At 32.9% G+C, this 124,993-nt stretch overlaps 13 protein-coding genes and 1 long non-coding RNA gene across 21 annotated transcripts; 5 read left to right on the forward strand and 9 right to left on the reverse strand.

Annotated features, from left to right (window-relative positions):
• Positions 1 to 3,565: 3,565 nt before the first annotated feature.
• On the reverse strand, positions 3,566 to 5,968 carry LOC128200334 (uncharacterized). Its single transcript, XR_008252687.1, has 3 exons — positions 5,624 to 5,968; positions 5,190 to 5,340; positions 3,566 to 3,660 (listed from the first exon to the last, which is right to left on the reverse strand). It is a non-coding gene; the product is annotated as an uncharacterized LOC128200334 (long non-coding RNA).
• Positions 5,969 to 10,703: 4,735 nt separating this feature from the next.
• On the reverse strand, positions 10,704 to 14,086 carry LOC113515445 (signal peptidase complex catalytic subunit SEC11A). Its single transcript, XM_026899653.3, has 4 exons — positions 13,920 to 14,086; positions 13,578 to 13,837; positions 11,420 to 11,597; positions 10,704 to 10,891 (listed from the first exon to the last, which is right to left on the reverse strand). The coding sequence occupies exons 1-4, from the start codon at positions 13,965 to 13,967 to the stop codon at positions 10,841 to 10,843; spliced, it is 537 nt and encodes a 178-aa protein (XP_026755454.2). The 5' UTR covers positions 13,968 to 14,086; the 3' UTR covers positions 10,704 to 10,840.
• A 1,040-nt stretch (positions 14,087 to 15,126) lies between these two features.
• Positions 15,127 to 19,626, reverse strand: LOC113515432 (NEDD8-activating enzyme E1 catalytic subunit). Of its 2 annotated transcripts, none has more exons than XM_031912099.2 (7): positions 19,511 to 19,626; positions 18,300 to 18,638; positions 17,881 to 18,041; positions 16,787 to 16,955; positions 16,256 to 16,505; positions 15,706 to 15,925; positions 15,127 to 15,364 (listed from the first exon to the last, which is right to left on the reverse strand). In XM_031912099.2, the coding sequence occupies exons 2-7, from the start codon at positions 18,635 to 18,637 to the stop codon at positions 15,150 to 15,152; spliced, it is 1,353 nt and encodes a 450-aa protein (XP_031767959.2). In that variant the 5' UTR covers position 18,638; positions 19,511 to 19,626; the 3' UTR covers positions 15,127 to 15,149. The 2 variants fall into 2 exon arrangements, with proteins under 2 accessions (XP_031767959.2, XP_026755433.2); XM_026899632.3 differs by having other exon boundaries at positions 19,405 to 19,551.
• A 2,501-nt stretch (positions 19,627 to 22,127) lies between these two features.
• Positions 22,128 to 30,566, forward strand: LOC113515561 (uncharacterized). 2 transcript variants are annotated; one of them, XM_026899817.3, is made up of 10 exons: positions 22,128 to 22,409; positions 22,834 to 23,043; positions 23,216 to 23,377; positions 23,579 to 23,866; positions 24,345 to 24,504; positions 25,192 to 25,339; positions 25,474 to 25,630; positions 26,967 to 27,222; positions 27,812 to 28,507; positions 28,783 to 30,566. In XM_026899817.3, the coding sequence occupies exons 2-10, from the start codon at positions 22,858 to 22,860 to the stop codon at positions 29,982 to 29,984; spliced, it is 3,255 nt and encodes a 1,084-aa protein (XP_026755618.2). In that variant the 5' UTR covers positions 22,128 to 22,409; positions 22,834 to 22,857; the 3' UTR covers positions 29,985 to 30,566. The 2 variants fall into 2 exon arrangements, with proteins under 2 accessions (XP_026755618.2, XP_026755617.2); XM_026899816.3 differs by having other exon boundaries at positions 22,129 to 22,409; positions 22,850 to 23,043; positions 28,783 to 30,544.
• An 804-nt stretch (positions 30,567 to 31,370) lies between these two features.
• LOC113515682 (ATP synthase subunit beta, mitochondrial-like) lies at positions 31,371 to 33,112 on the reverse strand. The gene has a single exon (XM_026899947.3). It carries the CDS (start codon positions 32,987 to 32,989, stop codon positions 31,439 to 31,441), a length of 1,551 nt encoding a protein of 516 aa, XP_026755748.2. The 5' UTR covers positions 32,990 to 33,112; the 3' UTR covers positions 31,371 to 31,438.
• Positions 33,113 to 36,945: 3,833 nt separating this feature from the next.
• LOC113515478 (ubiquinol-cytochrome-c reductase complex assembly factor 1) lies at positions 36,946 to 56,272 on the forward strand. Of its 2 annotated transcripts, XM_052893286.1 has the most exons (6): positions 36,946 to 37,766; positions 37,926 to 38,096; positions 38,285 to 38,563; positions 38,862 to 39,056; positions 39,653 to 39,711; positions 56,191 to 56,272. In XM_052893286.1, coding segments are annotated over exons 1-6 (732 nt in total). In that variant the 5' UTR covers positions 36,946 to 37,739; the 3' UTR covers positions 56,192 to 56,272. The 2 variants fall into 2 exon arrangements, with proteins under 2 accessions (XP_052749246.1, XP_026755508.1); XM_026899707.3 differs by lacking the exon at positions 56,191 to 56,272 and having other exon boundaries at positions 39,653 to 39,792.
• Positions 39,786 to 52,894, reverse strand: LOC113515477 (sphingomyelin phosphodiesterase 1-like). The gene is made up of 10 exons (XM_026899706.3): positions 52,750 to 52,894; positions 51,925 to 52,070; positions 48,171 to 48,332; positions 45,404 to 45,562; positions 44,569 to 44,949; positions 43,665 to 43,840; positions 42,828 to 43,022; positions 41,949 to 42,119; positions 40,448 to 40,625; positions 39,786 to 40,163 (listed from the first exon to the last, which is right to left on the reverse strand). The coding sequence occupies exons 1-10, from the start codon at positions 52,811 to 52,813 to the stop codon at positions 39,828 to 39,830; spliced, it is 1,968 nt and encodes a 655-aa protein (XP_026755507.2). The 5' UTR covers positions 52,814 to 52,894; the 3' UTR covers positions 39,786 to 39,827.
• LOC113515388 (60S ribosomal export protein NMD3) lies at positions 53,538 to 60,068 on the reverse strand. The gene is made up of 9 exons (XM_026899574.3): positions 59,850 to 60,068; positions 58,206 to 58,340; positions 57,776 to 57,926; positions 56,957 to 57,200; positions 56,392 to 56,685; positions 54,812 to 54,921; positions 54,555 to 54,712; positions 54,274 to 54,456; positions 53,538 to 53,849 (listed from the first exon to the last, which is right to left on the reverse strand). The coding sequence occupies exons 1-9, from the start codon at positions 59,894 to 59,896 to the stop codon at positions 53,663 to 53,665; spliced, it is 1,509 nt and encodes a 502-aa protein (XP_026755375.2). The 5' UTR covers positions 59,897 to 60,068; the 3' UTR covers positions 53,538 to 53,662.
• LOC113515570 (protein MIX23) lies at positions 56,191 to 77,994 on the forward strand. Of its 4 annotated transcripts, none has more exons than XM_052893287.1 (3): positions 56,191 to 56,312; positions 77,098 to 77,370; positions 77,835 to 77,994. In XM_052893287.1, the coding sequence occupies exons 2-3, from the start codon at positions 77,113 to 77,115 to the stop codon at positions 77,940 to 77,942; spliced, it is 366 nt and encodes a 121-aa protein (XP_052749247.1). In that variant the 5' UTR covers positions 56,191 to 56,312; positions 77,098 to 77,112; the 3' UTR covers positions 77,943 to 77,994. The 4 variants fall into 4 exon arrangements, with proteins under 4 accessions (XP_052749247.1, XP_031768021.1, XP_031768020.1 ...); XM_031912161.2 differs by lacking the exon at positions 56,191 to 56,312 and adding an exon at positions 76,089 to 76,409; XM_031912160.2 differs by lacking the exon at positions 56,191 to 56,312 and adding an exon at positions 76,089 to 76,295.
• LOC113515701 (ATP synthase subunit beta, mitochondrial) lies at positions 61,480 to 63,275 on the forward strand. Its single transcript, XM_026899972.3, has one exon. It carries the CDS (start codon positions 61,587 to 61,589, stop codon positions 63,126 to 63,128), a length of 1,542 nt encoding a protein of 513 aa, XP_026755773.1. The 5' UTR covers positions 61,480 to 61,586; the 3' UTR covers positions 63,129 to 63,275.
• LOC113515431 (60S ribosomal protein L24) lies at positions 65,847 to 67,735 on the reverse strand. Its single transcript, XM_026899631.3, has 5 exons — positions 67,653 to 67,735; positions 67,452 to 67,527; positions 66,673 to 66,758; positions 66,245 to 66,406; positions 65,847 to 66,021 (listed from the first exon to the last, which is right to left on the reverse strand). Exons 1-5 carry the CDS (start codon positions 67,655 to 67,657, stop codon positions 65,883 to 65,885), a joined length of 468 nt encoding a protein of 155 aa, XP_026755432.1. The 5' UTR covers positions 67,658 to 67,735; the 3' UTR covers positions 65,847 to 65,882.
• A 46-nt stretch (positions 77,995 to 78,040) lies between the features above and the next one.
• On the reverse strand, positions 78,041 to 79,151 carry LOC113515527 (UPF0389 protein CG9231). Its single transcript, XM_026899774.3, has 2 exons — positions 78,785 to 79,151; positions 78,041 to 78,391 (listed from the first exon to the last, which is right to left on the reverse strand). Exons 1-2 carry the CDS (start codon positions 78,973 to 78,975, stop codon positions 78,184 to 78,186), a joined length of 399 nt encoding a protein of 132 aa, XP_026755575.1. The 5' UTR covers positions 78,976 to 79,151; the 3' UTR covers positions 78,041 to 78,183.
• A 130-nt stretch (positions 79,152 to 79,281) lies between these two features.
• Positions 79,282 to 88,488, forward strand: LOC113515523 (importin subunit alpha-7). The gene is made up of 10 exons (XM_026899769.3): positions 79,282 to 79,462; positions 81,345 to 81,518; positions 81,648 to 81,860; positions 82,539 to 82,762; positions 83,966 to 84,075; positions 84,255 to 84,408; positions 85,854 to 86,058; positions 86,354 to 86,481; positions 86,777 to 86,943; positions 87,223 to 88,488. The coding sequence occupies exons 2-10, from the start codon at positions 81,345 to 81,347 to the stop codon at positions 87,411 to 87,413; spliced, it is 1,566 nt and encodes a 521-aa protein (XP_026755570.1). The 5' UTR covers positions 79,282 to 79,462; the 3' UTR covers positions 87,414 to 88,488.
• Positions 88,489 to 90,008: 1,520 nt separating this feature from the next.
• On the reverse strand, positions 90,009 to 95,136 carry LOC113515369 (juvenile hormone esterase-like). Of its 2 annotated transcripts, none has more exons than XM_026899543.3 (3): positions 94,861 to 95,136; positions 91,459 to 92,759; positions 90,009 to 91,079 (listed from the first exon to the last, which is right to left on the reverse strand). In XM_026899543.3, the coding sequence occupies exons 1-3, from the start codon at positions 95,005 to 95,007 to the stop codon at positions 90,866 to 90,868; spliced, it is 1,662 nt and encodes a 553-aa protein (XP_026755344.2). In that variant the 5' UTR covers positions 95,008 to 95,136; the 3' UTR covers positions 90,009 to 90,865. The 2 variants fall into 2 exon arrangements, with proteins under 2 accessions (XP_026755344.2, XP_052749245.1); XM_052893285.1 differs by having other exon boundaries at positions 94,932 to 95,099.
• Positions 95,137 to 124,993: the final 29,857 nt, after the last annotated feature.

Raw genomic sequence — 124,993 nt, forward strand, 5'->3', positions numbered from 1 at the left:
ATTTTTTGAGTCTAAAATTGTTAAAAAGGGAGTGACAGCTAGAGGGCTCCTTAGGTAGGTAACGACCACTCGAGTCCAAGTGGCGTGTTCTTGTGAGCATCCCTTTGATCCAACCATTCATACGCCAGCCTTCTCGCCTAATGAGATCGGCATTTTATTAAAATTCCTTAGCAATCACAAAATGTACAATTCCTTGTGGTAAAGAAACATATGAACTTGGAAATATAATAACATTAAAGCAATTTTTATACCCAAATATGTACCTACTTTATTTTAAACAATCACTTTATTTCAAACAATAAACTCTATTACTATACTGTAACGGCTTGCAAGTAATGTAAACTATCATATTTGGGAAAACTTTAAACTGCACACCTAAATTTCACAAGAGAAATCGTCTTAAGAAGCTTAATTTCACGTTAACGTCGGCGAATACTGCAAATACTTATGTAGCAAACTCCATAACTGCTGCACATTAATGCAATATGTTTTGTTAAGTAACTACCCAATTATTTAATCCCGAAAATTTATACCAGTAACCAAATATTGCATTCTATTTTGTAACCAATTTCACGTCTATGGAACTCCTCCCACTCTGAGCACGGGTCTGTCCGCAAAATAATCGTTTTTTTTTTTATGCAATTTAGAATGGTAAACAAACGGACGGCCCACCTGATGCAAAGTATACCGTCGCCTATAGACATGAGCAGTACCATGATACATGAGTATACTGCTTCGCCCATGATACTCCCCATGCGTTGCCATTCCTCAGGACTCAGATGTTATTCCTCTGTACTCTGTAAATTCACTGCCATATCCCACCCTTCAAACCGAAACACAGTCCTGGAAACACAGCTGCTTTACGGTAGAAACATAGTTCATACTAGTTCATGATATTTCGCAGAATGTTTATAGAAATGATTTGTTAAATTTTTATAAAGCAACAAATATCAACAAGTTTAGGAAATGGCCCTATGAATATTTTTTTGCTACATTCGGTTGAAAGTATTATTGTTATATAATTATGATAGCAAAGAGATAATCTGTGAGGTTGATGTTATTTTCAGTGATATGATTCGGGCATAATGAAAATATTCAATTTTATAAGTAGTGGTAATAACATACCATCATGTTCTAAGAATTGTCAATGTGAAGACGAATGATTAAAATATTGCTAATGTTACAGACGAACATATTTAATTTAAAAAAATGATAATTCAGAGAAAAAAAATTCTAGTAAAAATAATAATTCGGAGGCATAAATTAGGTAGGACACCGTAATAATGTTCCATAGGCGTTGCAGTTATTTAAGTTTCGCATACTTGTTGTATGCGAAAACTCGTTGATTATTCAAATTAGAACCTATAAAAAAATATCCCCGGATCTTTTCTTTATTTATTTATTTTAATGCATTCATGTACATAATATAGAGTTGTTACAATGTTCTTGTTGAGTAAGTACATGAACCCTGTTTGGGTATAGCAAAATTCCATCGATACATGCATTAATGTCAATTCAGTTGTTAGACTATATTTAATTATTTTACAAAATTTTGCTCGCTTGTAAATAGATTTGTCACGCAATTATTTCGATTTTCATATCATAATAATTATATAAAAATATATTGAAATCAATCTGGTTATTTAGATATACAATATTGTATGTGTCAATCTGATTAATTAACTATTTGCAAGTCATGTGTGATTTGAACCGTGGCATGGCGCATTTTTCCATTTTAACTGGCTAAAAAGTCGTCAACTGAATAAAAACAATTTGCTATTAAATATTTGTTTTTTAGTTTAACATGAAATAATTTATCTGTATCTGTATCAGCAATAATGTTGTGCGTACTTCAGGCAATAAATTCGTGTATAAATTGGCTACAATTGTTTAAACATTAACAGTTGAAGAGAAGATCATTAGAGGCCTCATTTCTCTTATTTAGTGGGAACGTAAATGCACGCCCATAGCGATTACTTTAACGCCTAAGACATAGTTAATGAGGCAGGGAATATTTCTCACGAAAAGCCCCTTAAGAGCAAATGGTTATTTTGATTAGTCATGAGCATGGCAATGGGTGTGAATATTTCTACAAAGAAGTGTAGTTTCAAAAAATTGCACAAATTAATTAAATATTCCACGTTTTACTGATATCAGATATAAGAAAGAAAGAAAGAAAGAAAAAACTTTATTTTACAAGAAATATGCGACGGCACCCACACAGGGGTTAAAAAAAAATCCATATATTAAGAATTATAATAAAGAAACAACACAAAAAAAATATATAAAAAAATATATATATATATATATAAAATTAAAAAAGAAAAATAAAACGATTCGTATTATAACAATTTCATCAAAATTAATTTAATTGTTGGTGTAGATAATATTTTTTTAGATATCATTTAATTTGAATATCTTTATTTAATCTCGTTTTTATTAAATTACAAAATTTATTATCATATCATCCATAAGAACTTCGGGAATTACCTTAAGAAAATATTTTACAGCGGTTGCTATCACTTTCATCAGGTGAGTGGTAACCACCGCCTCATCACCATCAGCAACGCATAGGCAACCTACTACTTCGATCAACTTGATCCACTGGCATTGCGTAGACACATTGTATCTCTTTGTGTCTTTTATCGCATATATCATGGAAGTATTCAGAGGAATACTCTTATGAAGAGACAATTAACGGCTGGTATGATGATGATAATTCAGAGGATGTATTCAGATTAATACCAGCTATTTCTTCACTGACGCATTGTGCGCCACATACTAAAGTTGCATCCCGCTCATCTGGCTGAGTGGCAGTCCTTACTCAGTCATTTTTTTCGCACAACCAAAGTATTGAGTCAACTTCCAGCAGCAGCAGTATTTCCTAACAAATACGACATTGATCCCTTCAAGAAAAAAGCATATTACTTCTTTTCAACACACTTGCAAATTCTTTGATGTTAAGAGTGCGGTAATATCAGGAGTGCGGTAATATATAACAATCAGGTGAGCCGTATGCCTATTTGCCCCCTATGTTATAAAAATATATAGTGATGTGCCGATTCAGGCTGATTCAAGTACTAACTCGAATAATTACTAAGAACTCAAATAGTCATTATACACAATTCGGATTCACAGTACCCGAATACCAGATTCGAGTTCTTGTAGTTCTACATATTATAACACTATAGTCGCATATTTATCACAAGTTTTTATGTTTCTGTTTAAATTTTTTCTTTATTTACCAGAGCCTAATTGAATATTTACTATCTTCATAAAATAAGATTCAGAATTAAAAAATTACTGAGATATGATGAAGTACTTGAATAACTGTACAAATATCTGAATAATTTTCCGAATCCTCAAACTAAAGTCTGGATTTCATTACTTTTTTATGTGTGTCAATATACTCAAATACAAAAAAAAAAGCTAACTTGGCACATCACTAACACACACCTGTATTTGCACTGTACAAGGTAACGCAATGTATACAGATGCTTCTCATGTATTCTTACTCTAATCGCCACCCTCTGTCTTACGCCGAGAATAAAACTTACCTAAGCCGAAATGCGCCTTTGGGTTAACGTCATATCCATTAGACAGAAGTTGCTGTTTAATCACTTCGTAGAAGTCCGTTCACGGTTTTATAACACCTACCCCCTGTAACAATTCGAAAAACCAACCCTGTATACAACTAATCATTGTGCCATTTTTCATTAAAATCCAACTCTGTGTAATATAGCCATTTAAGTGTGATTTATGATAAACATCTAAAGATTTTCACGAACTTTTCCATTAATAAATGTTAGTAGAATAATAGAGTGGATGGGACTTGAAGTTTTGCATGAAACAATTGTCCCATTTTCACTGACTGCCACTAGGGAAACCAAAATAGTGGACACAAGAAACATAACGGCAGAGACAACGTGTTGAATCCACAAACTTTCATTTCTTATTCGGCGTGGAACACTAAATACGAAATGTTTAATATTAATCGCTGCTTTCCCTTATTTATTTCCCAAGTTACACCTTGTTAACTTTGTAAAAGGTCGCTGGGGAAATATGCTTTCTTGCTCTGAATTTGTTTCTTGACCGGCCATGCGAGAGTTTAGTACTTATTTTTCATATTCTATAAAGAGATACCTTTCACGACATTTTGCCAAAGTTTAGTGTTTATCTTTCAAAATACAAGTGCCTACCTGTTGCGCTAACAACAATAAATATCATTTGAAAACTTGTAAATACTGATTTGTTTATTGTAAATGCGCTTCTTTACAAGTACATAATGATACACTCGCACAATGTGCACACTTTATAGTAAATTGCTTGACACCTTTGTGGTGTAAAATATATAATTATGTTGGTAAAATATAATAGCAAGAATTATAAAATCATCATCATATCAGCCTTCAACTGTCCACTGCTGAACATAAGCCTCCCCTTAGGGAGTTTTACCAGTAAATGCCATACTTGGCAGACGGATTGGTAACCGCAGTTAGGCTTTGGAGATGTTTTAAAAAGGACGCTGCTGTCCATCCCCCGGCCTCGCTTAGTCGCCTCACGACACCCACGGGAAAGAAAGGAGTGGCCTATTCTACGCTGGGACCATACGGCCACGGCCAAAGAATTATATACTCGTATGTAATATTATAAGAATATTATATTATTTTCACAAAACGGATACTGTTTCACTAATTTTACAAATATGAAAATTTGTAAAGATGTCTGAATGTTTATCACTCGATCACGCTTATGCTAAAATATTTTAATAAAATTTGATACACAGATATAGTCTATCATATATTAATACATAAGACACTCATACGCAAATATTCACGCCCGCAAAACCTGGTAGTCAATTAATCATAAATTAACAACTTTCCTTTTGCTGATTGTGGTTTCGATTCCCGTACAATTCAAACAACTGTATGCCATTAATCGCTGTCAGTAGTAGTAATAACAAAAACACGAGTTTTTATTAAAAATAAAAAAATACTTTTATTAATTATTTATTGAATAAAACACGTAAATATACGAGAGAAGATTCAAATGAGTGCAATTTAACTCTTATATTAATGTAAGCTACAATTTAAAATTAAAATATAGAAACCAGATTCACACTGTCCAGTTTTTATCAACGGACTATAAAGTAAATTTAACTTTGGTTACGTTTGCCAAAATTCTCATACCTGATAGGACATGGGAATTGGGATTGCTGCACATCGTGCCCCCAGTAACCGGTGCCGAAGCACTGCCGTAGCTCGTAAATACGCAAAAACTTGCTGCCAAACTTCCGCTGCACTTGTTTATGAATACGATACCCGGAGGCTGCCCAGGGATCTATCAGAATAAATTATGAACTCATGTTTTTAATATCTCAACTGAATAGAATAGAATAAAAAACATTTATTGGCTATAAAATAATTTTACTTAAAGTCTTTACCAAACTTAATTCAAGTACCAAAAAAGAGAGGTTTTTAGATATGGAATTCAGAAAATGAATATTTCTTAACCATTATCAAACACAAAATTAGTTGAATCGTAACTAATATACATATTTATAAATACACCAAAGTATGAACGTAATATTAAAAATATTAGAATGATAACAAATCTTACTTACCGAAATAACGCGACCTCTGACCGTTATAATGTGTGGGGGAACTTAGAAGAGTATAAATTATTCTACAGGATTATTAATGTTGGTTTTCAGTAATATTGACACCTGCCTGGCTGACTGTCCCGAGCCTGCACGGAGAGTGTCGGAGCAAAAAGGCAAGCATTAATCTTTAAATAGATATCGCCCTTCTATACCCACTTAGATAATGCACTTCAATATAATTTTATACACAATAAATTAACACCTACAAAAACAGCGATCTTGATAATCTTAACATTACATATAAATAGGTACAAACTTACTGTTCCAAAGTATCATTTAGAAAATGTAATATGGTCTTTTATTACAGTGAGCATTAACTTTCATAATAGGGATTAAATATTTTGTATCTACCTGTTAATAAATTTAAAATTGTTGTCAAAAAGCACTTATTGATTTCTTAGATGACAAACATGCTTGGCATTAATTGGACCAAACATATGATAATACGAGTATACCGAATATTCAATTTGTTATTTATATATAAAAAAAAATTACAAATTTATTTCAAAAGAAAATAAATAGAAATGTGCAGTCGAGATCCTTTCTAATTCAAAATTATGGCATGCATATAAATGATAAAAAATGACCTTTATGGATAAATTATTATGATTTCTTGATTTCTATTATTTTTAAATTCCGTAAATATATTACGAATTCTACGACTGATCATTTTTAGAATTCATATGTGTGTATGAACTAAAATTTTATAATTATGGAAGAAAACAGAAATACAACTTCAACTTTATATAAAGACACATAGAACGTAGGCCTTCAATAAATTAAAGAAAAATATTGTAGATAGTGTTATCAAATACCTAATCAGATTTTTCCATTTCAATTCTGAATTCATTCAAAATGAATATTTCAACTGCCACAAATATTTATATAATCAGAAATTCTAACAAGTAGAGCTTAATGTACGTTTTAACATGGCAATCTGGTATCGTGCCTCATGGTTTTTAAAACATACATACTTAGATTGTATCAATGTGAATAATTAATTAACGACGTAAACATTTTGAGTGGGTAGTTTGAAGTTAGTAATAATAATACTGGTAGGTACCCTTTTAAGTATACGTATATAAATGTAAACATATAACTTTATATTTATAATTACGCCTAAATAAATAGCCTTTTAGTTAATATTCATTTAACTATGATTAGGTATAGTAGTTTTGTTTACTTCGCGCTCTGTCTCTCCCGCGACTTCACTGTATCTCTTACAACACTAATGGGAAAAGAAGGAGTGGCCTATCTAGACCACACCGTTCCAAGGTTAGTGTTTTTTGAAAATGTTTCAGTTTTGATAAGGTAGTCTTTTTTTTTAATTTGCGAAACAAAATGTACCAATTTCACTACCATATCGCATCTTTCAAACTTAGCCATGCAATCACAATCGCTTGATATAATATAAAATAGAAACACTGCATTTACTTTTCGATATATCCCGAATGCGCCTTAATAAAGAAATTGTATTACAAACTCGGTTATATTAAACCAACAGTATCAGGTAATCGGCATTGTAAAATGTACAAAAATTTAAATGAGAACGGCAGGTACGTACTCTATCCAGCTACATAAAACTAAACTTTTTACTGCATCATATAATCATAAAAAATTTAGTCGGACTGTGTAAGCTTGACTTGCAATCATCTGATGCATGGTATTTTATAAAACATACACAATATTATCTTTTATATTATGTAGTAGTGTTTGTCATTTGTCTAAAACCCGTCCATATTACAAGCTATACTTAAATAACTAGATAGCGTCGTATAATACTAATACGAATATAATTAACTGTATTTCACAACTTCGACTGCGTAAATAAGGCATCCTATATTCTAAAATAACCTATCCGTGTAACAAATTCCATTCAAATTCATTTAGTAATTTTTGTGTGAAAGAATAACAAACATCCATCCAAACATACATTCTCACGAACTTTCGCATTTATTATAGTAATATGGCTCTTATTAGGATATTATTAAAGTATTTTTTTTTAATATTGATGACTTTTTCAAATAAATATTTCCTGATAACAGTTTAGGTATGAATATTGAATAAAATATGACACTATTTAAAAATAATCTGCCTAGGTATAAGTGAAGGTACTAACTGTTTAATGAAGTCGTAAAAGTAGTAGGTACCTACTTAGTAAGTGTTTATATTTACGACTCAGACTACAGATTCCCGCTATGGAAATGTAGATATATAGGTATACCGAAGTATGGTTGTGGAATGAGCTCCCTCCCGAGGTTTTCCCAAGAGACTACAGCATGAGGTTCTTCAAAAAGTGGGTAAAAAGGTTTCTTCAGGGTCGGCAACGCACGCGTAATACCTCTGGTATTGCAGGTGTTCATAGGCTACGATAACCACTTACTATCAGGTGGGCCGTATACTTGTTTGCCACTTCAGTGGTATAAACAAAAACATATTTACCGCCGTTTAATCGTCGTTAATCCACGTTACTAATAATCCCTCCTCATTCCTATAGCCTATAAATGTTATTTTTTGATTCAATTTAAAAGTTACACCTAATGCGTATATTTTTGTGGTACCACCGTCACCTTTTATGATGATGTGATAAAACTTGTCCAAAAACAGTATAAAAACAAATCTAAATATAAATTTACATTAAATATTTTTTTGATTAGCTAGTTATACCTACGAGTAGGTAGGTACGTTCCACACTGATTTCAAAAGCATATGGAATTACTTAAATACAAATCTATTACCATCTCACGAGGAAACACTGAGTGATTCTCAACTTTTTTTTTGTTGCGGCACATATTTAACGATTTCAAAATTTGGCGGCACACAAAGAAAAAGATAAAAATTATTTACTTACTACAACACACTACATAAATAGTTTATGACAAAAAATTTAAATATTTGCAAAATTTGGCGGCACACAAAAGTGCTGCGGCACAGTGGTTGAGAATCACTGTTATAGATGGTCGATATATTTTCAATACTTACCACAAATAATATAACACTGTATGTATCTACGTGTATACCGTAAAAACTTTATTTTCGCGCGCCGCGCCATAAAATTTACAGAACACATCACAGCTAATAATAATAAATTTTAATCGATCTAGTGACTCTCCATAACAACCTATTACCATCTCACTACTGGACTCAGACCGCATCTTCTGAAGAAGATATTATTAGCCTACCTAATGTTTTTTTTAATGGATGCTAATGGAATGGTAATCCCGCCTGCGCTAATGGTATACGCTGGCGCGGCACCAGTGAGGAATGATAGATGAGAATGAAAAAGGCAGGTTAGTTAGTCCATCTTGATGAATACACTTGGAATTCAGCACAATAGTTTCCAGGGGGCCACGTGGAGGTCGACCTGGTAGGGTCTATTAATAGCAATAGGGCCCTTAATCTCTATTACTAACAATCCCTTCCCCCCAGCTTACCTAATTTTAGGCTAGTAATATCCTAAAGACTAGTATAATCTTGAAAATAGGCTAGTAAAATCAACCCGCAAGATTAACGTAGATTACCACGCTATATAAAATTTTATTTCAAATCTTAAATTCTTTTCCACAAAATGATTGAAAGAGGAAAAAGGAAATTATTAATAACAGCGACTGGCAACCCTATAACGAGTAATAAAATTTGACAAATAAAATCTACACGCGATCCCTCTCTGAAGCTATTGTAACCAATTCCTTATGAATTCGTTACGACGGTTCTACAGACTTCATCCTTACGCCTACCCATGCCAAAATAAACTTTTTTTTTTAATTTGAACAAAGTAAAACATCAAGATTTATCATCTGATGTTTTACTTTGTCAAAATTCAAAGATTGCGGAAATCGCAACCCTTTCTTTCTTGCTTCGCACTGTTAGTCAAAGATCATAAACTTAAAAAGAAAACAAAAAACATAAACGTCTTCTGAACTAGTGATACCATCTAGCGACAACAAAAAGTAAGTTTGGCAAGAATTACAGAAGTCGGTTTAAAACTACACAGATGGCGCCACTTTAACGCCTTTTTTTAATAGGTGAAATTGGAATGATAACCCTGCCTGCAAAGCGGTATACGTGGGCGAAGCACCAGTGAACGATGATATACGGAGATGAAAGCAGTTCAATTAACCTATAATAACGAATTTCACAAAAATTAACCACAATGGTTTTGCAGGAGGAACCGCGTAGAGGTGGACTTGATAGAGTATAGTGCTAACAATAAAGCTATTAGACCCCATTACTAACAATCCCCCCCCCCCCCATATAGCTGTAGGTAATATCTATCTATTAGATATAATATCGAATCGTTATACGTATATATTTAGCATTATCTCATTACACTATTTACATATCATAAATTATAATTATATGCAATATGAAATGAAATGTCTTCACTTCAGTGTCAGTCTACAACATATTTATTATTATTTCCCTTTTACAATAGTAAACATCTATAAATATATCACCCTAATTAACTAGTCTATTATAACGAACTTGATTAGTAGTAGCACTGCCATTAATAAAATACTGCATGTTACCACTGCTACAAATAACTTCTAATACCTACTGGTTTCATTAGTAACACTGAATATTATATTAAATCATTTATTGTATTTGTATCTTATTGAAATGAAATTATAAAAATAACATTTTTTCTTCCACTTTCTTGGCGCACTATGATTCTCGAGGCCCACAAATCTACGAGTATATCCTAGTCTATGCCACATTACGAACCAGGACAGTTTTATGAATCCTTTAATTTTGTTCTACTTTGTTTGTGTTTTGTAACTTTAGTAAACATCAACTGTAGCTGTATCTTTTATCCTTACAAATATTCTATTCATCATCATCATATCAGCAGTGGATGGATAATGATAAGCATTTCATTATCCATCCTCTGCTGGACACAGACCTTCCCCATAAAATGCCTGAAGAATGATCCTAAGCGAACTGCATAACAATTGCATAACTGCATACAAATTTTACAAATATCCTATTACCTATATTTAAAAAGTAAACAAAGAACTATTTTTTTAATTAAACAGCCATATGAGACATAAAACAAATATATTATAACACTAGAGAGAACTTCATTTAATCATAAAATTAAATTACATTCATTGAACCAATGTAATTCTTCCACAGTCTGTCTTCATCTCCATCAACACATCAGATCAGATTAAAATGTCACTCTCTATGCACTAACACATAAATTGCTAGACATGCTAACACTGCAAACTGCAAAAGAAAAATAACATGTGTCAACTTTAAGAAACACGAACACACAGTATAAGTTTTCAGGACTAGTTATTTTATATCTTAAATTAACTAAATACAAATAAACATAATTAGAAGCTGAAAATGCTCCCAATAATATGAATATTCCAATGAATATTCCCAAAGAAGGTTAACGTCAGGCAGGCAGCTAGTTGCAAAACTATAAGCCAAATCTTTTTGTAATGTGAATAAAAAACATATTATGCCAACCCTAAATAAATTGCAATAATGGTAGAAAGATGATAAAAAACTGAAAATGCTACCTACCATGTTATACAAATTATATCATTCATATCAAAATTAAACAATTTTTAATGGTTAAACTAAACTAACTAACGCTTTTTAATCATAAAACTATTTTTTTTTCATTGAATTTATGAATCAAATTTATATCAGTATACTAATGCTTTGTTTACAATTCAACTTCTTAAAGATATTAAATATAACAATAGTCTTTAATCAATACTTAAATGAAAGTACAATATTTACCTTAAACTTTGGATATTCGTTCATATAAATTGTGACCATTCCAACATAAGGTAAAAAACCTCGTGCACGCCCCACTACATCCTTTTTGGTTAGCCACAATTGCCCCTGTGCATATAAACCTCGATCATCAACACTATTGTTGTCACCTTTAGTAAGAAATTTTACTGTTCCATTGCTCCTGGAAAATAGACAATTAAAAATAAGATACTTATGTTGTATCAACAAAATTTTATGAGCTGTGTTTTAAGTTTGTTATTCAATCTTCACAAACTTTTGTATTAGTTAGGTGACATAGCCAGTTATGTGTCACATCCTACTGTGTTACAAATTTATATTTTCTTAGATCTCTTATATTTAATGATTGCAAAATTAGATAATTATGAGAAGATCTATGCCTTCTCATAATTACCTTTTATTTTTTTTATTTACCTTTTGTACTTGTAAAAAACAAATCAAAATATTAGTAGAAATAAAACTACAAATTACTTGTGCAATTTTAGAAGAAAAATAATTGTGAATTCAATGAAGATTTAAGATCTAAATTTTAAGAATAGTAGAACAGCAACAACATTTTTGATTAGTCTACTAATGTTAAATATACATTATTGTAAATTTAAAATGAGTAAAATGAGATTTTATATAATTGCAATAGGGGAGAGCAAGTAGGATTCATACACAGGGAGCATTGGTACAGTGGCAATATCTACATAATTAATTAGTTTGACATAATGATGAGTGTGTGACTCCTGCTCATACATACATTGTACCAGCAAAGTAAGGTGATAGTACAATAGCCAGCTTTGAGGAACCAGGTTAATATATGTTTTTGCTTCACATAATTTTTTTCTATTAATTTTCAAACATGCTTAGCTGGCATAAATAATATTACAATTGTAGAAATGATTTATAATGGTTTATGCATTGAAATCTTAGTTATATATATGCAAATAGTCATTTTACTCTACCTATAACAGTTTATTTTATTTCAAATTAATTGGCTGATTTCTCAGGTTAGGGTGCCTTTGTACAGTTGTAGATTTATACAGTACAAATCCTTTCTTCTTCAAACTGTGTTAATGAAAAAATATTGTTCACAAAAATATTATTACATATTACAAAATAATGCCAGGAATATATATGAAAAAGGTGGACACAGGTAGATGCAATAAATTCTGCCATGAAAGAAGTCTTGGATAAAACTTTATCAATTAGGAAATCCACACAAAATATGGTATCAAACACTGAATAAAAGGCATTTCCTTTGACATCACAAAAGCTTTGATTTATGTTGGCAACACAATACAAATCAAAATATCAATAATGCATTCACACTCTCTCCTAATAAAAAATCTAAAATGGTTGCACATCTTATGTTATAATTGTTACTTTGGGAACAATAAACCCTTAAAACTCAGTGTAATTATTAAATAATTTTATAATTGGTTTCATAACAGAAATACTGAATATGCACACTCCCCTACATTACATACAAATATGCCCTACACTATATATAAAGCTACTATGTAGGGTAGTTTCATATGCTTTCCATATTTTATAACAGTGACTGTAACTTTACCATGCTTAGTATCAAAATTGCTCCTCATAATTATTAATGGCAAATATGTTGGATATACAGTAGGATTGAAAATTTTTTAAAACAGATAATTTCTCTTCTATATCACTTACTGTAAACATTGTATGAATCCAACCTGCTCTTCCCTACTGTAAAGTTTATATTGATTTATGAAAAAATAAAAGTTGTTACAATAAAGTATTTTAAACATTACTACATGCAAAATAAATAATCACATACAGTGTAATTTCAAAAGATTTTTCTCCTGCAAATACCAATAGTGTGGAATAAAACCTCTGCCAAGGTTTTTCCTAGAGACAACAGTGTGTGATTTTTCAAAAAGAATACATTAAGATTTCTTCAGAGTTGGCAATGTGCACGTAACACCCCTAGTTTTGCAAGCATACATAGGCTACAGTAACCATTTGCCATCAAAAGGGCTGTACACTGTTTGCCACTTTTATGGTATAAAAATAAATGCAAAACCAAAATTCTTATTTAGACAGTTAATATTAAAAAACAAAAAAGCTAATTGTGATTGGCAGTTTCTGGTAACAGTGTTGGCAAATTAATTAAAATACTCACTTTTCATGGAGTTTTAAAACTCTGTGTACTATAGGAATGTCTCGACCTTCTACTTTGAAGACTACAATTTCGCCTACACGTACAGGCTCCTCCGGGTAGTTAGTCAGGAACAAAAGATCACCTCTGTGGAAAGCTGGTTCCATACTACCAGAAAGGACTACCACTATAGGACTTTCACTGCCAGTTACAACCATCAAGCCTTTCCATATCATCAAAGCTGACGACACTATCATACCAAAACTTAAAACTTGGTAGATAAACTGAAATTCAAGTAAATAAAAGTAAGAACACAACCGGTTGGCACTGGTAACGTCATCTCCGATATTTTACAATTTATATTACCTGTCGCTTGTTCATTCGCTTTACATCGTCAAATAAACTGTCCAACATCTTTGTTTTTCAAAGTTTCCTTAATAACAATAGGATATAATAAATTTTTGGTTATCTTACTTGTCGACAAAACGGTCGACCGATGGTGGCTCGACAAACCACGTCAGATAGCATCATAAACCATCCATGACACTTAAATGTCATAGCATACCACAGACAATCTAATAACATTAAACAACAAAATCGATCGATTTAAATACCCACAATTTACGGGCATTATAACAACAAGAAGAATACAGAATTATTACAAAAGAGTTTAGGTTTTATTTTTATTGCTATCTGCTGCTGCTGTTATCTGCTGAATAAATACGTTTTATTTATACAAACTTCAGTATTCAGTAGTAGTTCTATTGTATCAGAGGGAGACTTTGTACAAAAGTCGTTTCCTTGAGTACCTCTGTCCCATTCGTGTTTCCACCGTGAAGCAGTTATATTTGCATTGCTGTACTTCGGTTTGAAGGGTGCGATATGGCAATGAATTTTACAGGGTACAGAGAAATAACACCTGAGTACTTAGGAATAATAACGCATAGAAGGATATCATGGGCGAGAATACTCTGTTATGTCATTGATACACATCCATGATGCTCATGTCTATAGATGATGGTTACCACTTAATATCAGGTGGGCTGTCAGCTTGTTTGTCATTCTAAATTATATAAAAATAAAAAAAAATGTGACATTTGTATAAATAAAACATATTCAATATAAAACATATCAATGTTGAAATTTTCAACCGACTTCAAATTAGGAGATCTTATTTTTTGTTTATTACCTCATTAATCCGTAAATAATTGGAAGAGGGATTGCTAGTAATGCGGACTACCAGTCCCATTGCTAGCAATATATCCTGTCAGGTCGACCTCCACGTGGTTCCGTCTGGAAACCATTGTGCTAAATTCCAGATATATCCATCACAATGGACTAACTGACCTGCATTTTCATTCTCGACTATCATCGCTCATTGGGACCCCGCCAACGTATAACTTATACTAACGCACAACGGAGCTACCATTCCATTATCATCTATTAAAAAAAAATACTAGGGAAAAGATGTCGACGTAAAAATGTAAATAAAATGTTATTTTATTACTTCTTGATATATATAATACATTAAGTAGGTACACCAATACCAATAGTTTTATTACAAACATGCAAATTCAATATTAAAATATTTTTTATTTATCGTGCCATATCTACATCTAAATTTTCAGCAAATTTCAGTTTTATTGTTATAGTATTGGGAGTTGTAATATCTGCCACCAATATATCACAGCCATTATAAAGACCCAGCTCCGTTATTTTCTTCTTTAAATTATCCCTTGTTCTTTCTTCAATACTCTTAATTGAAGACATGTATAGAGTTTTATTGCGCCCATTGATTACAGTAGTAATACCTGCAACAAAGTTTCTATGCATTAATTTAAACAATTTGCTTATTTCATACAATATACTAAACAACCCATACAGAATCATATTCCTCCACCGTTATGGTGAGAACTTCCGAAAATTCTTTCTCAATAGATTACCATCTCTTAAAGCCCAAGAGAATTTTAATAGGTCAATTTTGGGATTAAATAAATAGGCAGTGAGCGTATTTCAAGCAAGTGAAGCAGAAGAATAATGTGGTATTTCACTTTTATATAGATTAATGGACTTGTAACCACAATGTCTATTTCTTAATACTTTATTTAATTATAAATCTGTATATTTGTATAACAAGATTAAAGTGACGTACCTGGACTTTTCATCAAAAAAGCTTGATCTTCACAAAGTTTATCATAAATCATTTGTAGTGTGGCATCAGCTTCAATTTCCATTACCCGTGTAGTGTTACTACATGCTACACAATCAAGACGCCGTTCGGCCGGAAATGTATATGAATACACACCATCAGCCATATTTAGTACCATGTAGTTGTTCATATTTATGCAACATGATGAAGCCAACTTGAACACCTAAAAGTGATGATCTTGAGATATTATGTTTAAAACCTACATTTTATTCTTATACAACCTTTTATTTTTAATTGAAATGTCAAAAAAACCTGATTTACATTGAAATTTTTACATGTTTTTGCTAAGTTTAGTAATCTTTAATATTTTGATTCTGTATATAAAGATTAAAACACAGTTGCATATTTGTGATACAATACACATATTACAAAATAAATTCGCTCTTACAAAATACAAATATAATTATAATGACTAGATAAAATGGACAGACAAGAGTCCACCATTTTAAAATACAACCACATTTTTATTTAAATATGTACAGCACTTATTTACCTCTGTAGCACAAGCAGCAGCAATTGCAGCATTAGTACTAGCTACAGCTGGAATAATGTTTTTCAAGACACCCTGTGTTAATCTATAAGTTACATTGGCAATTCCATGTTTGAGAGCCCTCTCTTGAGCTTTCTCTAACACCCAAGCTACATGTTGGGGATCATCGCCATCCAGCTGTGTTGTCTCTCCCCATGGATTCTCCTTAGCCCACTGTAACACCTTCACATATTCAATACAATGCTCTGGTAATCTAAAAACAAAAAAAATTTGAAGAGTATTCTAAATAGTTAAATGAATTTAAAACAATTTGACCTTGGTATACATATAAGAGTTTGGTGTAAATTATTTTAGTCTTTAAATTAATAAATATTCAAGCTATATTTTAATACTGTATGTATTAACGATTTACCAGCGACCTGCTATAGTTTCACACACTCTAAAAATGTACCTTTCTATAGGTTAGGCAATTTTTAAATTGGTTAAGTATTTTCTATGTTTATCCATCCATGCAAACAAAAAATTTAATATTACCGTGGTGTATTAGCAATAGTGCACAAAGGAAAAGTCTTTTGAGGTGGATATAAGTCCAAAGTACACTCAATGCAAGCACTCATGCCAGGTAATATAACTCTAGCATTTCCTTTGAAGCCTTCAGTACCACCATCCACAAGCGGTATGACACTACTTTGATCCAATGACCCTGAAATAAGAGACAACCAGTTGTAATTAATGAAGCATGAACTGGATAATAATCACTAATGACTTTATCTCACTTATAATAATCTTTTGGTATAGTTTCATCATCATCAGCATTTAACTGTCCTCTGCTTAACAGAAGCCTTCCCCTTGGGGGGATTTTGCAAGTAGTTGCCACGCTTGGCAGGCGGATTGGCAATCGCAGTTAGGCTTTAGAGATGTTTTAAGAGGGACGCTGCTGCCCATCCCTCATTTCCCTTTAGTCGGCTCTTATGACACCCATGGGAAAAGAAGGGGTTGCCGGGACTACACGGACAATATATTAGTATAGTTTAATGAGTCTTAAAACATTTTTTTATCTTAGTAATAAAATTTAAACTATGTTTACACATAAGAGATATTTAAGAAAAATTAATATGAAAGATCTTAATAAGAGCAATATATGACAAAACAATAATATTTAAAACTTTCGCCTATCAGTCTATATGTTGGTCCCAGCATCATGCAAAAACTACTGCATTGAATTGAATGCAGTTTTTACAATTGTATTCCTGAAAATCTAACTCAAAAATTTATTTGTTTTATTCTGATATGTCACCTACAAATGGTCTATGTTATTAGTTTTCCTATTTTTAAAATCCAAGTATTTCATATGTGGTAGCGGGCAAAAAGCTTCCAGTAAATAAAATTTACTAAACATAAAAGATATAACGTAACTTTTAATTATTCTAGAATAAACAAAGTTGTAATCATATTAAGTAAGTCTGAATCTATTTAATAAATCTATAGAACTTCTGTAAAATTGTTAGAAAATTCAATATAACAGGAGTATTCAGTAACTCTGGATCTAATAGATTTCCAGAAAATTGTAAGATTACCTAATAAATTTATAAAATATATTGCTGTAACTATAAACTAATATTACTCACTATCATCATTATATTGCAGTAAAGACATTAACATGCCATTGAGCCATCTTCTTGCTACTATGGAATCTAGACCACATACAACTATATGAAACTGTCTGTAGAAACCATCATCCAAGTCTTGGATAGCACAGTGATGAGCTACAGCTTCACAGCCAGGAATCCTACAAGTTTTTAGCATTAGAAATAATATTGTGAATTATATATTGATAACATGAACAAAAATAGATTTAGATAAGTCTTTTAGTTTACACAAACCTACCAATAAAGTGAATGTATAAATTTTTAAAGATGTTTTAATATTTGCCACTTTATAATATTTACTAGTCTAAACTGATTCAAATAACATTTAATATATTGATTGATGTCCTAAACAACTATGAACATACTTATAAAAAAATATAATGTATAAAATTAATCACCTTTTATTAACAAATTCAACAGCACACTTTGCCTTTGATGAACCTATATCATTTTTTCTAAACAAAAACTGTCTATTTAGATTAGATAGTTCTATAGTGTCCATGTCCACTATGTGAATTTTTTTGAAACCCATTAAAGCTAAATCTTTTAACAGCTCACAGCCAAGGCCCCCAGCACCAACCACAAGAACTTTGCATGAATTCATAATAAAATCCAATATTTCAGCAGAAGGCTCAAAGTCTGGATGGCAAAATGGACCAGATCTCTCCAAAAGCTTTCTTATATTCTGCCATCTTCGCTGTTGATAATCTGATGTTTGGATTTCACCAGATGCCATGCTGTAAATTATTAAAGTGGTTCTTCATACTTACAGAAACAATAAACCGTAATATAAAATAATATATATTTACTAGTATTTATGACTACTATGACTTTGTTTGTATGACCAGGATATGTTTGACTGTGATAAAAAGTTGCCTTATCCTTCTCTCCCATACAGTATATGTATACCAATTTTTATAGTGATTTGTTAAGCCATTAAGGCACTACAAGGTAACAAAAACAAACTCACTTTCACATTTATAATTTTAGTAAGGTAAAGTAAGTATATATATACATGTATAAATCTTTTTCCATAAAACAAACAGTAAACAATAAATAAAACAATGTAACAAAAATTGGATATTTGTATATATTTAGTGAATTAATAATAAAATCATTGGCAAGATCCTTAACCTAAAGAAAAAAACAACCATTTTTAAATACAATATATTAAAACATGTATATCAAACAAATACAGCTATGTAGCTTTTAATAAATGTTTGATATGAACAGGTTTTTGTAAAGAACAAGTGTCAAGACCAAAGTCAAAATAAAAAGAAAGTGATTTTTTAAAATTATACTTTCATAATAGTTCACACAAAGTATAGTTCACTGCAATAGTTCGAAGACATAAGTAGGAAACCTGTCTTGAAAAAGAGCACTTTTAGCAATAAGTATTCAAATAAGTTTTTAAATAACATTCAAAATAATGTAAATAATTACTTAGGTTATCGACGCCTATCATAGTAAAAAATAAACAACCAAGTAAATTAAAAATGTTACCTGACTTCTTTAAACTACTTTCTACAAGAAACAAATTTCGATACTGTTCTAATAAAATTGAAGATATTAAAAAACTGAAAATGCAAAAACAGCTGAACAAAGATACCTTTACACAGAGCAGGAAATCACTACGTTATAACATGCATGTTACCGTTTCGAACAACACAACGAAAATTATAAAAAAATAAGTGATTATTCATAATCACTATCTATATTGCTGTCATCCAAAATATCGTTATCGATTATTTTCATAAAAAAAAAAGCTATTTTAAAATATAAAATCATAAATTTTATAAAAATACAGACAATAAACAAATGCAGGTATTTTTGTTTATCTAGTTATTTAGTTACTTTATTTTGCTTTACTTCAATAATTAATCATATTTTTTTTGACAGATGAGTAATGAAAATTCACTTTGGCTCATTAAACAACAATTGGAAGTATTGTGCCGAGTCTAATAGCATCTGAAAAAGACATACATTCTTATTATATATTATTATTATAATTACATTTAATTATAATATAATTACAATTATTTTCATTTTAAAAGATGGTATTTTAACGGGAATCCGCATACTACAAATATAATTGATTAATTATTTATACATATTTATAAATACTATTTGCATTTATAATATATCATTACTTATAATTCAATTTCTGTTTATATCAATAAATAATAGGAATGGTGGTAAAAACAATATTAATAGAATTTAGATAATTTTACTGGTTTGTCAAAATTAGTAATATAGTTATATTTATTAATTAGATTATATAACTTTAATACTTAACTATACTAATTATAATTATTGTTTACTCACCGGTTCAACTTTATTAAACATTGTGCAAAACGTTTATTAGTTTGTTTATTCTTTGTAATGTATCACATTAAAAAAAAACAAATTTATTTATATTTTTGTCTATTACTACGTTATATTTTGTATAAATGAAATCAAATAGGTAGTTATTTAAATTTTAAAAGAAAATGTATTTATAAGTTAAGCATTGTTTTTAAAATGGCGCCATAAATCTGTCTAGGTACCTATTCAAGATGGCCTTGATCCACCACAATGAAAACAGTTTTTAAATATTACCTGGAAACGGTAACATAGTTTCATACAAAAACGTCATTCCAACAACGATGTTCCAACTGTCACAGGCTTATACCTACATATCTAAACAAATTTATATTATTGTAAAGCTGGTGAATAAGAACAATTTGTAACATACCTTCTATTTTTTTTATAAAAATCTATTTATTCTGTATAGTATCATCATACAGAATCGATATACAATTCAGAATCATATCTTTAGAAATTCAATATTTATTGTTAAATAAATCAATTGGTTTTCTTATAATCTTACAAATTATGACCATTTTCTATACAATACATCCCCAGGTTAGAGTTACGATATAATAGAGTATATTGCTAGCAACAGAGTTACTAGCTCCCATTACGGACAATTTCTTCCGTGTTTCTGTAGTAGATATGACACAGAACCATTAGTAATTAAGTAACAATTAATCAAATGGTTCTACCATTAGCGTATTTAAGAGAATATTCTAGGAGGGATTTGGCCAGACGTTTTTATGAAACTTCGTTTGTATCCTGGTGCTGACAAAACCCAATTGTGTCTAGAAGAAAACTAATTTTAAATAGCAACTATTTAAAATTTAATAGCAAAAATTTACAGTTTTTATTTTATCATTCATTCTATATAATTTCTTGTTCTTAGACTCTGTGAGATGATATAAGATATATGGCTGCCTCCAATCTTCTTATGCAAATATAATTAGTAAAAAGAGGACGAAAGATACACCGTCAGTTGCTACTTTCCTCAGTTCATAGCAAGCTAGTTTATAGAAAATGTATTATGTAGAATTTTAGCTCATATTGGTATGTCAATTATTTGTCAATAACAAATTTTACTTATTATATTATATAGTCGTCACAGTGTATGTAGAAAGTATGCAAGCAGGTTATATCTGAATTTAGTAGAATTATACGACCAATAAAACCTATTGAAAACTAGTCTACTACAAATCGAGAAAAAAAGTAACTAATAGTATATCTCACGGCGGAAAGGGATTGTTAGTAATGGAGACTGAGAGTCCCATTGCTAGCAATATACCCAACCAGGTCGACCTCCACGCGGTTCCGCCTGGAAACTATCATGGTTAATTCCTGATGAATTCATCATGATGGGCTAACTGGCCTGTTTTCATTTTCATCTATCCCCTTCACTGGTGCTCCGCAAGCGTATCCCGTTAGCGCAGGCGGGGCTACCATACCATTTTCACCCATCAAAAAAAAAGTATATCTCACACCCTCTTTTTGCTAATAATAGCAACATAAGAAAAAAGAGGCAAAATGATTTACTGTTTATATTTTATCATTACTTCTATGTAATTCCTTGTTCTTAGGTTTAAGACGACTTTATCTATGTTAAAAGTAAATAACAGTCCTCTCTCTATCCAGCGATATAGGAATTAAAATGACTTCTTTTGTACTACATCAAAAATAGTATTTTCGGTTAGAAAAAAGTGCATGTAATCCATCTATTAAAAGGCAACCGTGTTAAATTTTTAGGAAATTAATAATATATTAAAATAGTTAGTGGTATTTACTATAAGGAATCGCATTATAATTTTTGGTCTTGCCAGTAAATATATTTACATTGTCTTATAAATTTAGAACTTACACTTAGTGCTTTCCTGTGTGCTAAAATTATTGGAGTCAAAACAATTTACCAAAAATATACTATAAATATTTCTTGTTAACTAAATAATTTATAGTTATTTTAATTGATAAATACTTTTTTAAAATATTTTACATTTAATCTTATAATTTACCGTCTATTGTCACACAATGATCTACACAGTTACGTACTAGTTCTGTAGCTATAGATAGATAGATATTCATTTGTTGAAAATGGAGGCGTGATGTTCGTGCATTTGTCGGAAAACCAAGATTTTCAAGTTTGCTATTCCGGGTATTTCTAGGTAAGATAAAACATTTGTATAAACGCATTGATTTTGGTACATCACAAAATGCCATTTTATCATAATTGTACATCCAAAATATCTACCTTATTGCTATAATTTAAGGGAGAGACTACGACTAAATCTTGGTAGGTATCACCTTATGCTGTGACCATGCTCGATTTAAAAGTAATTTAAATGCAAATCTTTAGATAAATTTTTGGATTCAACCTAATTTTTATCGAAGCACATTGATGTGTTTTTATATATGGTATTTTCATAGTTACTGAATTCAAATGTTATTGCCAACCTAGTTGGTCAGCTTTATACAAAAGTGTACCAGTATGTAATTGTTACAATTTATATATATATACGTTATTCTTGATTATTTTTACCCTTTTACTTCTTATAAATACTTAATTACAATATTAAACATATTTTAAAGGTATCTTCTTTCATAGATTGCACTATGGCTGGCAATAAAATTAATACAAAGGGTAAAAGTAGAGATGATAAAAACAAATTAAATAAAGTCATAAGTCAAGGTAATGAAGAGAATGAAGAAATTGATTTTTCAATATTAAGAAAACCAATATACACAAGTGTTACAGGCCTAGCCCAGGCAAGAAAAATATTTGACTGTGCTACTGAAGAAGTGAGTATCTGATTTAAAATTACCTAATTGCTAATAATTAAAAGATATTAAAAGAATAACATCCTTTCATTGCTAATAATTAAAAATTCACCAACATATGCATACTAAAATATTTAATGATCTTATTTTTTTGTATGTACTTGTATATTAATTCAAACCTACTTATTTTCAGCTAAAAAATTTGCTTTCTTCTGAATGTGATTTATTGTATGAATGTAAAGTATGTCGTAACATATTTAGAAGTTTGGTGAATTTTATATCTCATAAACGTGTTTACTGTAAAGAAACATTCAATTCTTCTCAACACAGCCACTTCATCAACCCTACCTCTACAGTAAGTTTGATATTTACAAATTTAATAAATGATTAATTCATATTTTGCCTTTATTAGCGAATAAAATATATATATATATATATATATAGCAAAATAAAGAAAAATATTTTTGTTTAATAATAAAAATTGCTACATTTTTTGTAAAATAAATGTAGCAAATTGCTAAAACCATGAAATATATTTGTTTTTTCAATTTTTAAGGCTAATGAAATTTTGAAGATTAAGCGCTTGGAGGAAGGATATCAACAATCGTTGGAAGAAAAAATTGGGTCAGAAAATAATGATATGGAAATTGATGAGTTTGAGGACAGAATACCATTGACAAAGGATTTAACAACTATTATGGAGAAAATTACAAAGAATAAAGGAATTAGTTCAAATAAATCAGAACAAAACATAGTTTTACAGAAAATTGCAGGTAGTTCTGTTGCAGTATTCCAGAGTGTAGACTATTCTGAAGAAAAACAGTTTGATAAAATGAAGGCTCAAGTATGCATTTTATATTTTTAATAATTATAAGCTATATATAACATATGTATATATAATTATAGTATATATCTCAAACCCATTTTTATTTTTTTATACAGTTAGATTTTTTGAGATGGGTATTTTCCATTTTTCAAAATCTGTAAACATTATTTAAAATTACTTCCAAACTTATAGTCCAAACCAAAAACAGTCTCCAGAAAACTTTTTTCTATAGCTACAATCGTTAGTTGCCTATACTGCATTTTTTCCTGTACATATAATATTTATAGGTACATATTTGTGTTCTAAGACTTAGGAGGTGAATTTTTCCATATGTTTACGCCACTGTAGAAAGTTTGTAATAAATAATAATGTTTTTATATTTTGATTAAGTACTTTCTTAAAAATATTTTTTCTTAATAATTATAGTTTACTCAATAAATATTTTTTAATTAAAATAGACAATAATAACAACATCCTTATTATTTTTTGTCCACAGGTAAACGAGCTGGATGATATTTTGTCAAGGGACAAAGCAGTTCTACAAAAAGATGGAAAATTTAAAACTCAAACATCTGTTCCAACAGATACTGATAATGTGATACAAATAAGTGATGATGAAGATACTGAAGCTACTGGTATTCTTAAATGCAAAATTTGTGAGTTCTTATCCACTTAATTATTTTTCTTCTTATAATATTGACCAATAATCATCTAAAAACATTTGGAACAGAATTATGTAAATTTTTTTAATACAAACCAATACAGATAAATACATGAAATAGAACATTATATTATTATATTTATATATAATACTACCAATTCTGGGCAATTTAGAAATACATAATTTGGGCCATCTTGAATTTCACTATTCAACAACTAATTACCCAATGTATAAAAAAAAAATATATGGAAAAAGAAACCAGGACATAAAGGAAAAGTGCATGAAATATTGAATATGGCAGTGAAATTACAGAGTATAGAAACATAGCATCATAATCATCAAGAATGGCTATGCATGACGTGTATCATGAGCTTCACAGTATATTCTGTGATATTCATGATGCCATTCATATATATAGACAATGGTTAGATGATGGCCGTCAACTTGCTTTTGCAATTCTAAGTTGCATAAAAAAAGAGAAAAAAAAAAACCTCAAAGGAAACATTTATTTTCAAAAATCATAGACAGATTTTTAAAAATCTTATCTGAGATTTTCCCGTTAGTTTTAACAATAAATTCTCTCAAATTAACATTATGTTATGTTTAAGCAAAGTTATGTTAAGTTATATTTTATACTTATTGATTAATAACATAATAAATTATTAAAATATTTACATTCCAGGTGATCAACAATTTTCTACCCAGAAGACTCTGAAGTTCCACATGAAATATAAACATGTAGAAAGTCGATTGGTTTATCCTTGTCCTGACTGCTTGGAAATATTCTCCACATCCTGGAGCGTCTACCGACATCTCTTCAAAGTGCATAGGTAAATATCTATCCTATAAAATATATGTAACTATGTATTTAAATAAAAATTGGGCACATAAAAATATTTCAAAACAGCTTTTATTTTACTTAATGTTATTAAAATAATTTTAACTAAAACTTTGTTAAATCTAGAAAAACGGCTGCTCAAATTAGGAAGCTACGAGAATCAATACAAGCAAAAGCCTTCAGAATGAATAATCCTCCCGCTTTTTATGAAAAACGTAAAAATATGAAACCTACACAAGTTCAAAAAATAACAGAAGAAGAACGTGTGGATCAAGAGAATCAGGTAATTTTCTATACTGTATATATATAATATTTAACGAAAATATGTGTTCTAATTGCTTTGCCAAATATTTAAATATATAAAGGCAGAAAATGGCTGATTTGGACAACATTTAGCACACAGATAAACCAGATTATCAAAACTTAATAATATTCTTCACTTGATCTGTCTGTGATATATCAAGTGAAGAATATTACTAAGAATAAAGATATTTTGAATTTGAATATAATTTCATCTGGAAAACAATTTTAATCAATAGCTTAATACAAAGTGGATTAATTGATACAATTTACAATATCAGTTGTCACAGGCATTCATTAGTAACGGAAAAAAAAACTAGTACAAGCGACATACTCGTAAAAATGTGATAAGATAACGAGATCAATTTAAGAAACCTTGCTTTTTTTTCATCGGTTAAAAGTATCTATGCCGTATTTTAATTTGTAACAATCTAATACAGACTTTTGTCCTTCATACAATGCCTGCATGGACCCCATGTCGTTTTTTTACCGCTGTGCTAAAAATAACAGATTATGAAATAGCAACGCACGAAGCCTGTTGTATAGGCGTCCCAATGTATTCTATGATTTCCATTGCTTAGGCTTATAGATGCTAGTTGTCATTTTCCATTACGTGGTCATTACGTATTGATTCTATAAAAAATAAATTCACTCATATCACAAGACCTTATTCTTAAGCCATACAACCTATGGGTAATTTATCACATTTAGGTTGTATATATAACGCTTAACACCAGGCGGGCCATTAGCTTATCGATCATCTCAGTTATAAAAAAAATAACACCAGTCCTTTGGACATCATAAGCATATTTAGAGGTAGGGCTGAGCCGTGCCCACTCCAAAATAAAAAGCAAAGCGTTCAGCTATAAGAAAAGCGGAGAGTAGATATGTGCCTTTTTTAAGGGGGCAGGCTCCTCTAGGAAAATAATCTTAAATAAGCCAGTTTTTAGCAAAGAAAAGCAAGCTAAAGTGGCAATGGACTGATCGTATAGCTCGAAGAACCGATAGCCGATGGCGAAGAAAGGTTCTTGAGTGACATCCCCGTACGGGAAAACGCAGTGTAGGACTACCCTCCACTAGATGGAGTGACGACCTAAAATGCATTGTAGGGAGTCAGTAGATGCAGGTGGCTCAGGACCATTCCTTATCAATCTTAGCAATCTATGTGGGAGGCCTATGCCCAGTAAGGGACAGATAATGGCTGAAATGATGATGACGATAAAGCCAGTTTCTAACATTCTCTAACGCTCAACATTTCAAATACTAGAAGTATGATTAATTTCGTTGTATTTGTTTGGTGATGTGTGCGCATGTTGCAGGCCTGGATGGACAATATGGAGGGTGAGGGCGAAACGCCACGCTGCTTTGGGTGCGGGCGAACGTTCGAGCGTCGCGCGGCATTAGCTGCTCATACTCACACCTGCCAGCCTCGCTCACGCGTCCTCGCGCCTGCACATCCCGCTCGACGCGCTCCCGAGACCAAGAAGATCGAGATACAAATCCGCAAGGACTACAACAAGGGCCCGCCACAGCCCTCAGCCTTGAACATGCCAATGAAAACTGGTGATGCTAATGGTAAACATTAATTCTACTGTAGAAATAAGTGGGGCTTTATTTATAACTAGCTTCTACCCGGGACATCGTCTGCGTGATCAGGATATGGTCATTAACTGGGATATAAAGAAACTTATGGCTTTCTAAGTTTGTTTGAACACACTAATCTCGGGAATTGTTATTTGTTTCCTATTAGAAAAAATATTTTTCCATTCAATAGCTCATTTTTTAGGAAAATTAAGGCTATTCGACATAGGTGTTTTTAGGGCACATGCTCATCCCAAGATCAAAAGTGGAGCTTTCAGCTATTTATAAACCTTTTTCAAACATTTATATATACAGAAAGCTGGTTGTGTTATATTTGAATAAGAAAAATAAGGGTATAGGATACCCTTATACTATTACAGCCTATTCATTACACATAAGAGATCAATTTTATATCTCATATTAAAATTATCAATAACAACCCCCCCCCCCCCTTCTCTCCAAAAAAGTAAACTTAAATATGCTTCAATAAATTTATAATAATTTCTTTCCTTTCTATACTTTCTATTTAGCCAAAATGTTGTGTTACCAATGACATGATTTAAAAAAGTTTTTACTTTTACAGAAACTAAAGTTTCATCTGAAGATCAGTCACCAATAAAAACTATAAAAAGTGAAGAAAACTTTACATCAGTTCAACAAAAGGATTTAGTAGAGACTACACCAACTAAGATGGGAGACAATCAAAACTCCGATAATAAATCTTCAGAAGATGCCGAAAAGAATAAACCATTACTTGTTTCTAAATTGCCTAAATTACCATTTGCTCATCAACCGGAGAAAAGTAATTTGACAGCTTTTAAACAAAAAATACAACCTGATATTGACACCCTAAAGAACCTTTGTAAAAGGTGTGACATTCAACATAATAATACAGAAGAATTATATAACCACATGGCTGCTCATTATAAGTGGATGCGTTATGCTTGCAAATTATGTAATTTCAAAAATTACGAATTTGAAAAATTGCCTGAACATGTTAAAATTGTTCATAAATTAAAGGGTGACACAGATTTTTATTTCAGTACTGTAAAAGCTATTGATGGTGCAGAAGCACTAGAACTATCTGAACTAGTCGAAGAATTAAATGATAATAATGAAAGTCCTGATTCTAGACGTCCTAGTAGATGTTCCAGTGACTCAAGTCGTCTATCTGATGATAGTTCATCAAGTAGTACTAGAGTGGAAGCAGGATCTAGGAAGAGGAAAATTAATCAAAGTAGAAATGTTTCTAAAAAGAAAAAAGAAACTGTAATTAATGGTAAGAAATATAATTGATATTTTTTATTTGTTAGTTTTGCATATAAGCTTGTCATTTTTGAACAAAGGACATTAATATTAAAGTAACTGTGAAAGTAATTCATTAAATATAGTCTATTAGGTATGTTGTTTGCAAAGATATGTAAAGAATAATTTAAAAAATTATGTCAATAATTTGTAAGTGAAGATGTCGGTAGGAACGACTATAGGCAGAAGGACGTAGACGTAATCTGACATTAAAATTCGTATAGACAGATTTGTTTTAATTTGTTACAGATGATGATGATGAGCTGAAGGGTGAGGTGCCAATAGAAACATCACTTGTAGAAAATGATTCATCTACCACAGTTAAAACTTTTGAAGAAAATTCTTCAGATATGGATGATTTGGATGAGAAAATAGCTAAAAAACAAATTGAGCAAACTTTATCTGTAGCCTCACGTAGACCTATTCGTAAAAAAACAAAACCTAAAAATGAAGACTTCGAATATGATTTATCGAATTTGTTAAAAATGGAAGCCCAGGGTTATAGAGATTCTCAAACAGTTTCTAATACAAAATCCATTCAAACCAAAAAACGAACTATGCAAGAAAATCAAAATTATTATGATAATGTTAATAAAGATTGTTGTGGGGCATTAGTTATGTTATCTAAAAAGGCTGTTGGAAAAGCTTCAGCACATATGAAAACTACAAATTTTTCTGTCAGTGTTCAGAAAGAAACGAAGTCTTCAAACATATTTGTACGACCTATGCTCCCCAAAACTATTTCTAAATGTGATAAAACATCACCTAAAAAAGATGTCGACAATTTAAAAGAACTTCCAAGTCCTAACAAAGAAGTAAAAAATAATAAAAATATTATAGATGACTGTATAAAAACAAATATTATAGAAGATAAGACTACGGCAAATAGTGAAACCAATGAAATAGAAACTCCAACAAAGGAAGCCAGTGACAATTCTAAATCGAATAAAGATGAAAAACCAACCAATAGTGGCCTTTGTGAAACAATAAAAACTAATTTAAATATCCCCGCAGTAGTTCCCATTAAATTTCGTCGTCAGAGTTTAGAAGTTATTAAAAATCCATTAATTAATAAAAATATTACTGATTTTACAAAGGCTGGAATGAAAACGAAAATTTTAGTTATTAAGCCTATCAACAGGAATAAAGATGGGATTAAAACAGCAAGTACGCCGATCAAATTCCAAAATTTCCAAACAATAAAATTAAAGGATCCTTCTAAAAATTCTGCAGTAAACGAAACTAAATCATCTGACCAAGTAGTAGTAGTGAAAGTTCCCAAAGAAAAAAATGATCAAATTAATTCTCATGAAAACTTTAGTATGAAAGATATATGTGATAAAGAACAAGTAGAATCTAAAACAGATGCCAATGTCGATGTAGTAGTTAGTAATGATAATATGGGTATTCCTTGTAAAAACAAAATAGTAAGTAATGATATTTCTAGATAGACCACATGAATCCAATAGTTTACTATTATGTAGCAAATATTTCATTTATGAATAAAATATTGTGCTGAACTTATTTTTATTGATAGGTTAGATTACAAATATAGTATCTACATATATAAAGAAGTCTTTTATTACCCAAGTACTTAATTACATAATTAACTACTCCTATATGTATATATATATGCAGTATAACAAAAGATTGTACGAAGTAGTCGTGCGATCTTTTTTTATACTATTGATTAATTTAACATTTTCTTCCACAAAAACAATGAAATATTGACAAAATTTACTAAATTGTTGTTTATCTACTTATATGCGAACCACCACAGACGGCACAATATCACTTTTGACAATGATATGACGCTGGGCCAACTATGGCGTATTGTTGAATTCTATACAATTAAACAACAACGAAACAGTTAAGAAACTGAAAAAATTTATGCACCTATTACACCTTCCTAATTAAATTTTCGTATAAAAAATTGTAAAGTCTACAAGTCCGTATGAATTCGAAACCTTGAGTTTTTCAACAAAAGCATAATAAGATGTTGTAGTGTTGCAGGTTCATAGGCTCTGATAACCTTTTACCATCAGGCGGGCCATTTGCTTGTTTTATACCATACATTGTAGTATATAGTATGCGAAATAAATAGTTGAGTTCGAGTAGATTTTTCGTTATTTTTCTCTACATCCTCGTATTTATCAAACAATATTCAATTATCTATATCATTATGGCACATGTATCATAATCATTATATATAATTTGTAATATATTGTGTATCATGTATCATAATGTACAAAGATTAATTCTCTATCTTCACGCCAAATTTCTTGCAAAATTTACGGATTGCTATATATTTACTCATTTATTTTTATTTCTTACGACCCATAACCAGAACTTTCGACAAATGGCTCTGATTACTTACCTAAACATACCGTAGTCATCATATTTTTACTAAAATGGTTATTTACATTTTGTATAAAAGAAGTGATACTAGGTGTGACGACTAATAGGGATTTAGGGATTGTTACTATTGACTTTTAGTACATAGTACATTATATAAAGTTTGTAGGGATATGAGATAAGATAAAACAAATATTTGTCAATATTACCACCTGAAATTTAGAAAAGTGGGTACTTAATTTACATACCCTAATTTTTGTTTCATACAAACAAAAATCCATGACACAATACATAACAAATATTTAAAATTATGTCTTTAATCTAGATATTACTTATAATTTCAAAGAAATAACAGAAAGAAATAATAAACTGTGTATCCTTAATAACACTACATTTGTCTATTCTTTTTAGAACAGAAATACTAGTGGGCCTACCAGGAGTCACTTGAATTTTTCAACCATGCTATGAAATAAAACATAAAATATTATTACTATTTATTTATTTAGAAATACAATACAATTACTTTCTCATCCATTCACAACAATGACAATTAAGCATTCTTAGCAAGTGTCTCAGCCTTTGCTACAACTTCTTCAATAGGTCCAACCATATAGAATGCAACCTCAGGTAGATGATCATATTCGCCTCTCAGAATCTGGGAAAAACCCTTGATTGTTTCCTCGAGAGGTACCAATTTACCAGCATGTCCAGTAAAAACTTCAGCAACTTGGAAGGGTTGTGAAAGGAATCTCTGAATTTTACGTGCACGAGCAACAGTCAGCTTGTCTTCTTCGGACAACTCATCCATACCCAAGATAGCAATAATGTCCTGAAGGGACTTGTAATCTTGGAGGATCTTCTGGACACCACGGGCAACATTGTAGTGCTCATCACCAATAATGTTGGGGTCCAAGATACGAGAGGTGGAATCGAGGGGATCGACAGCGGGGTAGATACCCAACTCAGCAATGGCGCGGGACAACACAGTGGTAGCGTCCAAGTGAGCAAAAGTAGTAGCAGGAGCAGGATCAGTTAAATCATCAGCTGGTACATAAATAGCTTGGACGGAGGTGATGGAACCCTTCTTGGTGGTGGTAATACGTTCCTGCATAGAACCCATGTCAGTGGCCAAAGTTGGCTGGTAACCGACAGCAGATGGAATACGACCCAAGAGAGCAGACACCTCAGAGCCAGCTTGAGTGAAACGGAAAATGTTGTCAATGAAGAGCAACACATCCTGACCTTCCTGATCACGGAAATACTCGGCGACGGTCAAACCAGTCAAGGCGACACGGGCACGGGCACCGGGGGGCTCGTTCATCTGACCGTATACCAAAGCTACTTTAGAGGTCTTATCCTTGAGAGAGATTACACCAGATTCAATCATTTCATGATATAAATCATTACCCTCACGTGTGCGCTCACCTACACCAGCAAATACAGAGTAACCACCATGGGCTTTGGCAACATTGTTAATCAACTCCATAATCAGTACAGTTTTGCCTACACCTGCACCTCCAAACAGGCCAATTTTACCACCTTTGGCATATGGAGCCAACAAATCTACAACCTTGATACCAGTGACCAAAATTTCCTGTTGTACAGACATGTCGACGAATTCCGGAGCTTCAGCATGGATAGCTGCAGTTTTGTCAGTCGGAATAGGGCCACGTTCATCTATAGGTTCCCCGATAACGTTCATGATACGGCCGAGAGTCTCGGCGCCCACAGGGATACGGATTGGTGAACCAGAATCATTTACAGGCTGTCCACGAACCAAACCTTCTGTACCGTCCATGGCGATGGTACGGACGGTATTTTCACCCAAGTGCTGTGCCACTTCGAGCACGAGCCTGGGTGTACGATTTTGCACCTCGAGAGCATTTAGAATTGGTGGTAGGTTGTCTTCAAATTGTACATCCACTACAGCGCCGATAACTGCGACCACCTTACCTTGGCCTTTGCCTGCGGCTTTGGCTGCGTAATCTCTTTTGGTGCTCGCGGTGACAGCGGCGACTTTCCCGCATTCATTGATGGCTTTTTCGGCTACTGCTTTTGCAGCTAAAAACCCGCTTCCGACTCTACTTACAGCCCCCAACATTTTCAATTAACTGGAGCACTTGGGCGAAAAATATGAAACCGTCCACCCTAAATTATGTAATAACCTTAAATTTTCTATAGACAAAGTACAGAGTGAAGACTACGGAGTGTGAAAAGTGAAAACGTCTATGGTACTTTACAGTGTTGCCAGATGAAATAGATCGAAATTCGCCAAAAATTAGATCCCCCCCCCCCCCCCTCTCGCCCTTCAAGTAGCCTCAAATCTCTTACTGTTTTTTTAATGCAGTGTAGCCTAAAATTGCCTACCTTGTAAAAATTTAAAGATTATGTTCTAAATTGATATAAAATTATATTTCTAGTTATTTTAATTGCAAAAATAAACTACAGAACAGATTTTGATAAAATTTCTATGGGCTCAATTTGTAAGTTTATACTTTCAGATATAAAAATATTTTTCCAAACCGATTTACGAGTAACGGAGTTGTGAGATAATAAACATGAAAACATTAAATAAGAGAAGGCTGGGTAACTTTCTATCGATGGATACCAAAATATACGCTTGCCCACGTCCTATTACTACTCGTGCTTAACTATGCTGACATTTGTTATCTGAATGTCACAGAAGAGTAACTAAATAAACTTGAGCAACTTCAAAATCTTTTTCTCCCTTCGGTCTATGATATTATGCCACCGTAACCTACCATATCCCACCCTTTAAATGGATATGGCCATTTAAATATAGCTGAATTTTAATATTTTTGTTTTGATCATTTACCACAACACAAATCAGTTGGTTAGAATTATTTTATTTTATTGTACCATTAGCATGTGTGCGACTGGCTATGCTCGAAAATTGACTGCTATTATTATTACCAGATGCCGTATGGTCTCGGCATATAATGAGCCACTCCTTTCTTTCCTGTGAATGTGATAAGAGACGACTAAGGGAGGCCGAGGGATGAGCAGCATCTCTCTTAAAACATTTCCAAAGCCTAACTGTGATTGCCAATCCGCCTGCCAAATATAACAACTACTAGCAAAACCTTCCAAGGGTTTTGAGGCTTTTGTTCACCAGTGGATATTTAAAGGCTGACATGATGATAATGAAGCCAAAAACTACATAATATAAAAATAAAAGACAATTTTTAAATGTATAAATGACTTATTTCACATAGCACCCCAGTAGAACTAATAAGATTATTTTGTAATTTTGGATAACTCTTTTGGAATTCACAAGGGCAACTAAAACAAAGAAAATAAAAACATTTTTTAGGTACTACTTATTATAAAAGAGTGTGTCTTCGATACCTAAACTATGTTAAATCTCAAATCGATAGCAATATTAGCTGCTAAAATAAAGCGCTGTGACAAACAGGTAAAGGTACACGCAGTATAAGAATCCCTTTATACCATTTTGCTACGGAACCTTAAAAATTGGTTTTAAGATCATCAAATGAAGTCCTTTCATGTAGATATTCCTTTCTTACTGAAATAGAAAAGCCTTTTTTCAAATTTTAGTACCTGATTTGAAGTCCCTAGCAAAGAAAATAAAAAAAAACTCGGTAATATCTGTCGACCAATATTGTCTAAAATTATTAAAAAATTAATAGTAATTGTTTAGACACAGCGCTTTGATAGATAGACAGACTGGCTGATAAAGTCACATCATGGATCGCTGGATGTACGTATTGATCAATTTACTCCCACTTATACTATTTTTTCGCTCAATAATTTGATTGCATAACAGTTAAATATTAATACTTTTAATCACAAAAAATAAAGGGAGAGAAGGGATTATTCGTAACTAGTTGTATTCCGTGGCTTCGCGTGAATCTATCTACATAAAGTATCCTATTTGTTATAACCTACTTGAATACCAAATTTCCTTTAAATCAGTTTAGCAGCTTTTGCAAGAGAAAGTAGTCCACGTCCATCCATCGTTACAATCTTTTGCATTTATTATGTTAAATAGGATAAAAAATAGTATATAAACTAGTAACTATAAATAATAATATTAAAAAATAAATGTGCATAAAAGAAGACTCGATAGACAACATATTAAAAATTCATGCGAAACGTAGAAATACGTGGCCGGTACTAGGAAGTAGAATGGAAAAACGTAAATCTACATGGCTCGTCCGTCAAGTGTTGAGGTAGATAAAAATGTTACTTTCTATGGAGAAAACTTTCATTTTAAGAAATTTTAAACCATATCCTAAGAATGCTATGCCATGTACTAGTGCTCAATATAAATTTAAAAATTTTGATATTAAGTGAGAAGAAAGAGTAAAGGTTATTTGTTTGACATTAAATTTGCAGATATTTAGCAAATACATTTCAGGTTTACTATTTTTTTTTCTTTTTTTGCTAAAGTGGTGTGGCGTATTACTGGCCATCATAATACGCCTTTTATATTACTGGCCATCATATTCAGTCTTGTATATTTTTATATTGATTTTATATTGTCTTACGTTTTTACAGTTCTGTCAGATAGTCTATGTTTTCTTAGCGATGAAGACGTGATAAAAGAGAACTTTAATATTAAGCATTTTATTTATCAACCCGTTTCTCTTAAGTTCTATTAAAGCTGCATAAAAATTGCCAGAATTATCATCATTTGTTTAAAAATATTTGTGCGGGGCCGCTGCCCCCGAGAGTCGGGAGGCGCGTCGGCTGGCACCGGGGCGTTGGTACGTCGACCTAACCTACTCGAGAAAAGAGAGTACTTTGCACACAGTGGGCGCACAAAGCACTCTCCTCGAAGGGCCTCAGTCTTCGCCTCAGGCGCGTTGCACACGAAGGACCAGGTGCTAGAAAGCACCACTATATATCGTCCTTAAAAGAATGACGACGATGACTACGATGAACGGTGATGATGAGGATGAAGTCTGTGAGCGATGAGGCGATGAGACGAAATGAAACAAAGATCTTCTTTACAAATGATGCGGTGAGGCGAGGAGACTGTCTATCGCGGAGATGTCATGCTGTCAACTGTGCTATGTTGTGTTCGCGTAAGAGGTCGATTGCGCTATTGGTTCCCTCTCTTGATAGGTCGATCTCGCTATCGGTTCGCTCTCTTGAGAGGTTGATCTCGCTATGAACTGTGGCCCGTATGGACCCAATTTGTATAAGCAACTAACGCCGCTGAACCAGCGGCAAACTAGTCTCCTCACCCCCTATGTCTGTTTTATTATACTTACCTCTATTTTTACATTTATTGACATAGGACTTACTGTGACTGGTGAACATACTTAAAAACAAAGCTCTCCTTCCCCCTCATATATATATTTGGCGGAGAGCAGGGTCGCGCGTCAGTCTATCAATTGCTACCGCGCAACGCACATTACAATTGTTTTTTCCTATTTTGAGAAAAAAAATTATGCTATTACTATCTATATTAACTATTTGTGCTCATTTGACACCTATACAGGCTATTATAGGCCCTATTATGGCCTATTAAAACTATTATCTGTTTTCCTGTTTTTTATAGGAATTTGCCCCATTTTGGGACGTATTGGCTGTACCTATTGATAATTTTATTTATGTTTGATATAATGAAGCACGAGCACTTGCGCCAAGCAATAAAAAACACGTATTGAAATACACTTATACTTTTATTATATTTATCTATTACAATTTCCTCAGCCATATATATTACTTGTTACAAACACCCCAGAGAGAATCCTGCAGCGCCCTCTCGCTTACTCTACCGTAACTTCTCTTCCGTTGTCTATGTGTAATGTTGCAATTGTTAAAAATAATAATTGTGGAGGCTGGAGATACCAAACAATTAAACTCAACAGTACCAGCCTACGTCCTATTAGTACAGCCGTAGTTGTTTTATAAGTTTACATGTCCTACCTAAACTATTTTAACTATTTTTTCGAAAGAGTTTTAGAGCCTAAACCTAACCTATTCTTACGCTATAAACTATTACCATTAAGTACTATTTATTATCTATTCACTACATTCTATACATTTTTCAGACTATTTATGTAATTAACATATAAAAAACATAATAAAAATTTGTGCCTATCTGTACCACTATGTCCAATCTGTTACTATACTACGTTGGGTCGATAGCCAATCACTGTTTCTATATTTTTCATGTCTTATTCTATTTTTTTGGTCTCTATCATTATTTTGTATAACAATTCTTATAAAAACTATAAACTATTCGGAACTATTACTATATAAAACTATTTCTATAAACATAAAACTGCTACTATTAAACATTGTAAACTGTTACTGTTAAAAATGTTAAAAAAATATTTGAAACTATTTCTATTAAGATATTATAAAAAATATTAAAATATTACGAACTATTTACAATTTCTATCGGTGGGAGCGGCGATCCGGAACAATATTCTTTATAGTTTAAAATCGCCGAAATTGTTTTTTAGGTCACTTGTCGCCAATCGTAATTTTCGGTCGCTTAAATACGCTTCGAAGTAGCCTAAAAGGCACAAAAATCACCTAATCCGGCATCACTAGTACTATAGAAAAATTCTTAGATTTGAATCGCTTATACATAAAGTATTTCATAAAGATCTTTATCGATCCTGAACAATTTTTACCTAAGGATTTGACTAAAACACAGACATAATAATAAAGAAGACACAGACAATAATAATTAATTTCTTATTACATATCTGTGGACTAAAATTGCCATTAATTATCTTTAGTCACTCATCAGCTGTCATATTAATTGTCATTATAGATTATATCTATATGTCTATATCACGTTAATTTTTTATTTGAAATGAGAAAATTGTTATTTTCTGTACGTAATGTATAGAATACGAATTTTGTCTCGTGTAAGTAAAATAATTTTAATAAATTTATATATTCAATAAATTCATATCATTGTAACTATGTTACACCCTCCGTGATTGTATTGTCACATTGTTAATATAAAACCATCTCTGTTTTTATTTTTAGCACTTTAATGTTTCCAAATCTAAAATAACTTACAGGTCTTGTGGCAACAACGAATTCATAAAAAAAGCTTCCAAGTTCAACCTTGCATTTACACCATCAGGCAAAATGATTTTATTAATCGTAGATTTCAAAGTACCGTTGCTGTTGAAGATAGCTATATAAAGAAGTTTATGAAAGCAGTTGGTTGGATGGACCAATCTAGAACAGTAAGTTCATGTCACTTGGTATCTATTGCTTAAATTCATAAAATGAGTATTACTTATTAAGTATTACTTAATAATCTTTACTTTGTTATCTAAGCTTAAAAGGTTTTTTTATAACATTTGTTAAGTCTTTGTTATTATATTATAATTTGTTATACTCTTGTCATAATTATATTCAAAATTATTTGCAGCGTTTGAAACTCACAGGATATTTTCTCTATGAGTGTGTACCTGATAAAGTTGTATATAATGATTGGTTTGAAAAATTAGAGCTTCCTGATACATTTGCATCATGGTTCGTAATAACAGAACTGCATGTTTGGATTCTTATGGTACGCTATATGGCGGAAGATATTACTACATCAAAAGCAGAAAAACAGAAATATGTTAAGGGTGATGGACATTTTGTTAGAAACTGTATAATAGAAGCTTTATGGGCTGATGTCGGAAATAAAATTAAATTGCTGGAGGTAATACATAATTATGATCATGTTATATTTTTTAAGTTACTTATATAATAATTAACCATTAGAATCTTATTTATATATTAAATTAAATAATGTCTTTGGATGGTGGTTATCATTTTTCATTTGAAAGGCTTCCCACAGAATAAAAAAAAATTTTAGATCTTTAAATAAAATTACTATTTTAAACATAAGATAGATTATGTGTAATTACTATTCTCTAACCCTTTATGTAGTAAGCAGAGAGAAACAATGCCAGACACTTCTAAATAAATAATTAACTTGTCATATGAATAATTTCCAGGGAGCAAATCCAGCTATAGCTAGAAAACAAGTGACAGAATTATCAGAACAATTTCAAGCCGCACTTGTGGCCTATGATGAAGGCCTCAGTGATGACAGAGTACTTGCAGCTGCAATTTGGAGACGATTCTATTCACTATCAGGAGATGCTAAAGCAGAACATGTTGAGAAAATAGTTAATTTTATCAGACATCAGGTATTTGTCTGTTTTTATGAAATATAATCGTCTTTGAATAAACAAAAAAAATTTATGTTTACTGAAATTAATATAACACTTTTAATCATATATATAACAATTATTCAAATCTTTAGAAAAAATTAAATAAAAATAAATAAATATTATTTTAGTATTAAATAAAACTGTGGCTAGATGTTTGTACATAGATATTTTAGAAAAAATAAGATAGATAAGAATAATAGAAGCAATAGAATAGATTTTATTGGACAATAATTAAAAAATATATATATAATGTTATTTACATTGTATAAAATTTTTTTTTAATTATGTAATCCATGGATAACATAGCATTTTGACCATATGTCATTAAAAAAATGGAATATTTCATTCCTCATTATCATCTTCCTATTCTTATCCCAATTATTATTTGGGGTCAGTGTAATGTTTTTATCCATATTACAAATAGATTTGGCTTATAGTTTTACAACCGGCCGCCTGCCTGATATCAACCATTTTTGGGAATATTTCATTCCTCATAATAGCGACATATATAAATTTTTGTATGTAAAATTGCACATGTGAATGTATTAATGCTGTTTCTATTTTTTTTTCAGATATCCCTTTTAGACAAAATTCCGAGTCAAGATTTGAAATGGAAACCAGAAATTACTTGGTTAAGTATACTTGATCATTAGTTATGTAAGAAGTTGTTATTAGTTTTGTAGAGTTGATGAATAAATTATAAACTTATTTATTTAAACAGATTTTATTTGAATATACAAACAACATTTAGTTGGCTAAAAAATATAAGTTTCTCAATTCATCACATCTTTCGTGTTCCCAAAGTACAGTGACTACTATTTTACACATATTATTAAGTTTACAGTCAATATTGCAATATGGCCACCGATTGTCACTTAATTTTGAAAAGAATGCTGAATACAAATCTAGGAGGTGAGTCTCAATTGGCATTCTATATACTAAATCATTAATGGAAGCCGCTGAGAGATCTGCAAGTCCAAATGTATTCCGCATATCATAGAGTTGGAACCAATGTGGACGGAGATGTGGCGTAAGATTAGCTTCTGTTATATTGTATATATAATTCACAATATTTTGGGGCAACTGAAAAACAATAACTATTATTATTTACACTATTGACAGTAGGAAACAAGCTGATGCCCTTGATTGAGAGAGGTAATCTATAGATATAAACAACACCATCAATATCGCGGAATACATTGTGTCCCCCAAAGCGCCTCTCCTCTCGTTGTGTTTAGCTTCTGAGAGCTAATGAGTGTTGTAGGCGGCGAACGGAGTAAGAATATATTATGTTCTTACACTTTTCTTATCTCAAAATGTTTTAAATGAATATTTAATGCGAAGAAAGTGATGTTTAAAGTACTTACGAAAGTTTTAGAATCGAAATCGACAATTTTATAATTGAGATTATAGTGGCTATATGTAGTAGCACCTCCACCGCCCCATGCCACGTTTATAGGTGTACCATCAGTAAGACTGTAGAATACTTTAAACTCATCCGAGTGAACATGTCCATTAAATTCAGCAGCAATGGTTGCTGAAAATCTAAAATATATGCATAAATAAAATTAGTAACATTGTAAATTGACATTGGTAAAGCGAAAAGTCTTAAATAACCACAGTTTGTAAATATAGAGGTATGTGAATACTACAGGAAAAATAAAATAATGTTTCTAACTGTCATAGTTTATGATAAATTTATCAAAAAAAAACCTCTAAAAACAAATTTAGATTTGCAATCCAGTTTTTAACCACAATTATGGCTCAAAACAACTAAATTACGAATTGCAGTAATAATAATAACTATTAGATGTCTGTCATATAAAAAAAGTGAAACAAAGGTCATTTTATCTCATACTAGTTGATACCCGTGACTTTGTCCGCATGGTATTTGTTACTCCTTTTTATTATGTATCGATGTATATATATATTTATCTAAACCTATCTATTACGTGGGACACTCGGAAAGTTTTGCGACACTAAAAAAATGTCTTATAGGTAAATATATTTTTATTACATCTATTTAAAGTACTCTACTAGACTCTATACAATGTTTTATGCGTCTGAACCAGTTTTCGAAACACTTTTCAGTCCGCCGCAGACATCTCGTTTACAGCCTGCTCGAAGGCTGTAAACGAGGTGTCTGCTGAGAGCGTATCATCCGGCGACGAAAATTGTATCCCTTTGAGCTGATTTTTTATTTTTGGGAATAAGAAGAAGTCTCAATGTAGTTTGACCGGTATGCTGTCTTGGAAATCCCTTATTTTGATTGCGTTGTGGGCGGGCGCATTATCGTGGTGGAGCAGTAACCCGCGGAGTCCTGTGTTTGATTGCTTATTGCTCACAACAGAGAAAACTTCTGCCAAGCATTGGTAGTATACTATTCGGCGTTAATGCTTCTTTGGTTTCGTAAAGAAATTGACACCAAGTAGCCAGTCAAATTGAAAAAGCTTGCGATCAAAATCTTCCCCCCGCTTCTAGGTCGCTTTACTGTGGTAGGCGTTGATTCGTTTTGAAACACCTAAACCGTCGACTGGCGCTTTGTTTCTGGATCGTATTGATAAATCCAGGATTCATCTAAGATAAGTCTCTGTCACTTTGGATTCAAATATGCTTAGCGAAATATAAAAGTGTTATATGGAAATGTGACATTTCCATTATTATCGTGAGTATATATTACTTCATTATCTTACATACGTTTTTGTGATAAAAAAGAAATATTTATCGAATCAATTAACATCTTTAATGGATAGCTATACTTACCTTATCAGTAACATTTCACATCGATGTAAAACCAAACTTGATTTGAAACATATTAATGGTACTTTTGATAACTGTTATCATACAATTAGGTATATTTGATCCTACCTGTTAATAATTCTATTGTACTCTCTCGTCCAAGTATATGTAAGATCATGCACTCCAGGTGGAATATGTGTCAATATATGTACCTTCTCGCCAGCTTGCTCAGCTTTTTGCAGCTCCTCGACTAACCAATCCAAATGTTTTTTGGCGTCCAAGGGATCATACACTATCCACCTGTGTTAATGAAATAATGTAATAATATTTCACTTGTGCTAAAGGCTTGCTTGGGCAGTGTTTTGAATCGGTTAGCAATCTTGCCACTTGAGAAAAAATATTTAGATTAGAAAAGTAACGTTAATGGACGTCCCCTTGCTCTTTAAGAATGAAGATTCATGAGTGGTATACAGTGGTGTTGCCTACTAAATAAAAAAACAAACAAAACTTATTAAATAAATATAAAACCCATTTTAAGGCTATAATAAATAAATCAAAATTATTTCACGGGCCGTTATTGTCTCTTTACTGTTTTTTTTTTTTTATGCAACTTAGAATGGCAAACAACCGGACGGTCCATCTGATGGAAAGTGATAACTGTTGCCTATAGACATGAGCATTACCATGGACATAACAGAGTATACTGTTCACCCATGATACCCCCCATGCGTTGTTATTTCTGAGAACTAGTCTTATGCCTCTGTACCCTGTAATTTCACTGTCATATCCCAACCTTCAAATCGAAACACAGCCATGCAGACAACTGCTTCACGGTTGAAACACGAATGGAATAGACGTACCCAAACAAACGACTTTTGTACAGTCTTCTATTGGTATCATGTAAAAATGTAGTAATATAATATATACCGTTAGTATGAGTAACTTCATTATTCCATCTCTATTAATAAAAAAAGTATCTACATAAGTATCTAAATTTCATCAACTTACCAATTGTATCTATATGCAACATTGTTATTTAGTGAAATAATCCGAAGTCCCGGTCTAGCCAATATTGAAAAATCACCACGATCAAGCAATGTTGCTTTTGCCTCATCAGTTAAATAATGATCCCATTTTTTTGCTAAAGCCTCGTAAAGCCATGTTGTATTCAATTTTTCGCCCGTGACGCTTGAAGGCGCGAATCTAAAAGAAAGTTTATTATCAAAATTATCGATTTATTAACAAAAAATCAACCTTGGGTTGTGTAAATAAATTAAAATGTACATATATATTAATTATATTTATATATTGTTGTTAATCGTGTTTTGAGTGTTGTGCAACGGTCCCCTCAAAAAACGATTTTTTCCAATTGGTACCTTTTATACTACAATTTTATATATAATATTTATTTTATATTTTAAAGTTTTTATATCATTTGTATTGTAATTACAATTTTAATTTACCTACTTAATGTTATACTGATATATATATATAGAAATTTACTCAAATATAAAACAATTATATAAAATTTCACCGAAATCCTATTACTCAAAAAGAAATAAGAAACAAACAGATTTTGTCTTGTTACGATTAATTTACGTGATTATAATCTATATTGCCATCTCCATTATAAAACGCAAAATTTTAACATAAATGTAGGTTCGATTGATAAAGAAAAATCATATACATGATTAACGGGAGATTTTGAACTTGCCATATTTTTTTTTATTTTCTGCAAATAAATGTTCTTTTTTCAAATTGGGAATTAAGTAAATGAATACTTACTTATCTATTTACAAACATGATACTTTACATACTACAAAGTATTTTATAATTTGTACTAACTGGTTTGTAGGTTGAGCTTCATGATTACCAATTACGGGCACGACTAAGACGTCATCCCCAAACGTTTTCCTAATTTTGTCTATTAAATATAAGTTCATGTTGTTTATAAGTTCATATGATGTCTCCCAAACACCGTGATCAATTGTATCACCAATATAATAAACCATGTCGATACCCTGAAATATAAAAACACATTACGTAAAACAAAAACAATTCAAATCTATCTACTAATATAATTATGTAAAATTTTTAAGATGTTCGTAACTCAATCACGTTTAAATGGTTGAGCGGATTTGAATGAAATTTGGTCTACGGGTAGATTATATTCTAAAACACAGAATAATTTATATACTGCTTTACACAGGCAAAAAAAGAGGGAAACGACTAGTCTAAATTTATAAAAAAGAATGATTTGAATTGTTGAATGTTTGTTTTTATAATGTATAAGTTTAAAAACTACTCAACCAATTTGAGTAGTTCGAGTTTATTGCTATATTTTTTAAATAATAAAAAATAAACTAGATTTACCTATGAAAATTACAGTAGTGACACATCCATGATATAAAGAAATATAATTTAACCCAGGCATACAAGGCATACAATTTTGTCTATTAAAGATAGTATAGAATATTATTTTATTATTCTATTTATCTACCCGTCCGAAGATAGGATCCCTAGAAATTTAAATTTAAAATATACAAATTCTACAGACATTTACAGAATAATGATTTCAGAGGAATTGTACGTTTAGCAAACAGAAGGAAGTGTAAAATTGCAGGTTCAAATTTAACATATTACTATGCAGACTGAAATCAATATCATTAACATTCTTACAATGAAATAAAATTAATCATTTTACCTAAATTGAAATTATTTCATATATTTTGTTTTCTATTTTACTTACTTTGTGGGTCTCTGCAATAGTTTCAATGGTATCATCAAATGCCCACAAAGGTGTATCACAGTCCCTGTAATCACCCCAGTAGCCTGCTGGGGCCGTGTCTCGACTATTTGCATATCTTGTTCGTGATGACATTCTCTGTCGTTTAATCTCAGATGCTACGCTTAAGTCTAGCATAATATCGTCATCTAAATATATAATACTTCTGTTATAAAGAGACTCATCTACGTTAGAACTATATAAATAATTCTGAGCTGGTGTTTGACCATATCTGCAGCATGTAGGCTCATCGCAATTTCCAACACCGAAAGGTTCATAAAGTGGGTCAAGGTGTACATCTGTGATTATGGCTACTCTCAATGGTTTTGGATCTATTTCTGGCGTCTGAAAACAGAACATACGGCGGAACAAGAATCAGACTAAAATAACCGTATTATAAATACAATTATCACAAAATCGTACGGCATAGATAACTAGAGAGTGGAGATAGCTGTTCGGTTTCAAAAATAGTAGGATTACTAGATTTCGGTTAGTTATATCCATTTCGCCATACGCTGTATTGGGACAAAGTAAGTATGTCACCTATCTCATATGCGTTCAGTTTGCGTTTTGTTTCAACTTTTGTATATACTTTATTACACACCAATGGTAAATTCGTAAATTTTTCACTTGTTCTCTCTCTCTCTCTCTCTCTCATGCTTTTATCATTAATTAGCTTTTTATAACTCAGTGTTGCGGTTAAATTTATATATATTAATCTTACATGCATCATCGTCACTTTGCCTATGTTGTGCCCCATTATTATTTGCGTTATACTCTGTAATTTCTCAATACTTACATTCACAAATTCAGGCGGATCGGGCAATTGCACTTCCCATTCAAAGCGTGGGTCAGTAGTAGTACAAATATTGCTATTGGTGGCTGATTGTAAGACTAAACTACAAAATGATTGTGGCGTTGCTTCGGGGACAGTCCTGATGATATGGACGAATATAGGCTGTAATAATAATTTAAATCACAAAAATGACAATCATAATCTCTTATATTTTATTGATATTTAATATTATATTAAATAATATTATTATAAATAATTTCACATATACGAAAATTATAATAGCCTGTAATATGTTGGAGTTTAATTATCTATAAACTGCAGGTATTATTACAATACGTAAATAACATAACATAATAAACTACGTACTAGGTAAGTTATAAAAGGATCGAACAGAATATTGTAATCGTATCTACTACCTATCATAAAAAAATTCAACTAAAATGTCTACTTATGTATTTAACATGTTACTGTATGTTACATATAAAAATATACAATTGTATATTACCTAGATCAAAGTAGAACTCAATAAATATGAAATTACTATTTTATAGACTACTAGCTATATCCTGCGACTTTGCCTTCGTTAATTATCCTATTTATATATTAAGTTAGGATAAGACCTATCTACTTTTATACTATAATAATAATAATATTTATTTATTCTGATTCGATACATATAGCACGATTTAAGTGTACACGGAGCTTACATAATGTGATGGCTTAACAACTAGAACATATTAAAACTTAAGATCAGACCAGAAAAATAAAAGAAAAAGTACAGTAGTTATTCTGTGAAACAAATAATTGACAATTAATTGACCAGAAGGAGACTTTCTACAAAAGTCGATTGCTTGGGTACCTCTGTCCCATTCGTGTTTCAACCGTGAAGCAGTTGTGTTTGCATGCTATATTTCGGTTTAAAGGGTGGGATATGGCGTGAATTTACTGGGTACAGAGGAATAACATCTGAGTCCTCAGGAATGGCAACACATGGAGGGTATCATGGACGAAACAGTATACTCTGTTATGTCCATGGTACTGCTCATGTGTATAGGCGACAGTTACCACTTTCCATCAGGTGGGCCGTCAGCTTGTTTGCCATTCTAAGTTGTATAATAAAAAATAAAAAAAACAATAGCCACCTAGCAAAGTTAGTTTTTACATCAAAATAGTACAAATGAAATGAAATGTACCTACTTTGTAACACTAATGTCAAGTAATGTGAGGGTAGTTTAGGCAACAAAAATGTTTTCTGATTATGAATATATTTTATGTTTGTCGTACCTACTCATAAAGTTTCTAATTTAGATAATGTTATACTAGTATTTTTAATTATATTTTCTTAATCTACAAAATATATGGATAAATTTAGAGTAATCAAAGTACCTGACAAGAAATTATTACATCATAGAAGATAGGCAATGAGATTAATTATTATATATATATAGTACTAAATTTCATTTTTGTTACTCTTCGTGTAGAAAAATATTTTTTACATTAATTTCATCATTCCTTCATCTATCCTTCCTTCCATTCTATCCATAGGGGATGAATTTTGCAATACTGGAATTTTTATTATTTTTATATAAGATATTTTATCATTAATTTCAAGTAAATCTCTTAAAAAATTGTACTTTCTCATATAAACCACCTTTCACCTCTATTTTTACTCCTTTGGGTGAAATTTCAAAAAATCCTTATTATTTATGTGGGTCATAAAAGGAATCTTCTATCTAAATTTAGTATTTCTAGTTTTAGTCGTTTCGTTTATTCGTTGATTAGGCAATGAGAATTTTTCTCTTTATTTCAACACTTTTTTACTATACTTAGGTGTTGAATTTTGAAAAATTCTGCAATTAAGTTACATTATTTTTATTCAAGAATATTTATTGTAAATTCCAAGTATCTATCAGTTAAAGCAATTCCATATAAATCTCCATACTTATACTTACACATTTAGGAGCCGAATTTCGAAAAATTCATTCTTATCACTTGTGTGATATTATATCGTATCATAAAAGAAACCTACAGTCAAAATTTTGTAATTTTTACTTTTTTAGTTTCAGCTGTGTGTTGATAAATCAGTCTTTTATCTTTACAAGTTAGCATTTGTACCAAAGGATTTTGGAACGTATCGTGTCTGACAAATTTAGGTATAGATATATGGCATAACAAGATAAAATACATCATATACCTCTATGTGATGCCGGAATATATAGATAGAGACAAATTGCTTCTATTGCTCCTATTAAGACCCCCTTATGTTAAATTTTCCTAAATATCACCTAACACGACATTTAGTTACATTTTTATTATTATGTATCTATACAGATTATAAATAATTATGTTTATTTGCGTAAACATTACCAAGGTAACATATTAGCACAACCAAAGTTTAAGTAGATACCCACTTGTTATCTATGAATGTTATCTTAGATATGTACAGTATTAGACTATTTACCAATATGTATTACATACCTAAGTGTATATTATTACCAGTAACAGATTCATACTGATAAGATAGGTAACTGATTAATCGAATTTAAATAAATACTTATAATATTTCATAATTGTTGAGAAAAGTTGTTTAATTTCTTACTATATAATTTCCGACAGAAATATGCATAGTGTTATTTGAGTAAAATATCTAAAAACACAGATTTTTAAACCTTTACACTCCAATTGTAATACTTTAAGACTATTTAGGTACATACTAGGCTTCGAGAGTTTAAAATTGTTTAAATTAAATAAAATTAAATTAATTATTTACCATATTCAATGCAACAGCTCCTCTGCAAACATTATAATTTTCGATGTTTAAAGACGTACACAATGTTGTTATGACATTTGTAGCTTCTTCCTCTGTTTGACCTTCTCGTATAGTTTGAAATAGTGCACCTATTATGTTGCGACATACTATACAATCAAGACTCTAAAAATATACGATTTAATTAGTTCATAAATAAAATAGGAGGTGAAGAAAGGCATTGTTTGTATCTGGGACTAAATATACCCTGTCAGGTATCCACACGTACCCTCTGAAAATCATCATGGTTAATTTTTCGTGATTCGATATGATGACTACGTACACAACTGACTGCTTCCATTCTAACCTACTGATGCCCCGCCAACACAAGCCTGACAATGGTCAGCGCTAGCAGGTTTACCATTCCATTGCCATCCATAAAAGGTGTTTTATCAAAAATGTGGATCCCATCTCCACTTCCCCCCTTGGTAAGATATATAATTCTCTTCCTTACGTGAAATTTACCCATGATTTTTTTTTATTTAAATATCGTAACCGTTTATCATCAAACGGGCTGTCTGCTTGTTGGCAAAGTTATTAGGAGGCGGAAGCCTCCTTATAACCTTGTGGTATAAAAATAATAGAATTTATTTCATTAACAGCCGTTTCCTGCGGTTTTGCTCACGTAGAGTGTCCTGTACTAATATTCAATTCAATTAAGCCTTTTATGAGTAATTGAGTAACAAATATACAAACATCTTTGCAAACTTTATTAGTAATAATAATAATATATTCAGCCGTTTAAGCAGTAAAGAGAACAAATAGTTGTAGCAGGATTATGAAGTGGTTGTGACGGTATAAACATACGATTAATTGAATAATTGATAAGAAATTAAATGTCATGATAATTATTTCAATTGTTAGGGTTCGTTGTACTCTACATGTTTGTTTTAATAATAATACTTTAGTATATTTTAAGAGTATCATAGATATTGTTGGTATAGGTAAGCATCTAACAGATCAGTATCAAACTCGACTTAATAACGTCGAGTTTGTCACCTCATAACTCCGTCAATTAAAAACTAATTTGGATTTTTTTTTTATCTGAAAGGGTATAAAACCACAGATTGGTTCGATAAAAATCTAAAATCGGTTCAATGGTTTAGTTTTTAAATCAAAATAACTAGTTTAGCCACAATTAAAAACAATCTTCATTATTTAAATTCGCGGTACAATATTTAAGATATCCCGTTTTCAGTATTGGATACTGGTGGCGAGATGCTTATATAATAGTATACCTACGTACATAATACACACATCAAAAAAGTCTAAGCAACACATACAAATTTCAATTTTACAATGTGTTTTCGCATTAAATCCTTAGTATTTTCTTATTTATATTATTTTTTAATGCTTTTTTGATATTAAACAACATTTTTTTTAATAATCCTAATTAACAATAATTACGAATAAGTACTGTATGTACGTAGTACAGAGTAAGGTGCCTAATCAACTAAACTAAAATTAAATGGTTGTACAAAAATTGCATAAATTAATACAAAGTGTGGCCTCCTCTGATATGGAGAACTTGCTGGCACCGATTATTTATAGAATCGATGAGACTGTTAATATTATCATGCTGCAATTGCTCCCAATGAAATTTTAGTAAGTTCATCAGTTGTTGGACTGTTGTCACTCCATCCAAGTCCTTTAAAACACGTCTCTGGAGCATGTCCCATCCATGCTCGATGGGGATGAAGTCTGGCGATTGTGCAGGCCAAGGCAATATCAGGACGTTTGTTCTTCAACGGGCGGGTATTAACCCGCCCATACCATAACTGTTGAGCCGTTGTATAGATGCACTTCCTGAACTCACCTTAGTCTTAGTATTTCCAGGACGATGGTACACTCTTACCCTTCTAGTATCAGGCTTGAACCCAAATCGAGACTCATCGCAAAATAAAATTTTATCCCATTGTTCCCGGGTCCATGTAATGTGTTCCCTACACCATGCATTTTGACGAGCGCGATTCCCGTGACGTATCGGTGGCCACCTAATTGGCCGTCGTGCTCGTAGGCCATACTCATGCAGTCGATTTCGCACAGTTTGGCAGCTAACAACAACACCACTTGAATTTTGTAGCCTTAAACCTATCTCTCGGGCGGTTAACATCGGCTGGCGTCTTGCAGTCAGTTGTATGTATCGATCTTGCCGTGTGGTTGTACACCTTCCTCGACCTGGGTGCTGCCCAGCAGGATCTTCCTTGTTAGTGTAACGCTGATGAAGACAGCAAATAACGCTTCTGTTGACACCAAAATACTGAGATACCTGAGATTGACTTCTTCCCGTTTGCAACATCCCTACAGCTTTTTGCATTTCATCTGCGTTCAAATGACGTCGCTCCATGACGTAAAAAATGTCTCAAAATCCAAATATGATCAAAACTTTCTTCAAATTATTGTCTAAATCATAAAATTGATACAGAATATTAAGTTTTAATAAGCAAAGAAAACGCTATAAAATTCGAACAAATGCATTCGCTTTTGAATATAGAAAAAAAAAACAAATGATACTCGATTTTTTTTTTACAACCAGACAGTATGTGCTCTAGATCAAAAAAGTTTACATAGGTATTACCTGCTTGGTAAGAAATGCTATAATATTTGATTAATAATTTGAAACAGTATGTGTTGCTTAGACTTTTTTGATGTGTTTATATTAGTGAGTAGCAACGCAATATTTGAGGGGTATGAGGAAGATAGATGAACGACTAAAAGCTGCAAAAAATGAGTAAGTAGTCGGCCTCCGAACTGTTGTTCTTTGCCGTGTATCGATCGCCAATTTGAGAGACGACCGACCGATCGTCAGAAATAACGTAGGGCGCCTGTGAAGGCGCAACAATCTTATAGGGTAAACATTGTGTTGGAGAGGTTAAGAGGGGCTTGTGGAGAACGACTCATGGAAACGGCGGTTGGAGCCTGTAAAGCAGAAAAAATATCAACTACCAGGTTGTAGTCAGACGCGCTTGTAGTCAATCATCCACTCTTAACTACATATTATTATGCAAATATTTTTTAAATTATTGAAAATAGAAAGGCGACCCACCTGTGGTGATGTCTGGTAGATATTCAGTATTTCTTTTATCCTCACTCATATTATAAACGCCATTGTTTGTTTATTTTGGCAATAATCATCCATGAAATTTGGTATACCTACATACGTATATATCCGTACTTTTTACCCCGTCTGGTGACTAACGAGTCACCATATCCCGATCACGCAGATAAGTAATACTAATATTATTTATTTATATCCTTTAGTTCTCGGTTTCGTTAATCAGTCGATCGGTTCGCTAATAGTTATTATGTCATCTAAGACTCGTAACACATACATATATTACAAAATTATTAAGTCAAAAATATTATCGTTCAGATATTTGCTTGAGATTATATTAAAAGCGTGTCATGGAAATCGGTATATCTATCATATGTGAATGAATGAGTATACTTTATTTGCATTATACAATATAGGAAATCATATGTATATCATAGATAAGCAAGAGGACGTGACCATATCATAAAAATTCGAACTGTTAAATTTCTCAAGTCTTCATTTATTTACTTACGATTTACTTACTTTATACAAACTCTGTCAGGACCACTAGCGTTACGGAGAGGGGTTCAAAGGACTAGTCAAGGCAAGCAAGTAGGTAAATAATTAAAATTATTGTAAATGAATGTAGTAGATTGTAATACTGAAATCAAGTGAAGTACTCACCAGTCTAGCGGCACTACTATTTTCAAGTGACCTACTCGATATGGATTCATGTCTATACAATAATTCAAATATTTCCTTCAACGAAGCAGTTTCGGTTTCGGTTAACTGATTCAACATGTACTTTTTGAATAATGTTTCGGTTTCGTCTGTAATAGGAAATATTTATATAAATTCATATATAGGTATGTAGAATATATATATATCCTAAAAGAATTTATCGAATACCAAAAACAATTTCCATTCCATAAGCAGTAAGATAATTAGGTGTATGCTAGAACGTTGTATATGACTCGCTAAGATCCGCACTGGACATAAACACTAGATACACACATATGAAAGTTATATCATGCCTCTCCTATTTTATTTATATTTTGTAAGGTCAAGGTTAATCAAGGATTGTAGTAGGCATGAAATGACAAAATTAGTTTAAAGTTATGTTACTACTATGACTAGTACCTAAACATTTCGATATATATATATATATATATATATATATATATATATATATATATATATATATATATATATATATATATATATATATATATATATATATATATATATATATATATATATATATATATATATATATATATATTTTTATTTATCGCAGTTGTCTACAAAAACATAAATAATACTGATGAGTATTTTACAGAAAACGCTCATATTAAAAATATTATTTACGACTTTTTTTATCCAATCATAAATTCGTCAACGTCCCTCTTGCGGTTGACGTTGAATTATGGAAAACCTGTACAATTCCTTACAATGCGTAGGCCTACATAATAAATACCCAAATTAGGGTGACTTTTATCTTTGACTTACCTAGAGTTATAAGTTGTCTTGCTTTACTCGAACATATTATCATAAATAACACAAACACCTTCATGTTGCCTGATCGATCGCTCAACAGCAAATGATAAGAATTATTCTTTTGGTACCTATATAATTCGTCTTCACCAAGTCCCGTATCTACCTACGCGAAATTATTTTTCAATGTATAATTTATGTTAAACGTACCTAGGTTTTATTATAAATTACAAGTATGCATGGTCGATGCGGGCTGCAAAAGAGTGCAAACAACAATTTAAGTCACGATTTTCCATAAATAAATAAGTACCGTGTATCAAACTAAAATAGGTGCAAGTAAATAATCTAGTATCCATTATGTAACTATAATAGTAAACTATATCCCTACTCTAAAATAATTTATCATCTCAATAATATCTTGTGACACGATTGACTGGTATTTAATCAAAGAAATAAGATTATGTTACATCAAACGTTTTACATGTATACAGGTTGAATTTTTATTTATTGATTTATTAATTTATCTAATCAATATTTAGTCGTAGGCGATTATTAAGTACGATACGCAGCTAGACGTTATATTTATAGTTTCGTAGTATTATTATATTTAATGTCTAAAGTTACTATACTATATTATTCTCTGCTCTTTATTGTCCAGATGTCTTTAGTGTCACTGGCTCATAAATGTAGAGCTGAAATCTGGTAAAAAATATTGTATCATATATATGAATATACATTACCGGTAAATGTTGTTCTGCTATATAAAATAGCTTTTTTGTATAGGAACACCTTAATCATCTATATATATTGAAAACTATTTATTGAATAAAAATAAACTGATGATAACAATAAATATAGGTATGTAAATATAAAAATGAATGAAAAATATTTTTTTTTATAATATTACATTTAATATATCGTACATATATTACACTTCACTCATTTCAACATCTTCTATAGTCAAATCATCTAACATTTCCGCAAGAGTAATGCGAGGTAATGTAGGATCGATTTCATCAGTGTCCACAGCAATCTTATTTTCATCTTTAAATATATTTATATTTTGCCTAAATGTAGGATCTTCCTCCAAATCGTCCAGAAACTCGTTATAGTCACTATAAAAGAAATAATTATTTAATTAAATATAATTTAATAATTATTTAATACCTAAATATATCAAAAAACGAATTCAACCATAGGAATTAATAATGTAGGCTCAAAATGTTTATTGTTTTTCAACTTTCGATTACCTGTAGCTAATGTTATTTGTGTGCCATAAGTGATGCAAATAAATTATATATCTATCTATGTAGGTTCATTAAAAAAATGTTCAATTTTCCTGGTAAAATTATCCCCTCCCTCCATATAAAGTTGATAATGATTGCGATTTCACCTAGTATAATCAAACGTTTTGGTTCAACTATATAGCACTTCGATACTCGTAGTAATTCTTGCCGATTATAAAATATTCAGCCAAACCGTGTGTGAAAATAGTAGCAAATGGTTATTAATGTAATAAATATTAAACATTATTCTTACTCATTAGAAGAACTAAGTCCTTCATGCAACTCTTCAGCCATATGCTTGAGTTTCCAGTTACGTGCTCGCCGTCTCGCCGATCTCTCCCCATAGTGTTTCTTCACTAAGAACACATCAGGAACCACACTACGATCTAACTTATCAAAATTAACGTCATTCACGTTTGAATTTCCGAGGTTGTATCTGTGAAAATTAATATTGTCGTTTATAGTAACATAATTTTATACTAATGAAATAGAAGGTAAATGTAAGTATTTTGTTTAAATTTAATTTGACTTTACCCCAGCACTGTATCTCCTGGTTTCAATATATGACCAAGATGAGTTTTTGTATGGATAGGATTAACATCCAATCCTAGATCATTGGCTCTAACAACCCAGACATCAGCTACTACATGTTTACTTGACACATTCCCTTGACCAGGAAATGATTTCTTTTCCTAAAAAAAAATATTTCAATACTTTAAAAATTGTCTATAACCAAGACATATATTCATTTATATGAAGTATTTATATACTACAATCAACAATGAACTTACATGTTCTTTTAATATGTCTATATCCATTACTATGTATTCCACTAATTGCTTTGGATTACATATAGGGGTGAATGGATAGCGCCAGTATACTGTGGCTGATAAATCACATACTAAAACAAAAGTATACATAATTATAAATTACAATAAGTGACATTGTTAGAGCACTGATGGAATAATTTAGAGTATTTTTTAAAAAATGATATGATAAATAAAAATAAAACGACATATTGCGTTGCTCAATGGCATGCTTCAGCCTATGTCTAATAGTGAACTGTATAATTGTGATGATGATGAAACATTTGGTGTATTTATGTGGAAATATCACAAGTAATGCACTTTAAACAGGGATCAAACCAACAAAATGCGATGGTGAATTTGGTATAATTTCAAAGAGTTATGTAATTACGCCACATCAAATATTATATAACTGAAAATTTTGCTCTCACAAGAATGTAAGTATAAGTATTTGAGTACAAGTTTATGTCTATCAGTTGTCCAGAGTCTATTATAATTTTTTTTATACCACTGAGGTGGCAAACAAGCATACGGCCCACCTCATGGTAAGTGGTTACCGTAACCTATGAACACCTGCAATACCAGAGGCATTACGCGGGCGTTACCGACCCTGAAAAAACCTCTTTACCCCCCTTTTGAAGAATCCCATACTGTAGGTTCTTGGGAAAACCTCGGCAGGGAGCCCATTCTATAAACAGAGTGTTCGTGGGAGGAAACATCTCTGAAACCGCGTTGTACGTGACCATTGAGGCTATAGGATATGAGGATGAACTGCCTGTCTGATGGCGAGCCGTACGATGGTAAAAAGTAGCCGTGGGCATCATATTGAACAATTCCTCTGAGCAGAATCCGTTGGATAAGCGATAGAACACGCAGAATAAGGCAAAATCTCTCCTAAAACTTAAGAGTTCGATACCGCTTGCAAGCCCGGGATCATCGACATTTCTCATAGCTCGTCGTTGCACTGAGTCGAAGGGTTCAAGCTGATATCTAGGTGCTCCCGTCCATAAGTGACAGCAATACTCCATATGAGGCCGGATTTGCGATTTGTAAAGCATTAATCGCTGATCCGGCGTAAAGAAATGCTTCGCTCTATTAAGCACACCGAGTTTTTTGGATGCCAGCTTCATCCTTTCTTCGAGGCGGCCACGAAACTGTACGTCACTAGAGATGTCGATACCAAGGATCCCAATAATTTTAGAGATGTTAAGAGACGTGCCTTGGAACTGTGGAGCCACAGCAAATGGGGTCTTTTTTAGCGGTAAACGCGCAAGCTTTTGTCTTAGCGGGGTTAAACTGGACTAAGTTATGTCGTCCTCTCGTCCCTAATTAATAGCCTCTAATTAACGTTCTCTCGATTTCAGACACAAGCTGTTCACGATTGTCCTCCACGATGGAACGAGGGACATTGGTACGACCCGTATAATGGACATTATTCATTATTATTACTTTATTCCTATAAGCAACTTAACTTTGTACAAATAAGGTATGAAATAGTACAGAAGTACACTACAGTAATTAACAGTTGAAATGATGACTTCAAAACTTCAATAATATAGACTTACCTTGTCCAGTATTTGCATCAATGAGGTGAATAGTGCTAGTCACTCTATTCACCAAACATATGGGTGATATGGATCCAAGTTGATGTGTCAACTTCTTTGGAAGACACACAATGCTGTCCTTAGATAATGGAACAATTTCAATGCTGAATGTAAATTTATAATTGTAAATATTACTATGAATGTCATGGGATATAAGTTTCTTAGAATGTTGGCATTTTATTGGTAACACTGATTGCACAAAATCAACCATTTTACGGGCATGACTTTCTGTAGCATAAAAAAAGTCCAATCCATCTAGAAAAAATAAAATTATTTTTAATAATTTATCACTGTCTTTGAATATGATTTAATATGTGAGATAATAAAAAATAATTTAACTGACAAAAAAATATTTGTAATAAAAAAAATAAAGGATAATTCTTTGTTGCATGACCTTTCAATAATTATCTATTAAAAGAGAGCATATGAATATTTTTTTTGCACTTGAATATAATCATAATCAAATGTAATGAATTATCATGTTAATGAACAATATTTAAGATCTACATAATGTAAAACAACTAACCATGTTTTGGCTTAATACCAAGAGTATTCTCGTGTGCCTTGTGTTTCAAAATCAGCTGTTCTAAATAATAAAAAGTTTTCCTGTTGTTTGCTCGCTGTCTAATTTGCACTAAAGCTTTCCAGTAATCCTGAGCCTCTGAGCGGTGACATGCATCACACATTTGGTGTTGGATAGTGAATTCTACAATAAAAGTTTGTTGAAGTACTGTTCCACCCATGACCTCACCTTGTACTGTTAGTTTGACCTGAAATTGTTCTATATTTATTTATATACATATATACATATAATAAAATAGTAATGGTCAAAAAGTATATATTTTGCTACTGCCGTGAAACAATTTTGTTTGCATGGCGGTAGTTTGGTTTAAAGGATTGGTGACACTGTATACCCTGTTATGTCCATGGTACTATTTATGTCAATAGGCAATGGTTACCACTTTCCATCAGGTGGGTTATCATTTTGATTGCCATACTAAGTTGTATAAAAACAATTATTAACTTTTTCTGAAAATTAGCTAAAGGCCAAAATTTAAAAAAAAATTATCGACAACACTGTTTATATTAGTCTGTTATCATAAAAACATGGCAAAATAATTTCAATGAAATTTTTTAATCAGTTAAATATTGTCAACAAGAACTAACCATGAGAATAAAGCAATATCATCATCATATATTTCATATAGTTAAAATAAACACTACCTTACTAATTTTATTTAATCCACCAATTTATAGTCAGTTAGTTAATTACATAATATATCTAATAAATAAAAATACTACTGTTTTACAATTTATAAAGCATCAAAATTAATAAAATAACCACCTTAATTCTCTTTGAATGGGGTTCTGTCCATGCAAATCCAGCATCAATCAACTTAACCCTATTCAAACCTTTCAATCTTTTAAGGCATAGAGCAAGAAGTTCTCTAGACTCCAAGGCACACACTATCCACTCTGCGGGAGGCTGTAAATACCTGTTAAAAATATAATTTCATTAACTTAAGAAATGAAGTAGTGTAGTAATAAAGAAATATGAATATAGTGACAAAAATTAAGACAATGTTGTGTTGGATTAGTAATTTGGAATAAATGGATAATAAAGAGTAAAGAAAAAGATATATTAAGCTTGAAAAATGCTAGTGTTGGTAGAGTAAAGGGCACTCTAAAAACTCTAGAAAAACATCAATTAAATAAATAGATAGATATAGGTAGAATTTGTCAAGTTGTATTTAAATGATCATTAATATACTGACCGTTCACAACCTCTACAAAAGAAAAGTGTGGCTTGCTTAGGAATACCATCTGTAATATCCACATGAGCACGTAAACATGCAACACACATGTTGGAGGGGTTTGCTTCAATAGGCACTGCACACTGACAGCATAAACTGAAAAAAAAAAAAATAAAGCATGAATGAATTGAATTGAAATTATAAGCACCTATTTACATATTTTTTTTATTTACTGCAGTTTCAGATTTTAGCATACTAAAATACACATTTCTTCATAATTATAGAAAATTTTTGAGGAAGGCCTATGTTCAGCAGTGGATGAATTAATGCCTGAGATAATGATGATAACAATAGAAAATTCATAATCTTTAATGACAAAGAGAGTGGTTATTTTAATCTTTAATGACAAACTTAGTTACTAGTAATATAATCAATCAGGTCACCCTTCAAATACTGGATGTGTAAACCATCATAGTTAATCCCTGTTGTGGGGGAAAGGGATTGTTAGTAATGGAGACTGAGAATCCTATTGCTAGCAATATTCCCAACCAGGTCGACCTCCTCACGGTTCCTCCTAGAAACTATCATGGTTAATTCCTGATGAATTCATCATGATGGGCTAACTGGCCTATTTTCATTCTCATCTATCACCTTTCACTGGTGCTCCGCCAGCGTATCCCGTTAGCACAGGCGGGGTTACCATACCATTTTCACCTATCAAAAAACAAATTCCTGTTGTATTCATCATATTGGGTCTAATTGATTTTATCCTTCTCTGTCATCCCTCAGTACATACCATATACCAATAATGCAGGCGGGGTTCATCATCCCATTTTTGTTCCATAATAAATATAATGTATAATTATTTTTACTGAATTATACGAGTAGATTTTCAGTCATAATAAGAGACTCCAATTCAAACCAAAATTAATATTTTTCAACAAAATACACCAATGAACAATGTGATGTTTCAAAAATAAATAAATGAAGCCTATAAATTGTAATAAATCCAAATTATACAATTTTTTATCTTGATCTATTAAGATCTAGTAGAACACAAAAAAACAAAAATTAAAAGTATATTTTTTCAATTTCCACATTTGTATTTAACGTTGCCATCTCTAAAATTTGGCAACTTTTATCATCATTTTAAATGTACCTAACAAAACAGTAATCTTATTAGAATTTGTTACAAATTGTTTTAATAATCAGTTAGAATTTTTTTATTCTTAAAATAAAACAAATTATTAATACCTAATAATAATACTCTGTTATGAAAACAAAATCTTATTAATATAATAAACCTAACAAAATTCAATAAATTTAAACAAAAATCTTAAAAGTACGGAGTCCATTCTAGTATTTAGTTTTACAGTTTTTGAGGTAACTCTAAATACGCTCTCCGGATGCCCTCTAAACTAGGACAAATCCGGGGAAAACCGAAAAAACTGGTTTTTTACCAATAATAGCTGAATGCTATAATCTACAATATACAAAGGGTAAATTGACGATGATGATAAAGTATCTAAAGTTTGTTGGCATTGTTATCTAAATTATATCTAACTTATAGTAATTTAAATTACATTTCAAGAGTATAGTTTCCTAAACAAGAATTGAAAAATAAAAAAAACATTAAAAAAATAACCTTAAATTTTTAATACATACATTCGTGTACTGTTTGAAGCAATATTTTCTGGCAAAATATACTCCATTTTTAAAATTTATTTTGTTAACCATAAAATTAATAATGTATTGAAGATTATTTATAAGCACAAAACGATTATTTGTGTAGAAAAAATGAACAAATGAAGAAAGGAACTGTAAAAAAATTACACATCTACAGGCAATATAGGTCCCACGTGTGACAAATGAGATTGACTCTATGTGATGTGACTAATTTTGAGACAAAGATAATGAATCTTATGTCTGTAATGTATTTCAATGATAGATAAATTGTTCAATATTTCCTAAAAAAAAAAATTCAATTTTTTTACGTGTAGTATTTTACACATTACTTAAAAACAATTAGCGGTCGAACATTGGGGGAAAAGGAAGAACTAATACAACTAATAAGTAATTACCTACTTTTTTTTCTTTTGCCATAGATGGTTTAACCCATTGAGTTATATAATATGCTATATTAATCGAAAGATTAATCTAAGTATCTTATATTAGGTCCATGAATAATAGTTATAATTTGATGTTATTATGAAAAATAAAGGAAGTTAAGGCCTTACAGATAATAGGTAACTATCTAATGTATATAGATTTAATAAAATAGATAGTAACCTATTTTATTAAATGTATGATGCTCATACTTGCCAGTGATTAAAGATTTAACCAAAGACTGAACCAACGATTTAACACATTACTTAAAACTCAAAGTAATATTGTATAAAATAATAAATTAATTTAATAATGTTATCTTTTGTTTTATTTTTGCTAAAAAATGTTTATCGGAACATGCAATTTGATAAAAAAATTATATATTTTTATCATATGATTTGCGTTTCTATTATCGAACTATAATATAATAACCTGAGATGATGAGAGCTTTGAGAAGTATGTGTGGTATTACTTTAAAAGATAGAGTAAGAAACAGTGTGATTAGAGAGAAGTGTGGACTGAAAGACGATGTAGTGACAAAAATTGAAAAAGGAATGTTGCGTTGGTTTGGTCATTTGGAGAGGATGGATGAAAGAAGAATTACGAAAGAGATTTATCGATCAAGAATGAATGGAGATGTCGGTAGGGGCCGCCCTAGACGGACGTATGTCGACCAAATAGGCGACGTGCTGAAGAAGGGCCAAATTAAAAGTACCCGTAACCGACGAGCGTGTATGACAAGATTGATGAATGTGGAAGAAGCGAAAGAGGTTTGTTTGAATCGAAGCATTTGGCGTTCCATTGTTTCTGCCTACCCTAATGGGAGACAGGCGTGACAGATATGTATGTATGTATGTAATATAATAACCCTATTTGTTTCCATTTTGAATATCAGACTGCCTAATATAACGAGAAAAGATGGATTTTTATGCAGATTGGTCTGATTTTGCTGACTGATTCGTTTTACGTGGCTTGTATGAAATGCAGTCTTTTTTCTTGGTTATGTACTCTTTGAGCGAAATAACAAAATATATAAAAGCTGTGGCTCATGTTACTAATAAATCACAGCATTTTTTCTTAATTATAAAAATATGCTTGACAAAACAAGAACTGTTACTAATTCTTCCACCTCAATTCCTTTGCCAAAACTATTAAAAAAAAAATTGCTGAAATTTACCGATAGAATATCCGAACAAATCCGAATGATCAGTGACAGACGGTGACCTCTTACGTAAACTTAAGTTTTATTCCGACCATTTTACATTTTCCATTTCTCGATCGATTTTAAAAACGAAAATGTTTTCTACCGTCTGTAAAGCTGGCCAACTGGCCACCAGGGCGGTAGTAAACAACACCATAGAACGAGCGCCTCTAGCAACAGGAGTACTTGTGAACAAACGAGATTATGCAGCCAAATCTTCAGCAAAGGGGCAAGGTAAGGTGGTTGCTGTTATCGGCGCCGTAGTAGATGTACAGTTCGAAGACAATCTTCCACCTATCCTAAATGCTCTGGAAGTGCAAAATCGCTCCCCCAGATTAGTTCTGGAGGTAGCACAACATTTGGGTGAAAACACTGTACGCACGATCGCTATGGATGGTACAGAGGGATTAGTTCGTGGACAACCTGTCAATGACTCTGGTTCACCAATTCGTATACCCGTGGGCGCTGAAACACTTGGTCGCATCATTAATGTTATTGGGGAGCCTATCGATGAACGTGGTCCAATTCCCACCGATAAGACAGCTGCCATTCATGCTGAAGCACCAGAATTTGTAGACATGTCTGTACAACAAGAGATTCTGGTAACTGGTATCAAGGTAGTCGATCTATTAGCTCCTTATGCCAAAGGAGGCAAGATTGGTTTATTTGGTGGTGCAGGTGTAGGTAAAACTGTACTAATTATGGAACTTATTAACAATGTTGCCAAGGCTCATGGTGGTTATTCTGTATTTGCTGGAGTAGGTGAACGTACTCGTGAGGGCAATGACTTGTACCATGAAATGATTGAATCTGGTGTGATTTCACTTAAAGACAAGACATCTAAAGTAGCATTGGTATATGGACAGATGAATGAGCCCCCAGGTGCCCGTGCTCGTGTAGCTTTGACCGGATTAACTGTTGCTGAGTATTTTAGAGATCAAGAGGGACAAGATGTACTACTTTTCATTGATAACATTTTCCGTTTCACCCAAGCTGGTTCAGAGGTATCTGCCCTGTTGGGACGTATTCCCTCTGCTGTAGGTTATCAGCCTACTTTGGCTACCGACATGGGTACCATGCAGGAACGCATTACCACTACCAAAAAAGGATCTATTACATCTGTACAAGCTATTTATGTCCCAGCTGATGATTTAACTGATCCTGCTCCTGCTACAACTTTTGCTCACTTGGATGCCACCACTGTACTATCCAGAGCTATTGCTGAACTGGGTATCTACCCAGCTGTAGATCCTCTTGACTCTACTTCACGTATTATGGATCCTAATATCATTGGAGCTGAGCACTACAATGTCGCCCGTGGTGTACAAAAAATCCTTCAGGACTATAAATCACTACAGGATATTATTGCTATTTTGGGTATGGATGAACTTTCTGAGGAAGACAAGTTGACTGTTGCTCGTGCACGCAAGATACAAAGGTTCTTGTCACAACCTTTCCAAGTAGCTGAAGTTTTCACAGGACATGCAGGAAAATTAGTTCCTCTTGAAGAAACCATTAAGGGCTTCTCTCAGATTCTGAGAGGCGAGTATGATCATCTACCTGAGGTAGCTTTCTATATGGTTGGACCTATTGAAGAAGTTGTGGCAAAAGCTGAAACACTTGCCAAGAATGCATAAGCAGTCAATATCAGCATTTAGGGGAAATAATGTTACTATTATTAAATAATATTTATTCAATAAACTGCCAAGCCCATTACTAAATCACTGTAGTGTGATAGTTGTATAATTTACGATTACAAAACCACATTAAATTATGTAATCATAGTACTCTTGTTTTCTTTTACTATTTTTATTTTTATATGTTTCATTTAAACTTCTTTCCTTTCTTTCTGTTCACAATTTGTAATCTATTTTTTATAAATAACAAAAAAAAATCTGCTCATCTCAATGGACAACAGGTATGACATGTATGCATGAACATCTTTTTTTTCCTTTGTAGTCTAGTAGAAATGTAAATTATTCTCAAAACAGAAATAAAAATATGATACTTTTAACAATCTATTTATATGAATACCAGTTTTTACACGCGACTTCGTCCGCGTGATTGGCACATGTTTACTGATCGAAATAAATAGCCTATATTCTTTTCTATCTCATTTATTTGTATACTAAATGTCATAGTGATAGGTTACGCTAATTTGGCGTTATGATGTAACACTTTCACAGTTATAATATTTGTAAGGATTATCATATTCTTTTTAAGTCACCACATTAATACTATAGATTAAGGGGAGAAGGGATTGTTAGTAATGGGGATTAGTAGCCCCATCACTAGCAATATACTCTGCCAGGTCGACCTCCTCGTGGTGCCCCCTGGAAACCATCGTGCTGAAAACCTGGCGTATTCATCACAGTGGGCTAACTGATCTACCTTTTTATCCTTCACTGGTGCCCCGTCAGTGTATACTAATAGCGCAGGCAGGGTGGCCATTCCATCATCATCCATTAAAAAAAAACTATAGATTAATACTATTGATATCATTATACGTGGAGTATTGCTGGTGATTATCACCCCAAACATGCTCTTTGCAACTATGCTCAAAGACTTCAATTGCGCTTCCCACAGGTAAGTCTTAATATGAACATCAAAGTCATGTTTGATGTCCATGTCACACTTATACCCGGTGTTTCCCAACGTGGGGCCCACGCCCCACAGGGAGGCAATTTGATAGTTAAGGGGGGGGGGCAATTAAAAAATGGGCTCGTAGCGATTTTAACCCTTTTGCTTCGGCCCATTTAAATGCAATGCTACGAGTAGATATCGGTGCCAAATTTAACAAAAAAAGTAAATTTATAATTTTTTTAACATTTATTAGGTATAATTTCGTTTCGTTTGGCATTACCAAAATATCAACTGGGCGATTAGAGTCGTCAAGTATACTTTGTTGGGAAAAATTATATATGTGGGTATAAAAATTTTAGAAATGTTCAAGTGGGGCACAAAAAAAGTTGGGAAACACTACCTATACTGATTACGATTGAGAACAGTACCCTCGTAGTTGTCGACGAGTAAGTATAAGGCCGTGTGGTCCCGGCATAAGATAGATTTAACAACAAGTTTCCAGGAGGTCGATCTAATACGATTTATTGCTAACAATGAATACTAGTATCCCCATTACCAACAGATCCTATTATAATCATAAATGCGATTTTTTTTTATTATGATAGATATATGGATGGATGGTAATTAATTACTCTCACACATAAACTACTGATTGAAATTTAGTACGGGTAGGTTATATTCTAACTTAGCAATTAAGATACTTTATATATTGATTGACCGTGCCGTCTCGGCATAAAATAGGCTACTACTCCCTATTTTGTGGGTGTCGTAAGAGGCAACAAAGGAAAGGTGAGGGATTGGCAACAGCGTTCCTGTTAAAACATTTCTAAAGTCTAACTGCGGTTGCCAATCCATCTGCTAAGTGTGGCAACTACTGGCAAAATCCATCAAGGGAAAGGCTTATGTTCAACAGTGGCCAGTAAAGGCAAATATGACGATGTATACTTGGGGCGATTTGTCCGACTAGATAAGTTCAACTTCGACGGAGTTGTATTCTGGTAATCTGTATTACTAACAATCCCTTCTCTCTTAGGTCGATCTATTTTTTTAATGGATGACAATAGAGTGGTAAACTTGCCTGTGCTATCGGTATACGCCGGCAGGGCACTGGTTATAGGTGAAGATGAAAGCAGTCAGCCGATCGTGACGAATTCCACTAGAATTTGCCACGAGTCTCCAGGGGGACCACTTGGAGGTCGACCCGACAGGGTATAATGCTAGCAATGTGACTGGTAGTCTGCATTACTAACAAACCCAGGTCGACCCATAAGGTACTAACAACCTTTGCCTTCAATCCCATTCTATCAGTGTGTGATATAGGGCAGTTTCTTGTAATCTATGTAATTCATAATCATATATAGGGTAAATAAGTGTGTATTGAGTATACCAATCTAAAATAGTGATTGAGAATATCTCAAAATATTTTTTGAACGTTTAATCAACTTATTTTCATCAATAATATTTCAAGGTCCCATTGCTGAGATTCAGCATAAGATTTTATTTCTATGAAAACTGAATCTATGTCAACCCTAAGGGAGTGTTAATAACGAGGACTAATGACCGTATGTATAAGTATAATAATATTTTTCCACATATGTTTGGACTTTTCAAAAAACTAGTTCAGCAGCAATTCCTAAACCCTTATTACACATATAGGATATGAATATCTATCAGTTTTATAGTTGATCTATGAGCCAATAATAGGTTTAATGTTCATTCATGTCTGTGTAAGAAAAGAAATAGATATATTGTAAGTCTTCAAAATAAAACACTTTTTTTTTTAATAATTATTTATTGTAGTTGTTTGTTTATCGTTTTCCTCCTACTCTTGGAGCAGACTTCTGACTGACTTTAGCAGCTTTAGTCTTAGGCGGAGCCTTTACTTTTGTTGGAGGAGCTGTAGCTTTCTTTGCCGCCTTTGAAGACTTCTTCTGTTCTTTAGCAGCTCTGTTAATAATAAAATACATTTTATGTTACTCTTATAAGTAAATCAGATATTTAATAATAATAATATACACTATAAATTCCATTCAAATAGGGACTATTATCTTCTATTGCTAACTATAAAAATGGATTATCACTATATTCTAACAAAATTCAAGCCCAATTCTTAAATTGTAGGTACTTAACTTCAATATAATACAAAATATATAAAAAAATGAAATCTTACTTGATAGCTTGTTCTCTTTGAGCTTTGCGTACTTCAGGCTTCATATTACGCTTGGCCATGATGTCACTAAGAGAAGCACCAACAATAGCACGCTGGAACTTCTGTGTCCTTCTGGTGCGCTTTTTGGCTTGTTCTTCCTCTTGACCTTTTTTGAATTTACGTCTAAAAACAAATATTTGTATTTATAATGTGCATTTTTAAATGATACCATAATCTAACAGAAATCTAATCTAACCTTAATTATTCAGTGTAGTTATGTACAAAAAAGTAATTATGATGAAGTATTGGTAATGAAAGATAAACCCCACTTGAGGGGCTTATTTTAAAATACAAGTATTATATTATAATATTCAGTAAAGATTATTAGTTTTGAAATATTTGAAATAAAACAATGTGTGGCCAAAGAAAACAAATTAAAATAATAATACCTGTACAATACAGTCCATGTTACTTTACGAGGATTTCTCCTCATAAGGTGAGCTGCTTCACATTTTGAATTCAGGAATGTGAAAGTCTGAAAAATTTTGATTTTGTATGTATATATATACATATTATATTTTTCTTACAATAATCAATATTTAATACACATAATAAACTACATTACAAGTATTTTTTTAAATTGTTTTAGTATGTTTTGTGTGAGAATATGATTTTTTCTTAATAATTAATACATTTATGGTTTACAATGAATATCAAATAGGTTACAACATATCTAAACTAAAAAAAAAAAGAATTTGTATTTTTCTTCATAATGGTAAACTCTAGTTTTGAAATAAATTGCAATCCATGTTGATTATATATATATATAATTACAAACAAAAAAAAATTTTTTTTCTTATTTTTTGTTTGTAATAATCACACTATTAGATTACACAATTAGAATAAAATAGATTACACATGGGTTTCACAGTTTTAATTATTGATGTTAATGGATCAATAGTTTACAATCTTAAGCATATATATTGAGTAGTAGCCGCATCTTGTAGTTATGGTAGCAATAATTAGAATAAAATGTATAACTTATAAAACCACTAATAGAAGGCAAAAGTAACAAAATATTAATATAATAAAAAGTAATATCTGAGTATGATTTTAAATGCATACAATTGTTTAAAGACAATAAAAAAAAAGTTAAACATTTCCACAAACACATTAGTATTAGGTTTGATATAAAAGTAATTTTAGCATAATTAATATACACATTTACCTTGCCATCCACCTTAACCATAGTTTTTCCATGGCCAGGGTAGATCTTGTATCCACTGTAAGCGCAAAGACCGATCCTGAAAATAATGCATAAGTATTACCATTCGATTTTGCCACTTTTTTATTTAAGTTTGTTATTAAACTATATAAAGAGATTATAAAGATTTTAAGTGATAAATATACACAAAAATGAAAAACTTACTTCATTTTGAATTGTCAAATAGAAAAAGAAAAATATTAGTGATGTGACTTGGGCCCTAAATTTACTAGAACGTCTCGAGTAAATTGAATAACTAGAAATCGAATGTGACTCGAGTTTGTTTGCACGACTAAGTATAATCTAAAATGAAATTTGAGATAAAAAATTGAAACAAAGCGGTTATTATAACGTTTATCCAAAAATACCGAAATCTCGTGCAAGAATTTCATACATATATTAAACATGGATATATGAATTTTAAATTTTTAAAATATTAGATATGCATAAAATATGATCCATGAATTACTACCATTTTTTTAATTATAATTTGTAAAAACTTATACAAACACTGGCAATAAAATAATCATGTTATTATTATAAAGACTAGAAAATAATTGGATTATTATTTTCTAGTCTTCATAAGGCCCTTATTAAAATCATATGACTAAATTTATTTTCATATATGTAAAATTAAAGGAACAAAAAATAAACTTTTTGTCCGGTTGAACTTTCGGTTTCGACTAGTTTCGGCCAAAAATTTTACTTTCGGCCTTAGTTTTTGAACGGTGGGGACTGCCGTTCGGTGAGCGTGGACTGTAGGGGCGTTGGTTCAGGCTGGAGTAAAACACAGCGATTACTATTCTGAAGCCTCCGGTACCGTCTGAAGAGAGTATTTTTTCTTCTTGTCCTATTTCTTCTCGAGTGTAGTGCGTCGCTGCCCGGAAGCGAATGCCGCTCGACGGGAGGCGGCCTATCTTTATACCCGCCCGCTCGCACGATAACATTTCCAACTTGCGTTAGCGAATCTGTGCGAGCGGGACGGGGTGAGAGTGAACGAGACGCGTGTCTCTTCAGATCGGTACCCTATAGCGTCTATTTATTTATTACAATTTACAATTTCTTAGTTCTATTTATTGTTACAATTTCTATTTCTATTCGTAGGTAATAATGACAACACGTAAAGAATGCTTTATTTGACTTACACTATAGGTATCTTAAATCTATGTAAATCTATATAAAATAACAGTATACAAACGATTAAACTAGGGACTTAACAACTACAAATTACGATTACATATATACAAATAATGTCGCGAACATAATCTCCCGCCGCAGCTCTCGTAGCTGGAGTTAACTCGTGTTCGCGTCGCTCGATGTCGATGTGGGCAGTATGATCAGCTTCTTAGTGGGTCGCCGTAGAATGCCCTTGTTCGTCCGCACGTCGACTGCTCGGATCTCGCCGTCTGGTCCAGGGTAGGTTGCCACCACCACGCCTCGCGGCCACGTGTTGCGAGGCAAGGTCCCATCAGCTATTAGGACCAGGTCGTCCATTTTGATGGCTCCGTGTGTAGCTCGGGGCTCCCGCCGGTGTTGCAACTCGGGTAGGTACTCCTTCACCCACCGGTTCCAGAAGCAGTCAGCTAGCCTCTGGCTGGCACGCCACTCCTTGTGTCCCGCCGCGTCGCTCTCGGTGAAGCTGCCTGGCAGTGGGACGAGCGATGGACCGCCCAATATGAAGTGATTGGGGGTTAGGGCGCTGTCGTCGTCTGCCGATGTTGACACGTGGGTTAGCGGTCGACTATTGAGGGTGTGCTCGACCTCGACCAGCAGAGTGTGGAGGACCTCTTCCTTGGGGGCCCGCTCGTTCAACGTAGCGGCTAGTGCGGTCTTCACGCTACGCACCAACCGTTCCCACGCACCTCCCATGAAGGGTGCGCTCGGGGGAATGTAGCGCCACCGGATGAAATGAACTGATAACTCTTCTTGGATGGCTTCCTCGGCTGCTTTCTTCAGTTCGACGTCAGCACCTTTGAGGTTGGTGCCTTGGTCGGACCATAATTCCGTGGGACACCCTCTGCGGCTTATGAAGCGCCGCAGGGCCATTATGGCGGAGTCCGTGCTGAGGCTGCCGGCGATTTCTAGGTGGACTGCGCGCGTCGTTAGGCAGGTGAAGAGCACTCCGTATCGTTTCTGGTGAGTGCGGCCCACTGTCACGGTCATAGGCCCGAAGTAGTCTAGGCCGGTGAACGTGAACGGTCGCTGATGATGCGCCAGCCTGCTCTGTGGATGGTTGCCCGTTGATGGCTGCGCCGGTCTTGCTCTTCGTAGGCGGCACAGCTGACACCTCTTCAGTTCACTGCGGACGGCGTGTCGTAGGCGCAACACCCACAAGTGTTGTCGCACCTCGTTCGTGGTGATCTCGAAGCCGCCGTGGTGAAGTTTCCGATGCACCCATGCGATGTATAGGCGCACCCAGGTGTGGTTTCCGTCGACGACGGGGGGCTCTCGTTGCTCGGCTGACAGATCGGCGGCGGCTGCTATTCTCGATCGAAGTCGCAGAATGTCGTCGTTGTCTATGACGACCGTCAGCTGTATGAGTCGACTGGATGACGGCAGCTGTTTTCCATGTTTCAATGCTGCGATTTCGTTGCCGAACGCCTCTTGTTGCATCGCGCGAATCCATAGCCGTCGCGCGTGATCTAGGTAGTGTGTGTCTATGGGGATGAAACACACAGATGGACTATTGCTGTTCTTGGTTTTCATTTTCGTCTTCTCTCTATCGACTTTTTTCGTGCGGGTCCAAGTGGGGTCGGCGCTCTCTTTCTTCTTGTTTCTCTTTCGGATGGCGGTACAGCGTTGACTGGTCGGTCGCAGGAGGTCGATGAACTGCAACACTCGTGCTGAACTGCGAACAAGTTTCAACCAATTAGAAAAACGTGACGGATCGGGTAATGCTATAGACAACTGCGTCGCGTTCTGTAGCTTGTGTACGCGTTCTTCTCCCGTTTCCGCTTGACTATCGTCGCTCGTACTATCTTCACGCGGCCACTGCTCTTCGGGGAGGTACAGGAAGTCCGGCCCACGGAACCATCTATGCTGCGAGCCGAAGTCCGTCGGTGGGTCGCGTGTGGCGTCGTCTGCTACGTTGTGCCGCGTCGGTATCCACCTCCACTCGTTCGTCTTCGTTTCTTCGACGATCTCGGCGACTCTATGCGCGACGAACGGCTTGTATGCGCGAGGACCGGTGCGTAGCCATGCGAGCACGGTGCGTGAGTCCGACCAGTATACTCGGCGAGCGGGCTTCAGGTCGTGTTCTTCGACTGCCGTGCGTGATAGGCGACACCCGAGGACGGCCGCTTGCAGCTCCAGTCGCGGTATCGTGGTCACCTTGTTGAGTGGGGCCACTCGTCCCTTTGCCGCGATCAGCGACACGTGGACCTCGCCGGTCGCGCTTACGGCCCGCCAGTACACGGCACAGGCGTACGCGTCCGAGCTGGCGTCGACGAATGTATGCAGCTCCGCTGTATCGGCCGTGGCTACCTCCGGGTAGCACCGCGGCACCTCCAGCGCGGACAGCCGTCGCACGTGGTCCATCCAGCTCCGCCAGGCGTCAGCTTCCCGTGGTTGCAGCTCGGTGTCCCAGTCGATACCGGTACGCCACGTCTCCTGCAGTATCTTCTTCGCCTGTATGGTGATGGGAGTGGCGAGGCCCAGTGGATCGAACAGCGACATGATTGCTCGTAGCGCTTCCCTCTTCGCCGGCGTCTGTTCCCCGCTAGCTATCTGTGGCGGAAGCTTGTGTCCGTTGAAGTTGAAGCCTAAGGTGTCTTCAGAAGGTCGCCATACCATCCCCAGTATCTTCTCCGCGTCGAGTTGTACCACGCTGTCCCCGCCGGTGTCGGAGAACGCGGCGCGCACTTGATGCGAGTTCGACGCCCACCGTTGGAGATAGTAGTTGGCTCGACCGTGGATCTGTGCGACCTGTCTTGAGACGCGTACGGCTTGCTCTTCCGTGTCGAAGCTGGCGAGGTAGTCGTCGACGTAGTGGTTCATGACCACCGCCGTTGCTGCCTCCGGGAACTCTTCCTTGTACTGTTCTGCGTTCTTGTTCTTGACGTAGATCGCTGTACACGGTGACGATGTTGCGCCGAATATGACACTCTTCATCCTATATTCCACAGGTGGACCCTCTCGTCGATCTCCTCGCCACAGGAACCGTTGCATGTCCCTATCTTCTTCCCGTATGGTGACCCGCATGAACATGTCCTTTATGTCCGCCGTGACTGCCACCCGTCGTTGCCGGAACCGCATGAGGACCCCGGTAGCGATTGAAGTAAGTCGGGGCCCGGCAGCAGCATGTCGTTCAAACTGATGCCCTTAGTCTTGGCTGCTGCGTCGTGCACGATCCGCAGTTTCCCGGTTTCTGTGGGTTGATGACGGCGAAGTGTGGCAGGTACCACACCCGTTGGGAACTCCGTGGCGGGGCGACTTCGGCATACCCGTTCTTGAGTAGCGTGTCCATTTGTTGTTCATACCTCTTCTTAATTTCTTCATTCTTGTCGAGTTTCCTTTCGACCAGTTGGAGACGTCGCATTGCCGATTCGTAGTTGTCCGGCGGCACAGGGTCGTCCTTCTTCCATAATAACCCCGTCTCGTATCCTCCCGCCGGTAGCGGACGAGTTTTCTCCTCTAAAATGTGTAGGGCGCGACGTTCCTCTTCATTGTAGGACCTCTTCGGTGCGATCCCCAGCGATTCGAGCGCGAAATGTTGCTTCATCATTTCTTCCATCGATTGTTCCTCTTCGTGTGTCGTCACTATGTGGCTGATTCTGTGCACCTGCTGTCTTGCCCTGCCGCGACTCGTACCGTGCAGTACCCATCCCAGGTCGGTGAGTGATGCGACCGGCTGCGTGTCGGATCCTCTTCTGACTTCGTGGGTCAGCAGTAGGTGCCAGTTGTCTTGCCTCAACAGTACCGTCGGTTTGCCCTCTTCGTAGACCAACTCCCTCTCTATGTCTTGTAGATGTGGACAGCCCTTGATGACGCTGCGTGGTACCGACTGCGGTGATAACTGCAGTCTGTCCATCGTCCGTGCCCCCACTGTGTATTCTTGTGAATTCCGCCCGCGGATCTTGAAGTGGACACGCGTCGATTGAGCTGCGTTGATCCGTGCCCCGGCCACACCTTCCATGTAGAATGGTGCGGGGGGATCCGTAGCACCGATTCGCTCCGCCACCGCCGTCTCGATGATGGTGCAAGTCGACCCGTCGTCCAGTAGCGCGTAGGTGTCGCACGTTCCCGTGGGACCGGTGACTCGTATCGGCAGGATCTTCAGGAACGCGATCTTGCCGTTTTCCCTTGCCGATGCGGCGACTGCGGCGGACTTGTCCTCGATGACGTGTGTTGTCACTTCGTTCTCCGGCTGTTGTCGCGTGGTGTGCAGCAGAGGGTGATGAGTCTGCGTGCACTCATCTACTCCACATCTCTTGCTTTTGCAGGCGTGGCGAAATCTTCTCACTTTGAGGCAGCGGAAACACAGCCTATGAGTCTTCGCTAGCTCCCATCTCGCCGATGTGTCCGCTTCCTTCATCGTCTTGCAGTCCGATGGAGCGTGTCCCTCTCGTCGACACATCGGGCACGGTGGTGTAGCGGGTTTCTCTTGCGTCGCGTATGTCTTCGCCGTCTTCCTGGGAGCGGACTCCCGCCGGTCTTCGGACGGTATCTCCTCGGCGGGGGCGAAGTTTCCACATCGTGCGGCGGTCCTTTGCAGGAACTGAGAGAGTGTTATGAGGTCCGGTTGTCCCTCCGGTTGGTCGTTGGCGAAATCGTAGTACTTGAAGCGTAGTACCGACGGCATCTTCTCTGTGACGTTTCTCACTATTTCTTCATTGTAGAGGTAGTGACTCTTGTTCAGCGCTCGTATCGTGGCGACGACGTTCTGCACCTTGCTTGCGAAGAGGCAGACGTCGCTTGCGTTGTCCGAGAGTCGTGGTAGCGCGCGGAGTTTGTTCAGTTCGGCTGTGACGAGTGCTCCAGGGCGGCCGAACCTCGCGGCTAACATCTTCATCACTTCTTCTGCGGTCGTAGACCCGACGAATAGGGAGCGTGCCGCGTCCTTTGCGGCCCCCTTCAAACTTCTGCGCAGTCTTGCTAGGTTCTCCTGTTCTGTGTGTTGACTTGCGCTTTCTTCATAGGCCATCTTCCATGGTAACCACTCGCTCGACGATCCATTGAAGACTGGCAATTCGGTGACTCTTGACGCTGTGGAGGGCAGTATGTTGCGAGCGGCCATCTGCATGGCGATCGCAAACTCATTGCAATCGATGCCCACCTTCAGCACCGGTTCTTCTTTTTTCATCGACTGCATCGCTGCTGCTATCGTAGGAATGGCGGCATGTGGGTCAACGTGGCGTGCGTGGTCCCGGTGAAGTGCGTCGCTGCTCGGCTGTGGCGGCGGCGCTCTCGAATCCTCTTCAACGGGTCTCGATTGACGCTTGCCGGTGACTTCTTCTATCTCTGGTACATGCGGCTCCATCGTGAGTGCTAGCGTGCTTCGATGAACCCAATCCGACGTTCGTTCTCTTCTGACGGTAGCGTCGTCGTCTTCTATTTCCTCGTCGTCTTCCGATTCGGCTTCCAGGGCGGCGACACGTGCAGCAGCCAATTCCACCTCCTTTCGAAGTAGCTCCTCCCGTGCCTTGGCCAGAGCCTTCTTCTTCTGTGAGGCCGTGGTGCGAACCGTGCGTGCCGTGCCGTGCTTCGGTTCCTTCTTCCTTGCTGTCTCCTCTGTCGTTCCTGTGGCTTCGGTAGTCTCCGTGGCTCCTGTGGTCGTCGTATCGCCGGACGTGTTCGTAGTCGATGTGGTGGCGGCGGTAGACGACGTGGCAGCGACAGATGACGTTCTGACAGCCGCAGACGACGTGGTGGCAGCAACGGACGGCGTGGCAGCGACGGACAGCGTTCCGGCGGCCGTAGTCGACGTGGCGGCGGACGTTGTGGCTTCGGTGACGGCGATTTTCTGCTGCGACGACTTCATGTTTCTCGTAGTCGGCATTTCAGCGATCCGGCTTCAGAATGGTCTTCCTCCAGCGATCCGGCTTCTCGATGTACCAACGGTGTTCCTCCAGCAATCCGGCTTCTCGAAGGACCACGATGAACGGTGTGGACTGCCGTTCGGTGAGCGTGGACTGTAGGGGCGTTGGTTCAGGCTGGAGTGAAACACAGCGATTACTATTCTGAAGCCTCCGGTACCGTCTGAAGAGAGTATTTTTCTTCTTGTCCTATTTCTTCTCGAGTGTAGTGCGTCGCTGCCCGGAAGCGAATGCCGCTCGACGGGAGGCGGCCTATCTTTATACCCGCCCGCTCGCACGATAACATTTCCAACTTGCGTTAGCGAATCTGTGCGAGCGGGACGGGGTGAGAGTGAACGAGACGCGTGTCTCTTCAGATCGGTACCCTATAGCGTCTATTTATTTATTACAATTTACAATTTCTTAGTTCTATTTATTGTTACAATTTCTATTTCTATTCGTAGGTAATAATGACAACACGTAAAGAATGCTTTATTTGACTTACACTATAGGTATCTTAAATCTATGTAAATCTATATAAAATAACAGTATACAAACGATTAAACTAGGGACTTAACAACTACAAATTACGATTACATATATACAAATAATGTCGCGAACAGTTTTGGTTTCGGTCAAAATTTTTGGCCGCGCCGAATCATTGTGTGTGAGTCGTTATTTTTTAATTTTACTTCCAAGAGTAAGTCATAATTTTGACATGTTTTTACATATAAATATATATGACATATGTGTTATATACTTTAATCATTGTTTATTATTATCTTTTAACTATCTGTATGTTTGTGTAAATAATTGTGTAAAAATACACTAGATTTCAGTATAGAAGAAAAATGTTAAGTATGTTTCAGTAAGTTTCGGTTCCGGCCGAAACTGTGATTAAGGCCGAAGTTCAGTTTCGGCTGTAAAACCTGTTTCGGTCGGTTACTACTTTTTGTACATTTAGTTGTATTAAAATCATACGTATACTCTATATAATCATACATAATAAAATTAAACGGAAAAAAAGTCTGTTTTGTTCTACTGCCTGTACTGTGATAGAACTAAATTGTAGAAGTATATGGATATAATCCCTATTGTCCCTATTTTGATTCTGATGGACTTTCACGATGACACTACAGATACGGAATAATTATATTACAGACAGAAGACAGGTAAAAAGCTATGTGTTAATTAGACCAGCTTATAGTGAACGATCAATTAATAATAAATACGATAAATTTTGATTCATCAAATCCCTACGAATCAAAAAGTAAATTTATGTATTTGTTTTTGCTAATATTACAATATGTTTAAGTAAAATTGTAGTTTGTTTCATAAAATGTAATTCACAAGTCTACATATATCGGCGATACTACATTACAGATAGATTGACATTAACAAATTTTGTTCGAATTGCAGGGAGTGTAAATATTAACACGAACAAGATAATAATTAATTTATCGACTCAGTAAATGATTCGGATTATTCGAATGATTTTCAAATTGATTGACTACAAATTTTATTCATCCAACTTACGTCAGCCGACTACTGTCAACCAACTACTAATATCATTCGACTACCAATATCATTTATCAGTAGTCGTTGATGTACACGTTAAGAACAAGTAATTCCTTATTCTTAAGATGTACGAGTCGACACAAATATAGTCGAGTCGACCCGATCGCTGGAATATCTCAATATTTTAAATAAGAGAGGGAGTAAATTTGAGTAAAATTGACAAAAATAGCTATGATGGTCTATCTTTCATCCTCTTTTTATTAATTATATTTTTGAGGTAACCATATGATTTAGTTTTTAATTTTATTATTCCTTCTACGTAATTCCTTGTTCTTAGATAGAGACGGTGTCTCTAATCTGTGGGTATACTCTGTGATCCTAACTATGCTAGGTATGTACAATAGATAATTTCTCTGTGTTTTCAATCGGCGTTTAGGTTATTTTTACTTAAACTTTTTCATTACCTCATGAATTTCACTTTAATCACTCATTAACTTAGGCTATAAAGATAATTGAAATGGAATAGATGATTATTTTTTACCCAGTTAAAGTATCTATTACCCAGTTAAAAGGGAATATTTAGTTCTGTCACAAAGTTTATTATTGCATGCATAATATCAAATTGCATTACTTACTACGATTCATATAATATTATAAATTACAAAAATCTTCATGATTTGTCCAGATTTTTTAGAATTTCAGGTTTGTGGTGAATTATCTTTATTTAACTCGTTTTTTAGAATAAGTTATAATAATTTTATATAATAGGTGGGTATTACTCTTCGAGAAAAAAATTGGTTATTACTCATTAAATTTTTTCTCGAGCAAGTTTAAAATTAATAAATAAATATTGCTGTCTAGTCTACATACAATGGCCCAAATGAGAGGCTAAGTGTGGAAAATAAAGTCCAATTTACATTACATTACATTGTCTAGTCTTAAGTGGGTTTATTTTTGCCTACCATGTAAGGAAACTGATGTGTAGATGTGGTCAGTGGCTGATAACGTAATATCTCTGGGTAGTAATAGAATGTTAATATTTTTTATTTATTCAATAACTACTCAAACTTATGTTTTAGGATATCCTGAAAAAAATGCGTACTCTTGATGACAAAATAGTTTATGCATTGAATACATCTATACCTACAGAATCATTTCATAATAAAGTAAATGCTACAGCAGCTTGCCAAGACTTATATTCTCAGATACAGAAAGGGCACTCTGAAAGAGAGAAAGTAATTAAGAACTGTATTTTGGTTACTGCTGAATCTGTAAAAAAACTAAAGACTAATAAAGAGGAAAAACCCGATGATTATGAAGTGATTAAAAATTTAAAGGCTGAGCAAAGAAAGGTAATTATACAATAGCAAACTTATTTTCATGCATGGCAACTACTGTCAAAACTTCCCTTATGGGGAAGGTTTATGATGTTCAGCATTGGATGGTTAATGGTTGACATAATGATTATGAAACTTATTTCCATATTTATAATATTAAACAAATAAAGGAATATTTTCTTTTTTTATTGCATGGATTTTCTGGAATTCAAAGAAAATATTAATCTCCATTTTCAAGTTTTGTTATTATTAAATTGTAAAGAATTGTGCTATGGATATATTGAGATTTTAATTAATTTTGATTTTAAGTTCATTTTTTTTAATAAAATGTTTATTTACTAATCATGATCCCCTCTATAGGATTGGGTAGGTACTATAAATACTGTTTTATAATTTCATTTGATCATTTTTATCATCTATAACATGTTGTTATTCTTTTTCTCTTTTTGTTTTTACTTATGCTATGTTTACAATTTCAGCTGCGTTTATTACAGACAGAACTTAGTGTTGAAGAAGTCATAAAGGAAAAAACAAATAAAGTGTTCACAGAAAGCTGTAGAAGTTACTTTAAACCTGATAATTTATGAAGACTGAAATATGATTGTTGTTTGAATTTTATAGTATAAATCTAGTAGTTGCTCAATGTGTTTGAATTTATGAAATCATATGAAAAATACACCCTTAGTTATATTGCTTCACTAATTTGTTTATTATTCAATTTTTTTTACATTTATTTATACTACATCAGAAATCACAAATATATAATATAAATACTTATTTCTATAGTTTTTACATATTTATGGGTATAACAGTTAAACCAACTTAATTTTATTTAGATGGTGCTTCTTGTTTCTTAATATAGTCTTCTTCATATTTTTTGTGCCAGTCTAAGTTCATCTGATGTACAGATTCACCTCGTTTTGCAGCAGCTTTCCCAGCTAGTATAGCACCAAGACTTGCAAGAGCTGTCAGGAGCATGAGAATATTTGCAATTTTAATTCTGGCTTCACTACGAGATCGCTCAATTAAGTCAGCTCTGCAATAAATATGTTTATACAACTCCCATTAATGTTTAAGATATAATAATTTATACTAAATCTTATAATTATTACAAAATGTTAAATTTTGAGAGATTGGGAATTGAGAGAAACTTAAAAATAGGATACATTATATTCGGAATCATACAAATAGAATTGTAGGGTACAGCTACATAACTACAGAATATATTTATCTTAACAGATCTATCTAATTTAACATGATTTAAGTATGATTTTTTTTGTAGACGTAACTGTATAGATAGGTAATTATTATACAGACAGTGGACATCTACTAAGTTATAGCGAGTAAAATACCTTTGACAAATTAATAATAATGTAAAGGTGACCTTCGCTTAATATATAATAACTATAAACAGATAAAGTACACTTACGATACAAAGGTGGGTATTTCTTCCTTTGACTTGAATTTCTTTGTCCAAACTAAAATAAACTTTTGGAATTCTGAAGGTTTGTATTGTGCACGTATAGATCCGGAGGACGAAGATGGACCAGAAGTTGACGGTGTACACATATTTCGTATTATATAACGCGAGAATATCCTAAATGAGAGTAACTTATTCATTTTCGAAACTTCAATGTATCGATATTAAAAATTAATAAAGACATGAAATTTGTATACAGATATTTCAATTTCACTATGATGTCACGTAAAAAAAATAAAAAAAATGTTTATTTTTTTCTTTTGTATATTTTTTCAAAAATGACAGGCAAAGAGACCAATATCTATACAGCCCAGTAGTAGCTAGTACCCAGGGTTACCATTGTGTTATTATTTGTTATAAAAACTATTTATCGTTATCTGTTAAAAAATATTTTTAATCTATGATAGCAATACAGAGTAATGTAGTATCTACTGTCAAGCTGTCACTGCTTGTGATTGTATAGTGTCGTTTTGCGTGACGTGATCGACGTGATTGCAATTTATTAAATACTAAAATTGCTAAACATATATTAATAAAATTCTTATAGTATTTAATTGATGGTGGATTGATTTGTGAAGTATTTAATATCCATAAATATAAGGTTTAAAACTTTAACTTCTATACACAGTAAGTTTACTTAATTACAATTTATTGATAATGTTGAATAGATTTTGATGGACAAATACCCAGAAATCATATTACTCTACGAGGACAAAAGTACTTTCAATCGACTTGTGGAGGTTTTTTGTTTGTTTAAATACAATAAATATTAATTAATATAAAAGTATATATATATATATATATATATATATATATATATATATATATATATATATATATATATATATATATATATATATATATATATATATATATGTATATAAAATAATGTAGAGAAATATTTTGAATTATGATTAGATCTTACATTTTATGGCATGCACATACTCTACGTTACTAGGACAAATTCAATAGGTATTATATATCCTTGATTCTTCAAAAATTATTGCAATCTATTTCGTTTTAACTCAATCCTACTCTTTCACAATGTAGTTGCTTGATTTCTATAAATTTAATATGTTTTATAATTATATAAATAAATCGAGATACTTGAAAGTATCTCATTCATTTTATACCTATGTTTTTTTTATTAATATTTTATGTTGTTAAGATTTTAAATACAACATAATAACATATATATATATATATATATATATATATATATATATATATATATATATATATATATATATATATATATATATATATATATATATATATATATATATAGTCAAAAGATAATTTGTAAAGAAGTTCACCTGATTGGGTATATTGCTAGCAATGGGAAAGATAGACCCTATTATTAACAATCCCTTCTATTTCTTATTGTTATAGTATTGTTCTGTTCTTGTTTATACTTTCTATTAATATTACAAATGTGAATGTTTATTAAATGTTTGGTTGTTTGTTATCAATCACACTTAAATCACTGAATGGTATTTAATAAAATTTGTACACAGAGGGAACATGTACATACTTTATTTGAAATCATATGAAATAATTAAAAGCTAGCACTATAATTTATATTGTGTATGACGCCATGTGGTCTCGGCATAAAATAGGTCACTCCTTCCTTTCCTGTGAGTGTTGTAAGAGGTAACTAAGGGAATTTAATTGAGTTGAGAGATGAGGAGCAGTGTCCCTTTTAAAACATGACTAAAAGCCTAATAGCGGTTGCTAACTCGCCTGCCAAGAGTGGCAACTACTGGCAAAACTCCCCTTATGGTAAAGGCTTATGTTCAGCAGTGGACAGTTAATAGCTGATATGATGACTATAATTTATAAAAGTGAATGTTTATAAGAGTGAATGGATTTGAATGATCTGGTTATTTATGCACGATATTCTGTATACATTTATACTGTTTTATGGTGGACAGTCTTTGGTAATAGATAATATAATAAATTGTGTGAATGAATATATAAGACAAACTTACCGTTTGGTTAAAAATATTTATATAAACAAAAATATTAAAAAAAAATTATATCAATGAGGTAGCAAATAAGCATACGGCAGAGGCATTATGTGCACGCTGCCGAACCTGAAAGAACCTTCAAATATATATATATATATATATATATATATATATATATTATTATAGCTTTTTATCCACTTCAGTAGTCCCCAAGTGTAAAAGCCTCCTCTATCTTTTTCCACTTCTCCTTATCTGTAGCAATATTTGTCCAGTTTTTTCCTGCTGTCTTTATTATGTCATCAGCCCATCTCTTTCTTTGTCTTCCAACATTTCTTTTTCCTGCTGGCCCTCGCCATTTTGTTGTTTGGAGAGTCCACCTTTTATCTTTGTACCTCAGTATATGACCTGCACATCTCCACTTCTGTTTCATACTATACTGAAGAGCATCTGTTATTTTGGTTTTCTTCCATATCTGAAATATCAGTGTTTCTTATTTATATCAAATATATATAAAGGTTTAAATATCTATGTGTAAATAGATGTCTGGTGGTCACAAACATCGCTATAAGAATGCTGGGCTGAGCGCAGATGAGTTGCGACGACGTCGCGAAGAAGAGGGTGTGCAATTACGGAAACAAAAAAGAGAGCAACAATTGTTCAAACGTAGAAATGTCAATCTTCCAGCATCAAATACACCTGATGTTGTGCTACAAGTGAGTAACAGGACTCCATACAAAATGGTGTAACTAATATAACTTTTAAGTTACCCATAATTTGTTATATTTATAGTTATATTTTTATATTACATGCTTCTTTAAAATGATCTATTCTTTTTTTTCTAGGATGATATCAACTTATCACCATCAGATGATATTACTCCAGCTATGGTAGCCAGTCTTTATGGCGATAATCCCCAAGAACAAGTGATAGCTACACAAAAATTTCGAAAACTGCTTAGTCGAGAGCCCAATCCACCTATTGATGAAGTTATACGAACTGGAATAGTTCCTAAATTTGTTGAATTTCTCACTAATAGTGCAAATCCTAGTTTACAGGTAATTTGTGATATATTTATTTAAATTTTTAGTCTTCATAGTTTTAATGTTACAATAAAATTTATATCTTTAATCTCTATATCTGTAAATATTTAGTTTATATAAAAGTATACACGCAAATATGAGTATAAAATCTAAATATTTTTATGACTTGAGTATTAATCTGGTAACAAACTACCATAACTATAACTGCATGATTTATCATTTCAAAAAATTTGTTCTTTTTTGTCTCTGCATCTGCCTGTATGAAGACTTTTATAAATGTCACCTATTCTATGTTATTTAAATTAATTTAGCAAATAAACGTTTCATTTTATTGATAAATGCAAATAAAACAATCAACATTATTCATTGAAAATGAGCACTATTTAGTTTTATGATAAATATGCACAGTACATTAGTCCGCACCCGGTTTCTGTCGCCGCTTTGCTTGTATAACACAGCAAGTAACTTTTCTTGCATGACTGTTTCGATTTTAAGGGATTTTAGGGGTTGTGAAATATTAAGGTAATGGAGGCATAATAACACTAGACCTCTAGTAACAATGAATGCGATGAGTGTTGCTGTATATTCTCTGATGCAGTGCTGTTATTGTATGTTGACGACGATTACAACTTTCTGTCATATGGGTTCTCAATTCCAAGTTGTATAAAAAACGTGATACCTTTACAATTGAAGTTTGAAGCGGCGTGGGCCCTGACAAACATCGCGTCGGGTTCGTCGGAGCAGACGCGTGTGGTGGTGGAATGCGGCGCGGTGCCGGTGCTGGTGGCGCTCGCGGCCAGTGGCGCCGGCGACGAGGTGCGCGAACAGGCTGTGTGGGCGCTTGGCAATGTCGCTGGAGACTCGCCATCCTGCCGCGACACCGTGCTACAGGCCGGCGTGTTGCCGCCGCTTATACAGTAAGATCTTATACTCGTACATTTGCTCATTCTCATTCTTACTCTCGCATGGTTCAAATCACTTTCAGTAAGGAATTTTAATAATTTACTGTAGTATAGCTTGATTTTATCGTTTCGATAAAAGCGTCTACACTGTGATTTCCTATTATACGAATTATAAAAACACTCATTTGCTTGCGTTGTTGTATTTCGGTTCGAGGTATGGAAAAGTCGGTTAAATTAATAATAATGTATGTATGTTTATAGTTGACGCCATTACTCACCATTTCCCATTATTTGGATTGTCATTATTTTCAGTCATATAAAAATAAATTCAAAATTTAATATTTACAAATTATAATATTTTAATTATTCTTTAAGATTTACCTACTTGCCATATTCCATAGTAATATTAATAGTGAATCAATTGTAATTATCAGTTTGTAATTAACATATATACAACCTATAAAATTGAATAGTGTTCCTACTAGAAAACTGCATCAATTTAAGTACTACGGCCACCTGGTGACCGCCAGGCTTAGGGATGATTTAGATATAGAAAGGAAGCGCTGGGTTGTTGATCCGCGATAATATGGTCTGTAGATTCGTCTGATGTACAGGGTTAGAGAAGATAACACTATTTAAAGCGTACTGTACATCCTTGTACTCGGCGAGTCTGTGTTTCCAGCATACCCAGAGAGCCTACAACGCCCTGCGTATCCAATTTAATAACACGTTTAGGTTGTTGTCGCGGCTCTTGATGATTATATCGCGGTATAGATGATTTTGACGCTGTCTGTTGTAATAAAACGGTTTCACTTTTACATAGAATACGTGGAAGTGGCAGCAGTATATTAAATATGTTTGTAAATAAATTAGATCCTGTGACCCTGTGAATTTTGTATCACTTATAACGCTATCTATTAAAAATATTTCGGAGTAGCGATTCCCATACAAAATTATCTATTGTAATTTTTAACTGAACGTTGGGGGGTTTTCGACTTTTTTGAAACCACCCCTGTATTACAATGAATGAAACGAAAAAGAACTGGCGAGACAAATGAACGGCGATTCATTTTTATATATATAGATTAAGTATTAATATAGTTTTTAAGTACAAAAAATAGACTCAAAGTTGTCTAAAATAAATAAATTATCCTGTAATTATTATTTCTACATTGTGTAAAAAAAGTATAAAATTATAGGTATCTATTTATTTTCCAGAATCTTAAACAAATACACTAGATTGTCCATGACGAGAAATGCGGTATGGACATTATCAAATTTATGTAGAGGCAAGAATCCACCTACGAATTTTGAAGCTGTTGCCCCAGGTAAGTTGATAAATGTGTTACTAGGTATAAGTCATGTCCGTTATTTATTAAATACAAGTGATATTTTCTAAAATCGAAGCATGAACTTAAAAACATAGTTTTAAGGAGAATAGTTGGATCAATGTCGGAATGTCCGGATAGTAATCAAATGTTTTATTAAATAATCATCCTACATTTAGGTATTCCAGTACTAGCGCGATTGCTACATCATACTGACGCGGATGTATTGAGTGACGCATGCTGGGCACTCTCTTATTTATCTGATGGACCTAACGAGAAGATACAGGCAGTCATTGACGCAGGTGTCTGCAGAAGACTTGTAGAGCTACTTATGTAAGTTGTATGTTCATCATATTAGACATCTGTACACTATTGAATATAGGCCTCTCCCTCCCTCTTGTGGTGTTTTCGAAAATAGTTGCTAATCTTGGCAGGTGGGTTGGCAACCGTAGTTAGGCTTTGGTAATATTTTAAGAGGGATGTTGCTGTCCATACTTCGAGCCTTAATAATTCCCTTAGTCGCTTTTCCCAGGTAGCAATTATTCGCCATATTGACCTCGATTTTTTGTCACTGACCTTAAAATAACTTTAAACTGACGTCTTATTTGAGCCGCAGACATCACCTTGCTACCTGGGTTACGACACCCACGGGAAAGGAAGGAATGGCCCAATCTATGCATGAAAAATTTCGTTTTCTACCATCGGTCTATTAAAAAGGTAAAAATATAAATATATTATTGGTATATTTAGTTAAATAAAAGTTAAAAAGTTTCTATCTGTTCTCCCTTAACTAAAGGTTGTCTGTAAGAGATTGCCCTAGCGATAAGACCGCCTTTTGTACCTTTATGTGTATATTTCAATCTGTATTTATGTTACTGTATTTCATTTGAATTATTCACTTGTCATTGTATATTTTTATTTATGGTGCAATAAAGAGTTAAATAAATAAATAATTGCTGTATTAATATATCTGCACCATTCATGTAAATAGAAGACCATACTCCGATGTAAAATTATGTAATCGAATTAATTATATTTTTATTTCAAAATGAAGAGCTTTTGATATAAATAATGATATTACTCTTATTGTTTGCTTGGTCAGCTATTGTACGTAATAACTGACTAATAAGATAAAATAAAATAGATACACATAATATTTAAAGAAGGACATACGCAATTTTTTATTCCAGACTGATAACTGGTTGTAGGTCAGTTGGCCCATCGTGACGAATTCAATGATAATTAACCACGATGGTTTCCAAGGGGAAGTGCGTCGATCTGACAAGAGTATACTACTAATAATGAGATTGCTAGTCCCCATTACTAAAAGATCTATAATATATTCTTTTTATAACTTATAAAAAATATTCAACACGATGTAATATCTTTATGAACTAATTGAATTGAAATTAAAATATATCTTATTATTTAGTTATCATCATGTATCATATCAGCCCTTAACCGTTCACTGCTGAACATAAGCTTCCCCCTTGGGGGGGTTTGCCAGTAGTTGCCACGCTTGGTAGGCGGATTGGCAACTATAGTTAGGCTTTAGAGATATTTTAAGAGGGACGCTGCTGCTCATCTCTCGCTGTCCCTCAGTCGTAAAAGACGACACCCACGGGAAAGGAAGGGGTGGCCTATTCTATGCCGGAATCACACGCTTATACGGTTACAGTATAACTGTTTAGTACTACTCATCTCTACTATAATACTCATCTATAATACTAAAATCAGGCTCTTATATTTTTAGGTTCTATTGCCTTGTTCAATTTCAGGCATAACAAATCGACGGTAGTGTCAGCGGCGTTACGAGCTGTCGGCAACATAGTGACGGGCAACGATGCGCAGACACAGGCGGTGTTGAACTGCAACCCGCTACCCAATCTGCACGCCTTGCTGCGGTCCAGCATGGAGGCGCACCGGAAGGAGGCTTGTTGGACGATCTCTAATATTACAGCTGGCAATGCTGTGCAAATACAGGTATCTATTAGTAGCTTAGCATTGGGAGGCTATGCTTGCACATGACATTATGTTGCTCAAAGTAACTAATGGGGAAAATAACTGTAAGTGATTGGATTCTTATAAAAAACATTAGATGTTATCTCCAAATGTGAACCGATATTGAATTTTTTTTTAAATTGAATAAGTTTTTTACTATGTTGGTTCAACATAATTCATTAAACAAAATTTAAAATGGTTGTTTTTTTTTAAATTATATAAACCTAGTAGGCCTACATAAAATACTAACATACCTATTTGGTTTTGTCTTTCACAGGCTGTCATAGATGCCAATATATTCCCAGCTTTAATTGAAATTTTGAAGCAAGCTGAATTCAAAACGAGAAAAGAAGCTGCATGGGCGATAACCAATGCCACTAGTGGCGGTACTCAGGGTCAAATTAGGTATGAAATTGAATTTTGAACACGACATTTATTATTTATATATTTATTTTTTATTATAGCATGTGATCTCATCATTCTGAGCGAACACAGATAATAAATGATCCATGAATATGAACAACCAAAAAAGAATGTTCCACCCTCTATGGTCGGCCATTAAATTTAATCCAAATTTATTGATTTCTTTGTTCATTGTTATAAATTATTTATAAAAATTTATTTATTAATTGTACTGAATTGCCAGATATTATATTGGTATTATTTGCTAAAATCATTAACTTAAGATATATATTTTTAGGTATCTGGTTGAACAAGGATGCATACCACCTCTATGTGACTTATTAACCTTAACTGATGCGAAAACAGTCCAAGTTGCCCTCAACGGTTTAGACAATATATTGAGAGCTGGCCAACCGTCGGATCAACGGGATAATCCATATGCGGCATTAATTGAAGAATGCTTTGGTAAGTAAATTAAATACACACAATGTTTGTATTGATGATAAAAAACTTCAAATATTTCATCAAAATTGGATTTCTAAATATAAAAAATATTCTATATTAATTAATACCTCGACATATAAATATACTGGTCCCTGGGAGCGCAGAGGCTGCTAATGTTTGCAATATACTTTAGTGCAATAGTGCAAAGTATACTTTTATGCAAAACACGATAATATAAAGATACATATTTACAAAGTTATGTAAATCAACATTTACTATACCTAAATGTAATATTTTCAGGTCTGGATAAAATAGAATTCTTGCAGTCACACGAAAATCTTGATATATATCAAAAATCATTTGAAATAATTGAGAACTACTTTGGGTCTGAAGAGGAAGATGGCCGACTGGCTCCTACGGTATCCTCCACTACAGATCAATATCAATTCAGTGCTGATCAGTCGGTGCCTATGGGTGGTTTCCAATTCTAACCGAGGCCTATATATGCTTTTTAATGCTTCTCACTTCACTGTGAGTAATATTCCCTTACGTTATGCTTACTTAAGCGGCTTGTAACACAGCAACATGAAGAATTTTGTTTCCTTTTTATCTAAATGCTGTTCAACAGAACATATTTTTAATTAGTTCAACTTTTATGTTTGTGTTACATAATGTGTTTAAGCATACTTTAATGCTTTTTGAAACCTTTGTGATTTAAAGCTATTATGTAATATTTGTAATTAAAATGTTTATTATCTCTTACACTTAAAAAGTGCTGTACAGGTTGTTAATTTCTAAATTTAGCTTAATATGACGCTTATTATTTTGGGATCTGTTTAAGTTGTTTAGTAAATGTAGAGCAATCTGTCTATTATTATGTACATTCAATATTTTACTTCTCGTTGCAAGTATAAAGAAAAATAGATATTTCTATTTTGATTTTGTATTAAAATTAGAGACTCACAATAATAAAGTATGATAATGGACTAGTCATAACAACTTTTAATATAAAAAAAAAAAAGTTACTACAGAAATGAATCAATGTGTTATTACAGACAAAGATTTGTTGTACTTTATAAATTGTTGTTTGACAACCAATTGGTACTTTGGAAGTATTGGGATATTTATGTATAAATATTTAATCCTTTAACTTTTATTGTCATTGCTGTAAGATTCATTTTATATATTTATTTTAAAAATTGCTTGATATACTGTATTTTATTGCCTCATATGTTTAAATTGTTTTACAAATGTGTATAGTGTTGAATTAAAAGTAAATAGTTTTCTGAACATATTAAATTGGTAAAATTAATTGTAACTATTTTGCACTTTTACTATGTAGGCAATTTATGTCTATAAAATTATTAACGTGAAATCAATTGCAATATGTGTTTGCTATTGTAGATAACGGCATATCTAGTTAATTTCTTTTGTAGTTAAAATATATATTAATATTTTGTTTGATGTAACATTAATATTTGTTACTGAAATAATTAAACTTGTATATTGTCTTGCGTAAAGTTATGATTTCTATCGGTCATATTACAGATTGGTACCTACATACTATTCGACTTGTTTTAATTACAATTCTACACATGACAAATAAATTTATGTTGGTCCAGTTTTTAATTAATTGTTATAATATTGTGTAGTGTTAGTGTGCCATATTTACTACAACATTCTTTTACTAACAATTAATTCAATAAAAAAAAACCCTTTTTTTTTAATAAAATTTTGTTTTATAGCAACATATAAATCTAATATAAGCTAATTACTTCTTATGTATAATAAATAATTTATATGTTGTGATATATAGGTTAATTATTGTCCATAAGAAGTGTACATGAAGTACATAAAAACTAAAATTGTAATTGGGGAAGTTAAAGCATTGCATTCAACTGTCTACTAGGGGTTTAAATACATAATGTAGATGGAGATAAAAAACATATAACTGCTGCAAGTAATGTATAATATTTAATGAAAAAATCTATTCTAAAATATAACATTTTACGGAAGCATGTTTGAAAATGTATCATATTATTACTTGTCTTGTGGTTTTGACAGTTCTTTGACAGTACTCTATGTGTAAATATCCACTCTATGTGATACTCTATACTATACTCGTTTTAGGTTTTCTCCTCAATTATGTAAAATCAATAAACCTATAGCAAATCCTTGTACTGCGGTATTCAAGTCGGTCATTATTTTAGTATTATTATTTCATGGTAACAGCTGAAAGGTTGTATGGTTCAAAATATATGACTACATCAGACACTTTTTAAGAACTATGTAACGATTTATAAGTTTAGTTCGCCTACCTGCTTATTCACTTATTTATTTTGTATAATGAACTCTGTGGGTAATTTAAATCTAGTCTACTATATTTGCATCAATGTATTACATTGATGCAAATATATAAATCGTGCAATTAACTTTTAAAACTGGGCAAAATATAATCTTGATATTTTAGATATTTATTTTTGAAGAATTAAATAATAAACAAGATCGTTAATTATAAGTAGGATTTTGCAACGTGTAAAGGCTTTATTTGTAACAAAATTAAAATAGAATCAATGCGGCAGTACATGAATTATCAAAATCATTTCAGTACACATAAACATACCACAAAAAATCTTCGACTCTTTTAAGTATTGTATAGATCACAGATAGATAAAATGCCTCTTGACATTAAATCTATGAAAAACAAATCTATCTTTAAAAATCATTACTACCTAAAATATTTGTAACACATTTTTAAATCTCTTTCTTTTTCTCTCTCTCTTATTTTCTGTTGCTACAATACAAATAATATATAGGATGTATATGTATTAGTAACAATATTTGTATTTATTATTATTTTATTATATTCTTATTTTAGTAGTAAATGCACCGCCTATTTAATTTTTTGCTTCCCTCATGATTGACTGGTAGGACAAAAGTAGTTATTTACGTCTATAGTGAATTGTGTTAGATTTGGGTGTACGATCATAAAGTATGGTGAAAATTTAAACATATTTCAAGTATTTGTGTCATAGGGGAGCTCTGTTACTGTTAGAACCTGTTATAGAAATAAAAATACACAAAAATACTTATGTTAGATATTTATTAGAACAATGAACGAACAATACCTTCTTAGGAATTTTACTTATAGTTAAATTTATCAGTCATGAATTCATAAGAAACATTGTACCTAACTAGGTATTTAGATATACTTTTTAAGTATCCTACTTTATGATGTGGAACTATGTACTCCGTTTTCCATTGCGGTTAGATTTTGATTTTCACTCTTGAGGGCGTTTATAGCCACTAGATTACAAAATGAAAAATGAAATGAAATAGTTCAGTAATTAATCAATTGGTTATTTGTTATTGGATTTGGTTATTGGGGACTTAATATAACATTAACATTTTAGAGGTAAATTACAGTATCAAATATCAGCTTCATCAATTTAACAATTATTAAAGTTATACACTTTTAGAATCATTACGAACTATTAAAATATCTTCTACAGATTAAGAAGAACAAGATGAGATCATATATCGTTTTTACCCTGTATTTGAGAATAAAATAATAAACAAGTACATATGATCTTATATAATTACTGTTTGATTACATAATATAGTAAAATGTTCTATCTTAATAAATTGCGTGTCACGACGTTCGTTCAAACTAATTTTAGTTTCAGAAACTGCTCAACCGATTTTAGTTTTGAGAAGTATGATACTATTTGCATCAGCTACTATCTATATATGTATCTATTAAGGTATAACTATTACTGTTATTGAAAGAAGGTACTTTACTAGATATCACTAGCTGTCATTTAGTAAATTGATTTAGAAATCTGATGATTCAGACAAAGCCATTTGTTTACTTTAGAATTTGATTTAAATATTTTAGGTTAGAGAAGTTTATACAATTTAAAGGGCTTCTATTAACGTATTTCTACCATGCTATACCCAAGCCGTTGAAATAAGCGTTAGCTTTTAAAAACACATGGTCCTTGTAAAATTTGTCCCAAAAAGCCATTCTTTCGTAGAATGGATTTTTACCTTTTGTAATTTCTGTTCCTATATTGATATAATGTAGTTGATTCTTATTTTCAACGGGGTCCCAAGTGACTTGTAGTAATGAATCGTCGGGGTTTGGGGTTGGATTTCTGAAACAGTAACAGAAAGTTTACAGATAGTAAATTAATAGGTAAGTGCAAATAATATGTGCTACGCAATCACACCATGTCGTTATAAGAGGATATGAACTCATTGAAAAAAGAGGATTCAGGATTCCCACGGTAAGAACTATTCTAAAATATTTTAAAGCCATTCTATAATAGTGTTAAATATGCTTTTTACAGTATGCTTAGGTAATGTACAACTTAGACCCTAATTTTATTATTAATGTAAATGAAAGTCTAAATCAGTTCACATCTGACGCGATATCGCGTAACATCCCTCCAACATACTTGTATAGGCGACTTATTTAAATGAACTTGATGCTAATTAGCATCAAAATTTTGGATCGCACATTGCAAAACTTACCCGTATTTGGCAAAGTTGGTCCACATTTTGACCACCCTCTTCCTCGTGATTTGAGAATCGCGACTGCCTTTACAAATCTTTGAATCAGATTTTATTTGAAATATGAATCCTAATTCTGTAAAGTGTCCAGAAGAATTTAGTATATTTAATTGCTCCGGAACTTCCCACTCTCCAGTGCAATTAAGTATGTAATAAAATATTGGACATTCATGGGAATATTGACTATGTAGTATTACTGTTTTGTTTACATAATATAGAAAATAGTAATCGCTCAGTATTTGCACATATTGTCTTTTAGTATTTTCTGTAAGACTTTCAGATTCTCCTAGATAAAAATTTAAAATTTGTCGTCCCACAATTTTTGATTTAGTTTCTTCAACACATAGTGATCTCGGTACTAGAAGTCCGATATTATCTTGGTATTTTTCTAAATTACTTCTATAATAATCATTTTTTATGTAGTCTATTACACTGGCTTCTGCGTTATTACTTCCAATTATAAATGGCACTTTATTAAAATCTCCAGATTTTATTATTGTGTGAGGAGTTTTTGTAAGAAATGCAGCTTGACCTTCAAAATCATCTTCTATACATGGTTTGAAAACGGCATCAAAAATATCATTATTAGGTGTATTTTTTAAGCGAGAATATAATTCATTAAACGCGTCTAAAATGTCCACGTCAGGTAAAAACCTTAATTCTTCAATAATTTCGTGTCTTTCGGTTTTTGTTATTCCTAATTGTTGACAAAGTTCTGTCGCCGCTAAGGAGGGATTTAGTGACAATGACCAATTATTCAGAGCACTAGCACTTTGTATTATAGCTTTGTGAAATAAACCTTTCGCCATTGGTGACAACATCATGAGATGTATTATCGATCCTCCACTATTACTTCCACAAAGTGTTACATTCTCAGGATCGCCTCCAAAGCGACTAATGTTTGTTTGAACCCATTTTAAAGCTAGAATAATATCTTTTAATCCACAGTTACCAGGTGCTGTGCAGTCATTAAATGAAAGAAATCCAAAAGGACCAATTCTAAAACTACATGTTACAAATATGACCCCCTGATTGGTAATCGTTACTGGATCCCAGAAATCAGTTAACCAATGTGAAAAATTAACGCTATTTATCCAAAATATAACTGGTAAGGGTTTAGAAGGTTTTAGATTTGGTGTCGAAATCTCAATGTAAAGGCAATCTTCCGATCCCATTGTGTATTTTTCGCAACCGTTGAGAGGTAATGGTGTTTCTTGTGTGCAGTCAATTTCTTCAATCCACGGATCGTTAGCTATTGGAGGCTGAAACGTTAATTTTTTTATTAATAGTAGTTAATAACCATTATATAGATAAGGGTTTTTGTACTATTCTACGTACATTTGTATACAAGTTGCACTGCATTGCAATAAATGAACTCCACGCAGACAATGTCGCGGACATAATAATATATGTATAGTATTCAAATATTTCTTTTATCTAAACAAAAACCTATTTACAGATTGTTTTGTGTAAGGAACTCTTGGCATGTGAGACCAACTCGCATTGGACTTATTTTATTGAAATGCTTCGGTAGTAATAGCGCCTATTTACGAATAAGGCAGTATATAGAATATGAGTTAGCCGTCATTCCATTTGTGTTCTAGAGATCTCAGTGACTGTCCACCGCACTACCATTAGTTTGAACATTTACGTTATCATAAATAACTAAGACTATTATATATTATTTTATATAAATAAATAAAAATATTTTTTTTATGAAATTTTATATAAGTAATTAAAACAAAAGAACATCAGCTACTTTTAATTTTGGTTAAGCGTACGGTGTCGCGCATAGATATTTACCTAGTTATATTCATTCAATCATTTACAGATCCCAGAAGTGCTGGTTTTAAACGCTGGTATTTTGCACCTATGGACTGCTTTTATGGGTAGGTGGGTAATATATATCTACTAACTCGTATCTCTCCCATCAAAACATGACTATCTACTTAAATACGAATTGTACAAGATTGCCGGAAGATATAATAGGATTAGATACTTATTTAAATGGTAATTATAGGTATATTATTATTTAACTATGACATCTATATATTCATATTCTTATTTCTTAGTAAGTACCTAGCTACCTATTGCTAGTTAAGTAGTTACGTTTATGTATGTTTGAGTCATCATTTATAATTTGTTTTTAAGTGAATGAATCATCATATATTACAATTATTTTTCCTTATTAAGTAATGTTTGAGGAAACTTAGGACTTTAAAATGTTTGAAATGGCATTATATTTTATACGTAGAGAACTAAGTACTTATTATCGGAAGTGAGGTTAGTAACGGGGACTAGTAATTCTATGGCTAGCAACATACCCGGTCAGGTCGACCACCATGCGGTTCCCCTATTACGATTGATTAATTCCTAATAAATTCTTCACGATGGGTTATTTAACTTATATTTATCCTCACCTATCATACCTTACTGGACTATTGATTCGCCAGTGTATACTGATAACGTAGGCGGGGTTACTATTCCATTATCATCCATAAGTACTTATTACCTGAACATCAAATCGGTAATAATATTTATGTTATTACTGTTATATATAACGATGGTATTTACCTATAATACGATTTGATTTTGATTTTTTATTGCCTTATACAAAGAAAATTGTCCTTTATATTGTTAGTAAACAGCAAGTATTGAAGACGCTGTTTTATGAATTTGTGGAGCAATGGCGGCGATTGTGTGGCGCCGTTTCTCTAAATCTATCTCTCAATACTTTGATAATTTCGCGGAATAACTGTTTTATGAGCCAATATAAACTAAATCCTACTAATATCATAAATACGGAAATTTGTAAGGATGCATGTAATGGATGGATGGATGGATGGATGTTTGTTAGTCTTTCACGCAAAAACTACTAGACGGTTTCAAATGACATTTATATATATATATATATATATATATATATATATATATATATATATATATATATATATATATATCCAATATTCTAAATTATATTTACTTAAATGAAAACATTATTATTATTAACTAGGCTTTATTTTGCATTTAACAGTTCAATTTCTCGTGTATTTTATGCTCTTAAAACATAGTAGGTACATTTTATTGTAAATATTTTTAAAAATTAAGCAATAGGAGTAGTAAATACTATAGTTACGCTACTAATTTTAAAGTTGTCACTTACGAAATCTATAAATTAGGTAACAACAATTCATTCAAATGAATTGAAAAATCAAACTATGGAAAAAGTTACTACATGCATGTGCAATTTATGCTCTTTATTTAAAAATTCTGTTATATCTGCAACAGATTAAATGAAAATGAACTAAGTAAGAATATATTCATATACATTTTCACAGGGAAATATGTATGGATTTTACTTACCAAAAATCGCAATGGTCCTAAAGGTGGTTTTCCGTATGGTATACCTTTAAATTTATAACAAATTTGTTCACCTGTATCATCCACACAACCACGAACTGGTCCATCTGCTGTTTGTATAACACAGTCAGGTCGTTTAGATGAATCCATTTTAATAAAGCTGTATAAAATTAGATACTCGAGCCGTCAATAATGAATGTTTGAATGTCACGAACCACTAAAATACACTGATAAGTGGTTATCGTATTTGATACCACAATATGCGACAGGCGTCACCTCTAAATAAACATGAACAAGTTTGAGATGGGTACTTAGTAAGGCGAGTATACTTAACGAGAATGAAATATTTATCGACCTTCTATGTTTAGGTATATAACAAATTTAATTAGCTCTCTATCTAATTAAATTTATACCTAAATATAGAATTAAATTCAGTGGATACATTTAGTCATCATTAATAATCCATCGTTGGAGATGGACCTCTTTCAAGGTACCTTTAATATTTTTATAATATCTTAATAAATTAATATCTAATTGAATTAATTACATCTTAACAACAGTAGCCCGTTGCTAGAAATATACTATTAGGTCAGTCTCCACACGGATCATCTTCGAAACCATCGCGATTACTTAAAGATTATTCGCTGGTATCCTGTTAGTGTATATCGATAGTGCAGGTGGAGTTAACATTCTGTTTCATCCTAAAAAATATAGTGTGATGGTTTTGCACTCTGATTTCAAGCATGTCTAGGCCACCTTGATTATACACAAAGATCTATGATGTGGCCAATAATCGTAAATATTTGCATAATGTCATAGATACAGATAATAATAATATTAAAAAAGAAAATTTAAGTATAGACAGATTTTTTGAATACACAAATGTTTATCCCACTTACATTAATTAGCTGTACGAAGAAACATTGAGCTTAATTTATATTTATGTATATTTCCAATCGTATACTGTATGAGTATGTATATTCTTAAGTGGGCAGGTTGTTATTATTTTCATATTATGACATAATAAGCTTGCTTATGTTACTAATATAATAAAAAATATATGGGTTGATTTAAGAATTTCCTTCGTTTTGCGTCTGTTAAAAATTGTAACTGGACATAAGGTATTTAAGAAATATCGTAATTATTAGTAGCCAAAATAATAATTTTTAAAAGTATTTCCTGACTATATGTTTGTTGCGGCATCACGCAAAAACTACTCCACGAAATTTTCACAGTTGTTTTCTAGAAGGTCTAATTTAAAAACTGGTGTATGTTTTATCTAGGAGTGGTCATTTCATGGATTTTTCTATTTCTGAAATTTACGCGTACAAAGTAGTGGGCAAAAATCTACTTAAAAATATGTAAATACTTTGTGATTTTGATAGAAAGTTTTTTTGATATAATAGACAATATATAAGTCCTTTCTATGATAAGAAGAAGAGTTTTAACTCGGTAGGGCATATTTCTGTAGCATAAAAGATGGTTACCTAGACAAACCTCGTAAAATAAAATTCGTCCGGCTGTTACTACTATAGGTTTAGTTAAAGTTTATTACTAAAGATGAGGTGCAATTACAGATACCAAATTATCTACTCTCGTATATATTTGCTAGATATCACATAAAACTTAAGTATCGCTGAAATGCAAAAGAGATTTCATTGAAATAAATGGCCAACACAATGCATTTCAACTGATCGCTGAACTGTAGATATATATACGAGTATGTACCTTGATTATTAGTACATATACCTATGTTATAGTTATAATAAATCTACAATACTTTTTTTTCGGTTGAAGGGTCACGCGATTGTTCACAACCTCACTTTCTCGTAAATAACGATGTTGTTTAAAATGGAGCTCGTGCCGTTTAGATTATATACGGTAGGAAGAACATAAACAGAGAATTCCACTCCTTGGCTGTACGTATGATTAAGGAATTCGCAAAGCGCTTCGTGTGTATAAAAGTGTATATCTACGACATAAGGGCGAAGACTATCCCCCCATTTGATCGTCCAATGCAGAAAGTGTGATGGAGGAACCAGGTCATGGAGTTCTTGAGCACACTCTCCAAAATATATGCGTAACTGTGGGTTTCTGTTATTTATTAATTTCGGGGAATTACCTATGTAATATAGAGGCATAGAGTACAATTATAAGACATGAGTGCATAATATAAAATGTTCTTTATACTGCTTGCTGTAAAGGACTGCGGCAACTGACCATCATGATCTTCATGACATAAGTGCATAACGCCTATTGTAGGTGTCAGGAATTGATATGTATTATATAAGTACGCCAATTTCTAAATGAATTTGACTGGAAATATTTTATTCTATGTAAGTGTACTAAGTACATATTTTTTGGTTAATGTACTTATATTAAAATTTTTTACTTAATATAGGTATCTACTAATCTAAAAAAAAATTTAATAAATATAGTATATATAAAATAGTAAATATATAGATTAGGAAGTGTAGTTTTCCTTAAAGTATAAAATAAATTAGTTATTAGTAATATATAAAATATATTAGTTGCCAGGGGAAAGCGTAACGTCGAAGAAATTGTAAAGAGATACGGTTCAAACAAAGCAATATATTAAGGAGGGTTTTACAAACGAGCGCGTAGGTAAAGGGCGGCAAAGGTCTGCGCGTTGAGGTCACTGCTACATTTGTGGCTTACCCCTCATTTATTTGCGCACGTGGCAGATATCCACTGCTTCTGTACATCTATCTGTGAGGTGTACGAGTAGTAGCCATACTAAATTGTGGTTTTTAAATGCCGTTTAGGCATACCTATCTATAGTTACGTAACTATAGATTCTATGGGCCTTAGATTTTTATTAACTGTTTAGATGTTCATTAAATTGTAAAAAAATGATTTTGAGTAAATACTTCATTTAATAACATCTACTTGATTACTATCCACAAGCTAAAATTTTAATTATAAGTAAAAAGGTAACAATCGTCTCCAATGGACTATAAATTGAAGTTCCAATTATTTAAGTAGTTATACACCTAACTGAAACTGAAACATTTCTTAAAGAGAATTTGAAGCAATATTGAATTTGAAACAAGGAGAGTTATGAACTACTTTTGTTAAATAAATAAAAATGAATTTAAAATAAAAACCGTAAAGTTGTTCATTGCGCATTTAGTTACTATAAAGCATAATACTTATTATTGAATTAAGAGAGAATTAGATACTGGCACTATAGGGTATTGTTGACCTGAAGTCCATTTAATGTTTGGAAGGTCGTGTCCGCCCTTTATAATAAGATTACAAATGATGTTTCCATGCCTGTGTTACATGTATATGAGGGTAATAAAGGTAATCTGGTGAGGGTAGTCTACCCTTATTCGTCCCAGATTTCACTGCTTTTAACTTGTTCGTTTTAAATTAATTGTAATAGACGCTTGTTAAATGAAATGTTTATATTCTAATTGTTATTTTCTTATGAAAAGAAGTTTATTTATGCACAAAAAATCATAAAGAATTTAATAGGTGTTATTATCTACTCATTATCGTCATCTTACTGTCCGTATCCTATATCTTTTTGGTCTATTTTTTAAAGACGAAAATGTTTTCATTTTACCAAAAGGACATGGTTACTCCGCCTGCGCGAATGTTGGAAGATGTTTAAGGATGACGGGTGAGGATTATAATGTAAAGTTGATCTTCATGCTGTTCCACCTGGAAGCTATCGTGGTTAATTTTTGATGAATTCATCACGATGAGCTAAGTGACCTGCTTTCATTTTCACCTAATTATCTCTGATTGGTGTCCTTCTATGGTAATCCAATGACGCAGGCGGGGTTACCATTCTGTTATTATCCAAATAATAGGTAACAATGAAGTCAGATCTAATTTACCAGGAATTAACCAAGACGGTCCCCAGGAGGAACTATTACTAGCAACTACTACTACTCTATTTGGTCGACTCCCATAAAAGCATTCGTTTCGGTTACTAGGAATCACTTCCCCCTTATTTTTCCATCAATTTATCTATCTGTGTTTATCATCGTAGTATTTACTCCCTTTTTGACGGGGTGAAGGGATTATTAGTATTGGGAATGTTAATCTCTACTGCTAGCAGTGACTGCCTAGTCCACATCCATGTAGTTCCCTCTAGAAACCAGCGTTGTTAATCATTGAATTGGGCAACTGACCTGGTTCTATCTTCATCTTTCACTACACACTGATACCACGACAGTATATATTGATCGGTAGTCCAGGCAGAGTTATCATTCCATTATCATCCATTAAAAAAGTAGGTGTAGAAATCTGTATTGTGGCGACATGAAGTGGGATAAAGGAGGTCCGAGGTAAAAGTTAGTGTTAAGTCTTATTTTATTGAATTATTTTAATTACATCTTAGTCTGATCGACTTCACGCTCGTAGAAATCGATTAGCAAGTTTTGATCCATGATTTTTCATCACAGTACTTTATTTTTTTAATAAAATCTTTTCTTAGTTCTTTTTCATCTTTTGCTAACATTTCCTTAAAAGCTGGGGTGTTAATCATATTAGCAAAAAAACGCCGATTACTGGTAAATTTTGGAGCAAATCCAACTGTCGTTTTAGAAGGATAGTTGATAAAACTTTGTAAGTTGTCACTTAAAAATCTGTGGCATAAAAAGTATAATAATTAACAATAAGACACATAATACGGGGTTCATAAGTTGGTACTTATAGAATTTGAATATTATTATAAGGATATGCTTTCTAGGAACTGCAACTCAAAGGAGAAAGCCTTGTCTACCTTTGTAAAAACTTGCGTAAATATCTTATTATTATTTTTTAATTTAACTTGAAATGGCAAACAAAACAATTTAAATTCTCCATTAAAAAGCCTAACCGTCACCTATAGAATTGAAAGGAACCATGTATAATTACATAGTGATGCTTGTTATAAGTATTCACCCTCTATAAGTAGCATGAGAACTGCGAATTCATCAGAACTAAAGTTTTCATATCTCCATAGTGCGCCCGGTAATTTTAGTTGAATTTGTATTGTTATTTCTGAAGTTAACCACGTACTTTTTTTTATATCACTGAGGTGGCAAACAAGCATACGGCCCACCTGATGGTAAGCAGTTACCGTAGACTATGAACGCCTGTAATACCAGAGGTATTACGCGCGCGTTGCCGACTCTGAAGAAACCTCTTTACCCCCTTTTGAAGAACCCCATGCTGTAGTCTCTTGGAAAAACCTCGGCAGGGAGCTCATTCCATAACCTGTACTATGAAAGTCAGACAAAAATTCGGAAGTATATTAAATTCTATGTATTTATGTAATTTGATAACTATTTGTTTTTTTTTTATATCCTTTGATAGACGATGAAAATCTACCAAAATTGACTAGTATATGTTGTCATTAATCACATTATTGAATATATAAGAAAATTTCAGGTACCTTAGATCAAGGATGAAGAAGAATCAAAGTGAACGATATAGTTGGAAGATGAGCGAGCAGATATGGCAATGGGTTAGCCATATAGCTCGAAGAATGGGCAACTTATAAGAGCAAAATGTAACTTAAGGGGCGACTTTAGATATATAACGAATATATAAATTGACCTCTAATGTGTTTTTCAGGGATTCAAGGTAGACAGAAATGGTCCAATTGCGTTGTATATGTCTGTATGTTGCAATTTGTGGAGTAAAAAACAACAAAGAACATTTCTAGAATAATATTTCTAGAATATTTTTATTACTTATTATATATATTTGTTTTGCTTATACACAGATTACAAATACAAAATCGAGAAAGGAAATTATACTTACTGTTGATTTGGTGTTGATTTAGTTACACAATCATCAAACATTTTAATAATGTCATTTATTATAGAGTGGGCTATTTCCGTTGCCTCCATGTGTCTGTAATAATATAGTTATAGATACATAAAATAAGAACAGAGTACTTTGTAATAAATATTAGAATTAAAAAACTACTTGGATATTTTATTCGCCAATTTTGGATCTATGGAAATTGTAATATTTATTACTGAACATATTATTATAAAAAGAAAAGTGTAGTTTGCTATAAAAAACATAATAAAATATGAATTTAAAAAAAATGTTATGTAAATTTTGATGTATGGAAATTGGTTTTTAAATTTTGATAACAAAAAACGATATTTATACTAACTATAAACTTTTGTATGATTGAGATAAGAAAGTTTATGGCATAAATGTGTACCTATCAATGCCGTACATATTTTTTATTTATGCACATGATATTATATTTCATTCTATATTGATATGGAGGTACGAAAATTTAAACAAGAAGAGTTGCAGTAATATATATTTCAACTACATGAACCTGACCGCTTATTACATTGGAAATTGGTATTACGATATTACGGTTTCAATAGAATTTGGTGGTTTCAGGAATGCTATTTAATGGTATCAATTAGGACGTGTAATTTTACATGCACTTCAATATGTCTATTAAAGTGCATGACACCAATCTAAACAAAATTCCTTAATGGCAACCCTTCCCAGCAGTGGGACGTTAATGGGATGTTAATGTTATATAAGGACTTCGATAAGGAGTTGTTGAGAATAATAAGTAACTATTGAAACATCGCCTGAACCATTGCAGAAATAAATCTCATTAATTTTTACTTTGCTGTATGGGTGGCGAAGACTGAACGTGCATTTGCCAATCGCGTGGATTCACGGTACGACTACAATAACCTAAAATTCACCTTTTGCGAGGCGCATTGTCAGCGAGCTGGACGTTCTGTTAAATGAGTATAATGAATTGTCAAGCTACAAAGTGACAACCACGCTATTGGCATCAATCTTGATACAACACCAGCTGGAGAGCATATAAGTACCTAGATTCAACGCACCTGTTGTTAACGGCGTTGCTGGAATCATGGCTGGCGACCATACAACTACGCGACAAATCGTGATTTAAAGAAGAAATATTAATCTTCAGTTCATTGCTGATACCAACCGTTCATATGACAATCTCCAAAATGCGCTAATTTTATAGAAAAAAGCTAACAGGGGGATAATATGCACACCGGGCACCGGGTCAGCTAGCTGCTTTAATTGTCTACAATGATTCATTCCTCTTTCAATTATAGTTACATCCCCAGAGACATAGTGTTAACAATTTTTTTATTGAACTAAAAAAAATATTTCCTACAAATAATGTATATGGTAAAACAACGTTTGCCGGGTCAGCTAGTATCCCTATAAAAATTTTTCATACAAAGTTTTTGTTTTACATACCTCCCTAGTTATGATTGAACCTAATGGTATAATTTTTATAGATCATAAAAAAAGGTAAGAGTTATTGCAAAAGTAACGCTTCAGTTCTTTTCAAATAGATTTGTTCGCGCTCCGGTGCTCGTTCCTACGTACAGCCGCTACGACCCTTAACTGCAGGATATATTTTTCCTAATATTACATATTTTAGGAAGAATCGTCAGGAGGAAGTTGGCTGGAGGATATCACAAGAGCCGATAAACTCGGAAAATCATTTCTCAAGTGACTTTCAATTTGAATCCCCCTGCGATCGCCGCGCGCCGCTTGCCAAGATCGACTGATCGAACCCAAACTTTCCTTCTGAAATCAATGAGAGCTATTGCCAGTCGTAAATCGAATTCAGCTGCATTATAATAATATGCTTACTTAAATAATCACCATGTATTATAGGTAAGTAGATGTTATTTTTTAAAATTTATGTTTATTTTTAATGTGTAATGGGAATTTTATGAATTTATTATGTCGTTTCCAAAACGCCGCGACGTAAGCATTGTACTCATTCTGAAAAAACTTACGGATGAAGTCAAAACAATTGTCGGAAATGACAAACCTAGTAACTTTATAAAATTTTCGTTGCACCTATATAGTATAAACATAAGTAGATGTCGTTGGTGGTCATTAAAAAGTAATCAGTGTACCGATATATAGGTAGATAGGTATGAAGATAATTTGCTATCATTAAAGATACCTTCACGTAGGTAAAACAAACTGATATAGATACATAAATATATTTATACATAGTAGAAAATTATATATATTAGGTGATTTTTAGTATATTGGAATACATTTAGGGGAATGTGAGAATACAGATGATTCGTTCACAATTTTTGTCCATGAATCCTATGTATAGCTTCAACTACTTAAACTTAGTGCTGCCCATATTCATAAAATCATTCTTAAAATCTATTTTGAGAGCTTGTCAGTTAAGTCGCTGATACATCGTAATCATTATGATTCCAAGACCGTCGTTACTTAAATTTTAATAGGTGATCAATAGCATATAATGAATTGGTTAAGTATGCATACGTAGATATATCGATATTTTTTACGTAGTTTAGTACTTTAAAGTATGTCATGTTCATTATAATGTCCGGACTGGTGGCTGTGTGGTGGGTTTTTTAATGTATGAAAGTGAAATGGTAACTCTGTCTGTGCTATCGGTATAAGAGACATGACCCCATTAAAATGTAACGGTTTACGCTGGCAGGACACTAGTAAGAAATAACGGATGAAAATGGAAGTAGCCCATTGTGATGAATACTACGATTTAGCCACTATGTTTTCCAGGGGTAACCACGTGTAGGTCACCTGATAGGGTATATTACTAGCAATGAAAAATTAGACCTCATTACTAATAATTTCTGCCCTGCATGTGTTGTTGAGCTCCCTAAAATATAAATAAGTGTGACTTATTTGTCATATTCGTTAACGTGTGCAGCTTATAGGAATTAATCTTTTCCAAGATTATTGTAATCGATTAAACATATTTTAAAGATATTATAATACCTGTAACCATTTTATATATACAAAAGGCGATAGTTGTTTGTTACAATAACTCTATCTAATAAATATAAATATATTATAAATCTCAACAAAAATCTCGGTACTCGTTAAAATTAAAATAAAGACTTATTTAAATCGATACAAACAGAATTATTTGATATAAAAATTAATTATATGTGAGCTTAAAATAGGAAAGTTTGGCAAAATTTCACTAAATCTATATAATTAAAAAATTATCATGAAAGGTCAACGAAATGCCTTACAACAAAATAACCTAGAAATATGGTACGCACAAAGTATCATTCTTAAAGATTAGTTATTTAAGGGGAATACTAATATAAATAAAATATCATTCCAAATTTCATCACATTGGGACAAGTAGAGTGATCGAGCAAATTTAAATAAAACATATAATTAATGGACGACGCCGTACATGCACTTTTTTACCACGAGACAATTAAAACGGTCACCGTGTTGTTATTACGGACCATGAAACTGAAACAGCGCTCCAGGGAAATGATCAAAACATATTAACGGGGAAAAATATGATTGAAACGAATATTTTTTAACAGTTTTTGCACGTATAATTTACATAACTTTATCGCCTTGTATGCTCGTAATCTGATAGATACGTAGGCGAAAGGTGAAAAGTGAGGATCCACAGTCAGGAAATAATCATTTTTGCTGCGACCGGAGCGCGGTGCGGGAGGTTTGTATTTTGCAATGACATTTGAAATAAATTTCCGCTGCTGTCGGCGTTGTCGCCGGAGGCGTTCGATTGGAACATTGGCCCGATAATAATTAATTCCTTCAAACCGCATCCGCTATTCAAGTTCCTGGTACGCGCCATGAACGTTATTTCCTTTCTAGTATGATTCGGTTAGTTGCGACTTTTATTACGGTAAAAAATTGAACTCAACTGTTCTGAAAATTGAATAACACCAGTTTCTATATATTGTAATAATTCAATTTATTATTATTATTTATTATTTTTTGTACAAGTGGTATGTTTTATGTTTGGTATATGGCTGGTATATATTTATCTACATTATTCCAAATAAGGTTAAGTAAGTATTAGGTAGATATAGATATATATATGTATATATTGACCTTTTAATCATAGGTAGATATAGTAATCTCCGTTGGGAACATCGACATGCGATATTAATTAGTGAAGCTTTGATCTGTCACACGGCGCGCCTGAGCTGCCAATCGCACTCGGACTTGTCCGTTTGATTAGAGCAGCAATTAGTCGCAGCCGGCATTTGGCACACCAAAACCCAGCATAACGGAATCCAAATATTATTGTACCCGATAATATTTGATGTCATCACCATATTTTTATTTGTTTAGTGGTATAATAGATTTTTTTATGCAACTTAATGACAAACAAGCTGACGGCCCACCTGATGGAAAGTGGTAACCGTCGTCTATAGACATGAGCAGTACCATGGACATAATAGAGTACACTGTTTCGCTCATGATACCTCACATACGTTGCCATTCCTGAGGACTAAGGTGTTATTCCTCTGTACCCTGTAAATTCAGTGCCATATCTCATCCTTGAAACCGAAATACACCCATGCAAACGCAACTCCTTTAAGGTAGAAACACGAGTGGGACAGAGGTACCCAAGCGAACGACTTTTGTATAAAGTGTCCCTCTAGTAATGGTATTAATTATTTTTATTTATGGTATTAATGATACCAATGTTGAGCATATTTAATAAAGTCTAAAACATCTCTGCTAGTATTGAAAGGTGAGGCTGAATTCCCAGAGCCTAGCAAGTAGTGACGGCATGCTTGAATTTTTACACAGGCGTTATTTGCGCTAAAAAGGTTTTTGGAATTGACAATTGGGAAATGCCATGACTGGGAATTCGTCATTACTACTCTGTAAAAAGGTAAAAAAGAACACTTGGTGTGACTTGGTATGATGTCTTTGCGTTGCGGTGTGTCTTACGACGCGCCGCCCTACACTTCACCATAAACTTTATCAGCTCGCCCTCAAGGCGCACTGGAAGAGGAGAAGGGGCGTGTTTTCTAGAAATTGCAATGACTTTGGCAGAGTATTGAGAATAAATTTAATGTATATTTAAATTTGTTTATTCGAAAGTACAAGGCTTCCAAGATTTAATCGGAAGGTGCATAATTCCTCCTGAGCTATAGAACTCGTTTATCTATTACTCTTATATATTATAGTAATAATTATTTTTATATGATAATTGTACTTTATAATTAAAACTCAATTATGAAATTACTTGTTCATCTAAAAGGTATGTTGTGTTTTGCATTTAAAAGCTTTTGTGTATAATATCTACCTATGCATTCGAAAGTAATATACCTACTATTAATTTTCTTTTTGTATTTTAAAATACGAAAATGGTACGTGGAATCTCAGAAATTTTGATGATTTGTTTATTTCTAACATATTTAATTATACGGAAAATTATGAGAGAGAGTATGATTGGCATCTCGGGTCTTATTATTCGTAGGGTCTGGAATGTAGTAGGAGGGTCAACGGTCTACTATATTGAATTCTTCATTTTCGTGATATAATCAATAACCGAACTATTTTTAAAAAAAATAAAAGGAAATGCCCCTAGGTATAAACCTTTGACCAATAGGTAATAAATATTCACTATTTTTATGATATACTAGCTTTTCCCTGCGGCTCTGCTCGCGTACACCAATGTTTAAATTATTCTATGTGTTTAGTTAAAATATAACTTATCTACGTGCTAAAATTTTATTGAAGATATTAGTTTAAGCGTGATTAAATAACAAACAGTACATTCTCACAAATTTTCGCATTTATAATAATATGATTAGCAAAGGAGGAAGTAGGAAGTAGAATATTATTTGACCCTCTTATTTAACTTGTTTTAACTATTGCAGTATTGTCTTTTTTATCTATATTTATGTTATAAAGAGGAAAGATTTGATCGTTTGTTTATTTATAAACTTAAAAACAATTTAATAAATTTTTAAAATTCTTTCACCTATAAAAAGCTACATTATCAGCGAATAACACAGGCTATATATTATTTTTGAAAATTCTGTCTAACCATGCAGAAGCAAGCCGTATTACTAGTTATATATACACAGATTGAAATTTAAATTGTTTGAATCCAATGAAGGGAGTGTTCTTTTTGAGAACCGGGATTTTTTTTTATACCACTGAGGTGGCAAACACGCATACAGCTCACCTGATGGTAAGTGGGTACCGTAGCCTATGAACGCCCGCAATACCGGAGGTATTACGTGCGCGTTGCCGACCCTGAAGAAATCTCTTTAACCCCCTTTTGAAGAACCCCATGCTGTAGTCTCTTGGGAAAACCTCGGCAGGGAGCTCATTTCATAACCTGAGTGTTCAAGGGACAAAATATCTCTTCAACAATTTCTATATATATACATATAAACTCGGTCAGTATTTTTCTCTTTGAAATATTGTATATATCTAATAACAGATTTATCTTTACAACTTATAACGACAACTAGGCGCATTGAAAACATCCTTCTTTAAGAAATTTAAAAAAGGGTCGGATTTTAATTTTTGTTTTTTGGGTAGTATATAACGGATTAAAAAAGCATTTGAATGATTTACGTACATTACCCACATTTTATGATGTAGGAATGTTCTTCTGTGTGTATAATTGTAATAAGTTAAATTGTAGTTAACCTACAATTTATATTGCGTTATTAATTTATTGATACATTTATTTGCAGGAATTACAATACTAACAGTATTCACGAATGAAGAGACGTTCACATTAAAATACATTTTGGGATTTTGCGAATTAAAACCATAATGAGACACTCCTTAACATTACTCTTTGTTATTTCTAGAGATCGTGCTGGAATCTTATCCCTCTTCAAATTTCCTCGGGCAATTTGTTTTTGCTTTTCGCCCCTCCACAATTAAATTTAAAGTGAACCGACGGAGACTTTGGAGCGGTGTTGTTTTGATTTAAGGGAATTAATTAATGTAACTTCCGTAGTACACTTGCTTGAATGTGCGATTTAATGTTTAATAATTATAATCTTTATGTTCACAGCCTCGCTTCTTAATTTTGGAGAGTGTTTTAATTTCATAAATTAAATCCTTTTTACTAATCATATACGAGTAATATGTCTATGTACCTATACTGAAATATTTTGAAACTGGTAATTAACATAATTTAGGGTCACTGTTAATACTGCTTTTTGGTAATGGGTATTACTAGCTATATCCCGTGGATCCAATTGCGTGAATCAATATGTAAAGTATCCTAATTGCTAAGTTAAAAACAAAATACCTACAGGCATCAAATTTCTTACAGTAGTTTTTGCGTGAAAGAGTAATAAATAACCATTCATCCATCTATTTATCGTAATAAAAAAACTTTCGCATTTATAATATTAATAGGATCTGTTGGTAATGGGGACACTAGTATTTATTGCTAGCAATAAACCCTATTAGGTCGTCCTCCACGTGATCAACCTTCTGGAAACCATTGCCGTTAAATCCTGATTTAAGTATTCGTATTCATCTTCATCTATCATACTTTATTCGTGCTCTGCCCGTGTATACCATGAGTGCAGACAGAATTACCATTGCATTATAATATATTCGTATTAAAAAAATACTGTTTTATACTTGGGTACATTATGAAGTATAGTCTATAGTTTTATAGGATTCAGAACAAATTAAATTAGTGAAAGTACTAGTTAACTGAGTATAATTCGAGTAGGTGCTTACCATTACGAGTATTATTGTATATAGGGGTATGTAGAGAAGCGAGTTTCAACCGTCGGAGTAATTAATTGAATACCATAATGCTGGAAAAAATGGTTTTAATAATAACGACTGATTGCTATTGAAGAAAAATAGAATAGAATTGAATGTCATGATTTCAAAATCTTTTTTCTCTGCACATGGATATAGTTATTATCTATATACTTCATTAAAGTATATATAAAGTAAGAAATAGATTGACTGGCAGATTATCGTAGCACATAAACATAAGTGACTACAAGAAGGGACTCCTAAAATTGCCACGGGAATGTTTGATAATGGGTTTCATTCGAGTAGAGCCGCGGGAAGCAATGTTACGTTATCAACGTTGCAGTTGCCGCAAATATTTATTCTTTTTTTTCTATTAGATTTTTATAAATATAATGTTAAGAAAATTTTATGACCATTCTTTCGTTGCTCTGTATTCGTGAACAGTGTTTTACGATATTTAGGTCTGTTTGGCTTGTTCTATCTTTTATGGTTTTGTTTTGTAATCTTTTTTTTTTAATTTTAATCCCATCTTTTGTCGGACTTAATCGTTGACAACATATTTATATATATCTTATATTTATATATATCTACGTTATCCTAATTTATTGTTTATATGAATTTATTAGTTTATCCTTACGAATTTACAAGTTTAAACGTAGGGGTTACGTGACTGAAATATTTATAGGGGCTGCCAATTACGAATTCGCGCGACAGCTGTGCTCTAATGGAGTATTTCGTAGTCGCTCTAGCTTCAAATGAACGGCCGCCGTCGCAGATGTGACGTTGAGTCGAACACCGAGTTCCGATGCGTATGTTTGAAACCATGAACAGATCGCGTGTTCGACTTTATTTGTTTGTAAAAGTAAATTGTCTATTAATATTATTCTTGTATTGTATTGCATTATTCGATATTTTGTATAAATTTTGAAGACTATTTTTGTAATCAATAGAATTTACTTATTTACGTTTATTGCCTCAAGAATTTTCTTGCATGTAATTTTGATTTTATTTTTAGATAAAACTTCAATATAACCGGTCTTCGATTAATTTTAGAATCTGGTTGGTTTTTGCCACCTGATGCTAAATAGTAACCGTTACCCGTAGTTGAGGATAGAGCCACGGGCTTCATTGAATACGCTGTAATACCTACAGTACGCCTCATGCGTTACGCCTTTACATCCTGTACTGATCCTTCATTGTTCTTGGGGTATATTGAGGTATTCATGCAGATAACTTTTATAAATACAAAGCCTTGAAACTCTTAATACTGTTTATACGACTTTATTATCTATCAAAACGATAAAAATCTTGGGAGAATTCTAAAGCCCCCGTACACAATGATCAATAGTGCCCCACACAACAGGTTATTGCTATTGGCAATTGTGCGAATTGTGTTTGCCAAATATACGCAATAATTTCTTTTAATACACAATGGGCCATACTCTACCATGCCGCCCGATATGTTCACAATATATTGGTCAAACCCGTATTTACTGCACACCGATTGATAGAAGACAGACTGCGACAGATTGGTTTTATTGTGATATCGAAAACATATAGTATGTATACTATTCAATTGTATTTTTTTCGTTTGTTACGTAATATTGCGCCAATTTCTCTGAACCGATAATAATCATAGTGTTTTAATAAATTGAAACATTTTTTTTCCTTTTGTTGTATTTGATATTGTGTTTCTAATCTCATCATCGTATACTGAACTAGGTGTTATTTTGCGAAAGTCCATATCACTGGTTATTTGATTAGAATTATTTAATTCCGCTGCGATTACTTTGTGTTCGATTCGTTCCAATTCTCGAAGATTAATTACTATTAATATTACCAGTAGTTCTACAACTTTTCATATTAGTTTTTAATCTCCATTAGAGGGTCATACATGTGTCGTAAAACATGCGTGGACAAAATGAGACTTACAGATTGATACGGATTTAAAAATTTCTGATTATAATAATAGTAGTCAATCTTCGAGTGTTTGAAGTCGTACACATACTAATGGTAGCGGAATGAAACATAATAATTCTAATCAAATAACTCACTATTTTTGTGCTGAAGTTAGGCCTCCGTATTTAAGATAGTCTATTATAAGGTACTGTCCTGAGTTATCTGAATTTTTAGGATCCTTGCAAAACTTTTGAGGTAGACTTTAAATGCCAAATTGAATAGTCTATTATATAAGTATACCCATAGGATAGTGTTATTATAAAGATAACTTGGAGGAGAAATAAGTTGATAGCTTATTTAATAGAAATTGATAATCAATATTAATTAATAATAATTGATAATCTATCGCACAGAATACAAAATAATAAAGGATAAGGTTTAGACATGATACGATATATTTAAATGATATGTATATTAAATTTAATAAAAAAGCACATTAATATTAATAAAAAAATCTGTTGAATGCATATAAATTGTTGTCGTTTTTGTATCAATTAAATTATTATAAACAAATTGTATCTCGCAGTTTTACTCGCGTGAACTGGGATAAAAACTCATATAAATATCGTTACAAATTTTCATATCTTTACTAATATAATGTGAAAGTAAGTTTGTTTGTTATTTATTAATGGCTTATCGACTTAATCGCTGTGTAAATGTACCACTGATATATGGAATAGAATATAGGCTTCTTATTATTGCGGTTAATGAAAATATACCGGATACGTGGACAATGTCGCCGGTATAAGTTAGTAATATAATACTAGCTCTAACAAACACCTTTGTTTGTCTGAATTAGTATAAACAGTATATACCATGTGTGTTAATCTCACCCTTACCCTCTACGAGTATAATTATTGCAAAGACGGGGACAATAGGGGTTTTTAGTAGTCTTAGCGGAGAGTTCCACATACCCGTGCTTAATTTGAGCTCAGAAAGTCGTTGTCTGTAAAGCTACGTCAAAGGCCTTTGTTTATAATTAAAGCGGCCTAGAAACTCTTGAAACTAGAGGGCGCCATCTTCAGATACAGAAAGCGTGAAGTTTTCTTTACTTCAAATACACTATCGAGATTCACCGCGATGTCATTACAGGGAAACAGTACCTATATACCTGATTTTCGTTGCCGATGTGGCGACGTTTCATCATTAAGATGTTAAGTCGCGCAACAACGTGAAATTTTGAAATTAACTATTATTTTCCTTATTAAAAAAAAAGAATATGAAAATTTCATTCCTATCTGTTGAGCCATTTAAATGCATATAAATAGTTTTATTCCATTCCATAGAATAATTAATTTCATAATTTTTACAAACCCTCATAATGACCGGACAAAATGAATACAGTATTCACTTAACTGATTCGATAGGTACTTTTTAGATGTTATTCTAAATCATTCAAAAGTCATTGGATCTTAACTCGTCTTCTTCACATAATTAAAAGTTACATATACATGCATTAAATCCTTCTATAATTAAGAACTTTTAATGAATTATTATAAATGTTTGTGATACACTGAGTGTATACCTTAGTAAATTAATATCCCATAATTTTTTTTTAAATGTAGAAAAGGGAGTCAAGTTTTATATTAAGAATATACATGAATGTCGATTTCATCGGCAAAAGAATTGATATCTAAATGAGCGTCGCGTTCTGTAGATAAACCTAAAATTTATTTACAAGAATATACAACATCTTATATATATAATATTGTACCTAGATGATATCTGTATATGTGAGATATTTAAGAAATATTGGTATGAATGGTGTTAATTACAATATTGATACCAATATTTCTTATTATTCAATATTTCTCTTATAGCTAAAACAATAATTTTCCCTCCACCATGCGTTTCTGGCAGGTATTTTCTTCCACGCACATTGAAGGTAAGGATCCAACTTTCAGAGTCAGTTTTCCGAACAGATACGACAATGAAACCTTCAATAAAAGAGCATATTCATTTCTAAAAGGCCGGTGATACACCTATATATATATATATATATATATATATATATATATATATATATATATATATATATATATATATATATATATATATATATATATAGGTAAATTTCAACATAATAGGTTATCTGGAAGTGTGTTAGGTTTTTGATCAATATGACAGTCAGTCAGTTATATAATCACAATAAGTGTTTCAGTTGTATTGTTGAATATTGAGGTTCTAGTTAATCAAGTTCAAGTTAAGGGCTTTTATCTAAATCTAATTTCATGTGTTTAAGTAGAATAGAGTTTAAATTATTAAGAGGTTAAAAATGGCTCCATATAATTAATGTAATATAAATTTTTCACAAAATAACATTTCGTCTACTTATTGACACTGTGCAACGCTGCGTTGTCCCGCAAAGTGCTTGCCGCGCATTTAGTGGTAACAAGCGACCATTACTATGCGGCTACCGGCTAACGAATAATTTCGAGAGTAGTGAGGAGCATTCGTTTTAACCAAGGTATCCACTTTGCATGAGTTTTCCCTAATCAATTGTAATAAAATAAAACGTTTGCAGTCGAATTTTACCCGCAATACCAAAGGTAATATATACACCCATGTCATGAAGATCTTGATGATCAGGTCAGATATCACAGTAGATTCAGTTATTGTATTGCACTAATGTATACGTACACAGAGCACAGATAGGTCTTTCTTACATGAAGCACTGTTATGTTACAAAAGAACATTTGCCACACAGCTTCATAAAGTGTGGTAACGTCGCAATTACCTGCCAATTTTCAATGTTTCTGACTGATAATTTATTTAAAAAGTTCTGTATTAGTCAACTAAAACATTAAACATATACATATATAATATTCTTATTAATCTGTCTCTGAAAATTTGGATTTTATGGCAAAAATGTATTTAAAAAATTCCGAAGGAAAATAAATTAAGTACTTTTACAATAAAAGGCGACTAAGGGAAATTATTGGTCGAGGGATGGGCAGCAGCATCTATTTTATAATATCACCAAAGCCTTACTGCGGTTGCTAATCCGCCTGTCTAGCGTGGCATCTACTTGCAGAACCCTCCAAAGGGAGGTCTATGTTCAGTAGTGGACAGTTCACGGCTGATATAATAAAATCACTTGTTGTCAGTATGTAACATATTTAAAAATTTCGTTGCCAGTATGTAACATATCTCAAATTGTTTGTAGTATTTTTAATCACTGTAGTAAGTAGGTTTTTTTATACCATTGAGGTGGCAAACAAGCATACGGCCTACCTGATAGTAAGCGGTAAGCCTATGAACGTCTGCAATACCAGAGGTATTACGCGCGCATTGCCAACCCTGAAGAAATCTTTTTACTCCCTTTTTGAAGCATCCTCTGCTGTAGACTACGTATATAGATGTAGGTATACTAAGAAATAATGGAATCCGCCATAATGTCGCCGCACCTAAAGCTATGAATTTAGGTTTGTTTGTATAACTAAGAGCGGTGTAGTTTGATCTCAAACAATCTTCAATTTATATATATGTGCAATATAATGTAGCCAAGTGACACAGTACTACAATAATTTTATATTATATTTTCCTGTGTTCTCTCTTGGTTTTCCTTCGTCATTTTTTTTTCTGTTGTATGTGTGCTGTTAAGTATGTGTATGTTATGTATATATTTAATTGTGTATATATTATATATGTATGTGTATGTATGTATATATGTTTGTATATGATAATATTTATATAATAGTGCGCCACCTACACTTTGTCTTTTCTCAATGTCCTCTACCCAAAGGTTGCCTGGAAGAGATTGCTTAGCGATAAGGCCGTCTTTTGTATCACTTCTCATTAATATTTACTGCATTTGTTATTTCTTTTTACTTGGTGCAATAAAGTGTAAAATAAATAATAAATAAATAAATAATTTTTTTTTCAACATAAAAAAGGAGAAGATGAAGAGGGAATTAAGTAATATATGAATGGATTTTTTTAAATATTTTGGTAGTCAATAGGGTTTAATGTAAATACATGTAAATATTCGACATGTCCGTGTGGTCCCGGTATAGAATAGGCCACTTCTTCCTTTCCCGTGGGTGTCGTAAAAACCTACCAAGGCAGGGCAAGAGATGGGCAGCAGCGTCTCTCTCAAAACATTTCTAAAGCCTGATTGCGGTTGCCAATCTCCCTTCCAAGGGTGGAACTACTGTTATTCAAAGTACAATTTTAAAAATGTATTTTTTCTTCTCTTGAGATATTTCAAGTTACAGGATTTTTTAAAAATAATTTAAGTAATTATTATTTATTTTTTTATACCTAATTTTCTATTTTTTAGGCTGTAGAATAGGTGAGCTTTACCCTTTCATGTTTTCTGTTTATCAAAAGTAGCATGGGACTTCGCACATAAATAATTAAATTGGTGTTAATAGGATTGGTGAACGCGTTGAAAAAAAGCAATCGCAAAATTTATTTATAAAGGCTGCAAACTTCGAAATGGGGCAGGTGATTTGGAACGTGAATTTACACGTCAAACCCTACACGAGGATTGATTGTCTATAAAACGTAGAGAAGTTGTGTTGATTTAAAAAAAATAGATACGTATTATATATCTATATTTACAAGTTACAAGGGAGATCTTTAAAGTATTAAGTAAGAAAGAAAAAAGAAAGCGAAACGGGAAGTAGGTATTTTTAATTTAATGTAATAACATATTTTATATACGTTATCACTAGCTTTATCCGCGACTTCTTTTGTGGTGTGTAATATGTTAAATGATGGGAATAAAAGTATTATATTAAAGGTATATATTTTTCCATTTAAAATAACATTTATATACCAAATTTTATGTCAGTTGGTTAAATTTTGGGCTAGCTTAGTCGACTTATTTAAGGCAGTATAATATACATATATTAATAACTAATTGACTTGACAGTCGTCATTCTGTCACAAGCTATTGAATTATGTTAGTTAGTCTATGAATAATTTGTGTGGGAGAAAAAAATGGAGATTTTACGTTATTTCTGGAGAGTTCTTATAAAGAAAAAAATTCGCAACTTTTCCTCAAACCAATGAATATTATAAATATTAAAAAAAAAAATAATCATCGAATTAGTTTAGTCATTACAGAGATTTGCGCTTAGCAACACATTTAGCGTAAGTGCGGTTGCCAACCCGCCTGCTAAAGGTGGCAAATACTAACAAAATTTCCCTTATGGTATTATAGTCAGCATTATTTGTCCGAAGACATGTAATTGCGTCAAAAATATCGATAACCAATTAAATTTGATAACACATTTATTACAAAAAATTACATTTGTATTTATATAATTAATTTAATAACTTTATTTCAAATTTAATGATATACTATTTATTACAATAACAAAATTGTTAATATTTCCATAAATAATGGAGGCATTTCGATTCGCCATTTCTTTAAAATTAATTTGACATCACAGCAAAATCGTTATTGAAAGGATAAGAACAATATGATACTATATGATATTACTTTTTGTATTTCCTCAATTCGGTAATTCACTGTTTACTTATTTCTCGGTTTGCCCAATGGTTGACTGAACACCGTCTTTTGTTAAGTCCGTCCTATTTGTATAAATAAATATAAACTAATTTTCTATTAAATTAAATCAAAATTATTATAATGTTAATTCATGATGGCCCATAAAACAGAACTTAAAATAATTAATAAATTAAAGTATTAGTTTAAGAGATAAGTTTAGAGAAAAGAACTCCTCAGAATTGATTCCAATTTCATCAACTACTCTACATTTATAGAAATTCAGCTTAATTTTAGTTTACTTCGGCCAAGCATTTTTATCATTTATCATGCAATAGGTCTTTTTACAAAGATTCCTTTTTATAACAGCTTTAAAATGTCTTTTGGGTATGTCTAGGACTAATCTGAAAGTTTTAGCCCAGGATAGATTTTGGCAGTTTATAATAAATCCTTACACAGTTTTCTAAGAACGAATTACCAACCTTTTTTAACAAATTATTGTTGCCAAAACAATGGCAACAATAATTTGTCCTTATGTCATAAGTTTTCTTTATAATGGTCGCTTGTTGTAGTAAAAATGTTTTCTTTACATACATTTCATTTTCATATATGTGTTGAGAGGCAGCTGTAAGGATATTTGACTTCTTAAAACATTCCCGAACAGAATTCTCTTGAACCTATGTTACAAATGGGACATAGAGCTCTCTTATGTAATACAACTATAGTATATATATATATATATATATATATATATATCAATATTAGGCCAATCTTAGGCCCCTTTCTCTTTTTAATCTACATAAATGACCTTCCCTTTATGGTAGAGAAAATTGCAGATATAGTGCTGTTTGCGGATGATACTTCGTTAGTGTTTAAAATTGGACGTCAAAGTAATCAATTAGACGATGTAAATTGTGCTATGTCTGCAATATTAAATTGGTTTACATGTAATAACCTATTATTAAATTCCAGCAAAACAAAGTGTATAAAATTTACACTTCCTAATGTAAGACTAATAAATACACAGTTATTGCTTAATGACGAAATAGTAAATTTTGTTAATGATACAGTTTTTTTAGGTATAACAGTGGACTCGAAATTACAATGGGGGCCCCATATTTCAAAATTGGCCAGTAGACTCAGTTCTGCTGCATATGCAATTAGAAGAATTAGGCAATTAACAGACGTGGCGACGGCTAAACTTGTATATTTTAGTTATTTCCATAGCATAATGTCTTATGGCATACTGCTGTGGGGTAAAGCAGCCGATATAAATACTATATTTGTTTTACAAAAGAGAGCCATACGTTCTATTTATGGTATGGGTTCAAGAGAGTCATTACGTCAGTGCTTTAAAGACTCAAATATCCTCACAGTTACTTCACAATACATTTATGAAAATATTATGTATACACGGAAGAACTTAGCGAGTTTTAAAAAACTCAAAGACTGTACAAGTAGAAACTTACGCAATATAAATAAGCTTATTTTACCTAAATGCCGTCTGCACAAAATCAGTAATTCATTCTATGGTAATTGCATAAGATTTTATAATAAACTGCCGGAATCTGCATTAAATCTGACAGAGAGGCAATTCAAATCTTATATTAAACAATTTTTATGTAAGAAAGCCTATTACAGGATAGACGAATTCATAGATGACAACATATCAAGTAAATAATTAGTTTATTAGCATACAACGTTATAATTTTATTTTCTCATTGCTTTCTTGATTTAATTGATTAATTTTAGAAATATGAAAGCGTAGCGGTTTTTTGTATTAATTGCCGCATGCATTCTTATGTAAAATGTGAATACTATAACTATCAGATGGCAATTGTGAGTAGCTTTGACGTGGTCTAGTGTTTTGAGTAGTCATGCTCACTAAAATGTCCAGACTTGTGGCGGCGTGGTGGGCCGGGTCATTGGGCTCCCTAAAATATGGTCGAGCGCAGTGATGGCTGGCTCATCCGTCATACTCGTGAACGGGTGCTGCTTGTAGGGACTGGTCTGCTCTAATCACTATGACTGATTTCCTCTTATTAATTGTTTAACCAGTTGGTTATGTATTCAATTTTTTTTTTCTTTTTGAGTATTTAATTGAATTAGTGCTAATTGGTGGTTTGTATTCACACAATTAAACTTAAAAATGTAAAATAATAATAAAATTATTTAAAAGAGCATCACGCAAGTTTCTTGCTCGTTCTTCTTGTGATGAGACAGCTTTCCGAACGAGCGGTAAATTAAAAAAAATGTAATGACTTTTCAAAAGTGCTTCAATGTAAGTTTATTTGAATAAATGATTTCTATTCTATTCTATTCTATATATATATATATATATATATCAGTAGGCTAACTAAATGACTGACTAAGCTTTCTAACTAGTTTCCCAATTAATATATAGCTTACCTTATATACCTATTTTAAAGAAATACTTTCATAGAATACCTGTGACGTGAGTGTTTTTACGAGTTATAAGTAGGCACCTAGTTTTTTTTTTTATCAAACGCAAAGGTCCGTGGATTTTATGCAAACTCGGGCAACGATTCAAATGGCACGGCAAAATCGATATCAGTTTTCACACCATTAGTTTTTAGCTCCGAAGTTATCGTATCTTATTCGTAAAATATGTTACTAGGGCCATACACTATTTTGTATCTAGTTGGGATATAAATTTTAGAAGATAACTCACTACAGTTCTGTTCAGATTTGTAGTACTCTATATAAACTACTTATTAAGAGAGTGAGTAGTGTGACAAAATGTCTAATTGTCTGTGTTTGTCAAAAATCTAAATTTGTATATCTTGAAAGTAAGTAATTTAAGTTAGGTACATAATAATTTTAGTGACGCATCTTTATGTTCACATTAATAAAATATCTGTAACTTGACGAAAAAGTATAGGTGTTAAAAAAAAACTTTTTGAAAAAAAGGTCATATTATGCTAAAAAGCATTTTTATCGTAACAGACTATGTATGATACAGTAATTCCTCATAAAATGGCAATGTTTTCTGGAATATACCTACTTTATACTAAAATGATATCTAAATATACATTATGTAACTAATGTAATTTTGTATCACGAGTTCGTGACTCACTAATCTGTGACTTGCACGGATCCAAAAGTTACTAGAACGCCGCGTGATCGGTAACGTTCGCTTTTCTATCGGATTTCAGTTCAATCTAATCTCATAAAGGGCGGAGGCATCCGCTCTGAGACACAATATTTCACATTTTATGATGTAGGTAGCATCCCGAGCGCCGTAAAAAATATAAAGAGAAAGAAAGTGCTGCGGCTTTTTTACGACGTCTTTAATAGTGTCGCAGCGCTAGTTGGGTAACTTTTTATAATGAAAAGTGTGTCACATATGTTGTATGTTTCAGTAATTTATCACTATCTTCAGTATAGAGGTTGATGAATGTAATAACTATTTTTTGCAATATCTAAATAAGAAATATCTTTTCAGTAGAACTAGTGAAAGGTAGGAAATCTTAAAATATCAAACTCAAAGGCTATTTGCAGTTGCTAATCCGTCTGCCAACCCTGGCAACTACTGGCGAAACCCCTCTTTATGTGGTGGCTTATGTTTAGCAGTGAACAGTTAACAGCCGATATGATAAGGAAGTAGAACTAGATATTCTCATTGTTCTTTTGTATCTATGTTTATTTAGTAAAAAAAAAAAAATACCTTTAGGTATAATAATAAATAATAATTTTGTGTTAAAATATATTTCATATTTTTCCTGTAAGTTTGTAAGTATTAAATACTTTAAATTATTTTGTAATATGACTACCAAATTAAAATATAGGTTTTTAATACAACCGATATGAGAATCTCCTTCTTTTTGAAGTCGGTTGAAATACAAACTACATGCAGTATTTCATATTTATTTAAGTAGCATTGTGTTGATCCGTTAGTTAACTTTTTCTTTTGTAGGTATTTTATATAGATTATAACACAAAATATTACTCTCATAAATATAAAATAGAGCGATAAATGGTTTTGGTATATATTTAGTCCTAGACAAGGCTCGCAATCTGTCGGGCAATAAGTCAGCGCTGTCAATACAACGTTAGAATATAAAACATAAGTTCCCTGGGACAAGCTCTCATATTTCATAGCTGTACGTAGTAGTACGTGCATTTTGAACCGACCGCATTTGATTGATTAAAGTATCGATCTTTAAGAATCCTACTTTCTCGTGACAATTGAAGTGGGTGCGGATATTGGACAAGTTTCAGCTAGAAACATGTTGCACGAATAAAGAGCGATAGCGAGAAATTGTTGTCCGTGTATAGCAAGATAACAATATATACTTGCTTACATAAAACCTACGTCAATTTATAGAGCAATATTAACACACTGTCTCATCTTATAATGGTCGCGTGTTCGATTAAGGTACAATACAAATATAATTCTGTTTTTATTATGAGCATCTCCATTTGTATGGGCTTTTTTTATTTTAAGTACCTATCTTATGTTTTATAAGAGAGGGGATTTAACGCGATCATTTAGATAAACTATATTTATATTATATATCAGACTACTCGTGCTCACGATGTGTGTCTGGTCGAAACGTCGATACAATTCAGGTATAAAAATTTACCTAAATGATCTCGTTAATACCTGTTTCTTATAAAACATAAAACACACAACACGAAAGTCTAAAAGTTAATAAATAAGTATATACACTTATTTACAAAAGCTGTAAGTATGTCTATGACAGTCTAGTCTTCTATAACTTTTGCTTAGATTGGATAAAGCAGTGACATTTGTCTAAGACTATTTATTTTGTTTTAACTTATTTCACTGCGTTATTACGACTGCAATCATGCCTTGTAGTCATTTACGAAATAAAAAGTGGAGCTGTTGATACAAAGGGAAGTAAAGCAGCGGCGAGGTTAATGAGAATAGGCATCATTTCGCATCCCACCTCATGGGCCGAAGCAGAGCGAGTAATAAAGTTTTACGCCATGACCCATATTACACTTCCCACGACTCACTCTGGACAGGTCGATTAATAATATGTAAACTGATTTATTTGCAGGATTTAGCTAATTTTGTACTTAAATTATATAGAGCTAATTTTGTACTTACATTTAGTAGCTCAATTTAGTTTAATTCACGATTGTCAGGGAATGACAAGGTTTGAAGAAAATTTTTAGGTTGGTACATTAACAAACAATATGCCCATTTATGTTAGTGATCTTTATTTTTATATGTTTTACCATATTGTGGTTATCTAGGACTCCTTGAATATAACAGTCAATTATGCAGCTTGCATCAGCATCATCATCATCATATCAGCTAGCTTTTGCCTATCATATTAGATTTTGCCTGCAGTTGCGATGCTTGGCAAGAGAAAGGAAGGAGTGGCCCATTTTATGCCGGGACCATACAACATATAGCTTTTACTTAGGGCTGCCATCCGTTCGGGTTTCCCCGGATTTGTTCTAGGTTGGAAGACGTCCGGGGAACGTCCGGGCGGGGTTTAAATTGTAGTCCGGGTTGCACCCGGACTACAATTTAAACCCCGTACTTTCCGTAAAGAAAAAAAAAGTCCGTGTTTTCGATCAGATTCGTTCCCATAATTTATGTATATAAAAACTATGGATTAGGTGTTTCATCGCACAGGCTGCCGACGCTATAGTGCAAGCGGCGAGCGGGTGTGGGGTGCGCTTGATAGATAGTAATTTAAATTTAAAATTTTGAAGACATTTTAATGTTATTATTTTAAAAGTTGCCAAATAATTAAGAAGTATAGTTTTATTTGATTTAAATATTGATTTAATTTAGTTACATAGATCTATGAATGAAAACGACATATTGTATTTTCTTTCTTATAACATAAAGAAATAAACATGTAAGGCTGTTAAAATTATTCCTTTGTATAAGTTATTATAACTTTCTGAATTTGATTGAGGATTTAAGTTGTTTTAAAACTAAAGTAAATATTGTTAATCGTATGGAAAAATAAAAAGTTAAACAAGTTATCATTTAATTGTATTAACTGAGTAATTAATATTGGGTTTGTTTATTTTATATTTAATACCTAAGAAGGTTAAGAAATAAAGCAAAATTACTCACTTGTCATCACAAGAACGATTAAATACACTATTTCATGCAACAAAAGAGGCTTAAAATTAAAGTTTTCTTCTATCAAGTACGGAGTAAAATATATTTAAATCAAGATGTAAATGAATGAAAAAAGTATTGAAATGTCCGGGGTGAAAGCTTCAAAATCCGGGGAACTTACGCTTCCGGTCCTAGGGAGTAGGTTTTGAAGATGGCAGCCCCACTTTTACTAGACTTTAAACGAGTACCGGTCAGACAATTTCGGATCAATAAAACTTCTCCTTACTTGAGGCGTACCTTGGAATTGTAAAGAACGCGTACTTGTAATCACACGTTATTTTGGTCATGTTGCACTAATATGATCTTGAATAATTCAAGTTAGTTGATTTTTAATTTATTTATAGGCATCTTGTATTAAAACAGAGAGCACCCACATTGACTAGGGCAACCACTACCAGTTTTATCTGTTAAGAAATTATATAAGATAATAAATAAAAAAAAGATATTAAAAGCTTAAGTTATTGGCTGAAACACTGATTGGTTCAAACGGTTTCAGAATGGGTAGAAATTTTCACTGTCATATAGCAACCTTTATACCGTAACGTGGGGGGGGGGGGGGGAGGAGAAAGGGATTGTTAGTACTGGAGATTAAGGACCCCATCGCAAGCAATATATCCAACCAGGTCGACCTCCCCGTGATTCTTCCTGGAAACCGTCGTGCTGAATTCCAAGTGTATTTAACACAATGGGTCAACTGATCTGCCTTTTCATTTTGACCTATTACCCCTTATTGATCCCCCGTCAGCGCATACCGTTAGCGCAGACTGGGTTATCATTCCATTATCATACTATAAAAAAAAAGCCGAAACGTATTAGTCCCATTATTAATAGATTGCTTTTCCTTTTCAACTGCAAGGAAAAACAACAGGATTTTGAACAGATTTTGTACATTTAGACACCTTTGACAGATTTAAAGATTGCAACATGTTTGTACAATAACGAATCAATGATATCCTTCTACGTATTAAATCAAGTATTGTAATGGGGAAAACTGTGATTGTTACAGCCTGTGCTGTAAATACTGTAAATGACGTTGTGGAGTAACTTGAAACAATCATGATCGCTATAAAGTTCAAACTTGTGGCGGCGTGGTGGGCCGGGTCGATGTGCTCTCTCTAATATGGTTGAGTGCAATGATGGCTGGCTCATCCGTCATACTCGTAAACGGGTGCTGCTTGTGGGGACTAGTCTGTTTGGGTTACGAACACTGATTAGACTATTTGCTTTAGCAATAGCATACGCTGGTGGTCACTCTATTGTGCCAAAATTGAATTTAAAAATGAATCTATATTACTGTAAATATGTATAAAATTTATTTGAAAAGAATACGAGCTGAGATTCATGTCAGTTCTTCTTAGCTTGAAATCGTTCCGAACTGACGGTAGATTTGACATATCATAAGAGTCTGTAATAGACCTATATGATGAATAAAGATATTTTGAATTTGAATTTGAATATTGTTAATTCTCCTATTTAACAATATCAGATCCAATATTAGACTTAAATCATGTTTCAAGAATAGCGTCAAAAAGGATTACGTACTGTCAACCCTACTATTAATTTTGTATCACAGGACAAATGTTACGTACTTAATGTACTTTTAAATATTACCTTTTAGATACATTGGCAGCGGGACGGACAATAATGAGAAATGATTGAATAAGCAAATGCCTACCTACAACTAAAAAGTAAAACATTTACGAGGTTTTATTAATATGATCTACGTAATTTAAGGTCTTGTGTCACAAGAAAAGACTTTAACTAGGTATTTTCGTCTGAATTGAACCCTTTCCAAGTTGTTTAAAATGACAGAGCAATTGAAAATAATTACTGTTATTATTATTATTATTAAAGATGTTTGTTTAATTCATAATTATAGTTTTTTTAATTTGTTTGGATTATTTGTGAATGTCCTATCTTAATTGTAAACATGTATTACAAAAAGATTTTCAACTTTCTCAGGAACATTATGATGTTGTAGAACTATTATTTAATATTCTTTGTGTAATGAAATTTTCTGTCTAATAGTCTACAGTGATAAATGTTACTGTCTCGTTGACCATCACTTAGAACTAACGCAGCTTGCTAAGCTAGGTTTATAATGATATACGAGCAGCCGAGTAATTGAACTTACCAAATGTACTTCATTTTTAGTTACAATAAAAGCATATATTTTCTTGTTACTGGTATAAGTACTTGTCTAAGCCACTCATATAATGATGAAAATATTTATTAAAGTTTAGCAAAGGTATGATTATGATATAGTCTGTCACCTGCCGCGTTCACTTCAAAAAATTTCAATTATTTATTTATTTTAAATTATTAATCTGCGTTTTATTTTTGTGTATTATTGTTTGGTATTTTATTATGGAACTCTATGCGATATTTAACTATTCACTATAAATTTAATTGGATATGATAAAAAGTTTAACAAAGGTCCTATAAATATCTTACACAGGCAGGCCACCAAGGGGATGCTGGTTCATTAGGTGTTGCAAGTTAAAGAGGTAAGCTTGTACGCTAGTGCGGTAGCGCTGCGTCAGCGGTCGTCCCTCGTTACCTTAATGACAGCGATTTTGTTCCATTGAAGGCGTATTTTAGTTGTACGGAATTGTCGTAGTTTCATTATGTTATTTTGTTACTTAATCATGATTACCTAATAATAATTATTAGTACATTTGTTTTAAAAAACAGTGTAAGGTAAAAGTATGCAAATAAAAAGTCGTTACAATGTACTCTTGTCTAAAATTATATTAATATTTGTCTATTTTTAAAGAATATATGTATTTATATCCTATTAGGAGAATTTATTTGTTACTTGATAGAAACCAACATTACATATAGAGATTTTTTTTCTTTCTATTCGGTTTACCGCGAAAACCCGCCATTTCCTGACTATGATTTATCTTGCGGCCTCTAAGCTGAGGGTCACTTTAATAAATGTATTCGGGAAAGGTGCTCCCAGAAATGGATGGGGAATGTTCTGGATGCAATAATCTAATATACAGAAGATATATTCTCGCCGTCCGAGT

This window comes from Galleria mellonella, unplaced genomic scaffold (assembly GCF_026898425.1).
Source record: "Galleria mellonella isolate WM207_F2 unplaced genomic scaffold, CSIRO_AGI_GalMel_v1 utg173, whole genome shotgun sequence".
In the NCBI taxonomy this organism is placed as follows: Eukaryota; Metazoa; Arthropoda; class Insecta; order Lepidoptera; family Pyralidae; genus Galleria; species Galleria mellonella.

Coding starts and splice junctions, on each gene's coding strand:
- LOC113515445 (XM_026899653.3), bottom strand. CDS start 13,967: ATGTTGGACAGTTTATTTGACGATGTAAAGCGAATGAACAAGCGACAG. Junction 11,598..13,577: donor GTTTTAAAACTCCATGAAAA/GTGAGTATTTTA, acceptor TCTATTTTCCAG/GAGCAATGGAACAGTAAAAT. Junction 10,892..11,419: donor ACGAATATCCAAAGTTTAAG/GTAAATATTGTA, acceptor TTTCTTTTGCAG/TTTGCAGTGTTAGCATGTCT.
- LOC113515432 (XM_031912099.2), bottom strand. CDS start 18,637: ATGGCATCTGGTGAAATCCAAACATCAGATTATCAACAGCGAAGATGG. Junction 16,506..16,786: donor ACTATTGCTAATACACCACG/GTAATATTAAAT, acceptor TTTTGTTTTTAG/ATTACCAGAGCATTGTATTG. Junction 15,926..16,255: donor CTGCTGCTTGTGCTACAGAG/GTAAATAAGTGC, acceptor CATCACTTTTAG/GTGTTCAAGTTGGCTTCATC.
- LOC113515561 (XM_026899817.3), top strand. CDS start 22,858: ATGGCTGGCAATAAAATTAATACAAAGGGTAAAAGTAGAGATGATAAA. Junction 25,631..26,966: donor GTGTGGATCAAGAGAATCAG/GTAATTTTCTAT, acceptor CGCATGTTGCAG/GCCTGGATGGACAATATGGA. Junction 28,508..28,782: donor AAAAGAAACTGTAATTAATG/GTAAGAAATATA, acceptor AATTTGTTACAG/ATGATGATGATGAGCTGAAG.
- LOC113515682 (XM_026899947.3), bottom strand. CDS start 32,989: ATGTTGGGGGCTGTAAGTAGAGTCGGAAGCGGGTTTTTAGCTGCAAAA.
- LOC113515478 (XM_026899707.3), top strand. CDS start 37,740: ATGTATAGAATACGAATTTTGTCTCGT. Junction 38,564..38,861: donor ATAAAATTAAATTGCTGGAG/GTAATACATAAT, acceptor AATAATTTCCAG/GGAGCAAATCCAGCTATAGC. Junction 39,057..39,652: donor TTAATTTTATCAGACATCAG/GTATTTGTCTGT, acceptor TTTTTTTTTCAG/ATATCCCTTTTAGACAAAAT.
- LOC113515477 (XM_026899706.3), bottom strand. CDS start 52,813: ATGAAGGTGTTTGTGTTATTTATGATAATATGTTCGAGTAAAGCAAGA. Junction 48,333..51,924: donor ATAGTAGTGCCGCTAGACTG/GTGAGTACTTCA, acceptor GTATATTTTTAG/AGTCTTGATTGTATAGTATG. Junction 43,023..43,664: donor GAAGCTCAACCTACAAACCA/GTTAGTACAAAT, acceptor ACTTTCTTTTAG/ATTCGCGCCTTCAAGCGTCA.
- LOC113515388 (XM_026899574.3), bottom strand. CDS start 59,896: ATGGAGTATATTTTGCCAGAAAATATTGCTTCAAACAGTACACGAAT. Junction 57,201..57,775: donor CCCATTCAAAGAGAATTAAG/GTGGTTATTTTA, acceptor GAACAATTTCAG/GTCAAACTAACAGTACAAGG. Junction 53,850..54,273: donor GGACTTAGTTCTTCTAATGA/GTAAGAATAATG, acceptor TTTCTTTTATAG/TGACTATAACGAGTTTCTGG.
- LOC113515701 (XM_026899972.3), top strand. CDS start 61,587: ATGTTTTCTACCGTCTGTAAAGCTGGCCAACTGGCCACCAGGGCGGTA.
- LOC113515431 (XM_026899631.3), bottom strand. Junction 66,759..67,451: donor TGGTTAAGGTGGATGGCAAG/GTAAATGTGTAT, acceptor AAAATTTTTCAG/ACTTTCACATTCCTGAATTC. Junction 66,022..66,244: donor CAAAGAGAACAAGCTATCAA/GTAAGATTTCAT, acceptor TATTATTAACAG/AGCTGCTAAAGAACAGAAGA.
- LOC113515570 (XM_026899829.3), top strand. CDS start 76,691: ATGATTTGTCCAGATTTTTTAGAATTTCAG. Junction 76,721..77,097: donor CAGATTTTTTAGAATTTCAG/GTTTGTGGTGAA, acceptor CTTATGTTTTAG/GATATCCTGAAAAAAATGCG. Junction 77,371..77,834: donor TAAAGGCTGAGCAAAGAAAG/GTAATTATACAA, acceptor TTACAATTTCAG/CTGCGTTTATTACAGACAGA.
- LOC113515527 (XM_026899774.3), bottom strand. CDS start 78,975: ATGAATAAGTTACTCTCATTTAGGATATTCTCGCGTTATATAATACGA. Junction 78,392..78,784: donor GAAATACCCACCTTTGTATC/GTAAGTGTACTT, acceptor TATTTATTGCAG/AGCTGACTTAATTGAGCGAT.
- LOC113515523 (XM_026899769.3), top strand. CDS start 81,345: ATGTCTGGTGGTCACAAACATCGCTATAAGAATGCTGGGCTGAGCGCA. Junction 86,059..86,353: donor GCAATGCTGTGCAAATACAG/GTATCTATTAGT, acceptor TGTCTTTCACAG/GCTGTCATAGATGCCAATAT. Junction 86,944..87,222: donor ATTAATTGAAGAATGCTTTG/GTAAGTAAATTA, acceptor TAATATTTTCAG/GTCTGGATAAAATAGAATTC.
- LOC113515369 (XM_026899543.3), bottom strand. CDS start 95,007: ATGGATTCATCTAAACGACCTGACTGTGTTATACAAACAGCAGATGGA. Junction 92,760..94,860: donor TAGGACCATTGCGATTTTTG/GTAAGTAAAATC, acceptor TTAACGTTTCAG/CCTCCAATAGCTAACGATCC. Junction 91,080..91,458: donor ACCAACTTTGCCAAATACGG/GTAAGTTTTGCA, acceptor TTACTGTTTCAG/AAATCCAACCCCAAACCCCG.